We start from the raw sequence: 119,586 nt of genomic DNA on the forward strand, positions 1-119,586 counted from the left end.
GTCACCTTCATGTTGACCACTCTGGCAGCGATGACAGTAAAGTGGTTGAGGAACATAAAGCCAGGGTGGGGATCTGCAGGAGGGCAATTTTATCAAACCTGCAAGAGATGACCTTGGCCAAGCCCATGGCTGCAGGAAGAGGAGAAAAGGGAGCCAGGAGACCCAGTCCACAGGGCTTGGTGCCTGGATGCAAATGGGTGGTGGGGGAAAGGGGGGAGCTGGGGCCAACTGCCAAGGAGGACCCTTGGCCACCTCAAGCGCTCCCAGATGAGATAGGGAATAAGTGACACAGCAAGACCTTGGGACCTGAGCTCACTGTTAGTGAACCAGGCCCTTAGGCTTCTCTAAGAGATACAAATTGACAAGAGGGGGCACCTGGTGGCTCAGTCAGAAAAGCAAGCCGTTCTTGATTTCTGGGGTGTGAGTTTGGGCTCCATGTTGGGTACAGAGAGTATTTTAAAATAAAATCTTTAAGGGGCACCTGGGTGGCTCAGTTCGTTGAGTGTCTGAATCTTGATTTTAGCTCAGGTCTGATCCCAGGGTTGTGGGATGAAGCCCTGTCTCTGGCTCTGCACTGTGCATGGAGCCTGCTTGAGATTCTTGCACTCTCTCTCTTTCTCTCTCCTCCCCCCCGCCCGCCCTCTCCTGCTCACCCTCTCTCTCTCAAATAAAATTAAAATTAAAAAAAATAATAAAATCTTAAAAAAAAAAAAAAAAAAGAAAGAAATTGACAAGAGGCCAAATGAGAGTTTTAGGCAAGGCTTTATTGGGGCTTATGGTCCAGCACAAGGGAGACAGCAGAGGAAAGAATCCTCAGGCTGACTCCCCGAGGAGTAAAGAAATTTAGGTGGGAAAAGGGTGAGGTTTAAGTATGTAGAGGTGGGGTTTTTCTTGGCGTTTGTGTACTGAGAGATTATGCTTTCCGTACAATGCATGCCTCATTAGCATGTTAAATCTCCCCCTCTGGGTGTGACTTTTAGCATTTCAATGAGGGAAAGTTAACTTGAGGGTACTCCTGGTGGTCACAGTGCATACTCTGAGGTCAGCATCAGAGGTCCACCCTGGTGCAGACTGGTTTGGGCTGGATATCACTAATTTTTTGCACGCTTGCCTTCAGGTTCTGCTTGGTGTTTGCAGGAAGCTGCCCGTCTGTCCTTTTGTGAGTTTCTTTTAAACTGATGTCCTGTTTTCTGCATTCCTGTAAGATATATTGCCCAAGAATTTTCTTTTAGGGAGTTTTAACCATACGGTATAGTCGGTTAAAGGTTTGGGGCGGGGCCCCGAGTCCTGACCCTATTCTCTCTCAACCCTAGGGACACAGCGTAGCAAGGTGAGCCTCATTGTAGGTGATTTCTCTCCAGAATTCACCGAGGGCTCTGAATAGTTTGGTTTAACTTTTTTTTTTAACTGCAAAAACCTGGAAATGTAACTTTACAGTTTTCCCCATAATAAGTGCAGCCCATTGATAAAGATTCAGTATGTGCATTTGACCCACAGAGGATGCAGTCAGGCAGCAGGTCCAGAATGGAGCTTGCACAGCAGCGTCCCTGTGCCAATGCCTCTAGGCTTCCCCTCTGGCTGAAAACGTCACACCCTTGCACCTTGCGGCTACCACCTGGGGAGGATAAGAGGAAACAAAACAGTAACAAAACCATACATTTCCGCGGTGCTGTTGGCTCCATTCTGTGGGGCATTGAGAAACGTGGGAATGTGACACTGGACGTGCTACCTTCCAACTAGGTCACTGAAAGGGCACAAACGTGAAAACCACCAGGCGCACTGGCACACTTCAGCTAAATGTGAAGTCATCGCGCCCTCTTCGGAACTTTGAAAAGTGACGTGTAAGAAACACGAGAAGGGGCTTGAGTAAGAAATTTCAGCTCTTGTTAGGTCTCAGAGAGGGGCTTTCCATCCTGAGGTATTATTCCATTTGTGTGCACGCGTGTCCAGGTTTTTTTTTTTTTAAGTTTTTTTCTTTTTTAAGTGTATTTATTTTGAGGGAGACAGAGACAGCGCAAGTGGGGAGAGGCAGAGAGAGAGGGACAGAGAGAATCCCAAGCAGGGATCCTTGAGGTCATGACTTGAGCGGAACTGTGAGATCATAACCTGAGTGGAAACCAAGAGTCAGTCATTTAAACGACTGAGCCACCCAGGCGCCCCTCACGACAGTGTAAAGGGCAAGCATGGCTAGCCTCCTGTAGCCCGGGAGTAAACTATGACCTATGTAAGCTTAGAAGGACCCCAGAGTTGAGATGCTGAACCAGTGTTTTGGACTCTCCTAGAAGTGCTGTTCCTGTTCCCTAGATATTAGTTCTGCTTAAAACTACATTTGCTGAGTTGCTGAGAAATACAACTTCCTCTTAACTGCTTGTTTGAGCTTCTGTAAACCTGCTTGGCGTAATCACCTTCCCCATTCTCGGGCACTGCATCTTGTTCGAATAGATAGAAGACTAATATTGTAAACATGATTTAGCATTCAACTGGCTGGAGTCAACAAGTTATATCTTAAAATTCTTCAGGACTGTGTGATTGGTGCCTGCCTTATATTTTAAAAACCTACAACATTGCGTAATTGGTGCCTGCCATTTCCAACTGCCACCCTTTGCAACCCAGTTGGTCGATACAGCCTTTGTAAGACATTCCCAAAGCTTGTTCAGGGCCAGACTTTCGGGACCTATTGTATTTCCCTGTCTGGCCCGGCCGTAATAACCTGTTTTGATCCTGTTTTTGCTGTCCGGAGTTCATAAGTGATCGCGACCTACAACAGAGAGGTATTTCACAAGGTATTTTTCTTGGTATATGGGGTAAAACCAGGATTTTTAATAAGGAAATAAATGTCAATATATTATTGAACAAAAATATTTATGTAAGATAGTCTATGTGTAGAGAGATGTTTAGGAAAGTATCTCTGGATGGTGGTATTTCAACAATTCTTCTTTATTTGAGTTTTCTGCATTGCTTTAATTTTTTTTTACAACAAACACATAATGGTTTATAAAAGCAATTATTTCAATAAGACAAATAGTAAATTACTCAGACTGCCAGCATTTAATGGGGCTTAAATATCTACCTTGACTATAAATGTGGCTAAGAGGCAAAACATACTACATTGCCTGTCTTGTAACAGCACATAAACACACAAAACAGGGTATTATTTTACATTTTAAAATATTTATTTTGAAAAGTTTAAGTTAGGGTGGGAGGGAGGGGAGGGTGGGTGATGGGTATTGAGGAGGGCACCTTTTGGGATGAGCACTGGGTGTTGTATGGAAACCAATTTGACAATAAATTTCATATATTGGAAAAAAAATCAACTAAAAAAAAAAGAAAAGTTTAAGTTAGAAAAGACAATACCCAAATATTTTCTAATCTACTGACATGCATACTTTTATTTTTACCTACAAACTTAGAGCAGAACTATCAGATTAAAATTAACAGAAGAAATGGGGCACCTGGGTGGCTCATTCGTTTAGAGTGCCTGACTGTGGGGAATAAGTTTAGGAATTCCCTGGGCTTGCACCAACGGGTTAAAAAGGCATAAAGAATTACAAAGCCATAGGATGCTCACACCCAAGTTTGGGTAAACAAGATTAGGTAATTAAGTATAGAGAGGGCGGGGCAAAAGTTCCAGTATGGGGGGGGGGGGGGCGGGCAAAGGTCCTAATACAAAGGCATATGAGGTAAATAAGATTAGGTATTCAGGGTGGATAAGCCCCCCAATTTAGCACTGTAGCAGAAAGCTACTTTCACAGGAAGGAAGGACCAAATTAGGTAAACAGGTAAATAGGGCTATAGACCTTGGCAGGGTGAAGTTGCCCAGAGTAGAGCTAATTAGCAAAAGAAAGGTGCCTTGTTGACCCTGAGGTAGCATGCTTTATCTTTCTTATCCCGTAGGCTAGCTAAGATAAACAGACCCAGAGCCTCAAGTCTGAGGTTATCAACCATCTGCTCCTCCAGGATTTTGGTTTACATTGACCCAAACCCTTAACAGTTTATCTTCAAAGCCCCCTTTCTTTCATGCCCATGAGCTAATGTTTACAGACTTATTATCTTTGTGTACGTTTATCACCATGTTTGTAAGCCTTCTGATCCTAATAAAAATGGAGCAAAGACCCTTAATTGGGTTCTTGTCTTCTCCCAGACATTAGCCATCTCTCACATTTTAATCCTGCATTCCGCTTTCTTGCTGGACAAGAAAGAACTTTAGACCCAGAGTCTACAACACCCAGCTCTTGATTTCGGCTTAGGTCATGATCTCATGGTTCAGTTCGTAGGATCAAGCGCCGAATTGCGCTCTGCACTGGCAGCATGGAGCCTGCTTGGGATTTTCCCTCACTCTCTCTTTCTGCCCTTCTCCTGCTTATGCTCTCTCCCTCTCTCTCAAAATAAATAAACATTAAAAAAAGTAAGAATTGTGTATTTCAAACTTCACAGCCAAGACACGCCCCCAAATGTTATGCCCAGAATTCGTGATCCCCAAAGACCACTAGGGAGCCGAGTCCGATGCAAAAGCAAAGAGCCTTTATTCGAGCTAGCTCGAGCTCAATCCCCTACCTGCACCGACGCAGCGGTGAGATACCAGGGAAAGAGAGCGAGTTTCAAAAGGACAAAGGTTTCATTGGGGCCTGGGGGCAGTTGGTGAGGTAATGGCTATGGCCTCAGCCGATTGGCTGGGGAGGGGTCCTGGGGAAGGGTCCGGCAGGTGAGGGAGGGTTTACTCAAGGGGAGGAGGTGTGGTCAAGGTGAAGGACACAGAACAAGATGGAGTCGAGGGGAGGAGGTGTGGTCAAGGTGAAGGACACAGAACAAGATGGAGTCGGCTGGTGTAGGCCCGCCTTTTCACCTGCCACAAAGTCTACAGTTTGGCTAGAAAACTTTCTGCCCCAAAAGCCACGCAATGTATTGCATCAACAGCTATTTTTGAGAACCTACCACATGCCAGAAACTGGATTTAGTGCCCACATATGTTCAGTGTCCTGGAGAGATGGGCATATGGCCAGACAAGTTCAGCAGGGACTGGTCATTTCTTCCAGAGGGAGAAGCAGAGGCAGTTGAGGCAGGCAGCCACAGGTGCACAGGCCCAGGGCTGAGAGAGCACACCCAGGTAACTTTTTCAGGCTCAGGTACAGTCTCAGTGAGGAACAGCAAGGAGAGAGGCTGGAGTGATGGTTGTGGCCCTCTAATCCAGGAGTCACCTGCCAACTTGGGGAAGGCGTTTGGATTTCTCATGAGGACAACCGTGGGTCACCTGAAGAAAGGCAGGACACAAGGCAGGACAGGAGGAAGGAGGTGACAAGGGGACCAGAGTGGGTGGATGGGGGCTTGAGTAAGGCACAGGGTTGGGTCCTGGAGCCTGGCATCTTAGCAGGTGCAGTGTAGGGGTCCCAGCCACAGGTACAGCTGGAGGTCCAAGAATGACAGGCCTCTTGGAGGTGGTGATAGAGATCAGAGCAAAGGTATCTGAAAGCCCTCTATGCCCAAGTCAAAGGCTCTAGGAAAAAGAACAAGATGTGAAAATGACAAATTCACTGACCTGTACACTAAGTCACTCCAAAGGGAAAGAAACCACGTAGTGATGATCCATGCATAGAGTAGTAAGCTGGAGGACACAGTAACTCTGGAATGATGCAACCCTGAAACTTACAGGACTTCAAGCCTGAAGAATAACCTGAGCAGAGGAAGTGGCTCCCAGCTGGATCCAAGGCAGGCAAAGATTTCTGTCCAGACCGAAACGTGGACTTGAGCCACTGGTCTCATTCGTGCAGGGAGGAAGGGCCACGACTGGTTGAGGGTGTCACAACAGAATTGTTACCCCAAGGGAAGCAGAAGGAATCCAGTGTCGCTAGACCTGACAGGCAGGAGGGGGGCCAAGTAGACAGATGCCACCTGCAGCTGCCTCCCCACCATGACATATGAGAGGGACAATAGGAACCGCTGGATCCTGGAAGAATCTGCTTTCCACGCAGGGACTTTAGGTCTCGAGAAATAATTCATTCAACATGCTGTTTCCTTTAGCAGGAAAGATTTGCTGCAAAGTCAACCAGGCAAAACTGTGTGCTTGTGACTTAGGGGTTCTACATTCTGAACCACGATCCTTATCTTTTTGGCCCGGAGTTAAGCTCATTGCCAGATAACATTGCACAGACCTCCTTTTGAAGAGCATGGTAGTTTTCTACTGCTCTATAACCTACCACTACAAAAGTAGCTGCTTACAATAACCCACATTTATTATCACAGAGTTTCCATGGGGCAGGAGTCTGGGCACAGCTTGGCTGAGACCTCTGCTCAGGGTCTCACTGGGCTGAAGTCCAGATGTCACCAGCGGCTGTGATCTCATCGGAGGCTCAGGAATCTTTGCCCAGCTAACTGGCTGTTGACAGAATTCAGTTCCTAGCGGCAGTAGAACTGAAGACTTCAGTTCCTAGAGCCTCACACCAGTCTTCCCACAAATAGCAGCTTGCTTCTTCTAGATCAACAAAGGAGAATCTCTGCTATTCCAAATCTCCAACCTCTAGATGCTCTTTTAAAGGATTCCACTGATTAGGTCAGGCCCACCCACAGTGATCTTTAGATTAACTTAAAGTTAACTGATTATGGGCTTTAATTACCTCACAGAGTCCCCCCACTTTTGGCATACCACATAATCTACTCATGGGAGTGGCGTCCCTCGTATTCATAGGCCCTCTTGGCTGGGCTATGTAAGAATGTGACTCACTGGGAGTCACTTTAGAACTCTGCTTTCCATACTTAGCCTCCGGCACTGTGTAACCCCAGTTTGAAGGAAAGAAGAGAAGGAATATAGTCCTGGAATATCAGAGGAAAAACCAACAATAAAGGAGTGCATTAGTCAGGGTTCTCTGGAGAAACAGGAACAGTAGTACAGGGTAGGAAGGAGAGAGATTTATTATAAGAAATCAGCTCATGCTGTTACAAAGGCTGAGGATCTTCATGCCATGCCATCTGCAAGCTGGAGATCCAGGAAAGCCAGTGATGTAGTTCCAATCTGAGTCCAAAGGCCAGAGGACCAGGAGCATCGATGGTGTAAGTCCTAATCCAAGGTTAGGAGAAGATGGATGTCCTAGCTCCATAGGCAGACAGTGAATTCTCCCTTCCTCCAACTTTTTGTTCCATCTGGCCCTCAACAGATTGGGTGATGCCCACCACACTGGGAACGACCATCTGCTTTACTCAGTGCACCAACTCAAGTGCTAGTCTCATCCAGAAACACCCTCACAGACACACCCAGAGATAATTAATGCTCAACCAAATATCCGGGCACTCCATGACCAAGTCAAGTTGACACATGAAGTTAACCATTGCCAGCAGCTTCTCCAAAGACGGGCATGGTGGCTGGGAGTGGGGGCAGGGAGGGCTAAGATGAGCAAAATAGGAAGCCATGTGTGAAGCTACATTTCTCTGTGCACGTTGATAAATGATAACTCTACCCCATGTACGGAGTATGAAAGCAGGAGCCCGAGACAGACCGGGACAAAGAGATGGGGTGGGGCTTAGATGGAAGAAAAGTCTGGGATTTCTTGTCTTGGTGAGAAGCAAATTGTCCTCAGAGACAGTCTGAGATGGGAGAGCACTTGGGTGCTCAGTGGCATCTGTGATTTTTTTTTTTCTGATTACCATCTAAAGATAACACTGATCATGGAAAAATGGAAAGAGAAGAGGGGAGTCAGGTAAGTTAACTTGAATTAAATTAAATTCCTTTTTTAAAATTATTTATTTAGAGAGAAAGTGAGCAAGCATGAGCAAGAGAGGGGCAGAGGGAGAAGGAGGGAGAGAATCCCAAGGAGGATCCATGCCCAGCACAGAGCCCGACGCAGGGCTCAATCACACTACAATGAGACTGTGACCTGAGCTGAAATCAAGAGTTGGACACTTAACCGACTGAGCTACCCACGTGTCCCAAATTAAATTTCATTTTCTTTAAGCTTATTTATTTATTTTGAGAGAGAGCATGCACACGTATGAGTAAGGGAGGGACAGAGAGAGGGAGAGGGAAAGAGAAACCCTTATTTTCTAGAAAATCTATTAGTGACTCTCATCAATTCATTCTACTTATTTATTCACGGAAGCAACCAACTTCCCAAACGGCCCCCTCATGATCCTTGCCTCCTGTTATTATCTTTGTGGTTGACTCTCGCACTGAATAGAGCTGGCCATGGTAGGAAGAAGTGGCACTGATGGGGTGTAATCCCCATTGTAGGGGATCAAAGACAAGGGTCTTCCACCTTGCTCTCTCTTGGATTGCTCACTTGAAGGAAAGCAGGCCACCATGTTGTGAGGTCACTCAAGCAGCCCATGGAGAGGCCCACACCAGGAAGGATGGCCTCACCACAAAACCAGCAGTGTGTGAGCGAGCCATCCAGAGGCATGGCCCCAGCCAAGCTTTCAGATGAAAGACCCCAAATCAGAACCACCCAGCTCAGCTGCTTCTAAATTCTTAACCCACAGAAACAGTCAGATAGTAAGGTTTTATTATTTTTAAGCTACTAAGCTTTGGAATAATCAGTTACGCAGCAATAAAAATCTAATATACTTAAATATTTACCAAGCCCTTGGTCAAGAGAGAGAAATAGCAGATGGTGACTTTGCTGCAGTGGTAGATCTCAGAGCGATGGGTGCTCTGGTGGAAATGTTGGCTGGAGCAGTGGTGAAGAATCTAGAATTTCTGAGTAAATAGGGCTGCTGAGGTAAGATGGTAGTATTACACTAGCTCAGAGCAAGCCCTCTCTAAACCCAATAAAATTAAAGCAAATAAGTAAAAACACATATAATGCCCACACTATTCAAATTTTAGAGGAAGGGGTGTTCAGAGATAGAAGTTTCTAGAAGTTATGTGTCTCATACTCCATGAAGCTAACATCTCCCTCATCAAAGCATCCTAAAGGAAGGGGTTGAAAGGTCAAATGCTAAAAATCTCTAATACCTCCCCAAATTTGAAAAGAAAACAACTGAGGAACAGAATACACTTGGCAAAGGAAAAGGCGTGAATGTTCCTCTAAGGGTAACCCATTCCAAACAACTACTTGCTCAGCAGAGAAAAGAATTGACCAGATTTTACCAGTTTCTTTTTCCATGCTTGGAGAAAGTAGGAAAGGGGATCTGAGGAGGAACAAGAAAAAATAAGAAAAGCACCCACAATAGTGGGGGCTGAGAATGTGAGTTAAGCCTAATAGTAGACATTTTACAGAATATTGTATTTGAAGGGCACCTGGGTGGCTCAGTCGGTTAAGCATCCGACTTCAGCTCAGGTCATGATCTCACAGTTCGTGAGTTCTAGCCCCGCATCCAGCTCTGTGCTCACAGCTCAGAGCCTGGAGCTGCTTCTGATTCTGTGTCTCTCTCTCTCTGCCCCTCCTCCACTCTCACTCTCTCTCTCTTACTCTCTTTCAAAAATAAAATAAACAGTAAAAAAAAAAAAAAGGAAGGAAGAAAATTATATTTGAGAACACCTCTCTCTACTGCCAAAATCAGAAATGGTTTGGGAACTACTCCCAAGGATTGCCTCTTTCCCTTCTTCCATTTGATGGAGAAAAGGATGTCTCTACTGAGCAGATGAAGGATAAAGTGGGGGAAGGGTTTGGGGTAGAAAAGAATAAAATTTCTTGTGTTCAGAGCTTGGGTGAGAAGTAGGATTTCTGAGGCTCCAAATGCATTGGGAGTAATTCATCTAAAAACTGAGCCATTTATTACCACCCAGCTGGAAACGTGGGGACCCCAGATCAGGGGCCTGGAAACTGCCATTTATATAAAAATTACAATAAATAATAAGTATTGAAATCATACCTGCTAAGTGTTAAAAGTCAAAGTGATTCATGAATGAGCTGAACTCTGTCTAATTCCAGGCTACCTCCTTTGAAGTAACCCTCCATTCCCCTCCTCTCCCCTCCCCTCCCCTCCCCTCCCCCTTCCCTCCTCTCCCCTCCCCCAGGAGAGGTCCCAGCGGTGGGTTAGTGGTCTGACAGTGAAGCAGACTTGAATTTTAGGTCACTCTGGTCCTTCTCAGAGGTCACGTTTGGGGACTAGGTGGGGCGGAGTGGGGAGAGGGGGGTTCAGCCTTGCCTGAAAGAACAGTGAAGCTCTGGGTAACCCTCACTACTCCGGCATTTTGCAGAGGGGAGGCTCTTGCCGCTGCGAGCGGCTCCACTTCCACACCTATTGAAATAGTGGCGGCCAAAGGAGGGGTTAACAACCAAATCTAAATATAAAAACAAAAAAGAAGGATAATGAAAATCTTATGACCCCAAAACCCATGCAACTGGCAGAAAAAAATGTATAGCCTTATACAAAAAGGGAAACAAGATGCACATGTGTGTATTACCGATTTTATTCAAGTGGGGGTAGAAAAAAAGAAGAAATAATCGATGACACTGTGATGGAGGCTGCGATGGGCTTCTTTTAATGTGTCGACTTGCCTGAGCTCCAGCCCTCACTCATGTGCTAATTCAGGTGTTGCTGGGAAGGTATTTGCAGTGTGATTAAAGTTCATGGTCAGCTGACTTGAAGAAAGGGAGATCATCCTAGCAGGTCTGGGTTGGCCTGATTCAGTTGAAAGACCTGAAGTAGAAAACGAAGACCTCCCTGAAGAAGGCCACAGCTGTAGGCCGCCCTTCCGGACACCCACGCTGAGACTTTGGACTTGCCCAGTCAGCACCAACAACCACCTAAGCCCGTGTCTTGTGACAAGTCTCTAGACACACATCTCCTACTAGTTCTGCTTCTTGGCGTGAGCCCTGTTACAGAGGACAAAGATTTAGGACTGAAAATCATAAAGCCCTGAGTTATACTGAAAGCCTTCTATCATATCTGCACAAAATAATTCAGTCCTGTGTTTCATAAACCTCTCTAAAGTACTGAGAAAAAAACCGGAAGGCTGTAACATTGTGAGTCTAGCATTATTTTGGTTCCAAAACAAATAACAAAAATAAATGGAGGTCACTTTCATTTAATAACAAGCAGATTGTTAGCAAATAAAATCCAGGAGTGGAATTCAGTAAGAATGTATTATATTCATCTCAGCAATGAAGGCTTGATTCAAAAACATACTATCAATGTTACTCATGGGAAAAATTTTATTTTAGTGGATGCTGAAAATCATTAACATACAGTGTTTTCGTTTTGCTTGTTTGTTTGTTTTTAGAGAGAGAGAGAGAGCACAGGTGGGGAGAGGAGCAGAGGGAGAGAGGTGGGGAATCTTAAGCTAGCACGGAGCCTGACACGGGGCTCAATCCCAAGACTCCAGGATCATGACCTGAGCCAAAACCAAGAGTCGGTTGCTCAACCGACTGAGCCACCCAGGTGCCCCATGCAGTTTTCATTCCATTACAAATTGTAGTAAGTTAGGAATCAGCGGAAACTAAATTTGGCTGCTAGAAAACATTTATGTGGCCAGCGTTGTATTTCCATTTGATACCGCTGCTCTAGAGTCTAGAATTACACTCTGATTCTAGAGGATATAAATCACCTCTCCAAATCAACAAGGAAAATTGGTCGATAAACACATGGGAATTCATTCACCTTGATGGTAAGGAGGGTAATGGTAAACTCCAGGCCACTGGAGCCTTGTGGGATGTGGGGACAAAGCCACAAAGCAAGGACAGGTCCTCCAACAGGAGTGGCTGGGCCTTGGGAGTTGTTGGAAGTGGGTCCAGATGTAGGAAGGTCACAGTGACCTGAGCCACCAACCAACGGACAGTGAGCTGATTTTCACCCCATCTGGGGCCCAGCAGCACCCTGAACACCAACCACCGGGCCTAAGCTGAGCCTGCAGGGTGGGGGCTCTGCGATCAGGGTCACTGCTGCCCTCCCTCGCATCCCCAGGGCAGGCTTGCTGGTGCATGCGGACAGCTCCCGCCAGACCTCCTTCCAGCAGCCAGGATGGGAAGGGCAGTTCCACGGAACACACGGAACACACGGAGATGCACCATCCACGTGGCCCGAAGGCAGGGCTGACCACCTGGGGGTAGGGAGTGCAAGCAGCAGACAGGGCAGCAGGCCGCCCCCAGCCATTAGCAACTTCAGAGAGCTTCCTGGCCTGAAGTCACAGCTTTCCTGGGACAGCTGTCAACCAGCGACTGAGCTACAGCTGTCCAGGCACAGCGGGATGACGGGCAATCCTCCTCTCCAGCACCCCAACCCACAGTCAGCTGCAGCTTGCGGGGGCTGCATCTGGGGTGACTTCTGCTGCACCACCTCCTTCTTCCTTCTGCAAACGCTGATGCCCTATGAACATGTGTTCTCCTCTGTCTCTCGTCCCTCAGCATCTCAGGTCTGCTCCTGGAGAGTCCAGCCTGGGACACCTGGAGCTAGCTCCCTGCTGAAGGGCGCCAGCAGCTGCTGCAAGCCGCCGGTGACCAAGAGGAGAGAGGAGGAGGACTGGGCCTGTGGGCTCCAGTCTGTCCTCGTTCATCCCACTTGGAGCCCACCTTTCCTTTCGCGCTGCAGCCCTGCTGAGCTACGGCGGCTCCAGGCCCACGCAGGACCAGCCTCACTCACCCCCGTGACTGCTGCGGCCCGGTTCCTTTAATAACCCCTCACTCAGCGTCACTATGGCGGTTCTCCCGTATCAAGCCCTGATACAGTGGCACGAGGAAAAAACAAAAACTTCACAAAGGACAAGAAATAACATGAATTTTGAAATCAGAAAGGCCCTGCCTGAAACAGGTGTTTCACTTTATTTTTCCCAAAAACATGTTGTTCAATGTTTATGTAATGTTTTACATAACCCTATAGGATTTTATCAGAAAGTTCCTGGATTTGAAACTATGTTCTTGAATCTTCAGCCACCTGTTCACTTTGTAAATGAGGTTTGATTCTGAAGCAGTGAAACTCAAGGGTAACTTAGGTTGTGAGTGGGCTTTAGTGAAAGGCATGAGAGGTCAGGTTTGTGCTTTGCTGCTCGGGTAGAGGGCAGGACCCTCCCCTAGGAAGTGTGGAAGCCCAAGGAACAGTAGAGATGTGGATCCTGTGCTCAGGGTATGAAAGTGACCCCTGAGAGCTCTAAGAGGATTGTTTCTGGAACCCACGGGTCCTCCGGGCCTTCCCTGCTCCCTGAGCTCTGGGGAAAATAGTCTTGAACTCTGTACCCTCCTCCTGCAGGATTGATTCCAGAGCCTGTAGGGTGTGAGCTGTGGCAGCGTCTGGAGCCCTAACCCACCCTCCTAGTGTGATGGCTGCGGCTTCACTTCCACCTTGGGAATCTGGAACCTGGTGCAGTGACTCTTGCAGCCAACCCTGAGCTGAACCATAAAGGCAGAGAAGTCTGGGAAAGGTTGTATCATACAGCCAGGTTGACAGTGCAAACCAGCCCTGACATCCAACCACCTGACCATGCTCCGCGGGTCTCTCAGGACACTGGTTACCTTGCAGTGGCCCCCACAGCAAAGACGGCCAGCCGAGTCGGACAGGGGAGAGCCAGTGCTGGTGCCCCCAAACCCCATGCGGGGGCTTCGCTCCCAGAGACTCTGCGCCTGTCCTCCCGCAGTCACCATCTCGGGAAAGGAAGTGCAGGTAGTGATAACAGCAACCACTCAACCAGGTCTATTATTTATTGTGCTGAATTACTCATTCTAAACTAACAGATACTCTGTCAACATAGTTTAACAGGAACTATTTAGGTACTCCACGATTGCAGCGTTATCACCCAAAGACTGAAATAACAGTCTGAAAAAATGAGTGAGTCAAAATTGCACATTCCTGCACATGGGCTTATTCAAAGCTTGTTTGTCAACCGGAGAACAAACCACAACAATAGGAATATTTCACATTAGAAATGAAAGTCTTTAGATAAAGTTAATCTTAATGTACTAATTTGGAACCACCTACAAGAGATATTAAGGAATAGAACAAGATATAAAACATCAGACGGGTGTGTAGTTTGCTAGTACTTGTCTTAAAAGAGGAGAAAGAATATATCTGTTCTCTGTATTTGTATTTTATACATACCCTATATGTACATATGCATATATTACGCACATGTGCTTATATAATCCTCTACTATTTCTGGAAAGACGCAGATGACACTGGTATCATTGGAGCCTCTGAGGAGGGGACGTGGGTGGCTGTGGGACAGGGATGGCAGAGTTTTTACTACTTAACACTTCAAACTGTTTAGCTTTGAACCATGTGCAATTATCTATTGAAAAATAAATTTTAAAGAAAATTCCAAAATAAGCAGCAACAGACCCTTTAAAAAACATATGTTAAATTCGTCACCATCCAGAGCATATTGGGAAATGCCCACATGGTGGCTTACACTGTCATATTAAAAAAAAAAAAATCTTATGCGTTCCTCTCAACCTCAATTTCCAAACCACAAATAACACATCTCAGAAAGAAACAAAGAACAGCTAGAGCTGGATGGTTTCTTGAAATCAGGTCCCGCGCAGGCTCTTGGGTCTAAGAGTCATCCAGGCCGAGCTTAGCAGCAAAGAGTGAGGTGATGACCTCATCCCCAGTTTTCAGAGCCAGGTCATATGCTGTCTGGCCATTCGTGTTCTTCTTTTGGATGCCTGCATTGCATCTGCCAAGGAAACAGGCATGAATAGAGGCACTCAGGCATGAACAGAATGCTTGAACTCAAGGATGGCTCTTCCCTGACACAGAGGCCGGTCTGGGAGACTCCCAGACCGACCTTCCTACACCCGTCCTCAAGAGGCCACCATGACTCTCACTCTCAAGGGTGGCTCTACCCTGAGACCTTTTGAGGGGCTCTGTGATTTCAACACGTTCAATTGCCAATCCTGGCCATTGGCTCCCATTGCATCAAAGTCCTACAACCAAGTGTGTTGGGTGGGTGTGTGGGTATTTTCGTTGTGCTTTTAGAAGCCCTCAGTGCTGGGGACCCACAGTGGGATGGTGGCCCCCATTCACAGAGTTAACTGTTCAGGAACTGGGGCCTTCTGAAATCATCATAGTCAGCAGGGGGATCGCTGTGGCCCTCAGAAGTCTCCCCCAGAGGCCGGGAACATACCGCAGTAAAGCAGCGACGCACTCCCTTCCCGCCAGGCCAAGGAGGGTCGCTTCATGAAGAGCTGTATTTCGGAGCCTGTTTGGGGGGAAGAAAATCATCCTGCTAAAGCAGTTGCAATGCAGGATGCTATGGGCACACGGACAACGGATGTCTCAGTCACACCAATGACACTGACCCCCTCCTTATCTTTCATCTTTCCTTTCTCCCTGGTAGTTTAGGGCTCAACTGTTGGTCACTTCACCACTCAAGTTCCTTGGGTCTTTATTTTTAAAAAAATTTTTTTTTCAACGTTTATTTATTTTTGGGGGGACAGAGAGAGACAGCATGAACGGGGGAGGGGCAGAGAGAGAGGGAGACACAGAATCGGAAACAGGCTCCAGGCTCTGAGCCATCAGCCCAGAGCCTGATGTGGGGCTCGAACTCACGGACCGTGAGATCGTGACCTGGCTGAAGTCGGACGCTTAACCGATTGCGCCACCCAGGCACCCCTCCTTGGGTCTTTATATGGCATTTACCATTGGAACCTGCATACATTCATGGAGTTGCCATATCTCCTGAGAAGACGTATGATCTTCTTCCTTCGTGACTCCCTCTCAACTGAGAGAACGTGCATTCCATTTACTAGGTGGGGAGGGGGTGCCGTGGTTAGATTTTCTGTGTAACCACGGTTCAGTTTTTGAAAGTAATGAATTGTGACTGCCAACTCTAACTTTGTACACCGCCCCTCAAACAACGCAACTCCAACATGGCAATGGCACTTGATGGAATACCCTCTTATCAGGACCCCATGCTTCAGAGTAGAGGTGATACCCTACAAATCTGTTCCTCTGAACAGCTTGGTACTATATTACCAGACCTTCTAGAACGTGTTTTGTACAACAGGTACAGTATGATGTTCTGTGAATTTGTACTTTAAGTTCTTTTTAATGTTTATTTTTTTAGAGAGAGAGAGACAGACAGAATACAAGCAGGTGAGAGGCAGAGAGACAGGGAGACACAGAATCTGAAGCAGGCTCCAGGCTCTTAGGTGTCAGCACAGAGCCCCATGTGCGGCTGGAACCCACGAACTGCAAGATCATGACCTAAGCCGAAGTCAGATGCTTAACCAATTGAGCCATCCAGGCGCCCCCTGTGAATTTGTACTTTACAGAAACTTTACTATTAATGCACAAACAACTCAAACTGTTTATTCAAATCGAAGTATCAGGGAGGATGAAGGCACATTCTTTCTTTGTAAATTGTGAATTACCTAATAGAATAAATCTCCTCAGTTGAAGCTCTAAGAAACAGACTGATGGTTACATTTGTCCCTCCTGGCTAGTGGGGCAGAGCTAAGGGATGAAATGTTTGAAGCTGCCAGTGAAGGAGGGCAGCTGTTGTCCAAAAGCAAATGGCACTTTGCTTTGCCCCTCTCCTAGTGAGACCTTGAATCTGTGTTTGTGAAATCTGCCCATAAGAGGTATCAGCTTTGGTGAAGAATGCGTACTTCGCCTTAGCTATCCCTTTGGGTTGAATATGAGTGTATTCTGGTAGGAAAGATACAAACATTGGAAACAGAAACACTAAGGCGGGGCTTTCTGCTACCCACTGAGCTACCTGACAGGAGTTACTTTGCATAGAGACTACCTTGACTGCTTCTTTCCCCTAGCCAAACAAGCTTGGGGCAGGGGTAAGGGTGGGGGTCGGGGGAGGGGGTGGGGAAGAGCTTTCTAATCCTTGTTTGCTAAGGAACAACTCACTGAGCCTCTTTTACAGGAAAGCCAGATCTCTCCATGGCTTGTGCATGAAGAGCAGTAGAATGGTTGGAGCTTTGAGGTCATGTTCCTGGATCTATAGAGGTCCAGCTGTGGGGCAGAAGCCAGGCTGACCCAGGTCTCAACACTTAGAACTAACAACTACAAACCAGATTTACAGAGTTGGCTCCTGGTGGAAAAATCTGCTTTCTTCTATTGGCATAAACTAAAATGGAAGAAGAGATCTCTGTGCTCTATTTTGAGGGAGGGCTTCTGGTCTGGCTTTCCTCCCTCCCCCTCCATGGAGCTAAACTCTGCTAACCGGGCTAATGCAGTGGGAGAGACAACGGGCTATCACACACTGTTCAGACAGATGGTACGAGCAGAAAGTTAGTAGCGACGCAACGGGATTGCGTGTGGATGAATGTTGATTTATAGAATGGTAATGAAGCACGAATGGAAACTGAGGAACACCAAGGAAAAACAGGTAATCTGTTCCGTGTCCAGAGTAGTTTCTTCCTCTCAGCTGGACTTTTCATAAAGCTAGGACACCTTATACATAAGCATCAATTCAAAATCTGCTTAAGAGATTTTGTATCAACCACATACATTATACATAAGTGCTCCAAGAAAAGCTTATCTGATTTGTGCAAATATAAAGTATACCTTAACAAGGTGACATTATTTTTATGAATAATGAGTGTGGGTAAATGAAGAAGCTGACAAAGTATGAAGAATGTGAATCCTGAAAAGGTGAGCAAGTAAATGCCAGCCACTAAATATGTATAGCAAGTGTGCCAAACATTCTGCTAAAAAGGGGGTCATGTCTTGATATAGCTGTCCTATTGGGCAGAACTTATAAAAGCACACATAGAAAAATTAACAGGGATATATATATTTAAAAAAAAATTTTTTTTAACGTTTATTTATTTTTGAGACAGAGAGAGACACAGCATGAACGGGGGAGGGGCAGAGAGAGAGAGAGACACAGAATCGGAAGCAGGCTCTAGGCTCTGAGCCATCAGCCCAGAGCCCGATGCGGGGCTCGAACTCACGGACCGCGAGATTGTGACCTGAGCTGAAGTTGGACGCTTAACCGACTGAGCCACCCAGGTGCCCCAGGGATATATATTTTTTAAACAATTTTTTAATGTTTGTTTATTTTTGAGAGAGAGACAGAGTGCAAGCAGGAGAGGTGCAGAAAGAGAGGGAGACACAGAATCCAAAGCAGGCTCCAGGCTCTGAGCTGTCAGCACAGAGCCCGATGCGGGGCTCGAACCCACAAACTGCGAGATCATGACCTGAGCCGAAGTCAGACACTCCACCAACTGAGCCACCCAGGTGCCCCAACAGGGATATATTTTTAATAAAAACACTAGAGGAAATTTTGAGACAGAGAAAGCCAGAAGCAAAGCTATTTAACTCTTAGACCCCTGTGCTGGCTGCATGATGCTCTGACGGGGCCTCAATCTGGTCTCAGAAATAACTCAGGGGGCAGCAGTGTCAGATATCTGCAGGACCCCTGGAGAACTTCTAGTATGGCAACTTGTTTGGCAGGATATAAGCAATTAACATATGGAACCCGTCCTCAAGGAACATTCCACCCCACCTTTCCAAAGTACAGTAAAATCTTGGTTTGTGACCATAATTCGTTCCAGAAACATGCTTGTTATCCAAAGTATTTGTATATCAAAGTGAATTTCAAGAACCATTAACTCAGTTGTGATCATGTGACATCTGGCATCATGTACTACTCGTATCATAAGACATCACTAGTTTATCAAGTTAAAATTTATAAGAAATGTTTGCTCATGTTGCGGCACACTTGCAGAACAAGTTATTCACTATCCCAGGTTTTGCTGTAATTTGCAAGAGAACAACAGAATCACGAAGCTGGGAGAAGTCAAGAGGCAGGACAGCCCTGAGACTAGGGAAATGACAGAAGCACCCAACAGGACTTGGTATCGTCCTCCTGCTTCATCAAATCATGTGGTGAACTCTCATGTGCAGGCTCGCCCCCAGGGTGTCAGCATCCAGAGACAGACGGATAAGGTTTTCTTTCTGCAGTAATTTCATGGGTACATTTCCACAGGGAATACACTGGGGCCACTCCTCTCTTATGGATGTCAACAGCTCAGATCATGATGAAAATGTCACCTGACATCCCAAGGGCAAAGGATTTGCCGGCCCCACAACAGTATAAATTCATGAGTTAACAAAATTTATCCTTTATAAAAGCTACAAAAAATCAGGCAATCCAATAGTCCATTTAAAAATCTTTGTTTTCCCTAGATTTGGGAAATAGAAGCAGGTAAGTCTCTGATTAAGGCCCAGATGGGTTTTAAAATGGTTCCTGACTGGTTCAAATTGAACAGGGCACACGTGCAAAGTCACAGCTGGCTGCGACATTGCCAGGGCTGCCCTTTTACTGTGTCTTACTTACGGTCCCCACCGCTGCTCGGTGTCTGCTCCTCTCTGCACAAGAACCGGAATTGCTTCATGGTGCTTATTCACAACAGCCATGGTTATAAGGGGTCGCTCCTCACTGTCCCTGCAGTTGGGATCTGCTCCCTGCAACATAAGGAAAAGGACAAACTTGCCACAAAGCCCTGCTCTCAGTAGCATCCACCTGTCGTCCTATGAAGTGTAACAAATAAGCTTTCCATCAAAAGAAAGGAACATCAGGAAACCTAAGATCTGACCTATAACAGAGCTGCGGGCCATGGTGCCATAGAACTTGTGCTGTCCTCATCAGGAAGGCAGGCACCCAGACAACTTTGCTTCTTTAGGAAACATGAAGGTCACATGGGGTCACAGACCAGGGATTCTGTCCACCTTTGTGCACATTATTTGGGCTCATATGACTTTTCGGTATATTTTCTCTGCTCTAAAAACTAGCAACCAATAACAATTAATGTAAAGTTCTGGACTGGCCAGTTAGTCCACTTCCAGTTTAAAATGAAATGGCCCTGTGATGATCCCAGTACTGAACAAGACTTCCACATGAAAGAGACACAGGTGAAACACGAGGCTGAAATCCTCAGAGAGATTTCTTTGGGATGTACTCACCTCATCGAGCAGCTGTTCAATCACAGAGACTCTTCCTTCCCCTGTCGGTCCCACTTCCTTCAGCAGGAGCCTGTTTTCAGGCTGTAGGATTATACAACACGGTCATTTCCACCACCACAAAATATTGCTGCCCCACTTGTGTGAACTCAACCCTCAAGGCAAATGCCTCCTCTCCAAGGTTAAGTTCTGAGTCCCAGGGACAGGCGAGTGTGAGCAAGTGCATACATGTGTGTCTGTGAGTGCGTGTGTGTGATCTTTGACAGCCAGCAACACAAATAAACCCAGCTAATGTAAAGCTTGCTGGTCTCTGAAACCTTGTCTTGGGAAAGGTTTTATATTTGGGGACATTGTTTTATATTTATTAAGGACAGGGATGCAATGAGAAACCTCACAAAAACCCAGAAACCCCACACTAGTTTTATTACAAAGGAAAACAAATATTCCTAGGAAAAGCAAATGGGTGAATCCTACAATTCACCCTGCATGCTATATAAGGTGTTCAGAATCAGCCTAAGTATGACTATCCAGAAAACACACTTACCCGACACATGAGTGAACCAATAAAGTCAACTCTTGTTTGGGGGTTAAAAGCTCTCACTTATCATCAGAAATCTGAAGAGTTTATTATCTTTTCTCTATTTTCAAAATATGATGAAATTCATCATTATATACAATCTTTATATAAAGGATTTCAAATGCTGGCTGCCACAAGGTTGAAGAGGCAGTCTAGAAAGCTGGAGACATTACTTTCAGTGTGTTTCTATCAATGGATCTGAGGGTGACTTGGGATGGTTCTGGGGCTCCCAGTTTCCTGTATGCATAGTGAAAATAATATCTACCCCCCTCCTGGCTCTCTGGGAAGTCAGAGATGAGGGCATTGGTCAAGCCTCTGAGCCTTTCAGGAGAAGATGCCGGGTTCAGGCTATGTCCCCTCTGCCCCCATTCTAGAGTGATTAGCTTGGAACAATGTACTCTAACAAGTGAAAACCCCTGGCAGTCTTGGGGGACACACTTGTTCTGGCTGAATTCCATTCCTTATGGAAAACTATACTAGAATGCACTTGAATGTCAACCTCATGAGGTCTGAGACTTTTATATCTTTTGTTCACAATTTATTTTTACCACCAAAAACTGTGCCTGGTGCATGTGTGCTCAAAATAACTGCTGAATGAGTGAACCACTGAATGCTGTTATTATTTTCTTATACTTATCCCCTAAATACAAATGAGAAAATAAAGGCACATAACAATGGGGGATTCAGGTCACACATAAAATAAGCAGGTGGAGTCTCGAAAACTGTTAAAGTTTATGGAACTTTATACTTAAACTGGGAGAAGGCCAAGAGTATAAGGAATCATAAGCAATACAAGTTAATATAGTTCTATGGCTAAAATTAACAATTCAGGCAACTACAGATGTTGGTGACAATGCAGAGAAAGAAGAACCCTTAAAAAAAAAAAAAAAGACAAACCCTCTTGCACTGCTGGTGGGAATGCAAATTGGAAAACAGTATGGAGGTTCCTCAAAAAATTAAAACTAGAACTATGACCCAGCAATTGCACTACTAGGTATTTACCCAAAGGATATAAAAATGCTGATTCAAAGGGGCACATGCACCCCAGCGTTTATAGCAGCACTATTGACAATAGCAAAAGTATGGAAAGAGTAAGTAAAAGTATGGAAAAAGTAAGCAAATGTCCATTGACTGATGAACGGATAAAGAAGATGTGGTATATCTATATAATGGAATATTACTTGGCAATCAAAAAGAATTAAATCTTGCCTTTTGCAACAATGTGGATCGATCTAGAGTGTATTATGCTAAGCAAAATAAGTCAGAGAAAGACAATATCATATGATTTCACTTATATGTGGAATTTAAGAAACACAACAGATGAACACAGGGGAAGGGAAGCAAAAAAAATAAGATAAAAACAGAGAGTTAGACAAACCACAAAAGACTCTTAAATACAGAGAACAAACTGAAGTTTGCTTATTAGGTCTTGGGTGGGGGGACAGGCTAAGTGGGCAATGGATATTAAAGAGGGCACTTACTGGGATGAGCACTGTGTGTTATAAGTAAGTGATGAATCACTAAATTCTATTCTTGAAATCATTCTTATGCTATATGTTAACTTGGATTTAAATAAAATAAGTAAATGGGGAGCCTAGGTGCCTCAGTCGGTTAGGTGTCTGACTTCAGCTCAGGTCATAATCTCACAGTCTGTGAGTTTAAGCCCCGTGTTGGGCTCTGTGCTGACAGCTCAGAGTCCGGGGCCTGCTTCATATTATGTGTCCCCCTCTCTGCTCCTCCCCTGCTCACACTCTGTCTCTCTCTCAAAAATAAATAAACATTAAAAAATTAAAAAATAATAAATTAAATAAGTAAATAAGTCAAGGCCAGGGGGAAATAGATTTTTTTAAAAAGTTAATACAATTCTAAGGTCTTCTTCCCACATTTATTGGTGTTTATGACATGTAAAGCATGTAGTGGAAAAAAACAAGTTGAGGCGAGAAATCACCTGCCTTTGTAGAACTCATGATAACAATCTGGGCGCCAGTATGTGCACCCCTGAGGATTCCCTGAGGGCTTGGCTTCACGAAAAGTGGAAGGAAGAACTGACTTGTGCCCATCTCCATCTTGGTGGAGACCCAGGCTTTGGGTTTGTTGCTAAGCACATCTGTCCTCCTACTGCAGCCAAAGAGGACCAAATAAATGAAAGGCAAGGTGGTGGACTGAACAAGGGCACCCACTGTCCCTTTCTCCAAAGCTCCCGTTAAAATGTTAATGCTCTATATTTTTGAAGAACAAAACTCTAACAGCTGTGGGAAACTGGAAGAGTGCCATCAGTGGATCAGGAATCGTGAGAAATTCCAAAGATTGAAAGTAGGTGGAATCTGACTGAGAGGGAAATCAAAGCAAAGAAAAAGCAGTTGAAGACACCAGAGATATGAGTGTGTTTCCTCCAGGAAGCCCTGAAGAAGCTGAGTTAATCAACAAGGAGGGCAGGTGTTGGGTGCAGGCTGGATTCATGAGCATTTTAGGGAAGGGCTGAGCTGGGTGACGTCCTCCCCTCTCTCCTGTGCTCTCTGCTTAAACCCTGATAACTATTTTCCAGAGAGTTCATTATTTGCCTAACAAAGAGTTCTCCTGGGAGTACTGGGCCCAGGAAGGCCAGAGCCCAGACCTCTATGACAACACAGATGGAAGGAGAGCAAGGAAATAAAAAGAGCCCCATCCAGGAATGAAACACTCTAGAGCCCTTCACAGCACAGACTCACCTCTAGGGGGAAGGCAACTTAGGGGACCCCAAGGCATTCTTTTGTGTTCTGCCCAAACACTCTCCAGGGAGACAGCACGTCCATCCCCCCCCATAGGCACCTCAGGCCCACACACCCAGGACAGGCACTGGCACTACGCAAACTAGCCCTTCACTTGTCAACATGACCTGGCAACCACAGATCATCACATATTTGAGACCAACCAAAAACAAGACAGAGAAAGATGGACAGACAGAATTGACCCCAGAGGAAACAGAGGTGATTCAGGAAACTGATGAGAACTTTAATTCTAATTAATAATCTTGACATATTTTAAAGGATTCCATAAAATAAAAAATACACCCAAAAAAGGCACAGAAAATGAAAAAGTATTCCTCCATTTAAAAAATCTCAAAGTAAAACATTAAGCAGATAGGCCTAAGAAGACAGCTGTGAGGACAAAGGAGTACACTTACTGTGAGCTGCTCCTTTTCTTGAAATGTTTTGGTCTTGAAATTCTTTGTCCTCTTGACGTTTTCAGTGGTATCGGAGGTGCTCTGGCTGTAGTTGCTCACTGGAATGACAAAGAGTTGAGGACCAAAACAATGTCCCCCCGCCACTCCCCACATATAATATAGAACTATCCTACTATTGTGCCCCTCAAGAGGTCAGAAGAATAAAATGGCTTTTATAGAAATTTCTACTTGATTGAACCTCACAAGAAGGACTCCTGGAACCATTCATCCCAGACTAAGACCAGAGGATGAGTGGGAAGGAAGGAATAAAAGGGACTACAGTTTATAGGCCCCAAAGAACACCCCCCCCAACCTATCTCCCCAAGCCCTGTGAAAGACTTGAAAAATCTCACCCCTGACTTCAGAGAAACCAGAAGAATAAAATGGTTGGAACATTACAGTGAGATGCATGATTGGGCTGGAAAATTATAAGCAATTCCCTGCCATCCTTGCCAGGTCAATGTGCTCCTGGTCAATTGTTTTAAAGTCACAATAAGGGTACAACTCACCCAGGCTGGACCTGCTGCCAAATGGCCCATTACCACCCTCAGTGACACTGCTCAGGAAGTGGCTGCTGAAATCCACAGCCTTGCTGAGGCAAAGGTTCTGGACAATGAAAACAATTAGTCACCATGAATGACAAGGCTGCTGTGTCCCCACAGAAGGAACAATCTCCCTGTTAACCTGTTCCTCTCTTTGTTAATGACAGCTTTAGCTACACAGTCAAGCTTGAACCTGGACATCCTTCCTGACACCTCCTCCCCTCCCTGTAATGTTTTGTCCATTTTGCCTCTTAAACGGCTCCTCAGTGCAGCCCTTCTTCTCTGTTGTTACAGCCACAGCCCCTTTTCATATGCCAGGATCACTCCAAGGGCATCCCAACAGGTTCCTGCCAGCCCACTTTCCATGTGGCTGCCCCAATCATCTTTCTAAACTGTGTAAGTACTGGTGTCCTTTCCCTGCTTAAAACCCTTCTGTATCTTGGAATTAGGGTGACATCATGAGGAGACTCGAGCCACAGAGTTTGAATCCTGGTTCTATTACTTACTAGTTTAGGGACCTTGGAAGAAGCAAGTTGCTTACTTTCTCTGAACCTCAGGTTCCTCACCTGTAAAGTGGAAATATTATGGCCTACCCCAAAGGGATACTGTGAAAGTAAAATGAGGTAAAATGGAGGCCTCTAAAGTTAGGATAGATGATACATGGTCCAGACCTGGAATTCTATATCCACCTGGACCGATTCAACAGTGTGGCATCCTGCCCCACCCTCACCTGGTTGCCTCTCCCGCCACAGGGAACCACCTGCTACTTCCTCAACACTAGAACACACAGGTTAAGAAAAAACACATATTAAACCCGAAGATAATTACTCCACTCCTACTTGATAGCACGTTATATATGCTCTCGGTGCCCACCCAAAGCATACCCCTAACTGATCAGCATACCCCTCCCAGCTGCTGGGTTGGCTGCTAACAGCTCACAGCTGACTCCCTTCTCTGGCCAACTGCCTCCAGAGATGGGTGCTGCCTTACCCTAGAAGCTACAGCCCTCCTTTTCTTGCCTCAGTTGGGACAACTTCGTGGTGTGACTCACATTTCAGAGCTCCTCGTGGATCAGGCTAAAGCCAAAATTTATGTGTGACCACTCAGCCCCTTCTCCGTCTCATGTCCCTCAGTCCCCTTCTCCTCAAGTACCTCTCTGACCCAAGCTCTGCTCTGGCCACACAACTGAAAATATGGCATTTAGCACTTTACTTGACTTCAAAGCACTTTTGTGGGTGTCAGCCCACTGCACACTCCCAGCCTCTGAGTTAGGCAGTGCCCGTATGTCTGTCCTCATTTTAAAGACACTTCTAGCTCCCTGCTGGGCATATGGCCAGGGCCTGATAAATGCTAGTTCCCCTGCTTTTCCTGGCCTTCTTCATCCACCTTCTCAATCCATTCGTTATTCTTTTGTATATTCTGATTTTTTGCCCAATGAAACTAAAGCTGCCAGTATGAATCAATTAATGTTCGCCACACATTAAAGGCTCTGTAGCAAAGTTGCAATCACCATATAAGGAGGCAGATCAAGAGAGACATAGCCACAAAATTTGGCTTATTTATTATAGGGAAATAGGTGAAAGTACAAACAGGCAAACATTTTTGTTGGTCTTTCATCCACAACCAGAGTTCAGTGAGTATAAAAAAGCCTGAGAACCACAGGACCGATAGGGTCTACAGTAATTCCTACTCTTACTACATCTTTATGTGCCTGAAACCTGACTTCTCTGAGGTTTAGCACAGTTATTTACCTAATCCTATGAAATTACTGGCCTTTAGTTGAGTTTAATAATATTTGAAACTTATGTCTTCCATGGGTTACCCAGAAGCATTTCAATAGACTATAGGCTACAATTTACTAGCTCAATTTTCAAATGAACAGCTTCTGAAAGTCTTACGCACCTTGTTTGATACTTGAATGTAATTCAGCTGGATGCTAACTTCATAGCCATCTTCATGGACAGTAGCAGAGATAAGCTTTTAAAAAACCGTTAGAGAGAATTCACAACCATGCATGTGGGACTTAATGTCCTGAGCAACAGTCAAGAAATCCTGAGATGTTAAACCGTAAATTTAACCAAACATTTAATTAACTCAAAAGAAGGCAGGAAAAGAGAAACAAAGGAACAAAACCTAAGTAAGATATAATACAAGTAGCAAAACAGCAGACACAAATCCAGCTTTGGCTATAATTCCACTAATTGTAAATGAATGAAATTAATGTTCCCATCAAAGAGCAGACACTGCCAGAATGGATAAGAAAGAAAGAGCCAAATTTATATTCTCTGCAAGAGACACACATTAAGTTTAATCAAGCCACCTGGCTGGATGTCATCAGCTGGGTGTCTGGAGGAGCCAGGCCTTGTCAATCAAGAGCCAAGCATCATAGTTGACAAGCTTTCTCTGTAAGCAGCAGGAGGAATTTCCCTCAAACAGGGGTCAACAAATTCTTTAAGGATCAGATAGTAAGTAGTTGAGGTTTTGTGGGTCATTGCCATTGTAGCACAAAGGCAGTCATGGACAGTAAGTAAACAAATTAGTACAGCCGTGATCCAATAAAACTCGATTTGTAAAACTGAGTAATGGGCCTAATTTGCCCCACAGGCTATAGTTTGCAGACCCCTGGATTAGGCGAGAGAATGAATAAACCCCCAAAACATTATCAAGGGAAACTAAGCACTACTTGACAATGAAATAGTTTCAATGTTGGCCAATTTGGTGGTAGAGGATCAAACAGGCTGATTTCTTAAGACTCCTTCTAGTGTTCTGACAAACAGAAGAGGTCTTCTCACAGAGCTGTCTCTTACAGTGGTGGTATAATGCCAGAGAAAGAGCATGGGGCTTCAAATCTGGAATCCCCCAAAAGACCCAACAGTGCAGTCCTGGGCAGGTCACCAAAGCTCTTTGAGCCAGTTTTCCTGGGTGTCAAAAATAAGGCTTGTTCTGATTATCTACTGCAGTGTAAAAAACCACCTCAAACTTAGTGGCACTGAACGACCATTTTATTAAATTTGCGGCTTCCCACAGGACACAGAGGGGACAGATGGTCTTGTCTCGACACATCTGCCACCTCAGCTGGGAAAACTCAAATGGCTAGAAGGTAGCTGCATGTTTGGAGGCTGGAATGACCCAGGCTCTCATCACTCGTCTGCCTGGCTCCTGACCCAGGATGACTCCAGGCCCGGGTTCAGCTAGGGCTGCAGACGGTGCACCTACACGTGGCCACGCCATGGGGCTTGGGCTTCTCACAGCAGGGTGGCTGGGCTCCAAGAAGGAGTGTTGAAAGTGAGTGTGACAAGTAAGAGGACCACACCCTGAGAGTCCCATGGCATCACTGCCACTGCACTCAGTTATTAGCCCAACTGCCATAAGTCCTCCCACCCGTCCACAGGGGACAGGGACTCCACCCTTTGCAGGGAAAACTATCAAAGAATTTGTGGCCATTATTAAAAACTGCCACAAAGGTAATATCCCTACCTTGTAGGTTTGTTATGAGCGCTACAGATCAATGAACATAACGTACATAGTGAGTGCATCGTTAAACGGCAACTGTTATGATCACTACCACTGCTAATACAGAATGGATTTCAGTGTGCAATTTGGCTAGATTAAACTCTTCTGGGTCTTTTAGCTCTGACCACAAGAATCTCCATAGCACGTGGAATGTAAAAGCATGGATGGTTCACAATTTACTATTTTACCTTGCTTAGGTCAGGTGCCCAGAAGCAGACCCTGAGACAAGGTTCATGCACAGGTGATTTATTGAGGCCGTGCTTGTAGGGGAGGGCAGTAAAGAAGTGTGGAAAGCAGGGCAGGAAAGGGAAAGGAGCCAAGCAAAGTGCGATTTCAGGTGAAGTCAGTGGAGGGGAACTGCAGCCTGACCCCATGCGATGCTCTGGCGTGGAAATTCCAGTCAGAGCTCACCCACCTTTCCCATTCTGGGTTCTGCAATCAAAGCCCTGAACTCAGGGTTGTTCTGAGCATAAGACCTGAGGTGAGCAGAGATATGATCCAACTGTTTTCTCCAGTACCCTAAAGAAAAAGAGAAACCCATCCACGTGGATAATTCTTCTGAAGCCAAGAAAGAAAAATGCTAGTTTGCAACATGCATACTCAGAGAGGTTACTATTTTTTTTGGTCAAATTTTGTGATGGTTTGGCTTACTGAACCTTGACTATGTACTAGAATAAGTTCCATTTTTGTTCCCAGCTTTTTTTTTAATTACACATGATTAATCACAGCATAGTACAGAATATCAAAAGAACATATTTTGAAGAGAGAGAGAGGGAGACAGAGAATCCCAAGCAGGCTCCATACTGTCAGCACAGAGCCCAACACAAGGCTTGTACTCATGAACCATGAGATCATGACCTTAGCTGAAATCAAGAGTCAGATGCTCAACCGACTGAGCCACCCAGGCACCCCCTATTTTATTCTTTTAAAATTAACCATATTGAAGACCTACCCTATGACCCAGCAGTAGCACTGCTAGGAATTTACCCAAGGGATACAGGAGTACTGATGCATAGGGGCACTTGTACCCCAATGTTTATAGCAGCACTCTCAACAATAGCCAAATTGTGGAAAGAGCCTAAATGTCCATCAACTGACGAATGGATAAAGAAATTGTGGTTTATATACACAATGGAATGCTATGTGGCAATGAGAAAGAATGAAATATGGCCTTTTGTAGCAACGTGGATGGAACTGGAGAGTGTTATGCTAAGTGAAATAAGTCATACAGAGAAAGACAGTTACCATATGTTTTCACTCTTATGTGGATCCTGAGAAACTTAACAGAAGACCATGGGGGAGGGGGAGAAAAAAAATGGTTATAGAGGGAGGGAACCAAAACATAAAAGACTCCTAAAAACTGAGAACAAACTGAAGGTTTATGGGGGGTGGGAGGGGGTGGGTGATGGGTATTGAGGGCACCTGTTGGGATGAGCACTGGATGTTGTATGGAAACCAATTTGACAATAAACTTCATAATAAAAAAAAAAAAGAAAAAAAATGGTAGAATTAAACAAGTGGAAAAAAATAAAAAAAGAAAAAATAAAAAAAATAAAATTAACCCTTTTGAGACATAACTTTTTTTTAACTTTTTTTTTTTTACATTTATTTGTTTATGAAAGACAGAGACAGAGTGCAAGTGGGGGAGGGGCAGAGAGACAGGGAGACACAGAATCCGAAGCAGGCTCCAGGCTTGGAGCTGTCAGTACAGAGCCTGATGCGGGGCTTGAACTCATGAACCATGAGATCATGACCTGAGCTGAAGCTGGATGCCCTGCCAACTGAGCCACCCAGGCGCCCCGAGGTATAACTTTTAAGCATACAGTTTGAATTTCAGCAAGCGTGTTTTTTACTATATATTTACTTTTACTCTACATAGTTAGGTCTTGTCTATGGCTTGCACAGAGTTTTTTTTTTTTTTTTTTTCTTTTGGCATGGAGCCCCAGTGTGGCACTTGAACTCATGACCCTGAGATCAAGACCTGAGCTGACATCAAGAGTTGGATGCTTAACCAACTGAGCCACCCAGGATCCCGTTTTTTCGTTTTTTCGAAACCCATGATGACAATTGCTACCTTCTAATGAAATGTTCAGTCCACAAAATTAAATGTAATTATTGATATGTTTTGGTTTTGACTTACCATTTTATTATTTGATTTATACTGTTCCCATTTGTTTTGTTTTCTTTGTTCCTATTTTCCTGGGGTTTTTTGGGGGGTAACTTGAATACTTTTTAGAATTATATTTAAATTTTCCCATTAGCTTTTTAGCTGTATTCCTTGGTATTCTTTTTGAATAGTTGCCCTATTGATTAAAATATAGATCTTTTTAAAAAGTGTATTTATTCATTTTTGACAAAGGCAGAGTGCAAGCAGTGGAGGGATAGAGAGAAAGGGAGAATCTCAAGCAGGTCCTGTGCTGTCAGCCCAGAGCCCAATGTGGGGTTCGAACTCATGAACCGTGAGATCATGATCTGAGCCGAAATCAAGAGTTGGACGCTCAACCAACTGAGCCACCCAGCCACTCCTATTTTATTCTATTAAAATTAACCCTATTGAGATAACTTTTAAGTATACGGTTTGAATTCCGGCAAGCATATGCATCCCAATCAAAACACAGGACATTTCCATCATTCCAAAAACTCCCTCGTGCCCTTCTACAGTCTGCACAGGGTTTAAACACACTTGAATTCACTAACTGCCACCATTTAACACTTGGGAGATGTCACAAGAGTCTGGATTTCTGGTTTCTTGTGGGCAAGCAGGAGATGCATTTACAGGAAATGTCCAGAACAGGCTAATCTATAAAAACAGAAAGTAGCGGTGCCTGGGTGGTTCAGTCGGTTAGGCATCCGACTTTGGCTCAGGTCATGATCTCACGGTTCATGAGTTCGAGCCCCACGTCGGGCTCTGTGCTGACAGCTCAGAGCCTGGAGCCTGCTGCGGATTCTGTGTCTCCCTCTCTCTCTGCCTCTCCCTAACTTGCACTCTGTCTCTCAAAAATAAATAATAAACATTAAAAAAAATTTTAAAAATAAAAAACAGGAAGTAGATTTGTGGTTGCCAGGCACCTGGGTCAGGAGATGTGAGCAGTGATTACAAAAAAGAGTATCAGGACTACTTTTGGGGTGATGAAAATGTTCTGGACGTGGTAATGTTTCTATACTGCTGCTAATGTACTATCACTGAATTGTACACTTCAAAATTGTCAAAATGGTGAATTTTGTTATGTGAATTTTAGAACAGTAAAAAGAGAGAGATATTGGCAGAGAGCAATAATGACACAGACTAACAACATTTCTACCATCATAGTTGCAATCCACATGTGCTATTTGATTTACAAACTAGATGATGGGGCTATGAGTCAAAACATCAGAGTACTAAAAGTTTAAGGAAGAGCTATAATACAAAGGAAAATTACCTAAAGAAAAACGATGGAATTTACTTTTTTTTTAAATGTTTATTTATTATTTTGAGAGAGAGACAGAGCATGAGCAGGGGAGAAGTAGAGAGAGAGGAAGACACAGGATCTGAAGCAGGCTTCAGGCTCCGAGCTGTCAGCACAGAGCCCAATGCGGGGATAGAACTCACGGACCATGAGATCATGATCTGAGCCAAAGTCAGACACTCAACCGACTGAGCCACCCAGGCACCCCAAGGGATTTACTTCATTCATTCATTCATTCATTTATCCATTCATTCATTTATTTTTAATGTTTACTTATTTTTGAGAGAGAGAGCACGAGCAGGGAAGGGGCAGAGAGAGAGGGAGACACAGAATTCCAAGCAGGCTCCAAGCTCTGAGCTGTCAGCATAGAGCTCGACACAACGCTCGAACCCACAAACTGTGAGATCATGATCTGAGCTAAAATCGGACGCTTAACAGACTGAGCCACCCAGGAGACCCATTTACTTTTTTTTTTTTTAATTTATTTATTTATTTTGAGAGAAACAGAGAGAGAACCAGTGGGGGAGGGGCAGAGAGAGAAGGGGACAAAGGATCCAAAGCAGGCTCTGAACTGACAGCAGAGTGTCCGACGTGGGGCTCGAAGTCACGAATCATGCCATCATGACCTGAGCCAAAGTTGGATGCCACACAGGCACCCCACTTCTTTCTTTTTAATGTTTGTTTATTTTTAGGAGAGGTGTGGGGGAGGGGCAGAGAGAGAGCGGGAGACAGAGGATCTGAAGTGGGCTCTGTGCTGACAGCAGAAAGCCTGATGCGGGGCTTGCACTCACAAACCGTGAGATCATGACCTGAACTGAAGTAGGATGCTTTAACCGACTCAGACACCCAGGCGCCCCAAAGGGATTTACTTATGTATAGAAATAAAGCTAAAGGAAGAAAAAAAATGCAGTTTTCTTTCAGAGAAAGAGGGAATTCCCTCCTGACAAGAAAGTGTACTTTTTCTCTCACCTCTTCCTGGGCTGACAGCTGTGAGGAGAGGTTTATGGTCACTCATTTTCTCCTGCCTCTGCTTTTGAGAAGCCATTTCCAGTTCCTTTTTGGCTAGTAGTGCACCAGATGGGTAGAACAGGCCAGTAGTCTGTGTGCCCACGTCCTTCCGAGTCCCAGCCTCAGGTCTGAGCAAAGGAACATTTAGGGACTGCCAGGCAGATCGGGGCTATGAGTAAGGCAGAAAACATAAGATACTAGAATATAATTTCATTAATTCTTCATAATTACTTATAGAAAAGAATTCTAATCAGAAGTAAAAAATATCTCCAAGAAACTGTACTCTGAACTAAAAAGAGGTTTTCAGCCCTTGCCTCACCTTCCTTGGTCTGTCTCTCCCAGGAACTCCCAGCCTGACCCATAAAGCCAGCCTCTTCTGCTTGGCCATTTACTATCTCAAACTCAACAAATCAACTAAACTAATATTCCCTGTCTTGCTGCCCGAGGCCCTAAAGAAATCTATCCTCTCAGTTCTACAATCCAATGGAGTTACTACTCATCCACACTCAACTACTGGGGACCGGTATTTTCTCTGAGGCACTCTTGCATCTGGACATGGGAACTTGAGAGGACCATCATGTAAGGTTGTGTAGGTCGTGTACTGCACAACATCACTGCATCTAATGAGCTAAGATTCACATGGTAGGCATCATATATTTGCAAATTTATTAGGACAGTTTTTCTGGTAGGTGGAAGAAAATGTCTAACAAAATTAGTATATTACAATCAGTTTCCAACAGATGGCAGTCTAGTGTCTTGAAGAAAGAACCCTTGGTCTCATTTGCACAAAGTTGTCAATATGGGCTACTGACACTCCCAGGATCCATAAGTCTCAGTCTGGGTTAAGAAGGCCATGAACTCCCTGAAAATGAGTGCAAAATTACTGAGTGCATGTGCATTCTAAAGACTATCAATCTTCACATTCTTCTAATGAAGACCTAAAAAGAAACCTGAAAAGTCTTCATCTAGCTTAGAGAAATTCACAAAAGGCTAATATCAAGCTGGTTAGAGATTAAGTCATTCTGAAAATAACCCTGTAAGATTTTCCTTAAACTATATGCAGTTGTTTTAAATAGCAGCAGCAATTTCATATACCTGATATAAGTTTTCTAAAACATAAAACTATGGGAGCAACGTTCCTAGTATGCCTCATGAGAAATGCACGAGAAGGACATTCTGTCTCATGTATTTATTTTACTTTTTTTCTGTCTCATGTATTTTAAATCCACTTCTCCTTCATGACATTATATCAACTTACATTATTTTTATTAGTCTTCCAAATGCAATTAGACCTCAATCTACTACAGATAAACCCTTAGATCTTTGAATGCGGATGAAATCACTTGAGTGTTGAAAACTTGAATTGGTTGAATTTACTTACACACCTAGTTGAAAATCCATGTGAAAAGTCTGTATTTTGGCTCTCTCTCCCCGGGTTGATCCCCAAGGTAGAGAACACAAATTCAGAGTCCTAAGCTCTTCCCCAGGCACCAGCTCTTACTACAGTGGAGGCCTCACCTCAGCAAAAGGGCGAAGTTCTCCAGCAGCAAGAGCCAGGTTGTTATCCATGCTAAGTCTTGCCAAGGACTTCACATAAATACCACAGGAACCACAGAATCGGGCAGATGGGTGATTGCTGGCCCCACATTTGGGGCAAACAGAGTAGCAGGCAGAAATGCCTGGCTAGAGGATAGAAAATATTTTTACATCTTCATAAATATTAGAGTCCTAATTTTTCCATGTAAGTTATTCTCATACCATACAATCCCCAGCCATCAAAATAACATATGCCTATACCCCTGACCCCAAGTCTACCTTCTAGACTTTGTCCTACAGATGAACAATTACACAAAGCAAGTATATTTAAGACCATTCCCCACAGGATTGTGGTTTTAGAGAAAATAACTGGAAACCATCTAAATGTCCAGCAATAGGGATGGCCTCAATATATCATGGTACATACAGAAAGTGGTATATTATGGAACCACTGAAAAGAATGAGAGGCTACAAATAAGATATATTGCTAGGTGAAAAGAACTGAGCCAGTGTTCATAGTAAACTACCAGTTTACTTATTAGCACACTGAACGGCTCAAAGAACACTCAGACACTAGGTGACGGTGACTGCTTCTGGGGATAGGCTCTGTAGGCCTGGGATGAGAAGGGAGACTAACCCTTCACACGAAACCTTTTGTTTTATTTACATGCAACACTTATTTGAATAAATGACTTTGAGTGTTTTATTAGAAAAGTAAGCAGACAATTCATAAAAGAAATACCAATAGTCAAATAGAAATAGGAAAAGTTTAACCTCAAAGAAACAGCAATGACAGAGCTTTCTCAATTTAAGAGAAGTATCTCTGTCTCCGGAGTCTTAGGTAAATAGGTGGTAGTCTTCAAATCGCAAGGAGTGATTTCTGTAGGGCAGGGGAAGAGGAGGAGCTGGGCCTCTCTAGGGTGGTGTTGAAGCCTCAGCACCAAGAAACTCATATTTAAAATACCCACCGTGGCTCCACACCAGTCACAGAAGCAAGCTTCCAGGCGATTCCTGCGACCACACTTGGAGCAGGAAATGGTCTCCCCTTTCTGAGTGGGGGGAGGAGGGGCTTTATCTTCACTGCGCATGGGCTGCTGAATGCAATGGCATTTATCAATAGGCAGATCAATACTAGATTCTGCAATCCCCCTCTGAATCCAGAAAAAAAAAAATCCCCAGATCAGTGCAAACCCTGGAAATAAGGTATTTTTGCCCCAAAGAATAAAACTATGATAAGCTTCACTAATGAATACATTAGTACAAAGAGGACATATTACTTCACAGCAAATAGATGAAACCAGTGGCTCGTGCATCTTGATATTCCTCAGTATCTTTAATACCAAACATGGTAAGCCTCCTCCTGATTTACTATGACAACATTTTTAAAGAAAGAATGTATGGGGCACCCAGGTGGCTCGGTCAGTTAGACAGACATCCAACTCTTGATTTCAGCTCAGGTCATGGCCTCACCGTTTATGAGATCAAGCCCCACGTTGGGCTCTGCACTGGCAGAACAGAGCCTGCTTGGGATTCTTTCCCTCCCTCCCTCTCTGCCCCTCCCCCCCACTCACGTGCATTCTCTCTCTCTCTCAAAATAAATAAATAAGGATTAAAAAAAAAAAAAAGAATGTGGGGCACCTGGGTGGCTCAGTTGGTTAAGTGTCCAACTTCAGCTCAGGTCATGATCTCATAGTTTGTGAGTTCGAGCCCCGCATCAGGCTCTGTGCTGACAGCTCAGAACCTGGAGCCTGTTTCAGATTCTGTGTCTCTGTCTTGCTCTCTGCCCCTCCCCCATTCACATGCACGAGTGTGCTCACGCGTGCGCTCTCTCTCTCTCTCTGTCAAAAATAATAAACATTAAAAAAAAAAGAATGTAAGCAGACCCATGCTAGTAAGGTGTCAAAACTGAGGTGTATCTTCTATTTTTTTAGGGCTTTGGTTTCCATCTGGGAATGTGAATTTATTTTCCACTCCTGACACATGAAAAGAATTATTTTGAGGAGAGAGAATTTTTTCATGAGAATTTCTGAAACTTTGTTAGGTAGGCCTGGATGAGAATTTTTACTCCTGCTATTTATTTATTGACTAGTAAGAGATTTTCTCATGAGACAAAAATGAGGATGATAGTATTCGTCACTGCTACGTGATCACCTGCTGTATGCAGGCACCATGCTGAGCACTGCCCCTGTAGTCTCGCATCAAATCACACAACAGACCTGTGAGGTGGGTGCTGTTGTCACCTGTGTTTTACAGAGGTTGGAAACCGAGACACAGAGGTGAGAGTTGATCATAGGCCATCTGATTCTAAAGCCTGACCTTTATCCATGACTCCATGCAGCCTTTTCACAGGTCTGTAGGACGGGTTCAGATGGTTAATGTCAATTAAGTATGGAGGCGTGCTTGGCACAGGGTCAGGTTCCATATGTCAGCTTCCCTCCCTTCTCTTGCTTTTCACTAGATCTTAATTTCTTTAAGGGAAAGGCATACTTCACATTTTTTCCCCACGAAGACAGTACCTTGCACCTTGGCACATAGAAGTCATTCAGTTACTGAATGAATGAATCAATGAATAACTGATTCAATTGATAACTGCCACCTGTTCCATGTATAAAACTAAGAATGCGCACACTAGGGGAGACATTTTCTAAAGGATGGTTTTTCCTCCAAGATGAATATTTTAGTTGCTTTATTTGCCCAGCTATATCCTCTTTTACTTTGGGGACTGTTCTGTTATCCTAAAACAGACATCTGTCCAGAAAGAGGTCTCATTAGCCCTCAATGTCCACAGAGACTGAGAATGAAGATCTCTCTTTGCATACAATTACCCTTATCCCATTTCTGTGCAATTAGAACGAGACTCCCCAGGACAAATCAAAAGAGAAACTCTTTACACGCTTTTGCTTCAGACTTAAATTTCAATTTATCCTACTGCTACAACAGGGTTTTGATATAACACTTGTTGATCTGGGTTTCTAAATATAAAGACTTCAGGGGTGCCTGGGTGGCTCAGTCAGAGAAGCATCTGACTCTTGATTTTGGCTCAGGTTCGATCTCATAGTTCACAAGATTGAGCCTGGCATCAGGCTCTGCACTGACAGCATGGAACCTGCTTGTGATTCCCTCCTTCCCTTTCTCTCTGCCCCTTCCCAGCACATGTGCTCTCTCTCTCTCTCAAAACAAATAAATAAACATAAAAAAATAAATATAAAGCCTTCAGATCTTTTATTTAAATGCATCCACTAAAAAAATGCATCTAGGGGTGCCTGGGTGGCTCAGTTAGTTAAGTGTCTGACTTTGGCTCAGGTCATGATCTCATGGTCTGTGAGTTCGAGCCCCACGTTGGTCTCTGTGCTGATGGCTCAGAGCCTGGAGCCTGTTTCAGTTCTGTGTCTCCCTCTCTCTCTACCCCTCCCCACCCCATTTGTGTTCTCTCCCTCTCTCTCTCTCTCTCTCTCTCTCTCTCTCTCTCTCTCTCTCTCAAAAATAAACATTAAAGGGGCGCCTGGGTGGCGCAGTCGGTTAAGCGTCCGACTTCAGCCAGGTCACGATCTCGCGGTCCGTGAGTTCGAGCCCCGCGTCAGGCTCTGGGCTGATGGCTCAGAGCCTGGAGCCTGTTTCCGATTCTGTGTCTCCTTCTCTCTCTGCCCCTCCCCCGTTCATGCTCTGTCTCTCTCTGTCCCAAAAATAAATAAACGTTGAAAAAAAAAATTAAAAAAAATAAATAAATAAAATAAACATTAAAAAAATTTTTTAAATGCATCTACAGTTCAAGTGGAATTTTCTCCCATAATATTGCTTTAAAGAAAGAAAAGTTATTTTAACCCATCCATAGTAATGCTGCTAAACAAAGAAAAGACATAAGCTATCAGAATGAATACACATTATTACTTTTATAGCACTTCAATGATATATACCCTCATTGTGACATCCAAACTCTGATATACCTTTCAAATAGAAATCAAATTTTGAAAACAAATTCAATGTTGTAATTGTTCCTGAAACAGTTTTGCTGATGTGAGACCCAGAAACAACTACATCACTGACAGGTAATAAAATCAATTTAAATTATTTTACTATTTATGTAAGAAGTTCAGATAATCTGAGAAGGTACATTTTTTGCTTGACAATTTACTTAAATTTATCAGCAAGATCACTCCAAGAATTCCAAAACACTACTGTCTTCTTTTTTTATGCTTTCTTAATCTCACTATTTTTCTCTCTAGCACCTTGGAAAACTACAAAGTGTGATTTCATGATGAGAGCGTGACATAAAGTCTGAAACCATGCTCAGTCAGAGGAATAAAAGAAAAATAATCGACAAAAGAGTAAAACTGTATCAGACTTGATTTGAGAATAGATGGGTTTTCTTATTCAACTTGCCAGTTCAGTAGTATATTTTTTTAGGGAAAAAAAAAAGCCACATCACATATTATGTAACAGAAACCATCTTTTAAAAAAAAACAAAAACCAAACCAGGGTGCTTGGTTGCTCAGTCAGTTAAGCATCCGACTTTGGCTCAGGTCATGATCTTGCAGTTCGTGGGTTCAAGCCCCGTGTCCGGCTCTGTTGCTGACAACGCAGAACCTGGAGCCCACTTCAAGTTCTGTGTCTCCCTCTCTCTCTCTGCCCCTCCCCTGCTCATGCTCTCACTCTCTCTCTCTCTCTCTCTCTCTCTCAAAAATAAATAAACATTAAAACAATATTTAAAAAAAAACTATGCAGATTTTCCTTTTGGTAATGACAGAATAAGACCATGCCAAATGACTCCCAACCAGAAAACTATCAAATCTTCTCATAATTTCTGAAGGCACTGGAGAATGAACAGAAGCAGATAGACTCTTGTAACAAGTACATACAAGGAGGAGGGGAGTTATACAAAATTAATTTCATTTGAGCCTGGGGCTAAAATACTGCATGTGAAACAGTGGGGAAAGGGCAGAATTCTGACTAGGAGAACCAGAAAACTGAGACTGTGAAGTATTTGGCTACTGAAGAGGTGGGAACTCCCAGAAAGAAAAGAAACAGAGAGGGGATCCCCAAATTCTGTACTCACATCTCTTACTAACCCCTGAAAGATGCAGGCACAGAATACTCAAAGAAGTTCAGCTAAAGACAACATATCTAAACGGAAACCAGAATTTCTGCCCCCTACCTCTAAAAAACCCCCAGTTTTCTTGGTTGTTAGTATGCTAAGGAATTTTAGATTGGATCTTAGCATTACACCTCTTAGTTTGTGGAGCTTCTGAATTCTGTTACTAGCCTCTGATGAGTGCTGGGTTTGTTGTTTGCTCTGCTTTGCTTTGCTTTAGCAGGCAATAATATGTATACCTGGTTTGGGGAATTCATTGCCTGGAATGAATTACAACTAATACCTCTCAAAAGAAAAGAAAATCAATTTAGCCCAACCCTAGGGTAAATCAGGTATTGGAAAAAGAATTTTAAAGCAAATATTCTTCCCATAATGAATAAAAAGTTAGGAAATCTCAGGAGAGAAATAGAAACAATGGAAAGGGAAACAAATGAAAATTCTGGAACAGAAAAACACATTTGAAATAAAATATTTGCTGTATATACTTAATAGCTAAAAGGAGATGGTAAAGGGAAAAGTAAGTGAACTTGAAGAGAGAGCAGTAGAAATTATGTAGTGTAGGGACACCTGGGTGGCTCATTCAGTTAAGTGTCCAACTCTTTGATTCAGCTCAGGTCACGATCTTACGGTTCATGAGTTTGAGTCCTGTGTCGGATTCCATGCCGACAGTGTGGAGCCTGTTTGGGATTCTCTCTCTCCCTCTCTCTCTCTGCCTCTCCCCTGCTTGCACTATCTCTCTCTCAAAAATAAATAAAATAGGGGCGCCTGGGTGGCGCAGTCGGTTAAGCGTCCGACTTCAGCCAGGTCACGATCTCGCGGTCCGTGAGTTCGAGCCCCGTGTCGGGCTCTGGGCTGATGGCTCGGAGCCTGGAGCCTGTTTCCGATTCTGTGTCTCCCTCTCTCTCTGCCCCTCCCCCGTTCATGCTCGGTCTCTCTCTGTCCCAAAAATAAATAAACGTTGAAAAAAAAAATTAAAAAAAAAAATAAATAAATAAAATAAACTTTTTTAAAGAAAGAAATTGGGGCACCTGGGTGGATCAGTCAGTTGAGCATCCGACTTCGGCTCAGGTCATGACCTCATGGTTCGTGAGTTCGAGCCCCACATCGGGCTCTGTGCTGACAGCTCAGAGCCTGGAGCCTGCTTCAGATTCTGTGTCTCCCTCTCTCTCTGCCCCTCCCCTGCTTGTGCACTGTCTCTCTCTCAAAAATAAATAAACATTTAAAAAAAAGAAAGAAAGAAATTATAGGGGCAACTGAGTGGCTTAGTTGGTTGAGCATCTGACTTCGGCTCAGGTCATGATAATTGTGGTTCGTAAGTTCGAGCCCTGCATCGGGCTCTCTGCTATCAGTCCATCAGTGCAGAGCCTGCTCTGGACCCTCTGTCACCCTCTCTCTGCCCCTCCCCCACTTGCACTCTCCCAAAAATAAATAAATATTTTTTTAAAAAAAGAAATACATTTGGTTCATCTGGGTGGCTCAGTTGGTTAAAAGTCTGACTTTGGCTCAGGTCATGATATCGCAGTTTGTGGATTTGCGCCCCAGGTTGGGCTCTGTGCTGACAGTTCAGACCCTGGAGCCTGCTTCAGATTCTGTGTCTCCCTCTCTCTCTGCCCCTTCCCAGCTCACACTCTCTCTCTCTCAAAAAATAAACATTAAAAAGCTAAAAAAAAAAAAAAAAAGAAATTATACAATGTAAAGAAGAGAAAAAACGATTTTTAGGACCAAACTTCAGTATTTCAAGGACATCTCAAATGAAAGTTACTAGACGGGGTTACAATAGCTTCCATTCATGCCACCACAGCAAGAATCAAGAACTCTGAAAGTTGAGGCAATTACTTCTTTGGATATATAACAACATAGTAAAGCATGTCAGAAAGTGCAAAAAAGGAGGCATTCAACAGAGCAAAAACAAGCAACAGGCTAGTTGTCCTAACAGGAGCTCAGTCCCAGGAATTAGAGCAGTCTCAGGCAGACAGACATCCAAACGTGGGTTTTGATGGAGTCTTATTTACAATTTAGTCAAAGGCAAGCTCAAAAAAACTGAGGTTCACGTTTCCCCATCACTGTAGTTGGCTCTTGAAACAACAAAGTGAACCTCTGGTTACTTCTCACATGTAGGCTGCACAAGAACCCAGTGGCAGTGATTCTGATCCTAGGCTGACATCTCCGGGCCTGAGATCTGAGCTCCTCGGGCAGGACAGCCTGGAAGTGCTCCTGTACCAGCATCTCCACAATCTGCTCTTTGTCTGAATATCAGGTCTCAGCCACTGTCCAGAAAGTTTCTGGAGATGTCAGAGGACATCCCTGGGTCCAGCTGCATCCTCATAGTGGAATTTCCTGAACGTCTGCCAGGAGGCTGCAGCGTTGGGAGGATTCCTTTGGGACATGGTCTCATGGTCTTCGACAGAGTCTTCATAGAGGCTCTCTGATGGAACCTGGACCTGGGGAGCTGATATTAGGACAACTTCTGACTCCTCGGTCATCATCTCATTTGATGGTGACCTTCTTTTATCATTCTGGACTGATTTGTTTGAGTCTCTAGGTACCCTTCAGTCTCCTTTCTGGGACTCTGGAAAGGGATGTCTCAGACTCCTGTACAGGTACCACAACAGAGGGCAGGGCGGGGTGGGGCGGAGCTGCCTGGTGACCAGACTGGAAGCCTGAAACCCACTCTAAGAAAAGGAAACCAACTACCTGGCACAGAGCTTTGTAGCCCACCACTGGAACCAGACAAGAGATTTTTTTCTAATGAACAAAACCTCAGGGACCTTAAATTATATCAAACAATTCAACAGATGAATATATGGCATCCAAGAAGGAGAGCAGAAGGGGAGAGGAGGAGCTAGGAGAGAACTATGGGAGAATTCCTTCCCTGGAGCCTCACAGGGAGAACAGCACTGCCAACAACACTTGGATTTGGGACCTCTGGCCTCTAAAGCTGTGAGACAATAAATCTCTGTTGTTCTAAGCCACTCAGTTTGTGGTACTTTGTTCTGGAACCGATAATACACTCCCATTCAATGCTAACTATGTCCAAAAGAGTGTGTTGTCTATCATTTGGGGGTACATTATTCTAGAAACATCAATTAAGTCAAAGTGAATGGTTGCACCGACCCTAATCGCCTTTGCTGACCTTTGTCTAGCTGTTCTAGCAAATGCTGAGAAAGGGGCATTAAAACCCCCAGCTATAATTCTGAAATTGTTTGCTTCTCTCTTTAATTCTGCCAATTTTTGTATCATGTATTTTGGTAGGCTCATAAACGTTTTTGATTGTTATGTCTTCCTGATGAATTTAACTTTTATTGTTACAAAATAACAATCTCACTATATACATATATATCTTTTATCTCTCATAATATATTTTTCCTTGAAACTTATTTTCTCCTATATTGATAGAGCCACTCCAGCCCTCTTGTATACATTGTTTACATGGAATTTTTTACTGTATATTTACTTTTAGTCTACATAGTTAGGTCTTGTCTGTGGCTTGCATAGAGTTGTTTTTTCTTTTTTTCTTTTGGCGCGGGGTTTGAACTCATGACCCTGAGATTAAGACCTGATCTGAGATCAACAGATGCTTAACCAACTGAGCCACACAGGAGTCCCTGTTTTTTCTTTTTATAGAAATCCATGGTGACAATCACTACCTTCCAATGAAATGTTTGGTCCACAAAATTTAATGTAATTATTGATGTTTTGGTTTTGACTTACCATTTCATTATTTGATTTGTATTTTTCCTATTTGTTTTGTTTTCTTTGTTCCTACTTTCCTGTTCTTTTTTTTGGGGGGGGGGTAATTTGAATACTTTTTAGAATTATATTTGAATTTTCCCATTAGCTTTTTCTCTGTATTTCTTGGCATTCTTTTTGAGTAGTTGCCCTAGTGATTAAAACATAGATTTTTTTCAAGTGTATTTATTTTTGAGAGAGTGCAAGCAGGGGAGGGGCAGAGAGAGAGAGAGAATATCAAGCAGGCTCCACACTGTCAGCCCAGAGCCCAATGTGGGTTTCGAACTCATGAACCGTGAGATCGTGATCTGAGCCAAAATCAAGAGTTGGACGCTTAACCAACTGAGTCACCCAGGAACCCATAAAATATAGATTTTTACCTTTTTACAGTCTAATTAATTATTACTGTACCTCATCAGATAAAATACAGAAATCTTACAACCATTGGTTCATATCCCTCTCCCTCCATCCTATATGTTAGAGTTCTATGTATTTTTACATCTATATATATTACAGACCCTATGAGAATCATCACACGTCTGTCCAATTTCCAAAGGAATCTCTCTGAGATGAGAACAAACCCCCAAACACTCAAAAATATATACAATGGCCCCAAGGAAGCAAGTTTTTTCTTCTAAGTTGGCTAGTAAATGCCAGCTCCTTTTTGGTATCTATCGTTAGGCTAGGGCAACAGTCACCTGGAAGTCATTTTTAAAGCCTCCTCTTCACCAGAAACATCTTATAAACAACCAATCACCTAAATGGAACCATTCACTGTATTTAAGTTGTCCATACTCCTGTTCCTTCACTTTGAATACTCAAAATAGGCTGCTAGAAAATCCAGAAATGGGTACCCACCAGGCTTTCAATTTCAAAAAATAGCATGGCACGGCCAAAAAAGACATACTTCTGACTTTGAAAGAATTATAAGTGGTCCACTTTCCCACTGGCTACTGCCAGCCTTCCATGCAAAGTTACTAAGTGAAGTTGTAAGAAATTGCTGATTTTATTGACTCCCCGCTGAAGTTAAGACTTTGAAAACAACTTTGTTTTGGTGAATATAGAAAGTCCTCTCCACATTGAGAAATGTTGCTTTCAGTGTCTTTCTCCACTCTGCCACTTCTTCCCTCCTCTGCAGGTTGCATTTCTTCATTCTTATTAACGCTAGACATTTAGCAGACACTAAGTATAGGACTGACACATGCAGTCAACCCACCTCCTGTGATGACAGCAGGGCCCCCTCACAGGTGACACAGTATTTCAGGTGAGCTGGATTCCCTGTGCCACAGGTGCGGCAGATTATTTTCTCCTTAAAAAGAAAGAATAAGAAAAACATGTTCCTCTGAGCAAACAACCATGCAAAGAAATCCTTGAGCAGTCTTTTCAGTCAATCAGCCATCTATTGACCTTTTTTTTTTTTTTTTTTAACACTCAGGATTTGTTTAGGAATTATTACAACATAAACAGTGTCAGAAATTTGAAAATAATTAAAAAAAATTTTTTATGTTTATTTATTTTTGACAGAGAGAGAGAGACAGAGCATGAGCAGGGGAGGGGCAGAGAGAGAGGGAGACACAGCTTGGCTCCAGGCCCCGAGCTGTCAGCACAGAGCCCAATGCAGGGCTCGAACTCACAGACCACGAGATCATGACCTGAGCCGAAGTCGGACACTCAACCAACTGAGCCACCCAGGCGCCCCCCCAAAAATAATTTTAAAAGAAACAAAACCCAAATTGAAGAAACAAACTGAAAATGAGTGTTCATTTGACCTTAAAATGCAAAATTTTCCACTGATTATGTGTCAGTTTTTTGAGTTTTTTTCACCCCCAGTGTGGAAAACATGATTGTTGGCTTTCTGTCTCATGGCTTGAACAATAAACAGAAAAGTCCAAGACTAGCAAAAGCTGATATATGCGTTTACAAGCAATTTAACTCTTGGGGCACCTGGATGGCTCAGTCAGTTAAGCGTCGGACTCTTGATTTCAGCTCAGGTCATGATCTCACAGTTTGTGGGTTCAAGCCCTGCATTGAGCTCCACACTGACAGCACAGGGTCTGCTTGGGATACTCTCTCCTTCTCTCTGTCCCTCCCATGTTCTGTCTCTTTCTCTCTCTCAAAAATAAACAAACTTGAAAAAAAATTATAAGTAATCTAGCTCTTGGACTGGGGTTTACCCCATGGGGCTTCATGTTAATGAATTTAGGTTTGCTCTGTACTTTCTCACTCAGAAATGGAAAAATGAAAAGACTATCTTAGAAAATAAATGGTAATGGGGCACCTGGGTGGCTCAGTCGGGTTAGTTTCTGACTTTGACTCAGGTCATGATCTCACAGTTCAAGCCCTGCATCGGGCTCTGTGCTGACAGCTCAGAGCCTGGAGCTTGCTTCGGATGCTGTGTCTCCCTCTCTCTCTGCCACTCCTCCGCTCGTGCTCTGTCTCTCAAAAATGAATAAATGTTAAAAAGTTTTTTTAAAAAAGAAAAAAGAAAATAAATGGTAAGTGCAACTTTCCAAGTCAGGAAACTGAGGATAGGTTGCAATGCAGAAAATGGAAGGGATGGAGGGACAGAGGGAGAGAGAGAGGAAGGGAGGGAGGGAGGGAGAGAGGGGAGGAAAGAGAAAGAAGGAAGGAAGGAAGGAAGGAAGGAAGGAAGGAAGGAAGGAAGGATAAAGAAAGAAGGAGGGGGGAACAAAGAAAGGAGGAAAGAAAGAAAGGAAAAGAAAAGAAAAGAAAGACTAAAATAGTCTAACTAGAGTTCAGCTATCAGAGGTTTGCTAACAGCTGTTCAGCCACTGGACCATTCTGCACTATCAGGATACTACTCCCTTCAATTATCAATGCCCAGTGTCACACAAATGTTCCTTTCTACTCCAGTGTCTACATTTCCCAGGTGTCCTGAAACTGACACCATGTGTTCTGAAGCTCGACAGGCAAAGAAGACCATTAAGAGAAAGAAAATCCAACTCCCAAGGTTTTAGTTCCAATGCCACTAGGAAGGCTCTGAAGTCCCTGACCTTTGCAAGCCTGGTTAATTCCACTCTAGTAGAAGATTCCAAGTTCTTGCAACTCAAAGAACTCCTAATGTGCAAATGGCCGGCTGACTGCTATTCAAAATGGCAGAGGATCACAGACTTGCTCTCAATGGATCCTGACATTCCCTGGTTCCAGCATTTTTCAAAGTTGCTTAAAGTCTCTGTAGCATGATCTACAACTGCCAGAGCTTTTCTGTGAGATTTAAGGCTGTGATCTTCCTGAACATGTTGCCTCAGAAAAGATCTGGTGACACTTGTTGCTGAGAAGTGAATCAAATTTCTTGTCCCTGTGTTAAAAAAAATACTAAGATCAAACAAAAATAACATAGCTGTTTGCTGCAGGAATTATTCTGGAAAGAGTGTAAACCAGTAAAACTGCTTACTTATTAAGTCCAACAGCTTACCTCAAGACCCTCACCTTGCAGGACCCACAATCCAAAATTAGTATATCCTCACATTGTTAACATTTGTTTGTGTGCATTCACGTGTACACATGTGCATGTGACCTGATAACACCAGAATCTACTCTCTTAGCAAATTTCTACTATACAGAGATGGATATGTTAATTGGCTTGACTGGAGTAATTATTTCACTACGTACGTGTATATTAAAACATCATCACCTTAAGTATATTAAAGTTTTATTTAAACAAACTATTTTTAGGGGCACCTGGGTGGCTCAGTTGGTTGAGCGTCCAACTGCAGCTCAGGTCATGATCTCACAGCTCGTGAGTTCAAGCCCCGTGTTGGGCTCTGTGCTGAGAGCTCAGAGCCTGGAGTCTGCTTCAGATTCTGTGTCTCCCTCTCTCTCTGCCCCTAACCCACTCATATTCTGTCTCTGTCTCTCTCAAAAATAAATAAACATTTAAAAAAATTTCTTTAAATAAACTAAATTTAAAACTAGCATGTCATAACTTTGCCCAATCCAAACTAACTCTGCCCTATCCCAACCCTGCCTTGCAAAACTCCCTTAAATTTTTTTTTTAATTGTAGTTTTATTTATTTGAGGGAGAGTGTGTGCACAGGGGAGAGGCAGAGAGAGAGAGAGAGAGAGAGAGAGAATACCCAGCAATCACCCAGGTGCATCACTAAAATCCTATAAATACCTTCCCCTGCCTTCTCCCTTCAGACACACTACCAAGAAAAAGCACCAGTCTACCTTACTGTTATCAGGTCCAATAAACATAGCCTTCTTGGTCAACAGGTGTTTCTAATGGTTTTGGTGGCGGCTTTTTAACACCATGTCATGGCTCACTTCCTTGAAGAACAGTGACCATAACCCACAGATAGAAATAATTTTACATCATAATCACTAACTCATAGATGTCGATGGGGATGACGGGATTGAGGCCACCATCACACTACCTTAAAGAAGATGCTACACATCTATGATGAGGCCTTTTTTTTAAAAGTCAATACTTCATTGGCCACCTCATCCACAGCATTTGCAGTATGTCTAGGTGAATGGTTCTAAGCAATTTGGTGGACCCAGTCAGTTACTGGGGTAAAATTTTTCCTTGCGAAGTAGCTGGAAGATAAAAACAAATTTCTGATCTAGATGAAAGGCTTTGACAAAATGAAGTGAGGAAGCATGTAGTAGGTCATTGCAAACTTCAGCTCAAAGTGGATCTTGTAACAGATGCCAAGCTAAAGTTCTGCTTGATGCAGAGCTGTGGTCACACTAGCTTCAGCCCCAAATCATTGTGTCAGAGGTGGGGGTCCCATAAGGAGGTAACTGCCCCAGTCATGTGAATCATCAGAACTTTTTCAGTAATAACTTCAAGAGGATCCCTGCCCTAGGCCTCTCAGATTTTGGGAACCCAATATGCCTGGAGACCTGGAGGTATGCTATATATTGCTAGTTGGAGTCCCAAGAAAAGTGATGATCTCTTGGTAAAGGAAAGCTCATGTATTCTGGTGAAATACGAGATGCTCAAGTTAATTTTTAACTTTAGAGAATGGCCAGTGGGATACATTTGTTTAAAAAGCAAAACAAGGGGTGCCTGGGTGGCTCAGTCGAGCATTTTACTCCTGATTTCAGCTCGGGTCACGATCCCAGGGTCATGAGATTGAGCCCCATACCAGGCCACTGCACTGAGCGTGGAGCCTGCTTAAGATTCTCCCTCTCCCTCTCCCTCCCTCCCTCCCTCTCTCTCTCTCTCTCTCTCTCTGCCCCTCCCCACCTCTAAAATAATAAATAAATAAAAACCAAAAACAAATCCAAATCCAAATGTGTGAATATATATGCATGTTTCTGTGCATTCTAAAAAATACATAGAAGGGTATTTATTATCATCAGTTATTTCGGGAGGGTAGAAATACAGGTAGGTGGGGAAATTATGCACTTCTTTGTATATCTTGGGACTATTTCACTTGTTACAAAAAATTAGAGAATTTTTAAAAGTGTAAAATCCTCTCTTATTCTGAAATATAGGCACCTGTGCCAGAGAGTAAATGGAGAAACTTCTGCTACTATAGCTTCTAATCTTGGCAGTAAAAAAAAAAAAAAAAAAATATATATATATATATATATATGTACATATATATATACACGTGTATATATATATACACGTGTATATATATATATATACGTGTATATATATATGTATATGTGTATATATATATATATATATATGTATATATATATATATATATATATATAAAATAGAACTAAATCCCTCAGCATTGACAAGTCCTTTAAATCAACAGAAGATCGGTCCGTAGCAGCAGACTGTGGGCAGGAAGAGGACGGGTGGTGCTTCGTGCACTACGTGGAGTGAGATGGAGAACAACACAAAAATAACAGTCCCTGCTGGTGCCTTGGGGAAGGTAAGGCTGTTGGCTTCTGTCAACAACAGGAATTCCCACTAACCTTGGAGGTGCCTCTCTGGGTGAAAATGTTATCTAAAAATCCACTGCCCTTGTAACACTTGGGAAAGCCTCTGGGATGCAGGTTCTCAGCCCAGGGTTTCCAAACGGGTATCCTGTGAGTAGAGGCAGCAATACTGATTGGCCATAAAAATCAGGAATTTTCCTTTAAGATCAGATGTTACGGTGATAAAAGTCTCTCTAGAAAATCAAGCCTGATTAAATCCTGTCCCTGCTTTCAACCCTTCAGGGTGCACTGGGAGAAATCTGAGCTGCTAAGTATGGTAGAGAAGGCGCCATCTTGCACAGCCCACAGCACCCCCAGCATTTCTGCAGCTCAACAAAACCAAACTGTTTACAGAGTTTTGAAGCACACCCTGCAGTTCCCAGTCTCTGGACATCTTCCTAGAATGCCCTCTACCCTACCCCACCCCACCGCCAACACACACAGGCATATACACACAAGCCACTTTTCTTTGTCCCATCCCTTCCCCATCTGGCAAACGCTTGTGCCTCCCACGATATCCCTCGGATGACACCCCCTTTTAAAAGCTATCCCTGGCCCCAGCCCCTGGTAAGAGTGAGTGAATTATCTCTCTGTGCCCCCACCCACCCACCACGACTGCCACCTCCACCACTGCAAGTGTGTGCAGGCACAGGGGCAGTGGGTCCAGGGATCAGAGCCCAGGGAATGTTGGGTGCAGAGGACCAGAGAGTGGTCCAGGAAGCAGCACGCTGGGGAAAAGTCACATCGAAGGTGTCTTTGAAAAATCCCTTCAGTGCATGAGGGTTCATACTGGAGGTGCAAGGCAGAACTCAGAGAAACAGCTGAAGGAAGTTTCATGGCTGCACCATGGTGAGGGATGCCAGCAGCCTCAGACTAGGCCTGAATGCCTGTGACCCTGGAGACTACTCCTTCCTCAGACCCCTTCCCTCAATCTTCACTATTCAAGGGACCCTAAAGTGAGTATCCACTGACTATAATACCTCAGGCTCTTACCACTCCCCGCTCCATCCATCCAACAAAAAAATTAGTAAATTTTCATCTACCTGACCTTGGCCCAGCCAGTTCTTCCACACCTCATTTCTGAAGGCTTGCACTGCTTGGAATACTTAAAAACCTTTCAGAGCCTAAATGTCCATCAACTGACGAATGGATAAAGAAATTGCGCTTTATATACACAATGGAATACTATGTGGCAAGGAGAAAGAATGAAATATGGCTTTTTGTAGCAACGTGGATGGAACTGGAGAGTGTTATGCTAAGTGAAATAAGTCATACAGAGAAGGACAGATTCCATATGTTTTCACTCCTATGTGGATCCTGAGAAACTTAACAGAAGACCATGGGGGAAGGGAAGAAGACAAACAAAATGGTTAGAGAGGGAGGGAGCCAAAACATAAGAGACTCCTAAAAACTGGGAACAAACTGAGGATTTATGGGGGGTGGGAGGGAGGGGTGGGTGGGTGATGGGTATTGAGGGTACCTGTTGGGATGAGCACTGGATGTTGTATGGAAACCAATTTGACAATAAATTTCATAAAAAAAAAAAAGTCCTAAAAAAAAAACCAAAAAACAAAACTTAGCAGAGAAAATGAGAGAAATCTTGAGAGTGCAGGCAGGCATGTCCAATTCAAGAATGTCTAGGAGAGGAAAGAGGATCATTTGGGGAGTAAATAGCTGAATGGTTAGAAAAAGTAAAAAAGATTTGGTTATCTCAGTCAAGAATCCTTAAGCAGAGCGGCAAATAGAGATTCAGAATTTCCTCAGTATCCAAAGTCCCCTTATTATAAAATTTTTACAAAACTTTAATAAATACGTTTAAACTTTTATCTCATATTAGTGGCATAAAAATAAATATTAAGTATATTCAGAATGTATTAATAAACAACTTCTTATCAAATTAAAAAAAAACTTTCAGAGTGAAGGGGAGCTTAGAGGTAGAAGAAAAAGTGGATTTGCCTTTTCTCCATTTGCCCAAATGAAAATCCACAAAGTGACTTAGGAGTGTTACTATTCCAACTGACGTTAAATCTATGCATTTTCTTATTACTAAAAATGCTTGCTTTTTTATGCCTCAAATTCTCTTTGTTAAATCTATTTTATTCTATAGTAACATTTACTTGAGATTAAAGAGAAGGTGAATGGGACTATACATTGAAAAATGGAGAAAAGATACAGTTGTGTGCTTAGTGATTCTACCAAAAATATTTTCATGGTATGACGTTGTCTAGCAAAGTTTTCTGAATATATATGATGATGATATTTAACTTTTTTTTTGACTCTTGTTTTTCATCCATATGACTATAATTATTATTTTCTGTATAACAGGGACCCATAAACAAATAAAGCGAATAAAAGCATAAAGCAATTTTAAGGACATGAGTAAAAGTTCTTAATTGCAATGTTCAAGTTTAAATACATAAAGTAAAAGACTGTCTAAGTTGGGGCGCCTGGGTGGCTCAGTCGGTTAAACAACCGGCTCTTGATTTCGGCTCAAGGTCATGATCTCATGGTTTGTGAATTCGGGCCCTGCATCGGGCTCCACAGTGTGGACAGTGTGGAGTCTGCCTGAGATTCTCTCTCTCTCTGCCCCTCCCCCCACCTCAAAATCAATAGATAAACTTAAAAAAAATAAACTCTTAAAAAATTGTCTAAGTTAGCTGTATGCATTTTGGCCTTCAAATCCATGTTCAGGGAACACATTTCCTCGTATCTCTCTTACATTATAGATCCTATTGGCAGGTCAAACTGTTGGGCAGCATGCGTTCCCAACCATTAGAATGGATTTTGTTCACAGATATTAGTTTGTCAATTGTTCACCAACTCCACCAGCTAAAGACATTTAACTGCTTATATCACTTTCCATATATTTTATTCATGCTTTTACAGAATCACGTTTCATTACCTTCAAGCGGAGGCTGGCCTGTGGCTGCAGCTGTAGAGTAAGAGAGGCCTCACACACCACACAGATGGGAGTGTTCATGGGCACCATGTTTCCACACTCTGCACATAAGCCCATCTGCACAAAGAAAGAGGTTTGTCTTGGAATGCAAAAACCGAAGGTATAAGTAGATCTTAGAATATAAGATTTGATTTGCTTTTGTAAAAAATGTTTTAAAATAATTACCTTTAATCTAATTTTGTTTCTTTTGTGAGTAAAAAATGTTTATTGTGGAAAACAGGCGTGTGAAAAACAGAAAAGAAAAAATATCTTTGGGACACCTGGGTGGCTCAGTCGGACAAGTGTGTGACTCTTGATCTCGGCTCAGGTCATGATCTTGCAGTTTGTGAGTTCGAGCCCCATGTCAGGCTCTGTGATGACAGTGCAGAGCCTACTCGGGATTCTGTGTCCCTCCCTCACTCATGTGAGTGCACTCTTTTGTCTCTCAAAATAAACAAACTTAAAAACAATTTTTTTTTAAAGGAAAAAATATCTCTTTTTTTCAAGTCTATTTTGAGAGAGAGTGTGTGTGAGCAGGGGAGAACAGAGAGAGAGAAAGAGAGAATCCCAACCAGTGTGGACCCTGATGCAGGGCTCGAATCCATGGACCATGAGATCATGACCTGAACTGAAATTAACAGTCAGATGCTTAACCAACTGAGACACCCAGACACTCCAAAAATATCTTGTAAGCACAGTGGAGTAAGGAAGCCCACAAATCCTCTCTCCAAAAAGCAATTATAAAGTTGGATAAAACTGGGGAGCCTAGAGGTTCAGTCAGTTAAGCATTCGACTTCAGTTCAGGTCATGATCTCGGGGTTCGAGAGTTCGAGCCCATATCAGGCTCAATATTGATGGTGTGGATCCTGCTTGGGATTATTGTTCTCTTGTGTTTCCCTGCCCCTCCCCTGCTTGTGCTTTCTCTCTCTCTCTCTCAATATAAATAAATAAAAACTTAGAAAAAAAAAGTTGGATAAAACTGCCATTTTGGATACAAAATACAATCATTTCAGACTCTGAAAGTCACCAAAGGCACACAAGAAACTGAAAAGTGGTGAATTTCAGATAAAAACACTACAAGTCTACATGGTTCCTGCTTGAGGCTATCCCCACCCTCCCCCAGCTCTGTTAGTGTGGTAGCCTCACTGGGGCAGAACAGACTGCAGAAACCAGCAGCTGCTGATAGGCAGGGCTCACTTGATTTGGAGGACTGTTCAGATGACAGTCTTATTGACAAGCAAACAGGGAGGGCCAGTGGCTCTACTAGCCTGAAATCATGGTCCTGTTTGAGGCAACTAGCTAGGGATTTAACAGAGAGTTCCAGGAGGAAGGTCAAATATAGGGGGTTTGAGAAGCTCCCCATATACCCTTAGTTGAGTGGAGGATATGCACATGTGTGGCATAAACCAGAGTGAACATAAGCCACTAACACATCTCTGGCTGATGGAGGCTATACACGGAGATTCAAGGGAGTTCAGCATAAGTAAAAGCTGGGGCAGACTTGTAAACAGCCTGAAGCTTGAATGTTAGGTCCAGCCCACACACAGATCCCTCAGCAGAGAGTGGAAGCCTTACAGGATTAAGGTATTTGAGCACAACTTCTGGCCAACATTCAGTTGAGCTCTAAGCTATGCAGACCCAGGGGTGATCCAGACTTATAAATAAATAAATAAATAAATAAATAAATAAATACATACATACATACATACATACATACATACATACCTGATATCAGTGGCCATACATTTTAGGGGAGACAAACATGAAAAATTTAATCCCAGTAAACAACAACAAAACAAAACAAAAAAGAAAAGAAAAAAAAAAACACTAGGAGAAAAAGTCAGAATCCAGAATTGTTACAATATATTATATAATCTAAAATGTCCAGAATTCAAGAAAAAATATGAGGTATGCAAAAACCAAGCAAGTGTGACCTATAATCAGGGAGAGGGAAAAAAAAAGCCAGTCAATGCAAATAGTATCCCCAGATGTTGGATTTGGCAAAGATTTCAAAACAGCTATTACAGAAATGATCAAAGAACTAAAGGAAATCATATTTAAAAGATTAAAGAAAGTATGATGACAATGATCTGAAAAATAGGGAATATAAATAAGGATATAGAAATTATTTTTTAAAAACAATCATATTAAAACCTGGAGTTAAAAATTATGGGGCGCCTGGGTGGCGCAGTCGGTTGAGCGTCCGACTTCAGCCAGGTCACGATCTCACGGTCCGTGAGTTCGAGCCCCGCGTCGGGCTCTGGGCTGATGGTTCAGAGCCTGGAGCCTGTTTCCGATTCTGTGTCTCCCTCTCTCTCTGCCCCTCCCCCGTTCATGCTCTGTCTCTCTCTGTCCCAAAAAAATAAAATAAAAAACGTTGAAAAAAAAAAAAATTAAAATAACTGAAATGAAAAAAAAAAAAATCTCCAGAGGGATTCAACAGCAGGTCAGAGAAGACAGAAGAAAGAAGCAATGAACATGAATATAGTACAATAGAAATTTTCTGATCTGAAGAACAGAGAGAAAAAGGATGGAAGAAAATAAACAGACTATCAAACAAGCTGTGAGACAACATAAAACCTATCAACATACATGTAAAGAAGTCCTAGAAGGAAGGGAGAGAGAGAAAGAGGCAGAAGAAGAATTTGAAGCAATACTAGCCAAAACTTCCCATATTTGAAGAAAAACATTAGCTCCAAGAAAATTAATCCCAAGAGAGATAGACACAAAAGGATCCACAGTTAGACACAATATAGTACAATTGTTGAATGTCAAAGAGAAAATCCTAAAAGTAACAAGAGAAAAAATGACTTATCACATACATCAAAAACCACGGAGGTCAGAATGTAGGAGAATAATATGTTCAAAGGGCTGAAATTAAAAATAACTGTCACACAAGAATTCTACATCGAGTAAAACTATCTTTCAGGGGCGCCTGGGTGGTGCAGTCGGTTAAGCGTCCGACTTCAGCCAGGTCACGATCTCGTGGTCCGTGAGTTCGAGCCCCGCGTCGGGCTTTAGGCTGATGGCTCGGAGCCTGGAGCCTGTTTCCGATTCTGTGTCTCCCTCTCTCTCTGCCCCTCCCCCATTCATGCTCTGTCTCTCTCGGTCTCAAAAATAAATAAACGTTTAAAAAAAAAACTATCTTTCAAAAGAGGATGCAAAGTAAATGTTCTTGGATAAACAAAGGCAGAAACAGCTAGCAGACATGCCTTTAGCAAAGGAGGTCTGCCAGGCTGAAAATAAGTGACACTAGATTATGACTTGAGTTCACAGGAAAGAGAAGATATGAGAGGCCAGATTTCATAAATACGTGGGTAAATATAAATGAGTGCATAAACATCTTCTCTCATCTTTAAATGATGTAAGATCGTGTAACACTGCATTTTCGGTTCATAACGTATATGGATGTAATATGTAGGACAATATATGTTATAGAAAAGATAAGTAAGTGGGGAGGAAAGGAGTATAGCTGTCACCCATTGGATGGTGGGGAAATTCAACTGGGGTGACCTGGACCCAAACTGGCAAGAAAAGAAGCAAAAAACCGAGTCCAATGAAACTTGTTTGGAAATCTCCCTCTGGGGAGCCCCTAGAACATGCTGGGAAGCCACGTGCAGGCATGCTGCTGAAACTCGCTGGCAACCGGCCCACTGGGATGCCTGAGGACTATCTGGAAGCTGGCTGGCATGCCAGTGAAACTCACTGAGCAGCTGTCCATGGGGTGTCCCCGAAACTCACTGGGGTTCAGCACAACTGGGTTCCTGTAGGTTAGTGAGCAACGTCAGAGCAAAGAGAGTGGAAAGCATACCGGAACCAGAAAGAAAAGTCAAGCCCATTCTCCTGCAGTGTCCCTCCAGCAGCAATGTCCCTCTACTAACAGAAATGAACACGTAGCCAGCTGGCACAAGAGAAATGTATAAAGGGCCCTGTTCCAGCACTCACAGGGCAGGACAATGAAGGGAGGACCTGGAGCTGTAAGGTGACTTCTGCATCTCTCATGAGACTGAGTGTCTTGGATCTAAGAGCCAGGAGGAGGCTCCACCCCTTCGAATCCCAGAAACCCAGCTGAGAGCAGGACACAATAAGTAGTTAATAAATAGTTCAAATTACAAAGCTGTTTATATATTACAGCATATTAACAAATATTATTTTGGGGGGCAATATAGATGTTTCAAAGTTCAGCTCATCATTTAAAATATTTATAATCTCTGGCAACTTTTCCTCCCTGCTCTGAAAATCTGTTTTCAGGCAAGTGAAAAAGAACGGACGCTGCACCAACGAATGAATATAAGCAAGGAAAATTAAAACTGACAGGAGCTGTTCATATTTTATTTGCTGTTTTATCTTCTTTATGAAGTTCCAAATATGTTATAGTAAATTAAATTAACTTCTACAATAGTCTTGAGCAATGAATTAGAATAAATTATAAAAAGATACCTGTTCAGATTCTGACCCTTTGCTTGAAGATAGAACTTAATTCTAGAACTCAGCTTGACCTCACTGAATTAGTGGCTTTTTCTTGGGACTATCTTTTTAAAAATGGTTATTTTTCAGTCCATGTCACAGGTCATTTTATTTCATTTTGTAAACCCTACTCCAAAAAACCCTAAAGTATCAAGTGAATAACAGATAATACATTTCAATGAAGGTTTTGATTGTTAGTAAACTGAGTATGTTTTCTAACTATAAACTTATTAGTAGGTTAATACCAATTATTATCTACACTTAACAGCCAAAACTTTTTAACTGATCAATCTATAGCTTATACAAACAGTGTTTTTGGACAAAACGATGGATCTTATAGATATACAGACTTGTAACAAATACCTCTCTCCATTTATTTCCAGAATATATTTCCTTACTGTACCCAGGTCATGAACTGAAATATCACATGAGTGGGAAATACATATTTATCCATTCTTATTTATCATTGAAACAATAAGGCTTAAGGTTTTGGGGTTTTCCATCCTGAAGTAGGAGACTGGATAGCAAGACATTAACCTGCCAGTAATTTTTTCAAGAAATATTTATGTTTGTGGATCACATGTCCCAGGTACAATGCTACTGCTGCTATTAAAGATCAGATAAACCAATGAAAGGCATTTTTAAAGATTCTGCTGCTCACCTGAGCTCCTTCTGGGGGTGGGAGACGACAGCCAAATATGGGCGGGACAGGAGAGCCACATTCTTGACAGAAGCGAGCAAAGGGGTCAGATGGGCGGGGGGCCAGGCAGTGGGCACACCTACAACAAAATAGGTTCCTCATTGGCCACGTTCTAAGGGGTTCACATTTAGAAGTCAGGTGAAAATCTCACAGTGTTCAAACACTTTAGAAAATAAAAAGCAAAACAAAGAGCAGACCACTGTCAAAGGCTAAGGACCAAGTTGAAGACAGGAGATGCTTCTCCAGTCATTTTATTACAAAGTGGCCTTCCACCTGGACCCGCTGGTGCCCCTCACCTGGCCTGGCTACCTCACTTCCTGACAGTGGCAGAAGTTCAGCAGCAGCCTTGGTCCCACTTCAGACTCGTCCTATCACACAGGATCTGGCATGTGTGAGCCCCAGCAATTCCAGTAATGTCTACATTAATTGTACTTTTCTGACTTGCTCCATGACTTCTGAGTCCAGTCTAAGTGCCATGTCTTCTCACCAGGCACGCTGGAGGGCCACTTCTTGCCCAACGAAGATACACAAATGGCCAAGAAACACTGTTGTCATAAAAATGCTCAACATCACTTGTCATAAGGAAAATGCAAATCAAAACCACCATGAAATACCACTTTATATCTATTAGGATGACCATTAGAAAAATAGAAAATACAAGTATTGGTGAGGCTGGTTAGAAATTGGAACCCTCGTGCATTTCCGGTAGAAAGTGAACTGATGTAACTGCTGTGGGAAGCAGTGTGGCAGTTCCTCAAAACATTGGACAAAGAATTACCATAAAATCAAAATTCTAGCCCTAGAAGAATTGAAATCAGGGACTCAGATACTTGTACCCCAATGTCCAAAGCAGCGTTATTCCTAATAGTCAAAAGGTGGTAACAGCTCAAATGCCCATCAACAGATGAGTGGATGAACAAATTCTGGTGTATACATAATGGACTATTTTTCATCTTTAATATGTAATGAAATTCTGATACATACTACAACACGATAAACTTTGAAAATACTATACTAAGTAAAATAAGTCAGACACAAAAAAACAAATATTGTCTGATTCCATTTACATAAGGTAACTAGAATAGTCAAATTCATAGACACAGAAAGGAGAACAGAGCTGGCCAGGGCCTGGAGGGATTGGGTAAAGGAGTTACTGCTTAATGGAACTGAGTTCTATTTAGAGTGACGAAAAAGTTCTGGAAATGGATAGTGGTGATGGTTGCACAACATTGTGAATGTACTTAATGCCACTGAATTGTACACTTAAAATTTGTTAAAATGAGGGTGCTCCTGGGTGGCTCAGTCAGTTAAGTGACCGACTCTTGATTTTGGCTCAGGTCATGATCTCACAGTTCATGAAATCAAGACCCACATCAGGCTCTGTGCTGACAGCATGGAGCCTGCCTGGGATTCTCTCTCTCCTTCTCTCTGCCCTTCCCCCGCTCACGTGCACAAGCGCACATGCATGCACTCTTTCTCTCTCTCAAAATAAATAAACATTTAAAAAATTGTTAAAATGGCAGATTTTATTTATGTATACTTTACCACAACAAAAGTATAAAGGGCCTCAAAAATTGATTATAGCAAATAAAAGTAATAATGTATTGTGGGGATCATATTTGTAGAAGTAAGATAAAGGACCACAATAGCACAAAGGCTACTATTACTCAGTTCCTGGAGGCATACTATCGTAAGGTTCTTATGCTATATATGAAGTGGCATAATGACACTTGAGGATAGACTGTGATGTGTTAAAAATATGTATTATAAATCCAAAAGCAGCCACTAAAAAAAAAAAAAAAGTTATAGCTAATAAGCTAACAAAGTGTATAAAATAAAATGGAATCATGAAACATACCCAATTAATCCAAAAGATGGCAGAAAAAAAGGAAAGAGCAACAGAGAACAGATAAGACAAACATAAAACAAATAGCATGATGGTTGATTTAAATTCAAACATATCAATAGTCAGAATAAATATACTCTTAACATCCCAATTAAAATGCAGATATTATGAGGTTTCTTAAAAAGCAAGACCTAACTAGATGCTGCTTAAAAAAAATTTGTAGGGGTGCCTGGGTGGCTCAATCAGTTAAGCATCTGACTTTGGCTCAGGTCATAAGCTCGCAGTCCGTGAGTTCAAGTCCTCGCATCGGGCTCACTGCTGTCAGTGTGGAAGCTGTCAGCACAGAGCCTGCTTCGGATCCTCTGTCCCCCTCACTCTACCCCTCCCCTGCTTGCACTCACTCTCTCTCTCCCTCTCTCTCTCCCCCTCCCTCTCTCTCTCATCCAGGCGCCCCTAAATAAACATTTTTTTAAAACCTGTAAATAAGGAAAAACAAATAGGTTGTAAGTAAAAGGATAAAAAAAGATATACCATGCAAATACTAATCAGAAGAAAGCAGGAAGTGGCTACGGTGACATCAGGCAAAGTAGATTTCTGAGCAAAGAGTATCACCAAGGTTAAAGAAGTTTACTTCATGATTAAGAGAACCTAAGAATCCAAAAGGTTTACACATAATAATAATAATGCTTCAAAGTATATGAAGCAAAATCTGATAGAAAGCAAGGATAAGTAGACAAATTCATAATTATAGTCATAGATTTCTCAATCATTGACTAAGCAATAGACAGAAAACTCAGTGAAGGTAGAGAAGAGTTAAATAATACTATCAACCAATTTAACCTAATTCACATTTATAGAATACTCACTTTAGCAAAGTACACATCAAATAAACATGGAGCATTAACCAATCCAATCATACAATATATGCTCTCTGACCAAAAAAGGAATTAAATTTGAGATAAATACCAGACTATATAAGGAAAATCTCCCAAATATTTGGAAATGTAATAAAATACTTTCAAATAACCCATGGGTCAAAAAAGAAACCACCAGGATAGTTTTTAGAAAGGTTTACACTGAAACCAAATGAAAACACAACATACCAACATTAGGAGCTAAAGCAGTACTCAGGGAAATGCAGAGTCCTAAAGGCCTATATTAGAAAGAAGAAAGGCTTCAAATAAAAGACTTCATTGCCTACATTAAAGAAATCAGAAAAAGAGGAGCAAATGAAACTCAAGGTTCACTTGAAAAGAAATAGATAAACCTAAACAGACTTATATCTGTCAAATAAATTGTGTAGTTTAAAATCTTCCTTAAAAGAAAACTCTGGACCCCAGTGCCTTCAGTGGTGTATCCTACCAAACACCTAAGAAAGAAATAATACCAATTCTACACAAACTCAGAAAATTAAAAAAGAGAGACTACTTCCCAACTCATTTGATGAACCCAGCATTACCCTGACACTAAAATCAGACAGAAAGACACGGAAACTACAGACCAATATCCCTCATGCACATACATGCAAAAATTCTTTATATTTTAGCAAATCAAATTAAACATTATATAAAATAGATAATACTTGAAGTGAGATTTAACTCAGGAATGCATGGTGGATTTAAACCTTAAAAATCAATCTTTGTAATTTACCACACTAACACAAAAAGAAAAACCACATGATCACTTTAATAGGTGGAGAAAATGCTTTAGACAAAAATCTAACATCCAGTCCTGATTTAAAAACAAAACAAAACTTTCAGCAAGCTAGGAATAGGAGAAAATTTCCTCAGTCTGGAAGGGCAACAAAAAAATCTACAGCCGATATCACATTTAATATTGAGAAATGGAGTGTTTTCTCCCTAGGTTCAGGAATAAGGCAGAATAACCACTCTCATCACTTCTATTCCAAGTTTACTGGGATGTTCTGGCCAAAATAACAAGCCAAGAAAAAGAAAGAAAAGGGATCTGTATATGTTCCAGCGGCAGAGAGCAGACTGCTCTCAGCTTGCCCAGCACCCTAGAGGAGCAAAGAATATATGAATAAGGAATGTTATCATCCAGGTGGCTTTAGGATCCTGAGGAGTAGAGGGGGACAGCACTGAGGAGGCCTAGATGGATCTAATTTGTGTAGGAGTTCCCTGTAGATAAATTATTGGCCACCCAACCACTATAACCTAGTGTGTAATGGCTGAATGAATATGCAATCAACTGCAGTGTAACTAAGGCATCTAAAGCTCTAGAACTAGTCAGGTGTACCCCCCACCCAATACCATTTCCTTCCCTCTAATCCTACCTGATATTAACAAAGCATTCATAATTCTAAGGATAATCTCTATTTTATTGTGTTCTTTTGTAACTTTTAAATAAATCAATTTATATAGAAAGAAAGAAAGAAAGAAAGAAAGAAAGAAAGAAAGAAAGAAAGAAAAGAAAAGAAAAGAAAAGAAAAAAAGAAAGAAAGAGGAAGGGAAGGAGGGAGGGAGGAAGGAAGGTATATATCCATAAAGGAAATGAAGAAGTAAAACAATTGCCTTTATTTGCAGGTGACCTGATCACCTAGGTAGATAATTCTATGGACTCTACCAAAAAAAGCTGAAAGAATAAATGAATTTATAAGAACACTACATAAAAATCAACTTTATATTCCAGCAATGAGTTATCAGAAATTTACATTTTAAAAGCAATACCATTTACAACAGCATCAAAAAAACATGAAATGCTCAGAAATCAATTTGACAGAAGATATGTAAAACCTGAGCAATGAAAACTACACAACACAGGGGCACCTGGGTGGCTCAGCTCGTTGAGCGTCCGACTTAGGCTCAGGTCATAATCTCATGGTCGTGAGTTTGAGCCCCACATCAGGCTCACCGTTGTCAGCACAGAGCCCACTTTGGATCCTCTGTCCCCCTCTCTGTCTGCCCCTCCCCCACTTGTGCTCTTGTGCTCTCTCTCTCTCTCTCTCTCTCAAAAATAAATAAAACATTAAAAAAACCCACATATATAAAAAAAGAAAAAAGACAAGAAAAGAAACATTAAAAAAAAATTACAAAACATAGTTGAAGGATGTTAAGAAAGCCCTAAACAGTAAGATACACGATTTTCCTGGACTTTAAAGACTCAAAATTGTTAACAAAATCAATTTTTCTTAAATTAATATATAAATTAAATGCAATCCAAATCAAAACTCTAGCATACATTTTGTAGATGTTGAGAAGCTGATTTTAAAACTTATTTGAAAATGCAAAGTGCCTAGAATAACCAAAACATTTTTGTAAAAGAACACAGTTGGAGAATTCATAATACTTAGCTTCAAGATTTATTATAAAGCTATGGTAATCAAAGCAGTATGGTAGTAAATATAAACAAACATCAGTGAATCAGAATACAGAGTCCAGAAACAGATCCACACAAATATCAATTGGTTTTAAATATTCCAAATGTAATCAGTGAGGAAAGGACAATTGCTTTCAACAAATGGTGCTGGAATAAACTCACACCATAATCAAACATGGATCATGGACCTAAATAGCGATAAAACTTCTAGAAGAAAACATAAAATAAAATATTGTAAGTGAAATATGTCATGGGTTTGAGAAAGACTTCTTAAATATGTCAAAATGAACATAAAGTATAAGAGAAAAATAAATACACTGGATTTCATAAAAAATAAAAACAAGTGCTTCGGAAAAAAAAAAACTTTCTTAAGCAAATAACAAGCCAAACTGGGAGAAAATATTTGTAAAACATATATTAACAAAAGAGAACATGTACAACTCAATAATGAGATATAGAACTCAATCTTTGAAAAGGGTAAAATGTTTGAACGGTCACTTTCCCAAAGAAGGTGTACCGATGGCAAGTAAGCACTTTTAAAGGCGCTCAAAATCATTAGTCACTAGGGAAATGCACATGAAATCCACAAAGACCATCTCACTAGAATGGCTAAACATAAAAATTAAAGCATTGGTAAGGATGTAGAGAAAGTGGGATTCTCACACACCACTGGAGGGAATGTAAAATGGTGCACCTTCTTTGGAAAACAGTTTGGCAGTTTCTTAAAAAATTAGACATATACCTATCATATGACCTGGCCATTTCATTCCAGGTATGTACCTAAGGGAAATTAAACTATTATGTGCATATGATGATTTATATACAAATTTTCCCAGCAGCTTTATCTGTAATAGTCCCAATCTGGAAACAACCCAAATGTCCATCAATAGACAGCTGAATAAACTGATTGTGATGTATCCATATAACGGGATACGACTCCGCAGTCAAAAGAAATAAACATTTGAAACATGCAGCAACATGGGTGAATTTCAAAATGATTAGGAAAATGAAAGAAGCCTGGCAAAAAAGAGCACATACTGAATTATTCCACTTACGGACAGAACCAAATACAAACTAAGCTACAGTGATAAGAAGCAGATCAATAAGTTGCCTTAGGATAGGGAGGAGCATAAGGGAGAGACTTCCAAAAGGTACAGTGCAGGAAACTTTTAGAGGTGATGGACTTGTTCATCTTCTTGATTATGGTGGTAGTTTCAAGGTTATATGCATATGTCAATTGTACTGTTTCTTTTTGCAAAATGAGGAATTAAAAAAATGTTTTTTGAGTATAGTTGCCACACAATGTTAAATTAGTTTCAGTTGTACAACCTACTGATCCAACTTCTTTCTATGTTATGCTATGCTCACCACAAGGATAGCTACCATCTGTCACCATGCAACACTATTACCATTAACTATATTCCCTATGCTTTTATTCCTGCGACCTATTCATTCCATAACTAGAAGCCTGTATCTCCCATTCCTCTTTCCCCAATTTTGCCCATCCTTCTAACTCCCTCCCCTCTGGCAACCATCAGTTTGTTCTCTGAATTTATAAGTTTGATTCTTTTCTTTGTTTATTCACTGGTTTGTTTTTTAGATTCTACAAATGAGTGAAATCATATAGTATTTGTCTTTCTCTGACTGACTTATTTCACTTAGCATTATATTCTTTAGCTCCATCCACACTGTTGCAAATGGCAAGATCTCATTCTTTTTTATGGCTGAATAATATTCCATTGTATAAATATAATACATCTTCTCTATCCATTCGCCTATTGATGGACACTTAGGTTGCTTCCATATCTTGGCTATTGTACGTAATGCTGTGATATACATAGCGATCAACTGTACTTTTTAAAGAAGTGCAATTTTATTGTATATCAATACACTTAAAATTTGTAAAACTTTTGGGGCATCTGGATGACTCAGTCAGTTAAGCATCTGACTTTGGCTCATGATCTCACAGTTGGAGGGTTCAGGTCCTGCTTTGGGCTCCGCACTGACAGTGTGGAGCCTGCTTGGGATTCTCTCTCTCTCCCTTTCTCTCTGCTCCTCCCCCACTCATGCTTTCTTTCTCTAAAAAAAAACATTTTGTAAAATGTAATGAAGGACAGTTGGGTGAGCAAACACCATTCTTATGTCTCATCCTTACATTTTTTTGACAATATGTCTCAGTAGGATTTAAGAAATAGTAAAGAAAATGTGACACTTACTTGAGAAAGTCTGTCTGTCTTTGAATTCTCATGATCTCTGTGCTTGTCAAACTCTTCCGGCCAGTTATGTGTGCAAAACTAGGGAACTACAATTAAGGATACATATAAAATCATGGTAAAAGCTATGGTATAGTAAAATTTCATTAAAAATTCATTCTAATGGGCTGTCTTATCATATCCAGCACCCATCTTTTAAAAACCATGACAGAAAAAACATTAAGTACTGATTACCCCAAGTACCTGACATTAAAAATATCAAAGTGCTATTACAATTAGGTATGTATATTTCATTAAAAACAAGAGTTTATAAGAAAAGATATCTGAATTAACCATCAGACAAACCAGAGTTTAGAATTTAAAAACCTAAATTGACCTCCATTTTTCTCAAAAATCTTTGAGATCCTTAGGAAACTCAAAGTAGTCACCTAAAAGAACATATGCAGCAACTGTCTGCTATTATCCAAAAACATTGAAATCATTTTGATATATTCTTATCTGAGCATTCACTTTATAACAGGTACTGTGTTTGACACAGAAGGGGGGAAAAAAATATTACATGGTACCTACCCTCCAGGACCTGAACTGGAATATACACAAAATACTGAAACACTGTAGGTTCAGTGTAGTGTGTGTGTGTGTGTGTGTGTGTGTGTGTGTGTGTGTGGAGTCCCATGGGACCCTAGAGGACATAATCACACTTGCTCCAGGGGAGAAGGGCCTCCCAGGGTGCTAACATCTGAGCTGGGCCTGGGGAGTAAAGAAAGGTTCGTCAAATGGACACAAGGACAATGGGAATCCCAAGCAGAAGAAACCCATTTGCAAAGGCACAGTGGCAGGGCAGTGTTCAGCCCATTCGGGGCTCAGCCATTTGACATGGTTTGGAAGTCTGAGGGGCTGGAGGAGGAATGTGGAGGGGAGAAGCTATCACTTAAGGAGCGTCTGACACAACTAAAACGACATTATGTGGCCATTATCTCCTTAACATTTCACAATGACCTTATGAGGTGGGTAGCATTTTCCCCATGTTTTAAATGTTTGTAAGTTTCTTTTGAAACTCAATTTCAATTTCAATAATTCCTTAATAATTTCAAACTTACAGAAGAAGTACAGGGAGAGTACAAATAACTCCTGCATACCCAGCTTGACCAGTTTTTCACATTAACATTTTGCCCGGTGCACTTCCCTTCTCTATCTCTCTCTGAACCATGTGAGAATGGACGGCAGTTACGATGCCCCTTTTCCCCTACATTCTTCAGTGTGCACATCCTAAGAACAATGATGTCCTCTCACGCAGCAATGCAATTATCAAAACCAGAAAAGTTAACAGCTACCCAGTACTGTGATCTAATCCCCAGATCTTTACTCAAATGTCATTGTTTGTGCCAATGACGTCCTTCACAGCTATATATTTATTTTTTTCCTGGTTTAGGATCCAGTCCCGTGTCAGGCTTTGCATTTAGTGGTCATGTGTCTTTTGTCTCCTTTAATCTGCAATTGTTCCTCAGTCTGTCCTTACTTTTCATGACCTTGACATGTTTGAATTTAATTTGTAGAATCTCCTTCAATTTGGTTTTGTCTGATGTTTCCTCCTGATGGGATTCAGTCACGCATTTTGGCCCAAATATGAGAGAAACAATACTGTGTCCCATCTCAGTGCCTCACACAAAGAGGCACATATAATCCCCATTTTTGAGATGAAGATACTGAGGCTCAGAAAGGTTGAGTCACTTGCTTGAGGTCGCATCAACAGAATGTGAACTGTCTCAGGTACCTCAGCCTATCTGACCCCAGTAGGGTCTCTGTCTACCACAATACCTGCATGCAGAGCTTAGGAAGCTAGAACTTGTGCTGTAGGCAATAGGGAGTGGTCAGAGGTCTTGAGTTGCTTTCGTGTCAGGTCCAACGTGGCATAGACCAGGTGTCACAAAGTGGTGGTCTACTGGCTAAATCTGGCCTGCCGTTGAGTTCCATTTGACCCAGATATACTGGTCCACAATGTTTCAAATTTTGATTTAATTGTTAATATTTACACATAAACAGGCAGGTTTCTGGCTTTTCTTGTAAAATCAAGATGTGGCAACACTGAGCCCATAGGCCTTCTTGTCAATAGTTGGCCGGAGCTGAGTACAGATAACCCACTAACTGACTGGGGCATTCCACGTTGCTAGAGAACCCCCAACTCTTATGCCCCGAAACTGAAGCCTAGTGTAGGCTGTCATTTCTCTCCCACCCAGGCTGTACCATGCATTTACTCTGCTGTCTAGCCCCTGATGGCACCCCCCAGGTCAGTGCTTAGTTCAGAGACATCTTGTCTTCCTGGTGGTTGCTGACATGTTATAATATCCACCAGTATCATTAATTCTGATGTTCGCTGAAGTATGGTTCAGATGGGATTCAGCTGGAATGTTGACAAGAGTCTCATACCAATAGGAATAAAAAGAGTGGAAGATAAATATTTCGTTGTCCTTTTCTGGCCCCCTTGCACCTCTGAATTCTAGTCAAAGTCCCCAAATGTGTCTCTAATGTTCCTATTTTTTTAGAGGATTCTAAATGTTGGAGTCTTCACAAATTGTCTTACTCTATCTTTTCCTTGTAACAACTCTATCTGCCCACCCACCATATTTCTTGGAGGGCCACAAAGTCCAGGCCGAGGACCACAGACCTACTAAGGCCTTCATGGAAACCTTAGTAAACAAAAGAACAACTATCCCTGCAATAGACGATCACCCTTTCCCAGTCTTCTGGAAGAATGGTTCCTTGGTTACCAAATGGACTAATTTACGCTCAACACCTGTGAGCAATGCTCACCACTGTAGCCATTATAGTGTATAATACTGATTTTTAGACAGAAAAATATCATTTTGAAGAATGAGTGGTATATGACAAAATGCAATCATAACTGTTTTCAGAAGACAGTCTCACGTGAGCATAATAATTTGTAATGTGTCCAGAAAGAGTTTCTGTTTTTAGGAGATTCTAAATGTTGGAATCTTCACATATTGTCTTACTCTATCTTTTCCTTGAAACAACTCTAGGTGGGCAAGGTAATCCAAATAGTCATACACAAAGAAAATCTCTCTCTCTCTCTTTCTCTCTCTCCCTCAAAACTCAAAAATAAATAAACATTAAAAACAACTTTTTCTGAGGTTGGGTTCTTGGGATTGGTTTGAAGCCCCTCAGATGACTCTACTATACAGCTGTGTTGAGAACCACAGGGGTCTGTGCTCTCGCCCCAGCCTACCTTTCCCACCTCATCTCCTGCCTTGCTCACCATGCTCCATCCACACCAACCTCCTGGTACTCCCTCACTTTGCTATTGTTACTGCTGCCAAGATCTTTGCAGGGCTGGCTTCTGTTCATCTTGAATTCGAACATCAATTCAATTCTATTCAGAAGGTTCAATTCAAATTTAAGGAGGTTCAATTCAAATTTGTCACCCCAAATTAGAACCACTCTTGTTCTTCCTCTGTGGTCATTCTCTATCCCACGGGTTTTCAAACTTCAGTATGCATCAGAAGAAGGACCAATTAAAACAGACACTGGGCCCAGCCTCAGAATCTCTGATTCAAAAATCTGGGCTGGGGCCCGAGCATCTGTATTTCTAATAAACTTCCATGTGATGCTGATGCTACTGGTATGTGGGGCCACACTTTGAGAACCACTGCTCTATCCCATTACCCCCGCTTTATCTTTTTCATGACATTTGTCACTATTTAAAAATTTTTGTTTGATGACTTACATGTTTATTATCTGCCTACCTCCACCCCCAATACAATGTAAGCTCCCAAGTACAGTGGCCTTTCTTGTCCAACGCAGTATTCCCAGAACTGAAACGGTGCCTGACACATGGTGAGAAGGCTGGGGTACACTGTCTTAAAAGTATTTCATGGGAAGATTAAGAATATAGGAGGTATTTAGTACCATAAAGATTTTCTTTAGAGGTTACCTGAGACTGGCGGGTGGGTGGTCTAGAACCTGATTCTTCATGGTAAGGTGGGATTTCCAGTGGACTCTCTGAGAAACGAAGATCTTTCCATGTTTTAGAGTCAGTTCTTTCACCTACCTCAAGGTCTACAATTATTAAAAAAAAAATCATTCTGTGGACATCTGTAATTATATATGTAATCATGCAAATACATCTTTATAGTTGGAAACCTTCTAAGTGACCACTGTCATCACATCTTTCACTAGACGTAGTGACTATATAAAGAAGCCTCCACTCAGTGAACTAGCACTAGGAAAGAAAAAATTAGCCTGGACTCAGAAAATAAAAATCTTCCCTGCTACATTCTACAACATTCCACATCAAGCTGAGAAAATAGACAAATCCAATGCCAACGTTAGCAGGAAACACTGTTTCTCCCAAAGACACACTGCAGATGTAAAATGTCATAACAGCCTCCCCCCCTTTTTGAGTAGCTATTGTTTCTTACTTGCTGAGAAACCTTGTGCTCTGAAACCAGAGATAATCAGAAACTTTGCTGATTGAAATCATATCAGCAAGAATCAAACCTCCGACTCTTGCCTGGAGGACATAAGTCACTCGGACACAGAGAAGCAGCCTCAATTTCCAACCTTGGTGTAGAGCATCAGAGAAGGGTCTCTGAATACAACATTCCACATTTATTTTCAGTTTCCAAGGTGAACAAAACCCTGGTTCCCTTTACAATACATACTTGATGGTGAGCACTTTACACCAGGCCCTGCTTTGCTTCAAGTCTGTCAAAATTCTGCTTCCCAAACTCCACCTGCCCCCCTAACCTTATAACTGTGTCTTTTCCTTTATTTGGTGAGATGCCCCATGATTCCTCTGAAGTGTGGTATCCCTTGTTGCAATGGGTCGACAAATCTCACTTTGTTGGACTCCTTGATTATCCCTCTTGGTCTTTTTTTTATTTTAATATGAAATTTATTGTCAGAATGGTTTCCATACAACACCCAGTGCTCATCCCAACAGGTGCCCTCCTCAATGCTTAAACTGTTAGTGAGGACAGCACTAAGACTCAGATTATAGCTTACTTTTCTATTCCAGTATTTCTTATTCTAACCCTTCTTCACACAAGAAAACCAGCAGTGAACCTGTTTGGTGGTTTACAATTCTAAACCTTACCTTCATCCTGCCATGTCATACTTGGAGACTTTCTAAGATTAACATTCCAACCCTGTTTATTTTCAGCATTCTTACATTTATTCCGTAGTTTTGACCCAACAAACCCATTTTTCAATTCCTAGGAATGAAGAGAATTTATGTCAGTCACTTCATCACACCCATTTAGAATGTGAAAATTAAAAATTGCCAGGTGGAGACAGTGTCATGGTATGTACTTCTTGCTGGGAAGGGTTTACAGTAGTTTTTTACATAGTAACCTCTGTTTCACTTTACTCTGAAAACACACAGCTTTGTATCTGGGCCCTTGGCTGGCAGCATGTCTGGTTGGTAGGGACCAGCAGTCAAACAGCCAGGAACAGCGGCCAACAGCAGGACATGAAGGCAGGATGTTACAATCATGGCAGTCTGGGGAATAACAAAGGGACCACCAGATCCAGGAAGCAAATAAAGGGTGGGGTCAGACCAAGGTAGGACTTAAGTACAATACCTGCTCATACACAATCCTTATACTATTCTCCATGAACTTTCTTCTCCTAGATGCAGCCGGTTATGGCTTGTTCAAGCCTGAGCCCCTGCTAATGCATGTAGGCTCAGCCTCTGCTGGATGCCCCTGCCCACGGTAGATCTCTGATCTGATCACACTTGAACCCCACACTATACCTTCACCCACTGCTCTGCTCCCACAACCACCTCTATGGGCTCTGGTCCATCCTTGGGCTGAAGGGACTCCCTCACGAACTTCCAGTCATCCCCATCAAGACCTCCATGACTGAGACTTGTTGGCTGGTTGCCTTACCATGGGTTAGCCCATCCTCTGGCTCTTGGATCTATCTCACCGATCCCCACAGCCCAGGGACTGAAGTTTCAAACATCCTTGTAGATAAGTCTAGTTCACTCTCTAAAGAGGTGAGGCTTTGGTCACAGATGGTTTCTACTAGTCTGATGTATCTGTTCAACAAATGTACACTCACTGCCTTCTCCTGCCCACCTCTATGGAAGGCAATGAGTATGGCAGTCATGCTCTCTGCCACCTTGGAATTTACGCCGCATGAAGAAGACAGACAACAAGCAAAGTAATCACATATTGAAAGCACTATACAAAAGGAGAAGGCCTGGATGCTAGGACAGCAATGATAGCACACAACATACAGAGTCTAGTTTGGCTGCCATATATACAGGGGAGTCACAGAGCAATAAAGGATTACTGAAGACAGAAACTGATCACTTGGGATACCAGGCTAAAGGTTTCTGCTTTCATCAATAGGTAAGTGGGGAATCAATGAAGACACTGGAGCATGGGCCGTGATGCTGGGTAGGAATGTCTAATGTGCAGGATGAAACACGTGCAGGATGGACTGACCAACGGGTGGGAAATCACTCTGCAATGGCCACTACTGACCTCAATTATAAGGACATGTGAGCATAGGGTACGAAATGAAAAAGAAGATGGGATCTCTGAGAAAGGAGGAACCAAGAATATGGTGACTATCTGAAAGTGCTACAGGTTCATTACTTGCCTGCTTTGAAGAATCTTTGAGAATATTTTCAACATTGTCTTCAGAAGACACTGTATTTGGTGGCTCATAGCCCACCTGAAACACCTTTGTTACAATGCCACTCTGTCTGCAGTCCCTGAAAATTATTCAAAATAGAAAGAGCCTCTGTGTCACACAAAGCTTCAAAGAAAAGATGGCTAACAATTAAGAGAACTCTATAAAGTTCCTTGGCCTCACTACTAAGGTTATTATGTTTTAAACTGGAAAAATCAAAGCACAACTTTTAAAGTCCTTCCTTACCCTGTTCTCAGTTAGATTATCTACTGCTGTGTAACAAAGCACTCCAAAACATAGTGTCTTCACACACAAACTGGGTTAGCCAGGCCCATCTGGGTAGCTCTCATTTGTCATCTCTCACATGGTCAGACAGATATCAGTTAGACTGGAGTGAACTGAAAGATTAGCTCAGCTGGATGTCTAAAATGCTTTCTTGGGGCACCTGGGTGGCTCAGTTGGTTGAGTGTCTGACTTCAGTTCATGTCATGATCTCGTGGTTCGTGAGTTCAAGCCCTGCGTCAGGCTCTGTGCTGACAGCTCAGAGCCTGGAGCCTGCTTCCAATTCTGTGTCTCCCTCACTCTCTGCCCCTCCCCCGCTTGTGCTTGCGCTCTCTCTCGCTCTCTCTCTCTCAAAAATAAATAATCATTAAAAAATTTTTTAAATAAATAAATAAAATGTTTTTTTTCCCTCATATTCAGAGCCTGGGCTAGCATAACTGGAACAGCTGGGGGCTCGCCAATCTTCTTTCTCAGCCTCGGTGTCTATCTGTCTGTTTCCCTCTCCCTCCCTCTTATGGTGGTTAGCTTAGGCTTCCTCACAATATGGACGGCTCAGGGAAATCAGACATCCTTCATGGTGCCTGGCTTCACCCAGGGTTTATGTTCCAAGACACCATAGCAGAAACTGTAATACTTCTTTTTATCTAGACTTAACATCATTTCTGAAGCATTTTATTGGTCAAAAGTAAGTTGTAGGGCCAGCCCAGATTTAAGCAGAGGGGCTACACTGGGAGGCATGGTTTATTGCATTTTTGGAGTCCGCCACACTCACCATAAGATTTCATACCTTAAGCCTCAAACTATTCTAAAACAAAGAGTGGGGTTACCAATAAACCATTCCATGTGAGCCAAGAGAATTTTCCTTCCTCCAGCTGAAGGTAGCATCTGCTCTGGCAAGCTTAATTCCTTACATACCAGCAATATTTCAATGTATTCATAACATTTCACCATTAATCTTGTTCCTCTTGGATACAATAAAAGTTCCATGAGAAAGCAATGTAGAGGTGCCCATAACTAAAAAACTGGTGGTGACTGAATCTCAGCACCAGCAGCTTGCCTAGACTCTTTTTTTTCCCATTTATTTTATTTTTGTTTTTTTAGAGAGACAGAGCACATGCGAGGAGGGGAGAGGAATATAGGGGGTGCAGAGCCTGACACAGGCTTTATCTCACAACTCTGGGATCATGACCCGAGCTAAAATCAAGAGGTAGACACTCATGGGCTGCCTGGGTGGCTCAGTCCATCAAGTATCCAACTTTGGCTCAAGTCATGATCTCGTGGTTTGTGAGTTCAGGCCCTGGGTCAGGCTCTATGCTGACAGCTCAGAGCCTGGAGCCTGCTTCAGCTTCTGTGTCTCCCTCTCTGTCTGCCCCTCCCCCGCACTCGCTTGCGCTCGCGCGCCCTCTCTCAAAATAAATATTAAAAAAAAAAAAAAGTTGGACGTTCAAACAAATGAGCCACCCAGGTGCCCCTCTTAATTTTTAAAAACAACTTTATTGAGGTATAATTTACATGACATGAAACTCACCTATTTTAAGTATATAGTTTGAGAATATTTAGCAAATTTATACAATTGTGTGACCATTACCACAATCCAGTTTTAGAACACTTCTGTTACCCCACACCCCAAAAAATCCCTTGTGCCTGTTTGAAGACACTCCTTGCTACCAACCCCTACCCCAGGCAACCAATGATCTGTATCTTATCCCTATAATTTTACCTTTTCCAGACATTTAAAATGAATTTCACCAGAGCACCTGGGTGGCTCAACTGGTTAAGCGTCCAACTCTTGGTTTGGGCTCAAGTCATGATCTCACAGTTTGTGTAGTCAAGCCCCACATCTGGCTCTGTGCTGGCAGCATGGAGACTGTTTGGGATAATTTCTCTTTCTCCCTCCCTCTCTCTGCCCCACCGTCATCATGCTCTCTCTCTCTCTCTCTCTCTCTCTCAAAATACATAATCATTTAAAAATTAAAAAAAAATTTTAATTAAAAAGATGTCACCACACAAATATAGTCTTACATGTCTGGGCTCTTTTACTTTTCCATGTCCTAAAATGCTTTAAATTCTTTGATTAAGTAAATATTTGTAAACACATAAACATCAATTCCAAAACAGTTGAGAAATGTTAAACATTAAGCAATATACAAGTTTCAGGCTACATTTTTAGAAGAAAAGAATTATCAGAAATACATAATTCACGTCAATCACCACTATCAGTGAGGGACAATACTGAAGAAATAATATGATCAATGGATACTTGCATGTTCATTGGCTGGAGCGATATACGGGTGGCTAAACTTTAGGGAAGCACATGTTTTGTTTTGTTTTGTTTTGTTTTATTCTTAATAACAAAACCAGTTTTACAGGTACAGAAATCTGGATGCAGATACAGATGATCTTTGCTTAACTCCTTCACTCCAACGTTCATTTCATCTAAATGTTCATTTTTGGCCTCAGGTCTGTCATCCAATATACATACAGTCATCCTCCTTGCTAGCACACTTCCCGGACACCACAAACATCTCCATTCAGGAATCCTTCAAAGCCTGGATAACTGCAGGGCTCCCTGAAATGTGTGCTTCTAGCCCCCACACCATCACGCTGAGTAGAAGCCTGACTGCCCAGCCACTTGCTCTACTCCTGGAAGACATGGGTTGTCTCCACTACAGCCGGCACCTTCCATGGGGACCCAGCCAGGGTTCTCACCCATGGACTTTGTTCCCTCCAAAAGGAGCCCAGAAACTAGCTTCAAATGTCTGCTAAGTAGAAGGATTTCTTGACTGTATATCAAAAAAGGCTTAGGTTTGGGGTTGGAGCTAGAAATCCTACTCAGCCCAAATCTCACTTGAATACACATAAATTTTTTCAAGGATTGAAATCAGAGGCCTTAAATATGGATCTTTAGGAGGAGTAATAGAAGGTACATTTGACAAAAATAAAATAAAATAAAAAGTTACATGTAGCTCTGTCCTCACAAAGATTATTATTCTCTCAATAAAACAACAGAATTACTTGGATGATTACAAGAGGTAAGAAGCTGGATCTGTAAGAATTCTGCAACTTGTCCAGGTTGGGTTTTCTCAATCTACTGAGAACTACTGAAACTTCAGGTTAGATAACTCTGTCGTAGGAGGCTGTCCTGTGCACAACATGGTTAGCAACATCCTTGATCTCCACCCACCAGATGCTACCAGCACACTCCCACTTCCAGATGTGGTAACCAAAAATATTTCCAGACATTACAAAATGTCCCCTTTGGGGCCCAATTATGCCCAACTGAGAATCTCTGGTTTAGGAACATGAAGGGGTTAAGTGGAAACCACTTACCCAGGCAGGCAGAGATTTTTCAAATACAGAAGCATGCCTTTTGAGTTGGGTCACACAACAGCAATCTGCTAGGCCTTTGTTAAGAATCTGAATAGCAACAAACAACAATAACAGCTACTACATGTGCGATGCCAAGTGTATTGCCTCTGATCTTCACAATGGCTGTCAACTAAGTTTTATTAACTTCATTTAATAAATGGGGAAACTGAGAATCAGAAGGCCACATAACTTATTCAAGGTCAGACAAAGAGGAGCAAGAGAACTGGGATTAAAGTCCAGATCTGAAGGTCAACAACCTCCATCCTCTGTCCCACTGTCCAAACTACCTTTCTTGAAGCAGTGTTCTTCTTGCCTTTGTTGCTGCCTATGGAGATGACATCTGGATCTTTCCTCCACACGTTATATCCGGCACAGGGCTGCAGAGGGATGACCATGACATGCCCTGGTAACCTGCTAATGAGTTTACTTCATTCCATTGCTGTAAAACTGGGATGTCCCTCATGGAAGGAAAATGGTTTTTCTTAGGGAACTCTGGCTCCCCCAACCACCTACCTTCAGTTCAAGACAACTTTTACCTCAGGGCAGCTCCATTTATCTTAACCGCCATATAAGGTAACTGACAAAGAAGGGAGAACCACCCAAGTTCATTCTCAAAACAATGATGATATCAAAGCGGGAATTTCCTGGCCATAAAGGTGGCTTTTAAAGAAGCAAAACAGATGTCAGAAAGTTTACAGACCCTGGACTAGACCATGAAAACCTAAAACCATTAAACCATTTAAACCATTAAAACCTAAAACCTGGGGCACCTGCGTGGCTCAGTCAGTTAAGCATCTGTCTATTGATTATACAGCTCAGGTCACGATCTCACAGTTCATCGGTTCCAGCCTCGTGTCAGGCTCTGTGCTGACAACACAGAGCTTGCTTGGGATTCTCTCTCTCTCTCTCTCTCTCTCTCTCTCTCTCTCTCTCTCTCTCTCAATCTCTCTGCCATTCCTCCTCCTCCCTCTCTAAATAAATAAATAAACTAAAAACCTAAAACCCACCCCTGCTTGCTGAAATGTCCCCAAGCTCCCAGCCCCTCCTGTCCACCTGTGTTCCTCATTGACCATGCTCTGATGTGAAAATTCATGTATATACATAAGGACACATGAAGGCAAACACGTCCTTTTATTTCATTCTAGAATATGACACTTTAATAAAAATATATTTCATAGGCACCTGGGTGGCTCAGTGGTTGAGTGTCCAACTTCAGCTCAGGTCATGATCTCATGGTTCATGAGTTCAAGCCCTGGTTCGCGCTCTCTGCTGTCAGCACAGAGTCCACTTCGGATACTCTGTCCCCCTCTCTCTTTGCCCCTCTCCCTCTCAAAAATAAAATAAACATTAAATATATATATATATGTGTGTATATATATATGTATATATATATATATATATATATACACACACACACATATATAAATATCTATATATATTTCAGGGACACCTGGGTGGCTCAGTCAGTTAGGCCTCCAACTTTGGCTCAAGTCATGATTTCATGGTTTGTGAATCCAAGCCCTACATTGGGCTCTCTTCTGCCAGTGCAGAACCCGCCTCAGACCCTCAGTCTCCCCCCCGCCCCCTCCCCCACTTGTACACACTCTCTCTCCCTGTCAAAAATAAACAAGCATTAAATATATATATATATATATATATATATATATATATATATCATATATACATATCATATATGTAAAACCCTGGTTTGTGAGCATAATTCATTCTGGAAACATGCTTGTAGTCCAAAGCACTTGTATATCAAAGCAAGTTTCAAGAACCATTGGCTCAGTTGTGATCATGTGACATTTGGCATCACGTACTACTCGTATTGCAAGACATCACTCATTTATCAAGTTAAAATTTAGTAGAAATGTTTGCTCATTTTGTGGAACACTCGCATAACAAGTTACTCACAATCCAAGGTTTTACTGTATTTCAAAAAAGTTGTATTGGTCAAATCTCTCTAAATGGAAACATTTTTCCCCCATTAATGTGTCAGTTGCCACCTTTGGTTGCATATTAGAATCATCAGGAAACTTCAAAAATACTGATGCCTGGGTCTCACCCCCAAGAGATTGTTGTTTAGTTGGTCTGGAGTGTGTGACCTGGGCACAGAGATTCTGCAAGGCTCCCTGGGTGACTCTGATGGCAACCTGTGGTAGACTGTCACAATAATAGTCCGAGACATTATGCCTTATCTATCTGCACCGTGGTGTCCTGGTGCCTTTGTAGAATCCCCTCACACATTGACTTTGCACAGGTACTTTATAAAAGTACCCTCACACATTGGCAACCCACATGACTTACTTTGGTCAATGAAACATTAACAAATACAACACAAGCAGAGACTAGAAAAACATCTGCGCATTAGGGCTTGCCGTTTCTCTTACAGCTTTTGGAACTGAGTGAAAAAAAACTCAGGTTACCCAACTGGAGACACAAGGCTCAGCCAACGACTTGCATCAACCACCAGAAATGTGACTCAAACTTTCTTAGACTAGTGGGCTCAAGGTGAGACCAAAATTACTGCTGCCATGTCAGTGACCTCAGGCAAGGCCAGCAGAACAACTACCCGGATGAATGCACACCAAAATGCTGATCCACAGAATAATGAGCAAATAAATGATGTTTCTTTTAAGACCACTAACTGTCAGGGTGATTTGTTATACAGCAATAGCCAACTGATTCAGCAGCCAAGCTTGAGAAGCACTGGTTCCATGATGATTTTGGAGATTCTGTGTTATTTCTGCATATTACAAAAGCAATGCTCACTGTTAAATTTTGGAAGCTATAAAAATTATCAACAACAACAACACAAAAAGTGACTGAATCACCAGAGGCAAAGAATGCTAACGTATGGCTTGTGTGTTCACAAGGGACTGGGGCTGTCCCTTAACCTGACTCCTTTGAAACAAAGGCATCCACAGTGTCCCTGGCAGTCTGGCTCAGGGAAAGGGGAGATCACTGCCTCCGTGTAATGGGCCCTCCTTGCCTACTGCTCACTCAGCTCTGGTCACTGCCCTTCTCCAGTTCTGTTCCAACACATTTCTTTTCCTTTTTTTTTTTTTTGGTACAACGCATTTCTAAAAAGTGTCAAAATACTATAGTGCACTCTTACACCCTAATTTGTTTTCACTTATATCATAAATATTTTCCCATATCACTCAAAACTTCATGACCATAATTTTTCCTCCTTTTAAAAAAAATTTTTTTTTTATTTTTGAGAGAGAGACAGCATGAGCAGGAGAAGGGCGGAGAGAGATGGAAACACAGAATCCGAAGCAGGCTCCAGGCTCTAAGCTCTCAGCACAGAGCCTGACGCGGAGCTCGAACCCACAGACCGTGAGATCATGACCTGAGCCGAAGTCGGACACTTAACTGACTGAGCCACCCAGGCACCCCCATAATTTTTCCTCTTAACATTTTAGTGGCCTTCAATTGTTAACACTCTCATTTCAAATCCTTTTCTCTCTATTAAGAAATTAATTACCTTAAGTACCTAGAAAAAAAGGCTTAGGTGAAGCAGTATAATTTCTTTCCTGTCTTGAAGACTCAAAAACATTTTTGTATAAATACCTTCCCTGAGCTGAGCTCACCTGAAGTACTAACAGTGCTTTCAGGACAGATGTTAAGTGGGCACAGAGCAAGATGGGGAGATGCATAAAGAATGACCTTATTTTACACTCTTTTGGAAGCTATATTAACTCCTCTGAATTACATAGTAATTACTACTTCGTATTATTACTTCCTGCCACTTATAAGAGGGGCTGCCTTAGAGCATTAAGCACCAGAGTATTTTGCTTGTTAATTTTTTCTTTTTTTTTTTTTTTGCTTGTTAATTTTTTTAAATGTTTATTTATTTTGAGAGAGAGGGCAAGAAAGAGTGTGAATGGGGGAGGGGCAGAGAGAATCCCAAGGAGGCTCTTAGCACAGAGCCGGACATGGGGCTCAGTCCTACAAACCACAAGATCATGACGTGAGCCAAAACCAAAAGTCAGATACTTAACTGACTGAGCCACCCAGATGCCCCTGCTTGTTTTTAAAATTTTTTTTTTCAATGTTTATTTATTTTGGGACAGAGAGAGACAGAGCATGAATGGGGGAGGGGCAGAGAGAGAGGGAGACACAGAATCGGAAACAGGCTCCAGGCTCTGAGCCATCAGCCCAGAGCCTGACGCGGGGCTCGAACTCGCCGACTGCGAGATCGTGACCTGGCTGAAGCCGGTCGCTTAACCAACTGCGCCACCCAGGCGCCCTGCCTGTGCTTGTTTTTAATGATATTTGAGATGACTTGTTTTGACAGAAGTGGTTTGGCAAGTGAAAAAAGCCAATTTTTTCCAATCTTTAATTAAGAACAATAATGTGTATAAGAGTGTTTTGTTTTGTTTTGTTTTGATTTGATTGTATTCTTTTTTAAATTTCCAAACGCCAAAGCAGTCATCTGTGTATAATTTGTAGCTCTCCTCAAAAGCCATGCAGTAGCTCAGCCACCAGGGGGAGCCTGGAGAGACTTTTATAAAGTACCTGTGCAAATCCAGGGTATGGGGCTTTAAAAGTGTTTCAAAAATGTGGCTAAACCTGTCTTGCTGTGCAGTAGAATTCTTCTATCACAGACACACAGACTGGCAAAGCATTTGAGTTATTTTCTCTATAACACACAGTTTCAAAATTAAGTGGTGTTTCTATACTTGAAAATTAGAAAAAGTCCTTAAGCAGGAAAGAAAGGACAAAGAAAGGAATAAAGGAGTTAATGTCCAAAGATTAAAATGGCAGTCGCCATGAAGGTCGATTAAGTCAATACAAAATAAAATAGAGAATGATGGTGGTGGTTGTAGGCTGTGTCCTATGGAATAAAAGAACCATCCACTAAAAACAGTATTTTCTTCAAAGTCTGATGAACCACTCCAAAGGTCCCAAACCCTGAAAAGGCTCTTCCTTCCCCAAATCCCAACGTGGAATTGAAAATACAAACAGTGTTGGGGCGCCTGGGTGGCACAGTCAATTAAGCATCCAACTCTTGATCTCAGCCCAGGTCATGATCTCACATTTCTTGAGTTCGAGCTCTGCATCAGGCTCTGTACTTATGGTGTGGAGCCTGCTTAGGATTCTGTCTCTCCCTCTCTCTGCCCCTTCCCTGCTTGTGCTCTCTCTCTCTCAAAATAAAGAAATAAACTTAAAAAAAAAAAGAAAAACAGTGTTAATATATATTAATATACACAGCACCTCATCAAGCTGTATTCTCATGATTTCTACACTGTACAGTATACCTCAGTAAAAGACAAACAAAACACAAAAGCTATAGATATATGTTGAAATTAAAGTTACCTTCCCTTTAGTGACCTTCTAATACAACACTTATTCTTAAAGGAAGAAATAAAATTAAAAAATAATGTCATTATCTGACCAGTTATTTTAATCACCATGCTCTTAACTTACTTAGAGACTGCAATAGCTTTAACTTGTATTTTTCCATCAGGCAGAGTAATAGGCTTCGTATACTTAAATGTATTGTTTTCACGATAACCGATTCTCTTCAGAAATTCAGGTTTGCTGCCATCCAGCGTATAATATATGTTGACATCTGGGGTGTCTGAAAAACCCAAAACAGGGTAACTGTAATTAACACTAAAGTAGCAAAGTCTCTGAATAATGTCCATGGGTCAGTTGAGATTTTTAAATATATTATAAGAATGTGTAACAATAACTAACAATAATTGAATTCTTTCTCTGTGCCAGGCAGTGTGCTTTATATGAATTAGTTCATTGCGTGTGTACAACCCTATATGACAGGTCCCACTTTATACCCACTTTATAGATGAGGAAACTGAGTCCCAGGGAGGGTAAGAAAGTCATTCAATAACAGCAGAGTTATGGTTTCACTTTGGCTACACTGGATCCATAGCCCGTGCTCTTGAACCTCTTTGCTATTGTGCCACTCCAATAAGGCATCGATATAAATAGAGTGGGGCTCAGTTTTAAGACCACAACACCCATGTAGAAAGCAGAAGCTAAGTTTTTATTTTTTGAGCATTGCTTCAGAAATCCTGGTATTATATTTTATTTGGACTTGGTGAATGATTCCTACACTTCTTGGAAGAATTTTAAAGGTAATAAATTTACAGAATTCAAAGTTCAAAAGATCAAAAATGGTTGCTAAGAGAGGTGATCTCGAACGTTCTCATCACAAGAAAAAAAAAATTGTAACTGTGTGGTGATGGATGATAACTAGTGACCAAAGTCCCTGCTCTCACAGAGCCTCTAGTTTATAAAAGACACACAAACAGTAAACAAACAAGTATATATGTGATATCAAGGGGTGGCTAAATCCAATGGAGTAAATAAAGCAGGGGATAAGGTCTGCTTAGCAAGTAGGCAAAGGGATGGGCGGAAGCATATTGCCGTATGTTTAAAAGACACCTATGTTTCCTTTCCTATAAAATGTCCTTTCCTATCTTTTGCCCACTTTTCTATTGGGTTATTATTCTTTTTGTTATTAAATTGTGCAACCTCTTTATTTATTGAACATTTTAAATATTAGGGAATTTGAATCCTCTATCATTCATATCATCATTTGTTAATAATCATCCCAAGTGCTATGGGCATATTTTTTAAAATTTGTATTTTGGGGGCACTTAGGTGGCTCAGGTGGACTCTCCACCTCAAGTGTCAGATTCTTGGCTCAGGTCATGACCTCATGGCTTGTGAGATCTAGCCCTTCACTGGGCTCTGCACTGATAGCACGGAGCCTGCTTGGGATTCTCTCCCTGTCTCTCTGCGCCTCCCTCACCCCCTCTCGCTCTGTCTCTCAAAATAAATAAATAAACTTAAAAAAAACCCTGCATTTTAGCTTGAGAATTTTAAACAATAATACTAGCTTTTAAGATAAAGAGAATTTTAAAAAATAATACTAGCTTTTAAGATGTAGGGGTGCCTGGGTGGCTCAGTCAGTTAAGCATCTGGCTTCTGCAGGCCATGATCTCCCAGTTCATGAGTTTGAGTCCCACATCGCGCTCTCCACTGGCAGCTCAGAGCCTGGAGCCTCCTTTGGATTCTGTGTCTCCCTCTCTGCCCCACCCCTGCCCTCTCTTGTGTGTGCACACACTCTCTGTCTGTTTCTCTCTCTCTCAAAAATAAACATTAAAGGGGCGCCTGGGTGGCTCAGTTGGTTAAGCGTCTGACTTCAGCTCAGGTCATGATCTCATGGTTCATGAGTTTGAGCCCCACGTCAGGCTCTGTGCTGACAACTCAGAGCCTGGAGCCTGCTTTGGATTCTTGTCTCTCTCTCTCTGTCTGTCCCTCTCCCATTCATGCTCTATCTCTGTCTCTCACAGATAAATAAACATTAAAATTTTTAAATAAATAAATAAATAAACATTTAAAAAAGATAAAAAGATGTAGTATATTATAAAGTATTCTTAGTTGGAATTTGTCTAGGAAGTACAGGAGTCACCATAAAATATAGATAAATAGTTTTTACACATTATTTATTGAAATATATAATTGGAACTTCAAAATCCTTTAAAGCAAGTATTTGCTCATATATTTTATCTATAAAACTTTCCCAGGGCACCCGGCTGGGTAAGAACATGGATCTCTTTTTTTGTTTGTTTGTTTGGTTGGTTGGGTTTTTTGTTTTTTGTTTTTTGTTTTTTGTGTTTTTTTTTTTGATGTTTATTTTGAGAGAGAATGAGAGCACGTAGTCATGAGTGAGGGTGTGGCAGAAAGAGAGAGGGAGAGAGAATCCCAAGGAGCCCCAGTATGTTACTCTTGATCTCAGGGTGGTGAGTTCAAGCCCCACATTGGGCACAGACATTACCTTAAAAAAAATAAAATAAAGGGGTGCCTGGTGTCTCAGTTGGTTGAGCATCTGACTTTTGATTTTGGCTCAAGTCATGATCCTAGGGTTGCGGGATCAAACCCCATGTTGGGCTCTGTACTGAGCATGGTACCTGCTTAAGATTCTCTCTCTCTCCCTCTGCCCTTCTCCCCCACTCATGTGCTCTTTCTCTCTCAAATTAAAAACAAAGGTTTAATTTCTCCTTATGTTAATTTTATACACACACACACACACACACACACACACATACATGTGTACATATATATGTAGATATATATACGAGTACACGTATATACATTCCTGTCATTACCAGGAAATGTATTCACTGCTTTCTTTCTGTAATAATGTTAAGATTTATTTGGGCATTACTAATGTGCCAGACCCTGACACAGGGTCTAATGGCTGATAATATTCTCACTGTCTAACAATGAAAAAACGCAGACTCAGACTCAGAAAGGCTCAGTAATGTATCACTAGAAGTTGTCAAAGTCAGAATTTAATCTCCAATATGCCTGACTGCAAAACCTGTGTTAGTAGGTCAAATTTTTTTTTTAATTTTTTTTTTCAACGTTTATTTATTTTTGGGACAGAGAGAGACAGAGCATGAATGGGGGGAGGGGCAGAGAGAGAGGGAGACACAGAATCGGAAACAGGCTCCAGGCTCTGAGCCATCAGCCCAGAGCCTGACGCGGGGCTCAAACTCACAGACCGCGAGATCGTGACCTGGCTGAAGTCGGCCGCTTAACCGACTGCACCACCCAGGCGCCCCCGTAGGTCAAATTTATTATCCCAGCAAAATAATAAGAATCCTAAGGAAGTCATTTAGGCTAATGTGAGTCAAGGCATTGCTGCAACTGTGTACTGAAACAAATGAAACGTTGGTCAAAGCTAACCATTTTACTTATTTATTTTTAAATGTTTGTTTCTTTATTTTGAGAGAGAGAGTGCACGCACGTGCAGGTAGGGGGAGGGGCAGAGAGAGAGAGGAGAGACAGAGAATCCCAAGCAGGCTCCACACTGCCAGCACAGAGCCTGATGTGGGGCTTGACCCCAATAACCATGAGATCATGACCTGAGCTGAAATCAAGAATCAGACGCTCAACCGACTGAGCCACCCAGATGCCTCAAAGCTAACCATTTTAATTTAAATATACACGACTCCATAAACCATCAAGTACAATGCTATTGCAAATTTTGGGACTTGTACAAAATCCCCAAGGTCCTAATTGTAGAAGGCACGCAAAGTGAGAAATCAACGAGATGAACATAAGAAATGTGGCAATGTTATTTTACGTAATTTCAAGTACATGTGATTCTTACCTGATTTCATTTCTAAAAGTGTATTGTTATCAATTTCATGGTTGGCTTTTCCAGGTGGAGGCACTCGCAGTGGTATGATCTGAGGGACACACACTGAACCAGCAGTCATTTTCCCTCCTTACATTAAAAAAAGGTGGATGAATATAAATTCCAATAGGCACCTACATTTGAATACAAAAGTCAAAGAGAAGCACTTGTTTAAATACAGCAAAACTACTAAAAACTAAAGAGAATACCACCTCAAAATATTATTTCGTTTTTAACTCAAACAATTATTGCTTCAGATGCATTTTTTCTGTTGAGGTCTCATGTGGAATTTTAACTATCTAAAATACTTACCTCACTTCTGGGAAAAGAGCACGAACAAATGGGATATAGGAATAGAATTATTGTACACGAACAAATTAAACGAATACAGTAGTCCCTCCCTTATCCATGGGGGAAATGTTCAAGACCCCCAGTGGATGCCTGAAACCATGAATAGTGCCAAACCCTGTATATACTGTTTTTCCCTATTTATACATACATATGATAAAGTTTAATTTATAAATTAGCCACAGTAAGAGATTAACTAGAACAGTAATAAAATAGAGCAATTACAACAACATACTGTAATAGGTTATGTGAATGTAGTCTCTCTCAAAATATCTTATTGTACTGTACTCACCTTTCTTGTGACGATGTGAGATGATAAAATGCCTACATGATGAGATGAAGTAGGGTGAGTGACTGAGGCACAGTGATGTAGCGTTAGGCTACTACTGACCTTCTAACATCAGGAAAAGGATCATCTGCGTCCACGCCCCAGTTGACTGCACGTAAGAGAAACCATGAAAAGCAAAACTGCAGATAAGGGGAGACTACGGTACATCAGAACAGAGACCATTACTCATGATCTGATCTGAGGCCCCCCTAGATCACTATCACCCTTTCCTGCCTCTTATTAATGTGCCACCTCTCCTGGATTCAGGGCAACTCATCACACAAGAGGAGCAGAGTAACTCTGTACGTGTCATGAAATGTTAATTTAGAGCCAACTCCTTTGGGAAAGCTCCACATTCAAGGCCCTACTGTTGTGGCCAAGTGGTTCTTGCATTTGAGAGCTGCAAAGAAATTTTAGAAGGATGGCAGAGTATCATGCCTCAGCTGAAAGGAAGCTGGAACAGATACAAACAGTGAGCAATGAACAAAAAGTCTCCCACTCTAGGGGCACCTGGGTGGTTCAGTTGGTTAAGGGTCTGACTCTTGATTTTGGCTCAGGTAATGATGGTGAGATCACTGATGGTGAGATCAAGACCCAAGTGGTTAGCATAGAGCCTGATTGTGATTCTCTCTCTCCCTCTCTGCCTCTCTCCTGCTCACATTCTCTTTCTCTCTGTCTCTGTCTCTCTCTCAAAATAAATAAATAAACAAAAAAAGTCTCCCACTCTATCTACTGTATAAACAGTTAAGTACAAGTATGGAGGCCTTACTGATCTTTTTCTGTGGGAGGGAGTATGATTCTTAATACATAAAGGATATACAGGGGAAAAACGACCGTCACCTTAATACAACAACCATTTACATCTGTCACCTTTTCAAATTTCAATAACTTTTTTTTTGAGAAAGGGAGAGATGGAGGGGAGAGGGAGAGAGGGAGAGGGGGGGGAGAGGGAGGGGGAGAGGGAGGGGGAGAGAGAGAGAGAGAGAGAGAGAGAGAGAGAGAGAGAGAGAATCTTAAGCAGGTTCCACGCTCAGCACAGAACCCAGTGCTGGGCTTCATCCCATGACCCTGGGATCATGACCTGAGTGGATCATGACCTTTGGGACATTCAAGACTGAGCCACCCAGGCACCCCTTAAATTTCAGTGATTATGGATATATAGTCTCACTCAGTTATAATCTATATGTTCATTACATTTTTACAGTATACTTCTTGCACTCTCACTCTATTATTTACAGTTTTCCATATACTTATATAATCTTATCATTGTGTGGTTGGGAATTTAGGCTATTACTAGTTTCTTTTTAGCTTTGGTTGGTAATTGTAAATAATGCTGCCCTGAACAGCTTGTGGCTTGAATTTTGTCACAGACTATATTCCCAAAACTTGGATAAATAAATTTAAGAAGTGAAATTAATGCCTGGTTGGATAGTTCCAGGTCAAAGGCTACAAATGTAAATTGCAGATGCCGATTTTAGAGTAATATCCTCTACAGAAGGGTGGCTGGACTGGGGCGGGGGGTAGGGAGAAGGAGGGAAGAAGAAGGTGCCGTTTCTCATTTTTCCACTTAAGTAAGAGGCAATTAAAATTTTTAAAGTTGAAAATTTAGTCATATATAAAAAATATATTATATTATAAATATATATTTATATCACATTATAAATATATATGTTTAAATATATTATATTATAAATGTGTATATTTATATATATAGGGGAAGGAATAACACGCGCAGCAAGTAGGAGCTACCCCTTGGGAGGCTGGGGCGGCCTGTGGGCCCCAAGCGAAGAGGATCAAGAAGTAGACCACCATGCTAGGCCCAAACAGCAGTGTAGGGTCAACAGCACCCCTCACCCATCAAATCCTCCCATCAAGACCGCCCCCTCGCCTCCCGGATCCGGAACCCCGTCCGGTCCCAGTCCCTGTCCATCAGGGGCAGATAGGGACGCCCGCTTCCTTTCGGCTGGAGTGAGGGAGGCCCTTCTCCTCCTGCTCCCTCTCTTCCTTCGACCACCAGAACCCGGACTGGCATCACCGAGGTACCGCCACTGTCCCCAGTCAGGCAGCCCACCGCTCACCACCTCTTGCCGTCTCCTCTGCTGCCTCCTGGGTTTCCACAGACGCTGCGAGCCGCGCCCCTCCCACTGAGAGCCGGGCAGGTGATTGGAGGACACCGACTTCCTAGCAACCAACCCCGCCTCTGCCGCTTGGTCGGGGGACTGGTACCGGCCTCGCGCGCCTTTCCTAAAGGCTTCACTGCAGGTCTGTGAGAATATGGCTTCACAGAGGTTGGAAAATGCTCAGAGGTGACATCCCAACACAGAGTGAGGGAACCAGACTCGTTGGTCCGACAGGCATTGACCTTCTGAAAAACAAGAATAAGACGTAGCGGATCAGGCGCGGCTCGGCCACCTCAGGCCGACAGAACAAGTAAGGACCGGCTGCGACACGAGGAAGAAGGCCCGTTGCCAAACCTGGTGCTTTCTTTCCCCGGTTTCCTCGCTCCCCAGCTGGGTAACCCGCGACTCCGAACATCTCTTCCCACGAGGGACGGGAACTGGGCAGTGATGGCTGAGGTGAAGGTGAAGGTACAGCCACCCGACGCGGATCCCGTGGAAATAGAAAACAGGTAAACCAGTGAGTGAGGCTCCTTCCCCGCTCTGGAGCCCCCCTCAGGCGGCTGGTCGTTTGGGCAGGCGGACCCCTTCCACGGGCACCGTCGGCAGATACCTGCGCGCACAGGAAGGGGATTCGTGGGGTTTGGAGCCTCCCTCCCATCCCTGGACCGCAGACTTCTTAAGAAGTTCCGGGCGAGCTTGACAGTTTGCAACTTGACGTATCCGATCTTGCGCCGGTGCTGTTCGGAAAGTTGTGATGATGTGTTTTCTTCCTACATTAAGGTAACCGACGCCCAGAGAGGACTTGGCGTTTTTCCCGTAGTACTTGTAGATACGTACTGTACTCTGATCCAGGATCGGTCTTGTCGCTAAGGGAACTCCCACGACAGAATGTTTGGGCGAAATTAGGATGCAGTTTGGATTTTTGAAGCAACACGAAGCCAAATGGTTTCCGTGCAGTATTTAAGGTTTTAGGTTACCTATCACGGCTCGTGGGTTCGAGCCCCGCGACGGGCTCTGTGCTGACAGCTCACAGCCTGGAGCCTGCTTCAGATTTTGTGTGTCTCTCTCTCTCAGCCCCTCCCTGCTGACGCTCTTTCTCTCTCTCTCTCAAATATAAGGTAAAACATTATATATAAAAAAAAAAACTTTAAAAAAGTCGGGGCGCCTGGGTGGCTCAGTCGGTTGAACCTCCGACTTCAGCTCAGGTCATGACCTCACCGCTCATGGGTTCCAGCCCCATGTGGGGCTCCGAGCTGACAGCTCAGAGCCTGGAGCCTGCTTCAAATTCTGTGACTCCCTCTCTCTCTGCCCCTCCCCTGCTCACGCTCTCTCTCAAATATAAAACAAAAAAAAATTTTTTTTGAGAGTTTAGGTCACCTAAAGCCTCTCCTAATTTTATATTTTCAGGTTACCACATAGTTTTAAAGACCTTGACTTTCTCAAACTTATGAAAACATGTACGATGATCCTATGACAAGGTGGATAGTTTGGTTGATTTTTGTTTGGTATAGATAATTCCCAAAGCAGACCCAGTTGTGGTTAATTGGCATAACAAATTTTGTCTTCCCACCAGACGTGTCTGGTTTGCCTCCTTGCAGACTATGACTGCCCAATGCACTGCATATTAACTTTGTCATAGTTGTTCTGTCTGAGAAAATTGAAGCCCCAGCTTTAATATATTTTGTGTTTGTTTTCATTTGACTTTTCTAATTTAAAGTTCATATTAGTGAGGAAAAGAAACACTCCCTTAAATAGTAGTAATTATGTAAACATGTACTTTATCTTGCTCAATTTCTAACATGCGTTGATTCACAACCATCATAGAAACCTAGATCATCTGCCAAATGTGAAAAAAGGCACAATTTCAAACCATTCTGCTTGTATTTTTCCCTCATTGCCTCTTGAAATGGGTTAGAACATGAATAAAATCATTATTGCCTTTGTTCCTAGGATTATAGAATTATGTCACCAGTTCCCTCATGGAATCACAGACCAAGTAATTCAGAATGAAATGCCTCATATAGAAGCCCAGCAGCGGGCAGTGGCCATCAATAGACTGCTGTCCATGGTAAGGCAAATTCAACTAGTTGATGTAATTATTTATGTGCTATGGACTGTCATTACTTCCTGTTACGTAGATGTGAAACCATTCTCAAGTGTGTTAGGTTAAGACTTCAAACCAGGAAACAGCTCAGACTGCCCGAACTGAGGAAAGAAGAAATAATTACACATCATTTTACAAGAAGAATGAAATAAATGTATTGTTTTAACTGTTGTATTTGTTAACCTAATTGTCATCGTGAGACACGGGGCACATAGGCCTAGTCTGCTCTCACCTTCTGTTTGCTTCCTGCTGTTGGTGTTGGGCCATTGCCTATGAAATATGCCCCATCTGGTTTTTCTGCAGGTTATCACAGAGTCGGTTCCTTAGGGTTTCATTCTCCACAATCTCACTCCTCACTCTGAGCATGTCAGGAGGCAGGAATGAGTCTAGTTACGCTGCAGTGGGGTTTTTCGTTGAAGCCCTTCTACCTGCTCTTCTCTCTTCTCTTCTCCTGGGGCCCTAATATCATTCTCCTACACTGTCCCAAAACACCCCACCTTGTGGCACCCCATCCTCTAAATCTGCCTATTTCTCCTTTCATTTCTCCATCATCAAAACTCCCATGTCTTGAAAGCATTTCATTTTGGTTGTAGTAGAAATTGAATAAAAGATTTCTACACTAAGGACTCATGGAAGTTTGAGGACAGGTGAACGTTCTGTTAAACTACTCCCTTCGACCTTCTAGCTCAATGGCTGGAAAACTTTCTGTAACGTGCCATATAGTATGCGTCGTAGGCTTTGCAGGCCATAAGGTTTCTGTCATAACTACTCAACTCTGCAGGAAAGTAGCCATGAACCATTCATAAGCACATGAGCATGGCTGCATTCCGGTAAAACCTTATTTATAAAAATAAGCAGTGGGCCGGAGTGCTCGCCCTGTTCTAGTACTGTTGGTGATTTCTAATCAGTTCACCATGGTGAAGGACTCAGCTCCAGGAGGGATAGTGGAAGGGATGCTGGAGGTTGTGGCAACTGAAACTGTTTTTGTCCTCTGACTACCCTTTGAGCCCTTTGCCTTCTGTCTGAAAATCCTCCTCAGTACCTCCCTCTCTTTCGCCATCTCTGCAGCCCCATCTACTGCCAGGCCTGTGGTCTACAGGTTGTAAGCAGTGGTGGAGCTATGATGACTTTTAATTATTAGTAAATCACAAAGGCTTGCTGCTTTTAGCTCATAAACAGCTCTCAGATTTGTTCCCTCCTTTCCATTCCTGCTACCTCTGCATGTGTTCAGGCTCTTGGCTTTTTCCTGGACTATCACAGTATATTCTAACGGGCTCTCCTGGTTCCATCTGCCTCAGTGCAGCCAGCCTGATTTTTTTTTTTTTTTTAAGTAGGCTTCATACCCAGCACAGAGCCCAATGTGGGACTTGAACTCACGACCCTGAGATCAAGACCCTGAGAACAAGAGTTGGATGCCTAACTGACTGAGCCACTCAGGCACCCCTTGATCATAATACAGATCTGACCAAGTCATTCTTGACCCAGAATCCTCTCAACACTACAGATTCAAGTCCACACTCCTGGGTTTACCACACTGAGCCCCTACCTTCCTCACCCACTCTGCCTCAAAAGTTAGGGTTCAGGGGAACAGATTGTCTTTGGTTCCCTGCCACATCACGCCTCAGGTCCTTTGTCTTCACTGGTTAGAATGCCCTTCTTCCATTTCTTCACAGACTAACTCCTGTTGTATTACATGAAAATTATTCATTCTCCTTCAGCTCTTCCTTCAGCTCTTCCTTCAGCTCTGCTATTGTCTCCCAGAAAGCTTCCCTGAAATCCCCCCAGGTTGGGCCAAAGCTGCTTCTCTGAGCGCCCATTCCACCCTTAACTTACCTCTGTGTTGATGCCGACAAGATAGCATTGATGTTAGCTGTGTGATTCTCTTTTAGAATTCATGTTTGTCCCCCACCAAACATGGATCACAGTATGGGTTTTCAGGAAATGTTCATGGGCTGAATTAAACGACCTCCAAATGGAACTTTGTGGTTCGATTTTCCTACTTAGTGGGGTTCGGGGAGGGAGGTTATTGCTGTTCATCCGTATGTAAGCCTGTTTCTAAGTCATGTGTCATCCTAGTCTCAATGCACGGCAGTGGGGCCTCTCCCAGCCATGGATTCCCCAAACTGCCAGAAATCCCATAATATGGCCACCTGAGTGCTCCAGAGTTCACACCCAAGGAATTTCAAAAGCACGCCAGACATGCTTTACTTTACTTTTGATTTGTTATATAAAACCAAAACTATTGCATCTTTTATTCATTGGTTGACCTTTCTAATTTTCATGTAATACAACAGAAATCACACAAATCACTAAATGTCACTATTTTGTCAGGTTTAGTTAATCATCATGTTATAGATTTATGCATGTTAGCCTTTATTTGAACTTCTTGTTTATATAAATTATTTATCTTTACATTACATATACTGATTGAATTTATTCAAATTTGACTATGGATTTTTATTTATTATTCTAAAGCTGCTTCTTCAAAATTATTTATGCATTGGTCATATAACCAAGCCAGGACACCAGCATATAATTTGGAAAATGGTAACATAAAGCGCTAAGTTTTTGAAAATATATTACATGTGATATGTAGACAAAGACCGAAGTCTTGAGTGAGGAACTAACAAATAACTGCAAGGCAGGATGTTTTGGTTTGTGTAAACTTTTAAAGAATACATTAACATTTGTGATTGATTTAAAATAGCTCCAAAATAATTCATTATTATTTTCTGTTTAAAAAAACTTTAGGGTCAGTTGGATCTCTTAAGGAGCAATACAGGCCTTCTGTATAGAATAAAGGATTCTCAGAATGCTGGGTAAGCACCCAATTTTTTATTTTTAGAAACTTTAATTATTATGAACATAATCTATGGTTTTGGGGAAAAAAGTCAATAGAGAATTGCATAATGTAATCTGTCCTGCATACCATTCCGGCCTCTTGTCATGAGTTCCATTTTTCAGAGATGACTGCTTTTAATAATTTGGTATATGTCCTTTCTTCCAGGTATATATATAAATATATAGAGATGATTATATATTTATATACTATATATATAATCTCTTTTTTTCTTTTTTTTTCTTTTTTTTTTAACAAAAATGGGATCATGCTATCCATACTGTTTTGCAACTTGTTTTTTTCACTTACTATATCTTGGACATCTTTTCATTCTGGTACATACAGCCCTGTCTCATTCTTTTTAAGGTAAGCCCTTCTTTTGGTAAATAAGTCAATGTGATGACCTTGTTCACTAATTCAAGTAGTTATGTAGATTCTTAGATTATCCTGTATCTCTTTGCCTTTTTAATTCTACTTTATTCCCCTGCAGTAAAATGAAAGGATCAGATAACCAAGAAAAACTGGTATATCAAATCATAGAGGATGCAGGAAATAAAGGTAAGCATGTGAAGGAAGAAGCAGGAAAAAACTTCCTGGTCTTTGTCTGTAGGTCCAGAAATAGGCAATGAGATCTGGCTTCCCAAGCTATAGATCTATGTATAGAGAATGCTGCCATGTATGTTAAAAGAAGAGGAGATATGACATAAACGTGTAACGTGCGTATGCTTGAGGGACACCCAGAAGTGATGCCATTGCTGCCTCCAGGGAGGGTAGGAGCTAGATGGCTATGGGCAGGGATGGAAAGGAACTTCTAAATTATGATCCTTAAAACTTAAGGAGTTGTTGTTTTTGTTTTGTTTTTTAATTCTTTCTAAACTTTGGAGGCCTTTGTTTCTTCCTTTTCCTCTTATCTGTAAATTATGGATAATAACATCTCTCTGGTTTTTGGAGAAAGCAGAGGGATGTCTAGTGCAGTGTGGCAGTGCCTGACTGAGGTCCCTCAGCAACTATTAGATATCTCTCTATCCCACTTACAGAATTCAACCTAAACTGCTGTTATCACAATTTAGGATTTGAGTCACTGATACTAGTTTCAACAATGTATCAACCATGATATAATCTGAAATCATATCATTCTTATATTTATTAGAAGTTAAATTAATATTTTAAAAATAGATTCATGAAAAAAGCATTCCCTATCTTAAAAACTTCTTCCTATCTCATTATGCCTCTGTGCTGGGAAGAAAATAGGGTAACATGTTTTATACAAAATTTCATATACAAGCCTTTTTTAAAAGAGTAACCAGGGCGGCAGGGTAGCTGAGTTGGTTAAGTGTCCAACTTAGGTTCAGGTCATGATCTCACGGTTTGTGGGTTCGAGCCCCGTGTCAGGCTCTGGGCTGACAGTGCAGAACCTGCCTGGGATTCTCTGTCTCCCCCTCTGCCCCTCCTTCTCTCTCTTTCTTTCTCAAAACTAAATAAATAAGCATTTAAAACAGAGAGAAACCATAGCCTCCTGCACAGGGCTTTTGGTGGCTGTGAGAACCCCAGTCTTCCATTTTTCATCTCTTAAATACAGTTTTCGTGTATACGTAATGGGTATACATGCACACAGATGCTTACATAAAGTATTTTTTGCTCTACGCTGACAGTGGCGACTGACCTTGGCCCAAACTTAAGTTACAATCTAAATACCATCTAAAGTAGGGGCGCCTGGGTGGCTCAGTTAAGCATCTGACTCTTGATTTTGGCTCAGGTCATGATCCCTAGGTCATGGGATCAAGCCGCAAGTTGGGCTCTGTGCAGACAGCGCAGAGCCTGCTTGGCATCCTCTCTCTTCCTCCCTCTCGCCCCCTCCTGACTTGAGCTCTCTCTCAAAAAATAATAAATTAAAAAAAAAATACAAATCTAAAGTAAAAATAATAGGAAACAGAAGTTGGGATGCAAAAGGGGATGGAAGAGACAATGTAAGTCAATTCAGTACCATTCTTTCCTTCCATTAAAAAAATATCTTCTTCAGTGTTTTTAGAAAGGTGCCATGCTAGGATTCCAAGAAATTTCTGGTTAGAAGATAGAGCACATAACTTAACATTTTATATGTTATGTTATCTGAGATTCTTACCTCTAAGTCACTGTTTTCTCTATAGCTGTGCTCTAGGGATATATACATATATATACATACTTTGTTATAGTTTTGGCATGAGATACAGCAGTAGGACTGTAAACACACATCCTACGGTGTTGAATTCATTTTACTTTATTTTCTTATAGGAATATGGAGCAGAGATATCCGATACAAAAGTAACTTGCCATTAACAGAAATTAACAAAATTCTAAAGAATTTGGAAAGTAAAAAGCTTATCAAAGCTGTTAAGTCTGTGGCAGTGAGTAGTTTTCTCTTTTCTTCCCCCAAGTGGTCATTGTATATGTTCTGGTCCAAGTACGTTTCAAGATTTTTATTGTTCTGTAAGCTGTGTCATTTAAAACTACTGGTCAAAACGATTTCTAAAAATTAAGCTCAAGTTAGATTGGCTTGGAGATGTTGCCTAGATTTATCGCTGCTTAATTAACTCTTTGTGTCTCACCTGCCATTAAAGCTAAAACCACTTTACTCTTCAGTAAAGAATTTTTGGAATCATGAGCATTTTTCCTGGATTTCCAGTGTGTAAGATAATTTACTCCATCCTGGCATATTAGATTACTCATTCAACAAATAGCTATTGTGTGTTTGCTGTGTACCAGGTACTCTTGTAGTGCTTGGGATACGTGAGTAAACAAGTCAGAGAAAGATCTCTGCCCTGTCTGTTCCAGTACATGGTGTTTCTTTTTCTCCTCATCCCACCCCAGCCCTATTACCTCCTCCAGGGGCTTCCACTCCAGAGCTGGCTGCTTCAGGGACACCAGCTGCTGACTGCACTGACTTAGGTATCAGAAGAGCCAAGATTCCCCCTAAAGTTTGCTTGAACACAGATTTTGGCAAATAAGAATTCAATGTTCATCAGAGATTTTATTTATCAAATAGTATTTTTGCCTTACCAATCCCTAGTTTATACCATTATCTCCCTTCTGCATTTTTAATGGATAATTTCAAATTTTCACAAAAGTAGAGCCAATAATACAAGTCTCCACATACCGATCACCTACCTTCACTTTGCCACTCTTTCTTCTCCACCTTTATTTTTAATAACAGCCTTATTATTGAGATAAAATTGACATGCCAGAAGATTCATCTGTTTAAAGTGTACAGTTTGGTAGTTTTTAGTATATTCCTAAAGTTGTGCAACCATCACACTGCTGTAATTTTAGGATATTTTCATCACCCGTGAAATGTGACCCCACTAGCAGTCAGTCCTCTGCATCCCTGCCGGTAGGCCTTGATAACCACTAATGTAGTTTCTGTCTCTACAGATCTGCCTATTCTGGAAATTTTGTATAAATGGAATCATACAGTATGTGGTCTTTTGCATCAGGCTTCTTTCATTCACACAATGTTTTCAAGGTTTCAAACTGAAGTAGTATTGGATTGTAACCCAAAGTCTAAAATAAATCTTCCTAAGTCCATACTGATATAAATGTTGAAATAAATAAATGACCCATCTTCCCATGAGTGGAAAGAGGCAGAATAGACAAACCTCCTGTGCAGAAGAGTTCCAGGTAATTTAGGTAGTAGAACGTAACTCTCCCTCCTTCAGTTTGGGCTCTGTGTACTGATTTCCTTCCAAACATGGCAAGGCTAGGGAAGAAAGTTTACAGTGGAGAAAACTGAGAAACACTACCTCAAGCCACATGATCAAGGTTAACATCAACACCGAAAAGTCTTAGTGATGGTGATCAATCATCACTTGGTGATGATTGAGTACCCTTGATGGGATGTGGTCAGAAGGGCACTTCCTCTGTGGTCTTTTTCCTGGTCTAGTCCTGAGAAAAACATCAGACAAATCCCAGTCAAAAGGCATCTTACAGAATACCCAACCAGTAATTCTCAGAACTGGCAAGTTCTCAAAAACAAGGAAAGTCTGAGAAGCTGTCACAACCAGAAATTGCCAAGGAAACATACCAAGTAAATGTAGTGTGGTATCCTGAATAGGTTCTTGACCCAGAAAAGGGACATTAGGGGAAAACTAAGGAAATCTCAGTAAAGTATAGACTTCGGTAATAATGATGTATCAATATTGGTTCATTAACTGTAATAAATGTACCCTACTAATATGTAAGATGCTAATAAGAGGGGAAACTGAGCACAAGGTAAATGTACCATCTTTACAATAATTGTATAAATCTAAAACTGCTCTAAAATACAAAGTTTTGAGTTTTTTTTTTTTAATCTTAGTTTCAGAAGACTTATTTATCTTATAACCACATCTGCTTGTGCATGTTTTTTCCTAGGCCTCAAAAAAGAAAGTATATATGCTCTATAACCTGCAGCCAGACCGGTCTGTGACTGGTGGAGCCTGGTACAGTGACCAGGATTTTGAATCAGAATTTGTAGAGGTGCTTAACCAACAGTGTTTTAAATTTCTACAAACCAAGGTGAGGCATAACTGAGGACACATCACTGCAAATCTTTTTTAAAAAGTTTATATCGTATTTTATAGGACTTGAAAATGGTGAAGTTGATAATTTTTACTAAACAGTATATTCCATTGTTGATTTTCAGACTATATAAATTGTATTCAGAAAACACTATGCTGAGATTTGTGTTTCTACCCTTATAGGCAGAAACAGCACGAGAAAGCAAACAGAATCCAATGATACAAAGAAATAGTTCATTTGCCTCATCACATGAAGTATGGAAGTACATCTGTGAATTGGGGATCAGTAAGGTGAGAGCTTGGGTTTTGAATTTTCATCTTATTTTTTATTTAAAAAAAAATTTTTTAATGTTTATTTTTGAGAGAAAGACACAGATCATGAGTGGGGGAGGGGCAGAGAGACAAAATCTGAAGCAGGCTCCAGGCTCTGAGCTGTCAGCACAGAGCCCTACGCAGGGCTCGAACCCACGAGCCATGAGATCATGGCCTGGTACGAAGTCAGAAGTTCAACAGACAGCCACCCAGGCGCCCCTTCATTTTAATTTTTTAAAGTTACTCTTCATCACAGGGGTATAGTTTACAATGTATTCTGAACATATTTGACCCAGACCCTTTTTTGAGGTGATACCTATGAACATTGTGCAGAATCCACTTTCGGAAAGCACTGTCCTAAGCCATTTAGACAAAGGTGACTGTCCTGCCATCAGGCACTGTGTGATCTGTATATACTTAAGCTTGGCATATAGAGCAGCAGTGTAGAGGCCTGGCAGTGCACTGCACTCCCAAAATTCAAAAGTCTCTTCTGACAAGGTCTTGACTTTCTCAGGGACATTTCAACATAGATGACAAACCTCAATAGCATCAGTTGTCACTTACTGGTATTATCCAACTTGTAAGAGGCGAGTAGCGTCATCAGCATATTCTTTTGAAGACCTATATAACGACATAGTGCTGGATGCTTTTCAGAATCAGAGAAGAAATTTAATCGGCCATTTGGGCAAGCTGTTTTCACTTCCTAGACCCCAGATTTCTCATTTATTTAAAATTTTTTTTTTAATGCTTATTTATTTTTGAGAGAGAGACAGAGTGTGAGTGGGGGAGGAGCAGAGAGAGGGAGGGAGACACAGAAGCTGAAGCAGGCTCCAGGCTCTGAGCTGTCAGCACACAGCCCGATGCAGGGCTCGAACTCATGAACTGCGAGATCATGACCTGAGCTGAAGTCAGACGTTTACCGACTGAGCCACCCAGGTGCCCCTTATTTAAAATTTTTTTAATGTTTATTCGTTTCTGAGAGAGAGAGACAGAGCGTGAGTGGGGCAGGGGCAGAGAGAGAGGGAAACACAGAATCTGAAGCAGGCTCCAGGCTCTGAGCTGTAAGCACAGAGCTTGATGCGGGGCTTGAACTCATGAACCGTGAGATCATGACCTGAACCGAAGTCAGACACTTAACTGACTGAGCCACCCAGATACCCCACACAGATTTCTAATTTATATAAAAAACTAGGAATTTGGACAATTTGATATCTAAAATAACTTTATGCTTGAACATTTTATAAATCCACATCAAGTTCTTGGTAAGGAAATGTTACTTTATAAGACTTCCAGATTTTACCTAAGGGTAGAAACATAGAAAGAAAGTATCAAATTCAGATGAGGTTAGAGTTCTGTCCTTAGCATTTCAGTGCTTTGTGCTAGCTTGGGCTGTTGTTCAGCTCTGTGCTTTAAATCACCCATCGGCGCAATGCTTCCCCATTCGTGGCGGAGTTGCGACCCTTACTGTTTAAACACCCTCAGATAGGATGTCTTCTTGTGGTTTCTGTGTCCTTTCTAATGTGTCCCCTTTTCAGGTAGAATTGTCCATGGAGGACATTGAAACTATCTTAAATACACTCATTTATGACGGGAAAGTAGAGATGACTATCATCGCTGCAAAAGAAGGCACAGTTGGAAGTGTGGATGGACACATGAAACTGTATAGAGCAGTCAATCCTATCATCCCGCCCACAGGTTTGGTCCGGGCCCCCTGCGGACTCTGCCCGGTGAGTTAAAGTGGCTTCATTTCACACCTGACTGCCACCAAGTGCAAATGCCACATAACTTACCAGCAAGCACACCCCAGTTTTCTGATTCTCAGAGTTGACCAACAGCTGCTCAAACCTCCACGTAAACTTTGATGACAGGCCTTTGATGAACAAGTCATGGCTTTACATTCCTTTTTAGAATAACCAGGTTAGGGAAATTGTTTTTCTGGGTTTGGCCCTATAATGGACAATTTTTAACGAGGGCTAATCATTTAACCTAAGTAGGGAGGGAAATAGGATTTGCTGAGAACGTGTCACAGGCCAGGTATGTTCTTGAAGATTTATGTGGTCTCATTTAATCTCCTCCTGTCCCTTGGAGCTAGTGGTGTTATTTCTGCATAAGCTTGAAGCTAAGGAAGATACAAGATATACAGCTTAGAAGAATCAGGATTCAAACCCAGAGATGTGCTTTCCCCTGCAGCATGCCCCAGCACTCTCCATCCATCTGTTCCCATTTACTGCTTGCCAGCTGTGTGCTGCAGGCCCTGTCCCGGCCCTCACAGCTGCTGTTTTATTTCTTTATACTGGCCCTTGTCTATATGCCTAAGCTGTCTGTATGCTCGTGTCAACTCCTAGGGAAAAAAGCGAGCATATTGGGAATTCTGCTTAGCACCCTTCACAAAAAAGAATGTAGTTAAACACGAAACATTTGCCTAGTCAAACACACATACAGATCTGCTTTCCTGTATCCCTGTTACCTGCCAATAGCCTTTGGGCCAGTGGGCAGAACATGTCATCTTAGTGCTACAGTGAGAGGTCTCTCATTAACTAACTATAATCACACAGCAGGTCCTATTACAGCTCTAGTCTCTTTCAGTTTCAAAGTGTCACTTTTAATACCGCTTTAGAGAATGGTTGGGTCTTGGATATGTTGTTAACAAAAAGTATAGTTGTAGTTGACACTTAAGACTTTACCTATAATAATTTTAAAACTCTCATTTGATTGTAAACTTTTTTCTTTTTAAAGGTTTTTGACGACTGCCATGAAGGTGGTGAGATTTCACCATCTAACTGTATTTATATGACAGAGTGGCTCGAATTTTAAGAGAGCTAGGAACTTTACTGACATTTTGCAAATGAAGTTACTTTGAGAGCAAATAATTTAATTCGTGATGGAATATCAAATACCCTTGAAAACAAACTTCACAATAATGGATAGACTAGCTGCTATGAAAAAATATTTTTTTATCTATGAAGACTAAATTTATAATGGTAGAGTAGCCAACGGAATATGAAGCAGGTAAGGCTAATACTGAAATCCATTCTTCGATAAATACTTAGAACTTCTGGAAGACCACCTTCTGAAGCCTTCAAGACTTGTGATGGTTCATGGAAAAAGAAGCCAATAAATCTAAATTTGCCAAATACTATGATAATGGCTAGAGCTTAAAAATGCCCTTTTCCAAGTTAGTTATTAAGATCTTCATTGGAAATTTTTTACATCTACTTCACTATTGCCATTTGTTTTCTCTTTCCTCAGTGGTTTCATTGAGAAGTAATTAAAAGTGATGGGGCAGGAATAGCACTTAGGGAAGAGTGGGGAAGAGAGTGGAACATCTCTTTTCTGCACATTATTAATTCCTTATGTCAGAAATATTATTTCAGAGGATTATGCCTTTGTACTTACCTCAAATGCAAATGATGACTATTATCAAGGATTTTTAGTGCATAGTTAGATTATTCTCATCTTCAAGAGAATGTTTTCACTGATCCTTTGTTAAAGTCTTCCAAGTTTCATTCTGTGGTTCAATAGTATTATTTGCTAGAACTGTCCCATAATCCATAACCCTCCATTCGTACTTCATTGTGAGCAGGATACCATTCTTCTTTTCTTGTCCTATTTTAGATTTGTTTCCTTATTCTCTTCTAAAATCATGGTGTAATTAGTCTAGGCTAAGCAGAAAGCCATTATAATTGTTCTCAGTTCTAATAGTACTTCCAGTCCTAATCGTTAGCCATAGAGAAAACATTAGGTTATTCAGTGTACTGTTGCACAAAAGTTAGCTTTTTAGGATCTCAGCTATTGTATTTTCACTTTGTACCTCCACTCAGTGATTTCTGTGTCCAAGCCAAAAGTATGGGACCAAGGGAAAGGAATTGAAGGTCAGCTACTACTGACACCAGAGTTCAACTACCAGTTTGGAGATTCTCCAAGTGGGCAACCATCAGAAGGGTAACTTTGAGATAAATGGGATCAATAAAAGGAAATCAGCTCAGTAACGAACTAAGAACCAGATGGAGTTTGTGGCCAGCTCTATAAAATAGCATTCGATGACACCAGCACTTTGAAACAAGGATCATTTCAAGTATTAAATATATAGAAGATACAGAAGAATCTAGGAGCCTGAAACTACACAAGCCTTTCTCTTCCACCCCCAAGGAAAGCTAGAATAGTAAGAACATTATTTGTCCTTCTTGGAACCTGGCCTGTCACAGAGGCGCTAGTCTTATTTAATGAGAAAACTGAAGTTGGGGGGAGAGGCAGATGTAGGGAGAAGGAAGCAGTTCATGTATTAACTACAGATTTTGTATTATGTCTTGATAGCCAAAGATTGGTTTTTAAAGCTTACAATCAAAGGCTACAACAAAAGTTCATTGACTCACCAGAATAAAGAGACCCTTTAAATGGTTTTCCCATAGCAGGTCTTTCATTCTGAATATTAACTGAAGGAGAAAAGAGACAATAGTTTAAAAATATAGCACCTCTGAGGGCGCCTGGGTAGCTCAGTCAGTTGAGCATCCAACTTTGGCTCAGGTCATGATCTCGCAGTTCTTGAGTTCGAGCCCCACTTCGGGCTCTGTGCTGACAGCTAAGAGCCTGGAGCCTACTTTGGATTCTGTGTCCCACTTTCTCTGCCCCTTCCCCACTCATGCTCTCTCTCTGTCTCTCAAAGATAAATAAACGTTAAAAAAAAAACAAACAACAGCAGCTCCAATATATAGTTAAATAGATATTTACCCACCAGAAGTAAACTTTGACCAAAACAAATTATGGGGCTCTAGACTCATGACACCAAAAAAATTAAAAAAAAAAAAAAAAAATCAAATTGTGGTGAAGTCCTAATCCTTACAGTTGATTTCCATTTAGTATAAGGTATTTTGGTCACCTGAGAAGAGATACACCCTGAAGTCTGTCATGGCCCTTCTGTTCTGCTTACTAATGATCATAGGGAGTCAGACAATCTTGAGAGACCGTGATTCAGTGGTTTAAATGGATAGTTTATGTGGCATTCTTCTATAAAATTCTTCTGAGCTTCGTTTGATGAGGAGTAAATTTTATGAGCCATGATTTTTATGGTGATCAGCTGAGTAAAAACTAGTCAAACAAGTAATTTCAAGTTGAGTGACTTTTACTTTGAACTATTACTCATTATTAGATTGTGGGTAAGGGAAGAAAATACATGCCCTAGATTACTGCTGCTGGACATTTTATAGTGACAGTATTCCACATCTGCTGTTCAGTAAAAGTACCCACTTGTCAGTTCGTGACTGTTAAGACTTGAATGAAGAAATGAATTCAATTTATGGCTACCTGTGGTTACTGGCTACCATATTATATAGCACAATCCTTACAGTCACATAGGTCTATGTTAATTATAGGAATGAAGGATATCAAAATTATTTCTCACTTGTATGTATTTTTCTGTGGAGAAAGAGGACAAAATATTATTAACTGTTACTTGTAGTGTAAGTTTGTAATTTTTTGAAAAAGGACTTCAGAAAACAAGGCCAAGAGTAAGTAGAATGATTACTAATTCCAAACAATTCAAATAGAATCAAACTTTGGTTATAGACTTGGTCAAATCAAACATCTTTAAGAAAATTACTACTCAATTGATTTATCTAATTTGCTTCTCACTAACATGTCAAATGAGTTGTTTTAAACATAATCATTTTAATTATAAAAGTAATACATGTTCACTATAACAAACTCAATCCCCAGGTGTACAAAATAAAAAGGAGACTTCCTTCACACTGTACCTAAAATTCCCATTCCCCAAAGATAACTGCTATTAAAAGTTTAGAGTCTTTCCATTTTTTCTTTGAACACATTTAGAAGGCAAGACTTTTCAGGTTAAAATGGTGGCTTTGAATCTCCTGTAGACATAAATAGTGAGTTAATTCATATTTTTGCAGCAAACATAAGGTTCTGTAACATGTACAAAGTCACTGGAAATTGTTTTGAGTCAATACTTAGGGATTGTAACAGCCAAAAAATATTGGAAAGAAAAAACAATTTTTTTTGAAGGAATATGATCAGAAGAAAAGTGGAATGATGCTTGAAAGTGAGCTAACGGAACATAGAATTTAAAAGGTAGAACTCTTTACAGAACAAAATTTGAAGTATGGAAAGATTACTTAGAATTTTGTAACAAAATCTAAATTGTTCCCATGATTTCATCCTTTGACATTAAATTCATTTCTCAGGCTTAGAGAGAATCATTTAAAGCACCTAGATAAGTTAATTCCTAATGGCAGAGGTAACAAATGGGCGGCTTGGACTTTGCATGTCTTGCAGTGTTTGTACATTTTTTATTTACGCTGTCGTTGTCGACTTATGTAATCCATATGTACATATATTGGGCATAATTCATATACATATAAACTGTGTATATAAACATACAGTCCCTAGATATGAAAGCCACTGCATGAAGTTTTTCCCTCAAAAAATCAGAAAATTGGCAACACCCTGCTACCTTCCCAGATGGCAACAATTTAGAAAGGGCACGAGTTCTCCATGCTGCCCAAATTCCCACCACGCTGGTCTAGCACACATCTGGTTGGCTATGCTGACATATTTGTACAGGCTGGGCTTCTGTTCCCTGCCCGACCTGGCAGACCCAACTCTTAGATCCATATGTATCCCTCTCTCTCAACATGTTTGAAGGACTGGGGCAGGGGTCAAAGATGAAGGCCCCAGTCTGGGTTTAATGTCTTGGGCCAGCTCAGAACAGCTAGTGTTTTGAGCTCTAAGCCAACACTCTGGATCTTTAGTTGTTTTCCTCACCCCACCCCACCCTGCCAACTAGAAAAAGGTTCATTTCAAAGAGGAGTACAACTCCTACAACATACACAAACTAGTTTTAATGTGAACTGGGAATCAGGAAAGCTGGATTCCACTTCTATCTTACTCACTTTGGACAGATAAAGGTGGTTAAACTGTCCTTATGTCCCTGATCAAATGAGAAAAATACTGCTTTAGTTCATGGCAGTTTGTGAGATAGAAATCCAATGGAAAATGGAAACGCAGTTTGTAACTTAGTTTGAATATTGAACTTCTGGGTTATTTTTCCGGAACTTTGATCTGTTTTATGTGTCTACTAATCATCTCATAATAGATCATTTTTATCTATTAATAACCTGATCATTGCTCTACCCCTATATTGGAATGTAAAATAGCAGAAGTAATCCTACCTATGCTGGTACTTTCAGCATAGACTTTACCACGCTAATCAGTTCATGAAACTCCATATTCTGAAAGTGGCCACGGTCAGTGAATCTGTACAATTTGGCTTCCAACCTATCAGCCACTTCTTGTTGTTCCTTCCAGGGAAGGAAAGGATCATCAGTGGAGCCAAACTGCACAATGTAAGGGCAGTTGGCTTTGATCTTCTCCCACTGCCAGGGACGGTTGAAGTATCCTATGGGAAAAAATATACATATTGCCTATTACGGCCCATGGATAATTCCCATTCTAGCCATGGTAAAATATCTAGTGAAGACCATAGCAGACACACAGAATCCGAGCCTGTGAGTTACAAGTCCATTAGTTTTCAAATCTGTAGGGCTTAATACCATAGCTACTTGTGAAGGGGCGTATGTGGCTCAGATAAAATCAGGCCTCTAGGGTTCAATGCATTAGAAAATGGTCTATCACCTCTCAAAGGGTCTAATTTGTAAAAAAGAAGGGCAGCAAATGTTTCTCATCTGTTACGAGAGGGTGTTTTTAGCCTATTCAAAAGCCAGTACTGTTTAACCTGAACAGGTAGCCCTGTGATTAGAGGAAGGGCTTTTCTGAATCGGTTTCAAACTTACCACTGGCACACTCGTTTTCATCCCCCAAGTCAGAGGTATATGCAGACACTAACACAATAGCATATACTCGGTGTGTTTCTGCATACCTGGAGAAAGAGAAATGATGTCAACTAATACTTAATGTTAAATCTGATTGCCAAAAAGTAAAAAAAGAAACAAAAACAAAAAACACATGAAAACTCATTTGATCTAGCTTACAGAAAACAGGTGCTGTTGAGGTTAATTTAAAAAAAAGTAAGGAAACTACAGAACTCCAAGCCCAGTGGTTAATAAATTACCCTTGGCTACTTGATGAAGTTTCTACTTATTTTTCAAGGTAGTCCAAACCTCTTTGGTAATCCTTTCAAAAAAAACAAAAAGTGGGGGCAACTGGGTGGCTCAGTCGGTTGAGTGTCCAACTTCGGCTCAGGTCATGATCTCGCGGTTCATGAGTTTGAGCCCCACATCAGGCTTGCTGCTATCAGCCTGTCACAGCAAAGCCTGCTTCAGATCCTGTCCCCCTCTTTCTGCCCCTCCCCTGATTGCACTCTCCCAAAAAAAAAAAATTTTTTTTTTTTAAGTGTAATCATTCTCTTTGATGTGCCTATTAACCTACCTTCAGTATGCATCAGCATTGCTTGGTTGGTTAACATGTAGATTCAGTCCCGGAGCATCTGATTCAAAGTTGGTATGAGGCCCAGGGATCTGCATTTTAAGGCATGACACCTCCCCCCCAACCCGGATGACTAATACAAGTGATCTGTGAACCATATTTTAAGAAATACTGTACCATAGCGGAAATGTACCTCTTTTGCTGCACATTCCACATTGTATTGTATTACTCTCTGCGTTGTATTATATCTGTCTTCCCCAATAAACCTTCAGCTCCTTAAGGGCAGGTGTGAGCCTTCTTGATTTCTATGACCCTGGTGCCTAGTACAGTGCCCACAAGCAGACACTTGGCAAAGATTAGGCTAGGGAAAGATATGGAATAGTAATAGCTTCAAGGGGCCTTTGTGCCAGGAAAAATTTAGCGTTGGTATTTTGTTTTGCAGTCTAAACTTTTTGCCCAACAATTTGAAAAATTTCAAACCTACAGGACAGTTAGAACAACAAGCACTTGATTCATTAATTTTACCACACTTCACACCTAAATACATCAACTGTGTCCCCTAAGAACAAGGTATTCTCTTACATATCTGCAGTGCCATTATTACCCCAGTACATTTAACACCGAGACAGTAATACACAGATCCTGATAATGGTGCTTGAACTCACAAACTATGAGATCACGAAATCAAGATCCAGACACTTAAACAACTGAGCCACCAAGCACCCCAAAACTGCTTTTCAATCCTAGATCCAGTCAAAGATCACACATTGCATTTGGTTTTCATGACTCTTTAGTCCCTTTTAAATTTTTTGTTTTAAATGACATTGACATTTTCTAAGAGTTTAATAAGCCAATTAATTGTCTTGTATATCACCCCTAAATTGAATTTTTGTTTCCTCGTGATTAGACAGAGGTTAAACATTTTTGGCAAGAATACTACATAGGCGATGTGTCCTTCCCACTCCATCACATCAGAGACACACAATGCCAGTGTCCCTTTATTGGTGAGATTAAGTTTGATTACTTAAGGTGATATCAGATATCCATTGTAAAGACACAATTGTCCACTTTGTGATTAGTAAGTAATCCGCAGGGTGGTCCTCTGTGGCTCTACCAATATCCTTTTCCCCTACCATCTTATACCACATACTGGCATGTATTTTCTCCTTGCCTACCTTAACTTTAGATGTTAATTTTTAGGTTGCAGACAATCCTGCAGTGAGTTTATTATTTTTTATTTTATTTTTAAGAGAGAGACAGAACGTAAGCAGGGGAAGGGCAGAGAAAGAGGGAGACACAGAATCTGAACCAGGCTTTAGGGTCTGAGCTGTCAGCACAGAACCTGACAAGCAGGGCCTGAACCCACAAACCGTGAGATTATGACCTGAGCCAAAGTCCGACGCTTAACCAACTGAGCCACCCAGGTGCTCCAGAGATCTTTTTTTTTTAAGTTTATTTATTTTGAGAGAGAAAGAGCATGAGCAGGGGTGGGGCAGAGAAAGAGGATACCAAGCAGGCACTGCCCTGCCAACACAAAGCCCAATGTGGGGCTCGAACCCATGAACCATGAGATCATGACCTGAGCCAAAATCAAGAGTCAGACACCCAACCGACTGAGCCACCCAAGGTGCTCCAGTTACAGGGATCTTTAAAAGAAGGCACATCTGGGGCGCCTGGGTTGCTCAGTCCGTTGAACATCCAACTTCGGCCCAGGTCACGATCCCATGCTTCATTGGTTTGAACCCCGTGTCGGGCTCTGTGCTGACAGCCTGGAGCTTGGAGCCTGCTTTGGGTTCTGTGTCTTCCTCTCTCTCTGCCCCTCCCCTGCTTGCACTCTGTCTCTCTGTCTCCCCAAAATAAATAAATATTTAAAATTTTTTTTAAAAAGAAGGCACATCTTTATTAGCCAATAGCCTGAGAAAAATTCAGTTGGCCTTGAGTTGGTACAGATTTCAGCATAAAGGGATTTCTTCATTTTCCAGACAACCTTTGGCAGCTTATGAACACTAAGCTCCACACTGGAAAGCATTATCTCATAGCTTCAAATGGCAGAAAGGCTATGGAATTTGGCAGGGTTCCCTGACATGCAATTTATATGCCAGCCTGAGCGACTGCTTGGGACAAGAGGTTACACAAAAACTATATTCCTTCCTCATCCAGCCTAGCAAATGTGCAAGAAACCCAACCCTAATATGCTTATTCAGCCAACTAAGTCCTATCCTCTAGGCCTCATAAGCCTAAAGGGAGAGACATGATGTTATAACCGAGAGCATCAGGAAGTATCATGAATCCTAAGGACTGGGGGGAGGGGGAGGTGTGCAGGGTGGTGTAACAGCCTTTGCCCTCCAACAAATTTATTTAGCACCTACCATATGGCAGACACTCTTCTAGGCACTAAGGTCCCAGTGTCAGAGTGAACGAAGCCCCACCCTCATGTTGCTTACATTTTTATTGGCCAGAGACAGGCAAGAAATAAACAAGACATCAGATGTTGAAAAGTGTAATAGATTAAAAGAGGGATACCAAGATATAAAGGGGATAGGAGCCATTGTTTCATTTGGAGTGATTAGACTAGGCCTCAGTGAAGAGACATTAAGTAGAGACTTAAAGAAAAGAAAGCCATGCAAGTACCTAGAAACAGTATACCAGGTAGAACAGGGGCCAGCACAGGCCTAAGGTAGGTACAGAGCTGGCAAGTTCAAGGAACTGCAGTGAGGTCTGTAAGCCAGCTGGAGCCCACACAGGGTGACTATTGAACAAGGATCGCACCTCATGGCTGCAATGGCCCCAGAACTGTGGCCTATGATGATGGTCTTCTCATCACAGTGCAGCTCCGTCTCCATGAAGGGCAGCCAGATGCTCTCCCGAGCTGTAACTAAGGTTCGGGGTAAAGAAAGAGTGTCATTTGATAGGGACAGTCTTAGTCTAATACCACCCCACCTTTCTGACAGAGGACTACTTAGCATTTCTCAACTTAAGAACTTCAGGACCACATAGGAGACGGGGCTGTTTCAATAGAGCCAAAGATTTATATGTTGCTGTTTGAGAGACTCAAGTCCATAGTTTTGCTATATATATATATATAGCTTTTATTTTTTTTATTTTACCATGTTCTTATAAGAAAATACTGAGGAAATAATAATTCTGCAGCTTTAATGTAAACTTAAGAGATAACTCTAGGGGCACCTGGGTGGCTCAGTCGGTTAAGCATCCGACTTCAGCTCAGGTCATGATCTCATGGTTCATGAGTTTGAGCCCCGCATTGGGCTCTGTGCTGACAGCTCAGAGCCTGGAGGCTTCTTTGGATTCTGTGTCTCCCTCTCTCTCTCTGCCCCTCCTCTGCTCGTACTCTGCCTGTCTCTCTCTCAAAAATAAATTTAAAAATTTTTAAAAAAAGAAATAACTCTAGACAACATTCTCAAATTCACATGTATAAATATGCTTTCTTTCCTAAGAGGAAATTCCTGACACAAGTCATGGGCATAGTCAGAACAAAAGTGGCAGTGTTACATTTTGAAATATTTGGATCTCATACAGGTGCTGTGAAGTTTTATATCTCTGTCTCACATGAAACACTCATACATTTTGCCTGAAAATATCTGTTGAATCTGTTGACTTATAGAAGGGAAAACTGAGTTGCTTAAAAAGTGGAAAATTAAATTTTACCAAGCCCGGGTGCTTTTCTCGATCCTTACTAGAATTTTCTATGATGCTTTTTGGTTTACACCCTTTTCCCCAAACTACTTGCCTTCATTCATTCTTAGGTATATATTCCCTTTGGCTTCTCTACTATGATATTCCTGTTCTATACCAGGAAAATGGCAAGATCAAAACCCAACATGATGAGGCTATTTAAAAACATGTTTAAAACTTACTTGGGTCAGGCATGTTTTTAGCCAAACACTGGAAACCAGGTATCTATGACATGAGGGGGAAAAAAAGCTATAATAAAGAGCTTAATTACAACCAATATTTTGCTAATAAGAAATGAGACACCTGATATGATCTCTATCAATTCAATAAGTCTTTGCTTACATTATGAAATGAAGCAGGTTAAGTGCCATTGGATTCCATGTGAACAGACAATCCCTCCTGATAAACTGCCTTCTGTCTGTAGTTCTTACCTAGCCAGCTCTGTACATATTTGCATGTGTACATCTCTGTTTATCACCGTAGGCATGTATCTATAGAGGCATCATGAATGAATGCATTCTAGACAAACTGGAGTCCAAAAGACTGTGCACCAGGAAGTAGGTAAAACATGGTACAAAATGTGGTAAAGTTGGAGATCCCACCCTCTTGGACAACTTCAGTCCTGCTCTTTTTGATCTGTAGCTCTGGCCTTGGTTTTCAGCCACAACCTGAAATTTTCTTCTAGACACATACTCTAGAGCTCTAAAGGATGGCAACCCAGGAAGCAGTCCTATTGACTGGTTATGGAAGAGGTTAAAAAAAAAAAAAAAAATCAAGATGCACAAGACAATTACAGTGGGACACAACGCCATTTGTGTAAAGCTCACAAAGAAACCAAATTAAATAAGATATTGTTCAAAGTATACCCACATAGCTGCAAAAGTATGTTCATTTTTAAAAGAGGAGCAAATGAAAAAAATTTCAGGGAAATGGGATTGGGGGGGTATACATGTGGCTTCCAAGGTATTGTTAATGTTGCAGAGTTTAGTTTGGTTATGGAGTCTCAGGTATTCATTACATTATACTTCACAATTTCCATGTATGTTACATTCATCTTTTTCCTATATTAAATATTACATACTGATTTTTTTTTTTTTTAATCTGAGGCAGGAAGCAGAGAAGACAGAGATACACTTATCTAGTAAGCCCCAAATCTGAACCAGCAACAGATGGAGAGACAGGGGGGTGCTCTAAGAGGTGGTGCCTTGTACTCTAACCACTGAATCTTCAGAGAAGTCTTCCGGGCAGTTTTATCCACCAAAATTCTGACCACTAGTTCTAGAGTTTGAGACAGGGCAGCGGGGAGAGCAGTGAAAACACAGGGCTTCGCTGAAGGGGTGGGGGGCTGGGGACGAGGTGAACACACGTTCAAACTTCAGTCCACTGTCCCCTCCGTCCCCTCAAGGCTCCCAGCGCGGTCAGGCTTGTCTTACCTGCTCCAGCCCCTTCTTCACCCAGCCGTACCAGCCGTGGGTGGCCACATCCCCACCTCCATTCCCAGGAACAATAACTGCCTTGTTCGGGGAAGCCATGAGCGCAGAGGGGCAGATGTCGACCAGCAGCAGGGCCTGCAGGGCCGGGAGCCCGAGACTGCATCCGCTGGGAGCCTGCACTGTGGCATTCTGGGAATTGTAGTTCTGGGGCGCTGGTGGGCCGGCTCTTGGACTCTGGCCGCCCTTACTGAAGAAGGTGGCCAAAGCAAACTTCCGAGTGTCCAGCAAATATAAATCGCCTTTCACTTGCCTCTTGCTAGCGTTCTGGTCCCCTCCTCACCTTATTTAGGACAGGCTGTCACACGCCCAGAATATACTCTCCCTTTACTAGAATTATGATATATTTCTATTGGAAAGTGTGGTTTTGGTTCCAAATATACAGAAATAACCTTTTTATGAGTTGAGGACTCGTGGAATTCTTATTACTTTTCCTTCTGATTTTGAAACATTTGTTGCTAGTACAGTTGTCACTGTCAGCCCTGGTTGTTATTTTTCATTGCTTTCAATGTTGTCCTTTTAAAAGCTATCACCATTGGTGATGGCACATGGATAACATTCACAATTGATGTGAGGAACAAAGGCAGAAGAAAAAATTAATATTTCCTTACAACTTACAGCCCAATGACAAGTCCTTGAGACAGGCAAAGTGATATTCCTCTCGAAGCTCAGCTCCCTTGATGATGACAATTTGCTAAGGGCAAAAGGCAATCTTAGCTTAATGTTATTTGGACCTCCAGGATCCTGTAAGTCTACTTTAAACATAAAAAAATTCCTTTGGAAACTTCCTTTATCTCTCCCCTTCCCCAGATATATGTTGACAATCGTACTGCAAGCTTACAGCCCCTTAATATACATCTGAAGGGTCTCATGATTGAGTTTTTACTAACCAGTAATAAATGACATTTGCCTAACAGCAACTAGCCCCTCAGTGTCCTGGAAACCTTGTTGCCAAAATACCTTAGAGACTTTCCCTGTCCCTAACCCCCTCCCAACCTGAAGGTATATAATCAGTCACCGTCACAACCCCAGTGCAGCACTTTCTGCGCACGAAGCCTGTCTCTGTGCTTTAATAAAACCACCTTTTTGCACCAAAGATATCTCAAGAATTCTTTCTCCGAACCCCAATATTTTCCACATCAATACTTTAACAAATTTAGAGACTGGGAAAACTGAAGTAGCAATGCAGTGGTTTACCTATTATAATATGGCAGTCCTGAAATTTTAGGAAACACATATACCTTATAGATTTATCAAAATCTTTTATACTGGGGTGGGCAAATGTATGCTTACGTGGTTAAAAATGGGAATAAACAGGGGCGCCTGGGTGGCTCAGTTCATTAGGCATCTGACTTCATTTTGGCTCAAGCCATGATCTCCCAGTGGTGGGATGGAGCCCAACGTGAGGCTCCACACTGGGCATGAAGCCTACTTAAGATTCTCTCTCTTCCTTGGGACACCTGGGTGGTTCAGTCAGTTAAGGATCTGACTTTGGCTCAGGTCATGATTTCATGGTTTGTAGGCTGTGCTGATGGCTTGGAGCCTGGAGCCTGCTTCAGATTCTATGTCTCCCTCTCTCTTTGCCCCTCCCCTGCTCGTTCTCTCTCTCTCTCTCTCTCTCTCTCTCTCTCTCTCTCTCTCTCTCTCAAAAATAATTAAATATTGAAAATAAGTTTCTCTTTCCCTCTGCCCCTCCCCTGCTTGGGTGCTCTCTCTCTCTCTCTCTCTCTCTCTCTCTCTCTCTCAAAACAACAACAAAAAATTAGAATGAACAGAAAAGTGTTTCTTATTCCTTGCCTCTCCTATGAACTTACTCACTTTGTACGTCAGGCATGTTTCTGCATTTGTTACTGAGAAACACTCTTAGGCACTTTATTTTTTTTAAGTTTATTTATTTATTTATTTTGAGAGAGTGAGAGAGAGAGAGAGAGAACGAGGTGGGAGGAGCAGAGAGAGGGAGGAGAGAGAATCCCAAGCAGGCTCCACACTGTCAGCACAGAGCCCAATGCAGAGCTTGAACCCACCAACCACAAGACCATGACCTGAGCCAAAATCAAGACCTGCTGGCTTAACCAAGCCACCCAGGCACCCCCGCAGTTTATTGTTTGAATAGGCACAAGCAGGTGATCAACATACACTGCCCCACCACCACATTCTTTAGGAAGAGCCACACATACTCTTTCTTCTTGAACTTTAGACTATGAATTTTTTGAAAATCCCAATGTTATTGGGGCACCTGGGTGGCTCAGTGGGTTAAGCATACAACTCTTGGTTTCTGCTCAAGTCAAGATCTCACGGTTTCTGGGTTTGAGCCCCGCATCGGGCTCCATGCTGTTAGGACTCTCTTTCTTGCCCTCTCTCTTCGCCCCTCTCCTGCTAATTCTATCTCTAAAAATAAATACACAAACAACAAGAACAAAAAAGTCGAGGGGTGCCTGGGTGGCTCAGCACATTGAGCATATATGACTTTGGCTTAGGTCATGATCTCACAGTTTGTGAGTTCAAGCCTCACTGCTGTCAGAGGAGAACCCACTTCAGATCCTCTGTAGGTCTCTCTCTGCCCCTACCCCACTTGCACATGCTCTCTCTCTCTCTCTCTCAAAAATAAATAAAACAGGGGCGCCTGGGTGGCGCAGTCAGTTAAGCGTCTGACTTCAGCCAGGTCACGATCTCGCGGTCCGTGAGTTCGAGCCCCGTGTCGGGCTCTGGGCTGATGGCTCAGAGCCTAGAGCCTGTTTCCGATTCTGTGTCTCCCTCTCTCTCTGCCCCTCCCCCGTTCATGCTCTGTCTCTTTCTGTCCCAAAAATAAATAAACGTTGAAAAATAAATAAATAAATAAATAAAACATTAAAAAGAAGTCAATGTTATTGAATTCTATTTATTTTTTTTACTTTGAAATTACTTTATTAATTGCAATGTATAATATATTAATGCAAAAGCATAATAGTTTACTGAGGGAGTCATAATCAGTCTTTATAAATAAAGTACACAGATAATATTCATAAGGCCACTTCCATACATATTAGCTTGAATTTTATCATTTTTTAATGTTTATTTTTTGAGAGAGGGAGAGAGACTGAGTGAGAGCAGGGGAGGAGCAGAGACAGAGGAAGACACAGAATCCAAAGCAGGCTGCAGGCTCTGAGCTGTCAGCACAGAGCCTAAGGCAGGGCTCAAACACACAACCACGAGATCATGACCTGAGCCAAAGTCAGACGCTTAACCAATTGAGCTACCCAGGCACCCCATATTAGTCTGGACTTTAAATGTAACCGTATTCACTTCAGAGGGAAGGAATTACTGAGACACACACCACCATGGATTAGTCTCAAAATAATTATGCTGAGTGAAAGATGCTAGACAACAACAACAACAAAAAGAGTACATACCATATTATTCCACTCACTTAAAACTGTGGAGGGGCACCTGGGTGGCTCAGTTGGTTAAGCATCCGACTTTGGCTCAGGTCATGATCTCACTGTTTGTGAGTTCAAGCCCTGCATCAGGCTCTGTGCTGACAGCTCAGAGTCTGGAGCCTGCTTCAGATTCTGTGTCTCCCTCTCTCTCTGCCCTTTCCCTGTTTGCATTATGTCTGTCTCTCAAAAACAAATAAACATTAAAATAATAATAATAATAAGTTAAAACTATGGAAAGTAACAGGGGCACAAGGAAACATTGTGGGATGATATACATGTTCACTATCCTGATGGTGATAGTAGTCAAAACTTACCATATTATACACTTCAAATATGTGCTGCTTATTGTGTGTCAATTATACCTCAATAAATCTGCTTAAAAATTATTTTATTTTATTTATTTTTTATTTTTTTTAAAGAGAGAGAGAGAGAGCAAGCAGGCACAAGTAGAGGAGAGGACCAGAGAGAGAGAGAGAGAGAGAGAGAATCTCAAGCAGGCTCCTCTCTCAGCACAGAGCCTGATGTGGGACTTGATCTCATGATCCTGGGAACATGATGTGAGCCAAAATCAAGAGTTGCACTTGATCTTAGCCAGAAGGCCGAGAAGCGATACCAAAATCAAGAGTTGAACGCTCAACCAACTGAGCCACCCAAGTGCCCCTAAAATTTAAATATAAATTAAAACAAGCAGAGGCATTCCTGTAGCCTAGAGACCATTTGCTTAGTGGTTTTTAGTTCAAGGAACAATGACACTCTATTAAAAGGAACTGTGAGCTGAAAAGGATTTATCCTTCCTTAAGATTTGTTTTAAGATCTTTTTTCAGCAGCTCTTTCCGCCCACAGGTCCTGTCCCTGTGCCCCGTGCTTTAATAAAATCACCTTTTTGCACACACAAAAAGATTTGTGTTTCTTTTCACTCACAAGGTAGTTGACTCTTCCTTTGAGAAGGAGAAAAATAAGGTAATGGTCTCAACTGTCAACCTTCTCAGATTGTTTTGTCGATAATGATGGCAAAGATTATGTACTTACCATTAAATCTGCCTTGTTTTCTTTTCTACCTTCTATCTCTTGGGCAACCATTTTCTGAACTTGCCATTATCACAGAAAATATAGCTTGGTTTCAAAACTAAAACATCATCTTTATGAACTAAAAACATTGAAAATGCACATTTCTGTCTGGTACATCATTTGCTAACATTGAAAGAGCCATTCTCAAGAACTTGAGAAGGCTGTTTTCATTTTTCTGACACACTCAGCCACCACCAACCTCTAAGACTGTCTTTCTGAATCACCTTCCTTTGCCTGAACTTTTCTTTTCAGGTCAGAATCTCTTCTTTAGGCGGTTTGTCTGTGACTCTCCAAACTCACTGTCCAAGCAAATACCTTCTGAGCTCCTTTGCTATTTCTTTCACATATTATTGTTTTAACCAATAAGAAGAAAGGAAAATATAAGGAAAGCTTCTTTGGAGTCTTGAAGGACACATGAGAGTCAGGTGGGAAAAGCATGGTGGTGACCGGGTGGTTCTTAGCAGAGAGGAGGGACATACAGGAGCACAGAGGTGAGACACAGCGTACAGGCTGGGAGAGACAACTGGTTCAATACATAGCACTGAGGTAAATAGATCATGGAGACCCTTGTACAGCAAGAGGGGACATCTACTTTATCCTGTGAGTGAGGGGAAGCTAGGTAGTTTTAAACAAGGCAAGGTCAGGGTCAGATGTGTGGTTCTGAAAAGTCTCTCTGGCAACCAAAGTGAGATTTGGGTTTCGCAAAATTTTGGCAAAGAGATCATTTAGGAGGCTATTGTGGTCATTCGGGAAAAGTGAATGAGGGCTTGAACTAAGTAGCTAGATGGAAATGAGAAGCATTTAGAATAAAAAAACCCACAGGCCCAAGTGATGCATTATTACTTTCAGGGTTGGGGTGTTAAAGAGGTAGGGGAAGAAAAAAATATCTTTTCCTTCTACCCTTCTAGGTTCTTGGCTGGGGCTCTGAAACAAAAGACATATAAGCAAGAGAAGAGCATACAAAAAATTGATTTTTTAAATATGTTTTACATGACATGGGAGCCTTCATCAGGAAATGAAAACCCGGGGCACCTGGGTGGCTCAGTTCGTTAAGTGTCCAACTTCGGCTCAGGTCATGATCTCACAGTTTGTGGGTTCAAGCCCCACATCGGGCTCTGTGCTGACAGCTCAGAGCCTGGACCTGCTTCAGATTCTGTGTCTCCCTCTCTCTCTGCCCCTCCCCTGCTCTCTGTCTCTATCTCTCTCTCTCAAAAATACATAAACATTAAAAAAATTTTTTTGTTAAAGGAAATGAAAACCCAACAAAGCAGTTAAACCAGATTGTTTTTATGCTAGGTTTTATGAAGAGTGGTAGGTCATGAGGAAAATGCAATAGAACAAAAGCATATGAAATAAGGGTAGTTAATAAGGGAAGAAATTTAGCAAGGCCTATTCATTCTGATTCCTCTTGGCATCTGTTCTGTGAAAGGGAGGCATACACAAAATGACTTCCAAAGGCTCAAGGAGTCGTAAGACCAAAGGAAAATCCTGATAAATCCAGCTTGACAGAAATGTGGGTTTTTTTTTTTTAATGTTTATTCTGAGGGAGAGTGCATGCAGGCTGGTGAGGGGCAGAAAGAGAATCCCAAGCAGAGTCCCCTGTCAGTGCAGAGCCCAATGCGGGTCTTGGTTATGAGATTATCACCTGAGCCCAAATCAAGGGTCAGACACTTCACCAACTGAGTCACCTAGGCACCCCTACAGAAATGGCTTACTAAGGGGATGAGTAGATCTCTGCAGCCCTATCTCTCATAAGACCTGCTTTTTTAGCCCTAGAGGCTGGGGAATACATTCCCCCCACCCCACAGGAGGAAATGTTTGAGAATAGTTGTGTCATAGTCACATCTCCAAAGAAAGTTAAGAATGTTATGTCCCAAGGGTGTACTTAATAGTATGTTTAGACAAAAGAAAGTGTGGGAGGGGAGTAGCTATTATGGAGAATGCTTCGGGTCACAGACAGATAGGCATTGTGGATTTATCCAAGATGGCATTTGTGTGGCTCACCCATCTGTCTGCAGAGGTAACAAATGTCTCCTCCTGGTAAAAACAGTGCACCTCTCATATGATGGTCTTATGACCTGTTTGAGGGGAGACAGGGAAGGTCAGTGGGTCCTTCCTTGCACCTACCCTCTCTCAAAATCCTTCAGCTTAAAATATTAAATATGCTACTCTGTCATATTTTGGTAGTGTGTCCTGAACCCCACGAGAGACAAGGAGGGACCAAGAATAACTCCCTAGTTATTAGGATGACTGGGAGGAGAATGGTATCTCCAAGTGAAATAGAAAGTACAAGAGACAGGTTAGTTTAGGGCGAGGGGAACAATGAATTCAGCTTAGGACCATTAAAGATAAACTGAGGCATACTAAAATTGTAAGAGTTGGGGCACCTGGGTGGCTCAGTCGGTTGAGCATCCAACTTCAGTTCAGGTCATGATCTCGCAGTTGGTGGGTTTGAGCCCCGCATCTGGCTCGCTGCTGTCAGTGCAGAGCCCACTTTGGATCCTCTGTCCTCCTCTCTCTCTGTCCCTCCCCTGCTCATGTGCACTCTCCCAAAAATAAACATTAAAAAAAATTTTTTTAATTGTAAGAGTTTATTTGAGCAAAATTCAATTTGAATCAAACAGCACCAAACCGGAAGTGGTTAGGAGCCCTCGGTCAACAGGAGTCAGGGAAAACAATTAAACAGAAAAGGTGTAGAAGCCAAGAGAAGAAATTATTTGATTGTCCAGTTGGCTGTTGATTGTATTCAGTGTTTCAATTTCATAACCTTGAGGCATTTCTGTACTTACATTTTAGTTTGCTTCTGTAGGCCGTCATGGCATTAGAGCCACATCAGTCTAATGGCCTTCTTTTTAATTAACTTGACAGGACACATGGAGGTTCAGGTGCCAAAACCCCAGAGATATCTAGCAGGTTGCTGGATATATGAATCTCATGTTAGGTAAGTCTGAGCCAGAAACATAGAAATTAGATTATAGATGATGAATAATATGTCACGAAAATTGTGAAACACTTTGAAATAGTCAAAAGTCCATGGGTGAACTTCCATGGAATGCTGGGCATTTTTTAAAGGACTCTCTGGGGTCATCTGATTGTAAGGGGTATGTGCCTCTATCTTTGACTAAGCTATTTTACAACTCTGCAGCAAAAGAAATTAATTTACAGAAAACTGATAGTAATGCAAATGTCTCCTGTCCATAACAATGCAAATGAGTCTTGTCCACAGCAATGCAAATGAGTTTTGTGCGGTAGGGAATATGAATCTATAAATCAAATTCTTCCTTGAACCAGTCTGAACATCCTTACTTGTTACCTCATTAATAAATGAGTTTTTGACATATGCTCATTTTATATTTGTATGAGGGCCAGAATTTTACCTTCTTGAAACTTTAACAATTTTGAAGGTTTCACCAGCATCCCAATGGATTCACCTAACAAAATCAGGTAAATCATGTTGCTGAAGAATACCTTGTGGGCTGCTTAATTAAGCCCAGGAATATTTTCCTTTTGGCTCTCAGAGTGAACAGTGAATATTCAAGTGGCAATCATACAACAATAAACTGATTCTGTTTCTCTAGGTTTTTTCTCTTTAATGATTTTGTATTTTTGGTTTTGTTACTGATACATCTACAGCCAATATGTTTCTCATCATTGGTGGCAACAGCAATCAGGAATTTGACTTTATTTTCTGACCATCTGGTGGTCTAAGTTAATTGGTAGTTATAGAGATATATCCTCTTTTGGATAAGAGATGACAGAGAATCTAGTTGGTCTTTTTTGTTTGTTTGCCTTTTTTGTCTATTTATGAGTTCAAATCAGTCAAGATTTTCATGCCTTCCGGGAAGAAGAATGACTCTATATCTGATCTGGTGAGTTTTTGTGTTTCTGTGTTCACTTCTGACCTGTGACTACAGTTGTAGAATCAAAGCTGTATACTTTCTTTTTTTTTTAATTAAAAAAAATTTTTTAATGTTTATTTATTTTTGACAGAGAGAGAGACAAAGCATGAGTGGGGAAGGGGCAGAGAGAGAGGAAGACACAGAATCCGAAGCAGGCTCCAGGCTCTGACCTGTCAGCACAGAGCCCAACGCGGGGCTCAAACTCACAGACTTCGAGATCGTGACCTGAGCCGAAGTCAGACGCTCAACTGACTGAGCCACCCAGACGCCCCAAAGCTGTATACTTTCTTTGTGTCTATGCATCTCTGTGTCTTTATGGCTATAACCAAGAAAGGCCCTCACATGTTGTGGAGTGTGAAATTTTACTAAGTTTGGAGACCTCTAATAAATTAGATTAGTATGTCTCTTTTTCTTAAATTTTTTGTTTATTTTGAGAAAGAGAGAGAGAGTGCGCACAGGGGAGGGACAGAGAAAAAGAGAGAGAATCCCAAGCAGGCTCTGTGCGAACAGTGTGGAGCCCAACATAAGGCTGTCAGTGGGACAGGGCTGGAACCCAGGAACAGTGACATCATTGATGAAGGAGCATGAGGCAGACTGAGGGCAAAATTCAGGCTGGTACTCTACCCGCCCCCCCCTCCCCCCCCCCCCCCCCCCCCCCCCCCCCCCCCCCCCCCCCGTGGAATATGTGTGATATTCCTCGGACACTCCCAACTACCCAAGAACAAAGGAAAGGGGTTTAAGTGCTTGCCATGGTAATGTGGGAGACTAAGGCAAACGAAAAACTGAATTCCCTTACTGTCTACAGCCCACTGACAAGTCCTTGAAACCAGCAGAGTAACCTCCCTCTAGGAGCTCAGCTGCCTTGATAATGACACTTTGTTAGGGGCAAAAGAAAACCTTAGCTTAACATTACCCCAACCTCAAGGATCCTGTAAATCAACTTCCTTTATCTCAACTGCCCCAAGATATATGCTGGCAATCATATTCCAAGCTTATGGCCCCCGGATATGCATTTCATATGATGAAGAGTCTCATGACCCTTCATGAGGTTTTATTAAACAGTGATAAATGGTGTTTCCCTAGCAACAGCTAGCCCCTCAAAGTCCTGGAAACCTTGCTTCCAAAATTCCTTAGAGACTTACTCTATCACTGACCCCCTCCCAACCTGAGGGTGAGTTTCCCATCAAGACTCCAGTGCAGTTCTTCCTGCCCATGGGTTCTGTTCCCATGCTTTAATAAAATCACCTTTTTGCACCAAAAACATCTTCAAGAATTATTTCATAGCCGTTGGCTCTGGACCCCACAAATCTCCCATCACCCCAAAAACTTCATCAGTTATGACCCCAGCCAAAATCAAGAGTCAGATGCCCGACCAACTGAGCTGTCCAAGCACCCCAGATTAGTATGTCTCTTAAAGGAGCTCTGTTCCGGAGTGCCTGAGTGACTAAGTCTGTTGGGCATCCAACTCGATTTTGGCTCTGTTCGTGGGATAGAGCCTGAGTCAGTCTCCACGATGTGTGTGGAGCCTGCTTGGGATTCAGTCTCTTTCCCTCTACCCCTCTACTTTCTCCCCACTCACCATCTCTCTAAAATTAAATAAATAAATAAATAAATAAATAAATAAATAAATAAATAAATAGGAGCTCTGTTCTGACTGGCTTATTGAGATAAATACATACTTACATAAATCAAATATTCCTAAAACTAC

The 119,586-nt window shown here is 41.9% G+C and overlaps 3 protein-coding genes across 5 annotated transcripts; 1 reads left to right on the plus strand and 2 right to left on the minus strand.

The window, feature by feature from the left end:
- Positions 1 to 13,545: 13,545 nt before the first annotated feature.
- DZANK1 (double zinc ribbon and ankyrin repeat domains 1) lies at positions 13,546 to 86,141 on the minus strand. 2 transcript variants are annotated; one of them, XM_043602964.1, is made up of 22 exons: positions 86,087 to 86,141; positions 83,973 to 84,117; positions 83,306 to 83,466; positions 79,585 to 79,738; positions 70,462 to 70,576; positions 68,945 to 69,062; positions 67,781 to 67,905; positions 63,835 to 63,920; positions 56,398 to 56,515; positions 51,234 to 51,347; positions 43,641 to 43,733; positions 34,575 to 34,697; positions 33,589 to 33,753; positions 32,032 to 32,239; positions 28,032 to 28,135; positions 26,006 to 26,080; positions 24,071 to 24,167; positions 23,523 to 23,620; positions 19,786 to 19,866; positions 19,160 to 19,287; positions 14,984 to 15,058; positions 13,546 to 14,533 (listed from the first exon to the last, which is right to left on the minus strand). In XM_043602964.1, the coding sequence occupies exons 3-22, from the start codon at positions 83,412 to 83,414 to the stop codon at positions 14,410 to 14,412; spliced, it is 2,310 nt and encodes a 769-aa protein (XP_043458899.1). In that variant the 5' UTR covers positions 83,415 to 83,466; positions 83,973 to 84,117; positions 86,087 to 86,141; the 3' UTR covers positions 13,546 to 14,409. The 2 variants fall into 2 exon arrangements, with proteins under 2 accessions (XP_043458899.1, XP_043458898.1); XM_043602963.1 differs by having other exon boundaries at positions 34,575 to 34,700.
- A 212-nt stretch (positions 86,142 to 86,353) lies between these two features.
- POLR3F (RNA polymerase III subunit F) lies at positions 86,354 to 100,315 on the plus strand. Of its 2 annotated transcripts, XM_043602965.1 has the most exons (10): positions 86,354 to 86,637; positions 88,079 to 88,196; positions 90,984 to 91,051; positions 91,417 to 91,437; positions 91,562 to 91,629; positions 93,343 to 93,455; positions 95,458 to 95,601; positions 95,787 to 95,894; positions 97,451 to 97,642; positions 98,652 to 100,315. In XM_043602965.1, exons 1-10 carry the CDS (start codon positions 86,576 to 86,578, stop codon positions 98,727 to 98,729), a joined length of 972 nt encoding a protein of 323 aa, XP_043458900.1. In that variant the 5' UTR covers positions 86,354 to 86,575; the 3' UTR covers positions 98,730 to 100,315. The 2 variants fall into 2 exon arrangements, with proteins under 2 accessions (XP_043458900.1, XP_043458901.1); XM_043602966.1 differs by lacking the exon at positions 91,417 to 91,437.
- A 1,244-nt stretch (positions 100,316 to 101,559) lies between these two features.
- On the minus strand, positions 101,560 to 109,615 carry RBBP9 (RB binding protein 9, serine hydrolase). The gene is made up of 5 exons (XM_043602967.1): positions 109,439 to 109,615; positions 108,188 to 108,230; positions 107,082 to 107,187; positions 103,721 to 103,806; positions 101,560 to 103,326 (listed from the first exon to the last, which is right to left on the minus strand). The coding sequence occupies exons 1-5, from the start codon at positions 109,535 to 109,537 to the stop codon at positions 103,100 to 103,102; spliced, it is 561 nt and encodes a 186-aa protein (XP_043458902.1). The 5' UTR covers positions 109,538 to 109,615; the 3' UTR covers positions 101,560 to 103,099.
- Positions 109,616 to 119,586: the final 9,971 nt, after the last annotated feature.

Source organism: Prionailurus bengalensis, chromosome A3 (assembly GCF_016509475.1).
Source record: "Prionailurus bengalensis isolate Pbe53 chromosome A3, Fcat_Pben_1.1_paternal_pri, whole genome shotgun sequence".
NCBI lineage: Eukaryota > Metazoa > Chordata > Mammalia > Carnivora > Felidae > Prionailurus > Prionailurus bengalensis.

What these genes read in the sequence shown, in the direction of transcription:
- DZANK1 (XM_043602963.1), bottom strand. Translation starts at nt 83,414, where the DNA reads ATGACTGCTGGTTCAGTGTGTGTCCCTCAGATCATACCACTGCGAGTG. An exon ending in ACTTTTAGAAATGAAATCAG is followed by an intron (nt 79,739 to 83,305) that starts GTAAGAATCACA and finishes TGGGTTTTTCAG; the next exon opens with ACACCCCAGATGTCAACATA. An exon ending in TATGACATGGCAGGATGAAG is followed by an intron (nt 67,906 to 68,944) that starts GTAAGGTTTAGA and finishes TAATAATTGTAG; the next exon opens with ACCTTGAGGTAGGTGAAAGA.
- RBBP9 (XM_043602967.1), bottom strand. Translation starts at nt 109,537, where the DNA reads ATGGCTTCCCCGAACAAGGCAGTTATTGTTCCTGGGAATGGAGGTGGG. An exon ending in TAAAAACATGCCTGACCCAA is followed by an intron (nt 107,188 to 108,187) that starts GTAAGTTTTAAA and finishes CCCGAACCTTAG; the next exon opens with TTACAGCTCGGGAGAGCATC. An exon ending in GGGGCCATTGCAGCCATGAG is followed by an intron (nt 103,807 to 107,081) that starts GTGCGATCCTTG and finishes CTCTTTCTCCAG; the next exon opens with GTATGCAGAAACACACCGAG.
- POLR3F (XM_043602965.1), top strand. Translation starts at nt 86,576, where the DNA reads ATGGCTGAGGTGAAGGTGAAGGTACAGCCACCCGACGCGGATCCCGTG. An exon ending in CCCGTGGAAATAGAAAACAG is followed by an intron (nt 86,638 to 88,078) that starts GTAAACCAGTGA and finishes CTTTGTTCCTAG; the next exon opens with GATTATAGAATTATGTCACC. An exon ending in TTAAATTTCTACAAACCAAG is followed by an intron (nt 95,602 to 95,786) that starts GTGAGGCATAAC and finishes CTACCCTTATAG; the next exon opens with GCAGAAACAGCACGAGAAAG.